Source organism: Vulpes vulpes, chromosome 10 (assembly GCF_048418805.1).
Source record: "Vulpes vulpes isolate BD-2025 chromosome 10, VulVul3, whole genome shotgun sequence".
Lineage (NCBI taxonomy): Eukaryota > Metazoa > Chordata > Mammalia > Carnivora > Canidae > Vulpes > Vulpes vulpes.
In genome coordinates, this window is record NC_132789.1 from 15,087,311 (window position 1) to 15,231,489 (window position 144,179).

The following is a 144,179-nucleotide window of genomic DNA, read 5'->3' on the forward strand; positions in this document are numbered from 1 at the left end:
CGGCCCAGGGTGTGATCCTGGAGTCCCGGGATCGAATCCCATGTTGAACTCCCTGCATGGAGCATGCTTCTCCCTCTGCCTCTCTCTCTTTGTGTCTTTCATGAATAAACAAATAAAATCTTAAAAAAAAAAAAAAAAAAAGAAAGAAAAGAAAAAGGCCAGAGGAGCTCCAGGCTGCATTCCAGCCCCCACCTACACCCTCAGTGGGAGTCCTTATGTACCAAAGAGCCCACGCAAGGTGGCCTGGGTGCACTCATAAAGTTCAACTACATTAAAAGAAGCAAGCGCCTATAATTAAAAGACCTGGAAATTAGAAATTTAAAGATAAGCAAAGCTAAATAATTTCTTGTTAGACATATACATATATAATGAAAAATGAAAGAAATATATGTAATGAAAAATGAAAGAGAAAATCAATGGAATGATTAATCCAACATTTCATATCATGATTACCTTTAAGAGATAAAGAGAAAGGCAGGACATGGGATGGGGATGGGAACACAGATGAAATGATTGCTAAAATTTAGATTCTTGGTTTGGGTGGTGAGTCCATGGTGCTCATTATATTATTTAACAAATAATAAATAAACAGGTAATCACTAGCTGGTGATTAATCTGATTCTGTGTACCAGGGAGGGGAGGCAGGCACAAGAAGGAAACTAGAGAGACTGGAGACTAGATCTGATGTTGTCCCCATTTCCCTGGCTTCCTTTCTTATCCCTAATGACAACCCATTCAAACTGACCTCACTTATCACCCTGTATAATCCTCATAACTACCCTCTGTGCTTGCAGAGTACTGGGGTCAAATCCTGCCTCAACACTTACAAGCTGTTTGATCATGGGTGAGTTAGCTAGTTACTTTGTGTTTTAGTTTCCTCATCTGTGAATTTTTTTTTTTTTTTTGAGAGAGAGAGGGCAAGCAGGAAAGGACAGAGAGAGAGAGAGAGAATCTTAAGTAGGTTCCATGTCCAGTGTGGACCCTAATGTGGGGCTCAATCTCACAACCCTGAGTTCATGACCTGAGCTGAAATCAAGCATTGAATTCTCAACTGACTAAGCCACCCAGGTGTCCTGAAAAGGTGCTTTTTATAGTCTAAATTTCTCAGTTGTCTCTTCAGAGTCTTAAGAGTGATAGTCATAGATAGATTGGCACAGAATTTTGAAGCTCTTTTGAATGGATGAGGTCTCCAAAGGAAATACCTCAGGATAGCACAAGGACTAAAATTTCAGCAGCCTATATGTCAATAATTATTTTTCAGTTTTTCAAAAATTGTTTTGCTCAAATACTGCCAACTCTGTATAAAGATGTTCTTTGTTTTTTTAAAATATTTTATTTATTTATTTGAGAGAGAGAGAGAACATGAACAGGGGGAGGGGCAGAGGGAACCTGATATGGGGCTAAATCCCAGGACTCTGGGATCATGACTTGAGCCAAAGGCAGGTGCTTAACTGACTGAGCCACCCAGCTGCCCCTAAGATGTTCTTACCATATCTCGTTGATTATAAGAAGGATGTTTTCACATGTTTCATATTTTTTATTTTTTTATTTTATTTTTTTTTGTTTCTTTGTTTTTTTTTTGTTTTTTTTTGTGTTTCATATTTTTTAAAGAAATTTATTTATTTTTAGAGAGAGAGAATGCATAAACATGTGAATGGGGGAGCAGGGGCAGAGGGAGAGAAACTCAAACACCCTCTGTGCTGAGTGCCTAGCCCGTGGGGCTCCATCCCAGGACCCTCAGATCATGACCAGAGCTGAAATCAAGAGTTGGACACTATCTGATGGAACACTCAGGTACTTCTCATCTGTAAATTTTTTAAAAATAACTGCAAAAATCAAGAAACAAAATTAGGGTGAGTTTTGAGCCTAAATATAGGCAACAAAACCAAACAAAGTGCAGATAGCTAGGAGTAGCTAGCTGCTTTGAGGCTATAAGGATTGAATAAGATCTTGCATTTGTTCCTGTGTTTGACGCATAATAAGTGTTCAGTAAATGTTAGTGGTCAGAACATCATTATGCCCATTTTACAGATGACGAAGAAAGATGCTCTGAAAGGTTAGGTAACTTGCCCAAGGCTGCATAGTTGGCACCAAATGCCATTTCTTCCCTCCCTTTATATCCAGTCTATTCTCTTTCCTCTCTTTCTAGCTTATATACAAAGTACCTGATTATTGAATAAGAGCCAAGAGGTGTGCTGGGTTATGAAGTGCAGAAATGAAAGGATAATGTGCATCCTTTGCCCTTAAGGTCCTCCAGGCTTTGAGATTCATGTGTTAGTGAGGGTCTGGGGGGCACTTCTGAGGATGTAGGATTCCCCAAGGATAAGGGAGGAGTGGCCTGTCCTGTAGGCACTGGCTGTCTTAAACTCCTTACCATCACATCCCCTTGTGCCAGAGGCAAACCCTTGCTTTACCTCATGACTAAGGGGGCAGGTCTGGGAAAAGAATGGGGCTCCAGAAGCTCTTAGGAAGACAAGAACTGATTCTTCTGCCACATATGCATGGTTTGCAGGCATAAGGTTGGAGACCCAGCTTCCCAGATATTTCAAGCAATCCCAGTTTTACTGAGAGCTCACCAGTGTCACCAAATGGCACTCAACATGTCCCAAATGGCAGCCTTTCCCATTGATTTCCTTAGTGAAACACCACCCTTGTCCTCCAGGTGACTCTAAAGAAAATCAACAAAACTTTTATGTAGAAAGAAGGGAAGCTGGACCTTGTAATCAGAATTCCCTGAGTTTCACTTTCTCCCAAAGGATCTCTCCCTAAAATACCACTGTCAGCCCTTATATTAAGCCACTATACAAGGGCAACTATGCAGAGTCGTTAGTCATACAGAACCTGATCCCAGTGTGGCCTTGTTGTTCTTTAGCGGCATGATCTAGAGCATCACTTCGCCTCTCTAAGTCTGTTTCCCCATCTGTAAAATGGAGATAACAAAAGAACTTCTTCATGATGTTGTTCAGAACAATGAGTGAGTTAATGCTGTGGTATGCTGAATAATGACCTCCAGAGATGCTCACACCCTAATCTCCAGAACCTCTGATCGTCACTTTATATGGCAAAAGGGACTCTGCAGATGTGACTGAGTTTAGGATCTTTTTTTTTTTTAAAGATTTTATTTATTTATTCATGAGATACACACAGAGAGAGGCAGAGACACAGGCAGAGAGAGAAGCAGGCTCCATGTAGGAGCCTGATGCGGGACTCGATCCTGGGACTTTAGGATCACATCCTGGGCCAAAGGGAGGTGCTCAACCACTGAGCCACCCAGGCTTCCCAAGTTTAGGATCTTGAGGTGGGGAGATTATCTTGGATTATCTGGGTGAATCTAATCATAATCACAAATTGCTTTAAAAAGGGGAGGCAGAGGGAGCTCTGAGTACAAAGGAGGACGTCAGGATGTAAGGGTGGAAGAAAGAGGTTGTTATGATGTAAGGAGGGGCGGAGAGCCAAGGATGCAGCCGGTCTCCAGGAACTATGGAGGGCAAGGAAGAGGATTCTTCCCTAGAGCTCTAGGCAGAGCCAGATTTGCTGACACCTTGAGTTGAACACTGTGAGACTGGTTCAGATTTCTGGCCTCCACAACTGTAAAGAGGATAAATTTGCATTGTTTGAAGCCACCAGATCTGTAGTAATTTGTTACAACAGCCCCAGGAAACTAATACAGGTGGTTGGCACTCTCCATGGCATGTATTTAACATGCAATGAATGGTTATAAGTTTATTGTAATTTTTTAAAGATAAGGAAGGGCACTCATAGCTCCCTCCATAGAAAAAAGTCCAGATTATCCAAAGGAGCCAGCGTTTGGGTAAATTTGAGAGAAGGGAGGAGAGAAAGCCTGGTAATGAGGCCCACTCACCTCTTGCCATGTGGAAATTCACCCTTCCCCTGGCCACCTTGAGAGATGGCTTGGCTTTATTAAGGCAAGTGTTGGATTTGCTAAGAGTATCCCTGTTTGCTTTATTGTGTTATCAACAAATACTTGATGAGCATCTGCCATCAGCCAGGCGAGAGGTAGTGCTAAACAACACACAGTTTAGCTCTTTTCCTCCTGATGTTAACATATATGTAGATGGTGGAGGCGGGTAAGCGAGCAACCATGGAGATAAGAAAGTAGATGCCATCACAGAAGAAATTGGGAGGGGCATTTTATCAGTTAGCCATTGCTACATAATAAAGCATTCTAAAATATAATGGCTTAAAGCAAACAGTTTGTGATTCCCAACTGTATGGGTTAGGAATTCAGGCAGGGCTCAGTAGGATGGCTTGTCACTATTCCATGTGGCCTTGGTTGGGGCAACTGGACTGGGACGGGAAGATCCTATAGATGGCCTGTCACATGTGTGGGACTTCAGGGGGATGGTTTGACTGTCCAGAGATTTGCTGGAGTGGCTGAGCCATTTTTCTCATGGCAATTGGTTCTCACTCACTGTCTGGGACTTTGATTCTCCTCCCCATGGTCTCTCTCTCGCTCTCCCTCTCTCTCTGTCTGTCTGTCTGTCTGTCTCTCTCTCTCTCTCCTGGACTTCCTGAGTGAAAGCAGAAGAAGCTTCATTCCCTTTTAAGGTCTGGAATCTGAAGCCTTAGAAAGTCACTTCTGATGTACTCTGTTGGTTAAAGGAAGTCAAAAATCAGCCTGACTGAAAGGGTGGGGAAACATTATGCCTCACTTTAGGAGGAGCACTGTGGATGCATATGGAGATGGAGGAAATGTTGGTGCCATTTTTGCACAATCTGCCATGGGCATCTCATCCATTCTTGAGGGGTGGTGGTCAGGGAAGGCTTCTTGGAATAGGCAACATCTAATCGGACACCTACAGTATTATAAGCAGAAGTAGGCCAGAGATCATGGAATATTGAACATAGAGGAACAGCATGTATGAAGGCCCAGAGACAATAGGGAACTTGGAACTTTGAGAGAATGCAGGTGAGCAAGGAAGGGAATGGGAAAAAAAAAAAAAAGAAAAAAAAAGAAGGGAATGGGAGGGGTAGGAAATGATGTTGGAGAGGCGGGCAGGGGCAGCTAATGAAGGGCCTCGTAGACATAGTGCTTCATCACAAGGACAGTAAGGTGTCATTGGAGGAGTTTGAATGTGGGAGTGACAGGACCTGAATTAATTTTAAAGAAGGTTCCTCTGGTTGCTCTAAGGAGAATAAATTGCAGAGAGCCAGAATGGATGTTCTGAGGTCAGTAAGAAAGGTGTAGAGTTGTCCAAGCAAGAGGTGGAGGTGGTGATAATGGGGATGGAGGGATGTGGGTGGCTAGGGAAGGTTTATAGAAGGTCAGGATCATGGCAGGATAGGGCCAGGACATCCTTCCAATGCCCCTTGGCTCAAACTAAAAAGAGTTGCCTTCTCCCTTATACTCTGGTCTGATCATTCCCCATTGTTCTAAAACTTCCTCCTTCTGTCTGTTCTATTCTATGGCAACCACTGGGCCTCCCTACCCCATGGCTGGGTGGTTCCAACGATCTCTTAATTAGTCTCCCTAGCTTCTGGGTCTCCCCCTTCCAATCTATCTTGCATAGTGTCACTAAAGTGAGTGTTCCAAGATACAGCTTTACATCATACTAGCTCTCTTGGGAAAACAACAGAGCCATGCCAGGGCTCCTGATCCTTACAGGAGAAAATAACAAGTCTTTCATGTGGTGTTATGGATATTCCTCAGTGTGGTCCTCTAAAATGTATCCCCTCCTGTTGTTCAATGGTGTTCCATCTGCCAGATATAAAAACATTGCCAGCAGTTAGGGAATTCTTTCATGTCAATGATAATAGTGACAATCGCGAGGTATGGCCATAGTTATCAGAATTCATTATTTGCCTTTTAACTTGGTAAGGTGCATGTGGAGATATGCTTTTCAGATCCCGCTTCAAGGGAGGACATGCTGCCCTGCTGTGCGGAGTGTGGTCAGCAGATGGCTTCTAGCTGTCAGCTCCTTTGACAGTGGCAGAGAGCTCCCTCACCCAAGGTCACAGCCTCCTGGAGCAGTCAACGTCCCGTCATGGAGCACGACAGGGTAGGAGGCGTGGCTGTTTGGGCTCAGCCATTCTCTGCCTGGTTGACTGGCTTTCTTGAGCTGCACTGCAGTTTAGACTTGTTTGCCCGATCCTGCTTCTTCTTCCTCCCCTTTAATATCTTTTTGTATCACTTAATTGAAATATAATGTGCAAACCACATAATATACCTATTCAAAGTATACAGTAAAATTTTAATATATTCACAGAATTGTGAATCACGATGTTAGAACACTGTCATCACCCCAAAGGACACCTCATACCCATTGGCATTCACCTCTCATTTTGCCCCAAACTTCCAGCCCGAGACGAGCACGAATATACTTTTCTTTTTTTTTTTTTTTTTAAGATTTTATTTATTCATTCATGAGAAACACACACACAGAGAGAGAGAGAGAGAGAGAGAGAGAGAGGCAGTGACACAGGCAGAGGGAGAAGCAAGCTCCGTGCAGGGAGCCCGATGTGGGACTCGATCCTGGGACTCCAGGATCACACCCCGGCTGAAGGTGGTGCTAAACCGCTGAGCCACCCAGGCTGCCCCACTTTTCATTTCTAAATAATTGCCTCTTCTAGACACTTAAGAGACATGGAATCATTTAGTCTTTTGTGTCAGTTATTATATTTAGCATATTGTTTTTCCAGTGTTTATTGATGCTGTAGCATGTGCTGGGAGCTCATTCCTTTTCATTGCCAAATACTATACTATTGGTTGGTTGTGCCACATCTTATTTACCCATTTATCAGATGATGCACATTCGGGTTGTTTCCACGGTCTTGGCTATTATAAATAAGGCTTGTGAACAGTCACGTACAAGTTTTTGTGTGGACATATGTTCTTAACAAACACTTTACAACCTAAACTCTATCTTGTGGTGTCTTTTCCAAAAAATCCCACCTGTGATACCTGGCAATCTCCCCTTCAGGAATGTATCCTCCAGATACCCTTGCCCAATGCAAAGTGGCATGTGTACACGATTTACAGCAGCATTATTTGTAATGACAAAATGTTGGTAACAACAGGATTAGAAGATGATTAGCTCAGAGTGATCAGAGAGGTGAAGTGACCAGTTAAGTAACACAGCAAGTGAGTATCTGATGTAGGATTTGATCCCAGGCCTTGTCTCCATAGAATGTCCTCATTCTACTGCCTTCCATCTCTCTCAACTGAATTTTATGTGGACTTTGTACACATAGCCCATGAACTGGCTGCCTTCAGTCTAGAAATAGCTTGTCTTATGAATGTGTTTAGATTGGACAGTACAAGTGTGCAATGTTTAAAAGTCTGGAGATTGCACGTGAAAATGCAGGCTATGAGTTTCTTTTTTGGAAACAAAAGGGGGCAATCTGCCAACACTGGACTTGTACATCTCCATGGCAAGGCTGGCTCATGCTGAGAAGTGTCCATGGCTTTTCTATGAGGCTCTCAGTTCCCACCTCTCCCTTCCCTGCACAGCCAGCATATTTCACACATTTGGGTTCCCTGCCTGGCTCTTTCATGCATTTAAGTTTGAGACCTTTGCAACTTCATGGTTGCACTCATTTGGGGCATGTGCTGTTTTGAGAGGCCAACTCTGGCTGGTGACCTAACCTTCATGCTTGGGAAACTGAGCTCCTAAGTTTTTCCCCTTGCTGATTTATTTATTTCCTTCCTTCCTTCCTTCCTTCCTTCCTTCCTTCCTTCCTTCCTTCCCTCCTTTCTCCTCTCTCTCTTTCTTTCTTTCTTTCTTTCTTTCTTTCTTTCTTTCTTTCTTTCTTCTTTCTTTTTGCTGGAAGGGTGGAGGGGAAAGGGGGGAGAGGGAGAGAGAGGGAGACAGTGTTTCAGTCAGGTTGGGCTTCCATAAAGAAATACTATAGACTGTGTGGTTTAAAGAACAGAAATTTATTTTCTCATAGTTTTTGAGGCTGGAAGTTCACTATTGGGATCCTGGCAGGCTTCTGTTTCTGGTGAGGACTCTCTTCTTGCCTAGCAGACAGATGCCTTCCTGTCGTGTCTCTTCTTCACCTTCTAAGGGCATCAGCCCTGTCAAATTAGAGTCTGACCCTTTTGATATCACTTAACCTTTGTCATCTTTTTACCAGCCCTACCTACAAATATAGTCATATTGGGGATTAGGGCTTCATCATATGAGTTTTGGGGGAGGACACAAACGTTTGATCCATAACAGACAGATGATCTTTTTGGTTCCTATGGCAAACCAATGTCTAGTTACAGGTGATTCCTGCAGTCCAGCTAAGTCCTTGCCTGTGGATACTGTGACACCCTGCTATCCTTCCTTGTGACAAACCCCCTTTGTTCTTAAGCTAGCTTCAGTGGGTTCCTGTTACTTGCTACTGAGGCTGACAAGTACTATGATGATGGGTACTAATGCACAGTGGTTAGAAGCATTAGGAGTCACTTGACTTCTGCCACTCAGTTGTTCCCTACCCACAGCCAGTGACTTGGACTCTGGGATCCTCAGTTAACTTTTCTATAAAGTAGTATTATAAAAGTACCAAATAGGCTGGGTTATTGTGACGATTTAATGACATGATGAATGTAAAGTCTCAGAGTATCTAGTACACAGTAAGTACTAAATAGATGATTGCTCTTATCATTATGATGATTATTGTTACTATTGTTCAGTGAGCCAGCTGGGCCAGGTAATTTATAAGATTTCTTCCCATCTTGATGTTCTCATCCCTGGGTTTTAACTTAGCCTCAGAATGGGGTTTTTGGAGTATATACTATGCTCTCAAGATTGTATCTAACATTTTGTGCAAAGGTATTTTTTCTTGGCTTGACGGGTCCAGGACTTTTCCTTCAGATTCTTAAAAGGATCTGTGACCCTCCCCCCACCACATAGTTATGGGTCACTCCTCAAGAATGTAAGGATTCCACATGTCAGGGTGACATAGAGAAAGCCGAAGCAGATGCTCCTGAGGATTAGGTTGATACTAAGACAGATTTTAGACAGATTTTAGTCCAAAGGCTTAATGTAACTTCCAAAAGCTCAGAAATCTGTGGTCCATAATCAACTTTATCAAAGCAATTTAGCAGGGATGTAGCTATCTCCTCATAGTGTGTGACCCCATAGGCAAATACAAATTTGATGCGAGTGATGAGACTCTGGTGTCCTTGGGAAAGGTCAATTTATGTGTGAACAAGTCTTGAGTGTGAGTGAATGAGTAAGGTGCCTGGAGTATTCTGGAATGACATCACATGTTTAACCTCTTATCAAGGTTCACATGGGATTGCAGGGACATTTGCTATAACCCTGAGCCTGGAAATTGTGGAGAAAGGGAATTGTGGCCCAGTTATGTTCTAAACATACAGTTAAGATGAGGTTACACAACTCCACAAAAATCTCTCATGCTGCCTCTTTTTAAAGCCATATTCTCAAATGAGGGCACCTATAGCCCTGAAGATGAGTGACAATGAACCAGAAGAGGCAGAAAGCCACACACACACACACACACACACACACACACACACACACAACTAAACAAATATTTTTGTTTGTATTTGTATAAACAAATAATTAAAATACATATGCATGGGGGTGCCTGGGTGGCTCAGTCAGTAAATCATCTGACTCTTGATTTTGGCTCAGGTCATTATCTCAGGGTTATGGGACTGAGTCCTGCACTGGGCTCCACACTCAGTGCAGAGTCTGCTAGAGAGTCTCTCTTTCTTCCTCTGCCCTTCCCCCTGCTGTGTGTTCTCTCTTCTTTCCTCTAAAAATAAATAAAAACCTTTAAAAAAACCCACATGCATGTACACAAGCTAAGACAGATGTTGCTGGGGAAATCTTATAGTTGAATTCATGAGCTCAGCACTTTAGGAGGGATAACTGCTGATTTGTTTTCTGCTGTTTGTAGGTACTTGGTGAAAAAATTGGAGATGCTCTCAACTTCTTAGCAGAGCATAAAAAGCTCTTCACAATTCGACCCAAATTGCAAGAAGCATGATGCCCTCAAGCAGCTGTAGGCTTACAGTCTACTGACTTAGTCATACAGTGAAAGGGAACATTGTTCCCCAGTGGTTTCAATCGAAGTCCTAGGGTTGCTGTGCATTGACATTAATTAGGTCATGTGCATATCTCGAAATAAATTCTGTGATTTTGATTGCCCAGGCGTGGATCTGGGGGATGGGTCATCAGCTTCATCTGAACATCACGGGCTAAGAATGCCTCTGTGTGTGTGTGTGTGTGTGTGTGTTCCTTAAAGAAAACCAGGATACTGTTCTTGGAAGAGGGTATGAATGCTAGGCAGGCCAAGCCACAAACGAGACCAAACCTCATTTATTGTATGAGGTCTGCTTGACCCCAAAACCCATACTTTCTTTAATTTTTAAAAAGATTTTATTTATTTGAGACAGAGAGAAAGAGAGAGCATGAGCAAGAGGAGGGGCAGAGGAAGAGAAAGAACAGAATCCCCACTGAGCAGGGAGCCCAACATGGAGCCCAGTCCCAGGACCCTGAGATCATGACCTGAACCAAAGGTAGATGCTTAACTGACTGAGCCACCCAGGCACCCCTCATACTTTCTCTCTCTGTCCTTTTATAGAGGCAGGAACTGAGGTCAGAAGGGTAGGGCCTTCCTCAAAGTACACATTACTTTAACAGCAGAGATGGGTTTGAAGCTCTGGTGTCCTGATACTTGGTGAAGGCTACATTCTGTGTTGTGCAGAATGTAGCTAATTCACTTGGTGAGCATGGGGAATGGTCATGATGCATGCCATCATAATCCTGTATATTACCTTATAGATGTTAGGAAAAACAAGAAGATAAACAGCAGGGAAAACTGATTGATTGGATGGCTAATGCTGAGCAACAGCCTTAACTCAACAAGTGGGGCTGTTAATATGCCTTTGCAGGCGGGTGTAGAATGTCTGCTTTATGAGTGAATGAGAAGCTCCTGGAAAATTTGTGAGTCTGGAACAGTACAACATCTTCTGTAGACATTCTCTTTGCCTTGTTGCTGTAACATGGCTTTGCCCTGAGGATGCACCTTCCCCTAGAGCTTCTCAGGTGCTTTTTCTTGCACTTGCTTCTGACTCTGATAGTACTTTTGGAGGGAAGATAGGCATCCTCCTTTCTCATGCATGCTGCTTCTCAGTCCCCCCTGACCCCCCACCCTGCCCCCTTACTCCTTGCCCAAACTCTGGATCTCCTGTTATCTCTCCATCACCTGCTACCCACAATGTTGTAATTATCTCCCTCACTGGCCCTCTTCCTCATTGCTTGATGGTTTAATGGCCTACTCATCATCCACACTTGGATGTCTAATAAGCAGTTCAGATTTACCAGGTTCAAAACCGAGCTTCTGACCTTTATCTTCTGCCCAGTTCATAGCCAGTCTTCCCCCAATGTAACCCATCTCAGGTGCATGGCAACTCCACCCTCTAGTGACTCAGAAGAAAATCCCCAAATCCTCTCTTCTCATGCTCCATCAGAAAATCCCATGGGTTCCATGATGGTACAATGGCATACAACACAGCAATAAAAAAGAACAAAGTATGAATACATGCAACAATATGATGAACCTCGGAGATGTAATAACAGGTGAGAGAAGCCCGATGTGAAAGAGTTCTGTCTATATGAGTTTCAAAAACATCTAAAACTACAGAAGTCAAAAATATAAAAGCATTTATAAGAATCTAAGAACTTCTAAATATATAAAAGTTAAAATGGTTCCCTTTGTGTGGGCATTGCCTTAGAGTGGGTACAATGAAACCTGGGGTGTCGAGCATGTTATAGAAGGCACTCTGCATGGTTTGTATATGGTGAATACAAATGTAAAAATTCATTGAGCTGTATGCCAGAGGTTTGTGTATGTATATTACACTCCAAAAAGAAATAAAAAATATGTGTATATTCAGAACCTAGACTTAGCCCTTAAATCATCCAGTGTGGGGATCCCTGGGTGGTGCAGCAGTTTGGCACCTGCCTTTGGCCCAGGGCGCGATCCTGGAGACCCGAAATCGAGTCCCACGTCGGGCTCCTGGTGGATGGAGCCTGCTTCTCCCTCTGCCTGTGTCTCGGCCTCTCTCTCTCTCTCTCTCTCTCTCTCTCTCTCTGTGACTATCATAAATAAATAAAGATTTTTAAAAAATTAAAAAAAAGTCATCCAGTATGACCTTCTGGGTCTCTTTTTCCTGTTGCAGTGACTTGAAGGAGAATTCTTCTCTTTCATTCATCCTCCACATTCAAAACATAAGTCTTATCAGCTCTCCTGTCAGAAACATCTAGAATGTGTTTCCTTTGTTCAGTCTTCACTTCTCCTCGTTAGTGCAAGTCATGATCTGTCACTGAACAATGAAATAGCTTTGTTCCTTTTGATGACTGCCTTGTAGTCTTCATATACTGTATGTCATGAGCTGAATGGTGTGGCCCAAAGATATGTACATGTCCTAATCCTTGGAGTCTTATCTTCATCTCCTTGGGCTACCACAATGAAACACCATAGACAGGTGGCCTAAACAACAGAAATTTATTTCTCACAGTTCTCAAAGCTTGAAATCCAAAATCAAGGTGGCAGCAAGGTAGGTTTCATTCTGAGGGCTCTTCCTTTGGTTACAGATGGCTGTTTAGTTGCTGAGTGCTCACATGACCTCTTTTTATGTACACTGCAGGAGAAAGAGAGTGAGCAAGTTTTCTGGTATCTCTCCTTATAAGGGCACTATCCTATCTTGAGGGCTCTACCCTCATCTAACACTGATTTCCTCCCAAGGTCCCCATCTGCAAATACCATCACATGCTAGGGATGGAGGTAGCTAGGGTTTCAACTTGTGGATTTGTGGGGGGTGGGGGCATGCTGTTCAGTCCATAACAAACCTGTAAATGTTACTTTATTTGGAAAAAGGGTCTTGTAGATGTGATTAAATTAAGGATCTTGAGATGTGGAGATCATCCTGAATTATCCTTGAGTCCTACATGCAATCGTATGTATCCTTGTAAGAGGGATTCTGGAGAAGATTTTATACACAGACACATACATACTGGAAAGGTTTGTGTGGAGATGAAGCAGAGAGAGATGTAGCCACAAGCCAAGGAATGCTGATGGCCACCAGAAGCTGGCAGAGACAAGGAATAGATTTTCTGTTTGAGCCTGTGGAGGAGAGTCTGGCCCTGCTGACACCTCCATCTCAGACTTCTGGCCTCCAGATGTGAGAGAATGCATTTCTGTTGTTTCCAGGCACCAAATTTATGGTAATTTGTTACAGCAGCTCTGCACTGTACTGTAATTTGTGTGATCATCCCTGGTTGGTGAACATTGGGGTTACTGTAAGTTTTCTCTATTTCAAACAACATTACAGCAAATGTTTTTGTGCATTGTCCTCTTATCGGTGTGCAATTTTTTTTTGTTGGAGAAACTCTTGGAAATGTAATTACTGGGAATTAATGGGCATTAGAAGTTAAAATTTTGATAAGTGCAGGGGGCCTGGGTTCTTAAAAAAAAAATGCTCCTATGCTATGCACTTCACATACATACTGGTATTATTACTGTATACTCCTCTTACTGGTTGGGAAACTGAGGCCAGAAGGGTTAAATCTTTGCCCAAAGTTACACATTTAGGAAATGGTTATATTAGGATATAGATACTGTATCTCTGATCTTTTTATTTAAAATGATGAATATAAATCACTTAGCACCCTATTTGGTATTGACTCAATATTGACTGGAGTTTTTCAAGGTATGTTATGAAACTAGTATCACATATGATGAAATCAATAGAATTTATCGAGCACTTACAATGGACAACATGTAGAGCATGATGCTGGGGGTACATCCATGAATAAATCCAATATGAACCTTGCCCTCTTAGAGCTTATATTCCCTCAGAGAAGACAGATTTCTAATATTCTAAATGTGATGAGCATATGGGGGAGAAGTGCCAAGCTGAGGAGGTACTTTCGGGGGGTAGGAATCTTGTCACCCCTTGTCCCTCATACATGAGACAATTTGGCTCTCCCCACTGGCTTCTAGCAATCTTCAAACATCCACTTAAGTAGAACCGTACTGAGAAATGGTGATTTGTCACTATCAGGCCTTGGGGGCCTTTCCTGGGGTCTAAATCAAATTCAGAAGCTGAAGAGCCAGCCCTGAGTTTAGTGTGGATTTTACAGGTCAGTGAGGCTGAACAGCAGCTCCCCAGCTGGTGATAAATGTGTTGAGATCTCTCTCTGGCTCTGCCAAGGCCACTGTCAACTCAGTGTCTTCATTTCCCCAGACTGTTATAGAGAGGCTGCAAACAGTCATCAGGCTGCATTCCTATCATCCACCGGGGATCTTTAGGAGAACTCTGGTGGGCTGGGCACTCATTTCTGGTCTGAGTCCAGGGTAATCTGGGGCATCCTCTATCCTGGGAAGTGACTGAGGTAGGAGGAGATGACGGTTAGCTCCTAAGAGTAGAGACCACGTATTAATTACCATTCCTGTGTTCCTGTGCCAAGAATTGTGCCCAGCACAAACAAATATCTATTGAATTTATTAGCAAAGGGAAGATGCTTTCCGTAACAAAGCAGAAACAACATTTGTGAATGTCTGATTATAATATTTTCCTCTTTCTTCATTCCCTCAGGATGATTTCTGGTAGTGCTCATCTAGCACCATTCCCTGTCTCCTGACCCTAGGCTCAAATGCAGAATGTACTTATGCGTGGATGAGGAACTGGAGACATGATGGTGGGATTTTATTCTGAAAAGATAGGCTTGTCAGAGGGAAAAGAGAGCAGAGCTCTATGAGAGAAGAAGGGTATGTGGTGGGTAGGGGGCTTTGGAGGTGGGGAGGGATTCTGAGTAGTGAGAAATGTGCCAACGATGTATAGGGGAGAGCTGGTGTGTTAGACAAAAGGATCCTACAAAGAGAGTTTCAGTAGGTCATGAATTGGATCCTCATTATTTCTAACCAAGAGATGGAGGAAGACTGGCCTGGCGTGCTTTTGTTGGCTGGACTGAGTGTCTCTAAATTCTGTAGTGCTGCAGGCATGGACATGTGGGAACCTGTTTGATTAGGGTTATGTGAGTTGGCTTAAATCAGCTAAAGTTCCTAATAACAGCTGGCCTTGAGCATTCTGAGCTTACCTCCCCATAATTGTTGGTGGTCTTGAGTCTCTTGCCCAATAATTTCAATTGCTAACAAACAGCAAGTAAGTGCCAGATACTTCCAGGCTTATTAATGCTCATGACAATATTTCAGGGTAGACATTATTTTTATTATTATTACTGTTAGTATTATTATGATTAATTTCCAGAGGACAAAACTGTTGAGAGGTTAGGCATCTTGCCCATAGTCGCAGCAGTTAGTAGATAGTAGGGTAGAGCGTGCACCTACCAATCTGATTCCAGGATCCAAGCTCTCACCTTCTTCTATGTAAGCTGTCTGGGCTCTTGATTCTCACACTGCCATGGTAGCTTAGTGCTCTGTCAGGAAGTGAGAAGACAAGTTCCCCATCCTTTTTACCCTTAAGATTTTACATCATTATTTCTGAAAGCTTCTTTTCTCCCCAGGACAGGCACACACACACACACACACACACACACGCACACATGCACACACACACATCACATCATTTGGATTAGGGTTAGTTCCAGCTATTGCATGTTCCCCAAACCCCCCGCCTCCTTCTGCCCTTCAGACTTTGTTGTTGAGTCTTCTCTGGGCCAGTCTCCTTTTCCTTTTAGGATGAAATTTCTCTCAGGACCTGAGCCACCCCTCCTTAGAACTGGGTTTCTGATACCTGCTCCACTTTGTCCATTTCTCTGTCAGGCCGTGTTCGAACACGTGTATGTCCCAACTATGGATAGGCTTCAAGTTCTTTTTCTCCCTGTCTTCTATTATAGTCGGATGTAAATAAATACTTGGAGGGAACGAGCATTACTCATCTCCACAGGCAGAACTCTGTAAATCCCAGTCCTGACCCTGCTGGGTTCCCCATGAGATTTTAAATAAGTTATATGTCACACTGTAAGCAGCCTACAAGTGGAGTTATTAATAATGCATGTATTTTTGTAAATAACAACCAGGATCAATGTGGATGTTTGAGGGAGAGCTTCGTGCTTCATGAATGGAAGCTGTGGCAGACACTTGTGCGCCCAGTATCTAAATCCCCCTTCCTCCTTGATAGAACATTTTGCTTTTAAACAGGTATGAGCCATGATGGCTTGAAGCCAGCTATGACCCTCTTGGTTCTTACTTTGCCAGCATCCCTTGCAGGTAGAAGTGATACAGTTAAGGTCAATGAGACCTAAATGGATGTCTGCTGTATGTGCTTCTGGGAACAAGGGTATCTCTCAATAAAAGGGAAAACACAGTTTGCACCATCTCTCCTTTCTTTTTCTGCTCGGATGCAGTGTGTGCAGATGTAGTAGCCACCCTAAAACCATGAAGTGAAAAGCGTAGTGATAAATGCTGATGTACTGAGAATGGCCAGTGGCCCCGGGTCTCTGATGAGTAAACTAATCCCCTCCCCCTCTTTTTTTGGTCCAAGCCACTGTTAAGATTTTATGTTACTTGCAGCCAAATGCAAGTAATATTCCAAGCTGACACAGAAGTGATTTCATTTTCTTGTTGACAAATAATAAATGCTTATTTTTGAAAAAAATGTTTAAATGGGTAAGCAAAAAAAAAAATCCATAATCACCACTGATATCTTTTGAAACTTTTCTATGACTAAGAAATATTTAGTGAACATTTACTGAGTATGCCTATAATGACAGGCATATGTTAAGTATTTTACTTCCTTTATTCCATTTTATTTCCAAAACAATCTCTTAGGCATGAATCATTACAATTCAGAAAAAAATGTGCACCTGTCCCTCTAAATGCCCCTCCTCTTATTAAAGTTAACCATTGTTATTGATTTGTTCTTATGATACGAGGTATTTTTCCTATGCAATTACATGCACACTGAGAAGGTTTTGTATTTTGCATAATAATTAGATCATACCAGGCATGCAGTCTTTTCACTTGGTTTTTGTGCTTAATAATTTATCTTTGAGATTTTTCTGTAGCAGTTCAAACAGATCTATCTCAAAATTCTCAACCGCTGTGCAGTAGGTAAGGCAGCTCTCTTTAAGCATCAGAGCTGTCCAAAGCTGGAGTGGGCTGCTTAAGGGCTAATGATCTTCCTGTTCCCAGAGGAACCAGTTAGAACCATGGTAACCACTTGGCGTGAGAGGTTACATCAAAGATTGTGGTGGGGTGGCCTTTGTAAGGGACATACTTACCTGAGGTCCTATGACTCTCTGGCTTGACAATCTGTATTTAGTGGCCAGGAAAGAGGTTTTTTTTTTTAGTTCTGGGGCATCAAAGAATAGTGAAATAGTTGAAAGCACAATTTGCTAGGTATGTGATCTTGTGTAAGTCATTTTACCTCTGTGAGCCTCGTTTACTTCATAAGCAAAATAGGGCATTAAGTACACTTGGTTCAGCAGTTCTGGCCCTTGGCTGCATATTAGAATCACCTGGGAGGCTTTTTAGTCTACATCCAACAAATGGATCAGCTGAAAACAATTCTTTGCAAATGGGACCTGGGCATTAGTAACCAGGAGTGAAAACTCCCATGACTCTAGTACAAACTTGGAGTTGAAAGCCATTAACCTGGTGTGTGGGTCACCTGGAGGTCATTCTTATATCATCAGGAACCTTAAGATAAGCGGTGTCCATGTCACAGGCAAGAAAACTGAGGCATGGAGAAATGTGTTGACTTGGCTCAAGAGGGGGAGCCAAGATTCCCACCCAACTCTGGGTTTTGTTATTGATTATGAGGAATACACGACCCATTCTTGGAATCGCCTGGAGGAATTTTTAGAAATCTTGATGCCCAGGCCATATCTCAGACCAATGGAGTGAGATCCATTCATGAATACTTTCTAAAATGTCCAAGTGATTCTTGACATGTAATCAATGTTGACAATCTCTGGTGTAGACACAGTGAATAAAGCATTCCTTTGATGACAAGTGAATGACCCCTCCCCACACTATTAGTGTTGCTTATCTTTTAGAGAGGAAATACAGCAATTGTGGTTGACTATATGAGCTTTGGAATCAACCAGGCTTGGCTGGGGTCACTCTGAAATTATTCTGGCACTTTTGAGTGGAAAGGCCTGGCTGGGCAAGGGCTGGTCTCTGAGCCTTAGCTGCATGGTCTATAAGGTGGGGATAAAAATAATATGGCTCCAAACATAGTGATTGCAGTGAATAGACAAAAGAATATTTGAAATGCACTGTACACAGGATCAGAGTGAACACTAAAATGCTTTTGGCAGTAATTAATAAGAGTTGAGCCAAGGTGGTGCATTTTTCCAAGCCTCAGTTTTTTCATCTGTGACATGGACACTGTGTATCTGAGAGACTTCTTGTGAAATGAAGTGTGTAATGTATAGCAAACTGCACAGAGTGTATGTTAAAAAAATGACCACTTGAATCATTGCACACACACACTGCAGAGGCTCACACATCTCTCTGGTTTCCCCATCAAATACATCTAGTTTTAAAGCTGAGATCATAGTTGGGCCTACATTTAGCCATAAGATGATTATTTGACCTGAATAGTGTTTATAGAAATATTTATATTTATTTATTTTATATATACAATATTTATTTTACAATTTATATTACAATATACAAACAAAAGTGTTTTGCAATTTATATTACAACTATATATATATGTGTGTGTATATATATATATATATTTTTTAATAAACGTCATTTGTAGAGGAGTTTTAGGTTCACCAACAAAATTGGGTAGAGTACAGAGAGTTCCCATGGACCCCTTACCTCCATATGTGCAGAGCTTTCCCCTTTAATCAACATCCCCACCAGAGGGGTACACTTATTACAACTGATGAGACTGCACTAATATACTGTTACCATCCAAAGACTAGAGTTTGCTTTCAGGTTCACTACATTTTGCGGGTTTAGACAAATGTGTAATGACATGTAGCTACCATTCTGGTATACAGAATAGTTTCACTGCCCTAGAAATCCTTGGGCCTCTGGCTTTTCCTCCTCTCTTCATCCAAATCTCTGATACCACTGATCATTTCACTGTGATTTTATATTTAAAATTTGGTGCCATTTCTCTAAAAAATCAGGAGCTTGCATGTCTATTTCTGGATGCCCGGTTTCTCTTGAAATATGGAGAGATCGGATAGTAATTGTGCCCAAATCCACAGGGCATACTTCCTAAAGCTCAATAGTAGCATTTAGATGACATCATGCTCCGTCAGATTCAATGCCCCTTTTTATAAAAGAAAAAAATTTTTTATAACATGCTCTTTACTATCCAGAAATGAATTTCACAGATAATAGAATCTATATATACCCATAACTTCAAGAAATCAATATAATGTCCTAACAATATCTTAACGGAGAATAAAGTGAAAGGAGTCTGTAATAAGATAGTATATATTTCAATATGTAAATGCTTAGATATGACTACTATAAAACATAATGATATAGCCAGATAATTGCTTCTATGTATAATCACTGTGACTGTCACAGCTACGAAGGCAAACTTGTACAGATGTGCGGTGTCACCTACAAAAAAAATACCAGGCACAGTGCTGCTGCCCACGACCCAGTTTCCCGAAACGGTGCACTCTGGTAAAGTTCTGAGTAGGGCAAAGAACAACCGTTGCTCAATTAACCTGGTAGCTGTATTCCTTTTAAATCCAATGGATGCTTGAACCATGCAGGAAATATTTTTTTTGTTTACACATACAAAGAAGTTATAGCTTGGCTCACCTGACTATATTTATTTTTCATGGAGTAAGTGTCTGGCGGGGAGGGCATTTATGTGAATACGTTGTATACCCCAAGCCTAGTGGCAATCTAAAACACATACCCCTACCACCACCACATTCCAGATGCTTCTCTAGGAGGCAGCACCACTCCCATGATTACTTCTGCTTCAGGACAAAGGGTACTTTGGGGCCCCAGGGCTTTTGTGGGACTTAATTCTTCGCTGGAGCTGTTTCACCAGACCTTACATGTCCACTTATCCTGTACTTTCAGTGGAAGGATTATGTGTTTGTTTGCTTTTGTTTATAACGATGAAAGGCATTTCTTGGGGTGGGAAGAACTTTTGTCCTCTGGAGTTAACTGAGAGAGCAGGAATTTATTATCCCAGGCAAGGAAAGCCATAAAAATAAAAGATCTGTCAAAAAGCAATTATTTACATAACAAATATTTAATCATGATCACTGCAGTGGCTCTTTCTCTTAATTTTTAGTGCTATATAATGGACACATGACATGTAAGTTTAAGGTGTTGACTATATACATTTATATATGTCTCCCTGATGCTGCTCCACCTTTTTTTTTTTAAGATTTTATTTATTTATTCATGAGAGACACAGAGAGAGAGTGAGAGAGGCAGAGACACAAGCAGAGGGAGAAGCAGGCTCCATGCAGGGATCCCGACGTGGGACTCAATCCCGGTCTCCAGGATCATGTCCTGGGCTGAAGGCGGTGCCAAAACCACTGGGCCATCGGGGCTGCCCACCACCTTGTTTTTCCATAGCATTTCTCACCTTCTAAAATACTAGGTAACATACTCATTTATGAGGATTATTGCGTGTCTCCTTCCTGATAGGTAAGCAGCTCAGGGACAGGATTCTTCCAGTGTTGCTCATCAGTATGCTCCACGTGCCTAGGATGGCGCCTGGCACGTGTGGGAGATGCTTCATAAATGTTTATTGGATGAATGAGTAAATTTCCTGTAATCCTCCCATCACCCTCCGGGTGAAGCTTTTATAATTTCCGCTGTGCAGTTGAGGGAACTGAGGGTCAGACACGTACAGAGGTCTGCCTGAAACACACAGTGAGTGGCCGAGCAGTGCTTGTGCCTGGTCTCCTGACTCTCCCACACTCTGTGTGTAATTGCTCGGTTGGTTATGAGTGCAGGAGCTGGGGTCAGACTGCTGGGGATCAGGGCCTGGATCGGACTGGTCCAAGCTGAGTGGTTATTTACTCTGCATGACTTATATGATTGCTTTAGGCCTGTTAGCACACCTGTAAAAATAAAACAAAAAGACAACCTCGTTAAACATGGTATGATCATAACTCAGGAGTCCCATTAACTCCTTCCTCTCCCTCAACTCAACATCAAATATGAGGTCAGGTCTCAACTGTTCTATCTTCAAAGTATACCAGAGCACCTTTCCATCTTCACCTTGAACACTCTAGTCTAAGCTACTAGGATCTCTTTCCTGGACTATTATAGTAACATCCTGGCTGGCCTCTGCTTTTACTTCTTGCCTAGGAATTATCCTCTACATAAAAGCCAGAGTCCTCTTTTTTTAGTAAATCAGATCATGTTATTCCTGTACTTACTACACTTTATTACCTTTCTGTCAGGCTTAGGATAAAATCGGGCCTCCTTACTTGCCCTACTCAGCACTGCATGACCTGGGGCCTACTATCCTCCATGGCCTAACTGCTTCTCTCCCTCCCTCAATACACACCAGTTCCCCTGGCCTCTGTTACTATCTACAACCCACCAGAATTTTTTGCCACAGGGCCTTTGCGCTTGCTGCTCCCTCTACTCAATATTCTTGTTGTTTATAGCTTGGCTCAAATGCAATCTCCTCAGAAGACGTGTACAAAACAGTAAGGCTTGGTGATGGTGGTGGGCATCATAGCAGGTGATGGGATTGCCCCCCTTCACCCTCCTCTGCTACTTTTTAAGCATCCCGGATCTACCCTGTGTCTCCTTACCATATGTAGAGTCCCATCCAACTGGGGCATTAGACCTTGGCCAGGTGACAGATTTAGCTCCATGTCTGCCTACAGATGAAACTGCCCCCTTTCTTCCCTCTCAGACAGTCTGTCTTATTTTGCTGATGTTCTGCTCAGTGGTGGTCATGTCATACTTGTTTAATCAGAAGGCAGTTGAGCATGGCATTTCCCTTTTCAGTGAGTCTGGTCTAGGGCAGTTAAGGTGGAGCTTGGTGCCCCTCACAGGGGGCTCTGACACAAATTCAAGTGGAGGGGGCCGCTTGAGGTAAGGGCCACCAAAGACCTGATGGTGCCCAACAATGGACTCTCAGGTCAGGTCATCTGGACAGAGAAAGCCTCCCCTGCTGCATCATTTCCATCAGATCCCCCAGGTGTGTCCTGGTCCTCAGTTGCTCTGCATTCAGTGCTGTGTATTCTGCTTGGGGGGCTTCCCCTTCTGTCCACCTGGAAAATGACTTACAGGCTCCAGATTTCAGCTCAAAAATCACCTCCTCCTGGAAGCCTTCGAGGACCTGCAGTTACATTCCTATATGCACTTCCTTAGTTCTTTCTATGTGCCTTTGCTATTCTAGCATTTAGTCTTAGGCTACAGCTTGTTTTCAGCCAGGGACTTCGTCCTCTGTATTCATGTATTCATTTGTCACATTTATACTGAACACTTGTTATGCACCAGGCAATGTTCTAGAACGTTTCTCAACAGTCTTTTTGGAGAACTGCCTACTTCAGAATCAACTCACTGCACTCCATAACATGTACTTCCTTACTCTAACTGCACATGTAACACACTCCTCCTTGTTCCCTGCTTCAGCTATACAAGCCCCCATTCAGTCTCTGCTACTTCTGTGCTCTCTCCTGCCACAGGGCCTTTGCATATGCTGTTCCCTCTACTTGAAATAGCTTTCCCTCCATTTTTTATGTTGGTAATCACTACTCTTAGTCATACCTTAGCTCAGTCATCACTTCCTCAGAGAAGCCTTCCCTGACCTCCTCTCTAGGTCGGTTCCTCCTACGTAGTCCCTCTGAGCACCAATATCGCTCCTTCTAAGCACATGTATAGCCACAATTATACATGTGCATGACTCTTAGATTAATATCTGCAACCCTTGCTGAATTGAGCTCTGTGAGATCAGAGGCTAAGTCTGTCTTGTCCATTACTGTATTCTCTTTAGTGCATGGCATAATAAATATGTAGTGAATGAATAAATGAGCAATAGAAACCCTCTTGACTTCTCTATGCCTACAGCACATTCGTGTGTGTGTGTGTGTGTGTGTCTGTGTGAGTGAGAAAATTAAGCCATTGAAAGAGTGATAGAAGGTCTACAGGAGACAAAGGGCTTGACCTTTCCCCTCCCCCAAGGCTGAAAGTTCCATGAACCCTGGAAATATGATAGTATGAATGGTACAGAGCCCAGGATTGGAGTGCAAACAACCTAGATTCCAATCTAGTCCCTGCACTTGTTAGCTGGGTTGTATTGGGCAAGTCATTTCATGCCCACAAGCCTTGGTTAGTATCCTCATCTGCAGAATGGGTTAATGATACCTACTTCATAGAGTCATTGGATTAAGTAATACACACTAATGTTTAGGAAGCATTAACCACATACTTATCTCACCCTTACAATAACCCTTCAAAAAAGGTGCTGTTAATTCTATCATCCCTGTTTTACAGATGAGGAAACTGAGGCCCAAGTCCATACAAGGAGTGAGTGGTAGAGCCAGCGTTTAAGGCAGTCTGGCTCTAGATCCTGTGCATTTAATCACTGAGCTATACTATCAGGTGGCTTCAGCATGCCTCATTTTGTCCAGCAAAGCACTTAGCACAGCACCTGGCATATATAAGCACTCACTAAATGTGGTATTCCCTTCTTCTAATTGTCTCCTTGGCTTGAACTGGGGGTGAGAGGGGACCACCCTGGCATTGATTCATGGCCTGGCTCAGTCTAGGAGATAGGGTAAAGGACTGAGCAGCGAACCTCAGCCTTTGAGATGCTTGGCACGCTTCTGTCAGCCTCCCGGCCCCACATCGAAAGGCATTTTGACAAGCATCTTTATTACCAACATGAAAGAGACCCTTTTGTGCCTGGAGATTGGTGCACAGAGCCTGGCTTTCCAGCTGTCTTTACTGGTGACCTGGAGTGGAGCATTTGACCCTTGCTCTTTCAGCACTTCTTGATCCTTTTCACGTTTTCCATCACCTCAGCAGATATTTTTTTAGCAGCTACTGAATGCACAACACAATGCTAGGCATCATGGGAGATGTAAAAGAAATGGGAGGTGCATCCCATGCCCACCAGGAGAGTACAGTCTCTCAGGGTGGGCTCTGGATTCAGGTAGGCCTGGTGACTTCAGATGCATGACTTGTAACCTCACAAAACCTCAACTTCCTCTTCTGTAAAATAAAGATGGTAATAGCACCTTCTTCAGAGTCCTGTTATGTGCTAACAATGTATACAGTGCTCAATATAAAGAGTGACCGAATGGAATTGCTAAATAAGTGTTAGCCATTAGTGATGGTAACGATGGTGATGATGGTGATGTTGATGAAGGTGATGGTGATGAAAAACGTGATGAGGATGAGGATGGTGATGATCGTGATGGGTGTGATAATGATGATGGTGATCATGGTGATGATAATGAGGAGGAGGATGGTGATCGTGATAGTTATGATAATGATAGTGATGATGATGATGGTGGTGCTGAAGATGATGAGGATGCTGATGACTGTGATGGTTATGATAGTGATAGTGATGATGGTGGTGGTGATGATGAGGAGGACAAGGAGGATGGTGATCGTGATTTTTTAAAATTTTTATTTATTTATGATAGTCACACACAGAGAGAGAGAGAGGCAGAGACACAGGCAGAGGGAGAAGCAGGCTCCATGCACCGGGAGCCCGACGTGGGACTCGATCCCGGGTCTCCAGGTTCGCGCCCTGGGCCAAAGGCAGGTGCTAAACCGCTGCGCCACCCAGGGATCCCTGATCGTGATATTTTTAAAGAAGGATGAACACCAGACAGGTTGCCTACCACAGCCCAGCTAAGACCACACACTTCCCATGAGCCAGGCCCTGTGCTGAGTGCTTTCCATGTGTTATTACTTACTCCCCTACTAGTCCTCTGAATTAGGTCCTGCTTTTATCCTCATTTCAAAAATGAGAAAACTGAGGCTCGGAGCCACACAGTAATACAGCTGAAGTTATACAGGAGGAAGCAGCAGAGTCTTTATCTAGCCTACTCTGTGCTACAGTGTTCCCCCGGAGCTGCTTCCAGGTCGATGTGCTCTTGCTCTCTGAATCTTGGAGGACAAGAGGCTCCATCCCTTGGTGAAACGCTGACTGCCTGATGATGATTCTTATAAAGTTAGAGCACCTGAGTTTTGATCACTCAGCATTAGTTATGCTGGTCATATTCTGTATTCCAGAACTGTGTTGAGAAATGCAATTTGTAGCATCCCAGGTGGAAAATTTCTGATTCTCTCTGACGGAGGATGCCAAGGAGAATTGGTCTCTATCCTGGTGGAAACATAAACATCAATTCTGAAAATGAAGGGGGAAAATGAGGTCCTGGAAATTGATGGAAAGCTGGCTGTTTGGCATCTTGAAATTAACCAGGACTCTCCCTGTTGTTGGTTTCTTGGGCTCTGTCCATGAGTTTCTGAGACACATTTTTTTTTAATCATCTTGTCATTTGATTTGACCTGGAAAAGAATATAGATTGTTAGGTGCTCAGGCTGTAGAATTTACACAGAGGGAGAATTGACCCAGTGGGGACTGATGTGGCTGTTCAATCACCGACCACACAGTTTCATGTGCAGATGATGGACGTGTCCAGGACACTGGCTAGCACACAGCATGGACTCGATACATGTACATTTTCTTCCTTTGCTTTCCTTTGGAGTAAATCTCATGTTGACTTTGGGAGGCTATTTGTTGCTACTGCCACAGCAGAGGGTGCTGTGAATGCATTTGGTGCAAATTGAACAGAGGTCATTCTAGGGAGGAGGAAGTAGTACAATATGATGAAATATTGCCCTGCATGGTAAATATATTAATAGTTCATGTTTCCCCAGGGCACATTCTTCCAGATTTTCAGCAACCAGGTATTACACACCTACTGTGTACTTGACCCTGAACTAATATGCTAGCAAGGGTGTAATACACCAAATTATTCTCTCCTTCCACCAACTATAGTGAAGCAGAGCCTTCAGTTTATAAGGTTAAAGGAGACAGGTTAATAAAAGCTGTAACGTAATCGCTGTTGTTTGTCAGGCACTTACCATGTGCTACACATTGCGCTAAATGCTTTTGTATATTATCTCACTTAAGCCATCCTTCAACCCCAGAAAGCAGGCATTTTACAGAAGAGGAAACTAAAGTTTAGAAAAAGAAGTTAAATAAATACATTTTTGGATGGTGGGATTTCAGTACAGGTATGTATGGCTTCAAAGTCCACGTGTTAAGTGGCTTGGACAAGTATTTTAGGCAGTAGAGAGCTGTGAATTTAGGAAATGAGAAGAATACCTGTTCTTTCATCTTGGTGCTTTAAGTACCCTGGATATTTAAGGTTAAACTGTATGCCTCTGGGCAAGCTGATTTAGGTTGCTATAAGGGACTATCGGGTCTGTAAGAGCATATGCAAAGCAGGAAAGCAAGGACACACACACACACATGCACGCGCACACACATGCACACACACCCACATCCCATTCTTAGGTCCCTCAGAGTAAGAGGAACAAGGGTGGGAGTTTGCAAAGAAATATGGTCTTACATGCTCCTATCCCCCAATATACATGGTCCAGTGCACTCTCATCCCCAACATTTGCACATGGATTAGATATTAAAGATTAGATGATGCTTCACATTCATCTGGATATTAGTTACCTATCTGTTTATTTATACCAAGCTTATTCCCCAAAATATTCAAGGAGGCTTACAAGGAAGTGCAAAAAGCAGCAGAATAAAATAAATGAAAATTAAGATAAATAGGACAAAGGAAGCAAACAACCCAGAAAAATTAGATGGATTCAGGAAAGAGACTAGTGCATGAATTACAAGGCAAGTAGTACTTTCCTGGTCTGTAAACTTTCTGCAGCCATTGCAAAGAGGGAAATATGTCAGGTACAGAATGCACAAGAGTCACAAGGCAGAAGAAAATCTGGTGGCTCAAGAGAGACACATCCATTATTGATTCAAAGATCAGGGAGGCATCCCCCCCACCCCCCCAGAGCCTCATAGAGAAGACATGATGTAAAATAATGAACAGGGATGCCTGCATGGCTTAGCGGTTGAGCGTCTGCCTTCGGCCCAGGGCGTGATCCCAGAGTACCGGGATCAAGTCCCACATCAGGCTTCCTGCATGGAGCTTGCTTCTCCCTCTGCCTGTGTCTCTGCCTCTCTCTATGTCTTTCATGAATGAATAAACAAAATCTTAAAAAAAAATGAACAATATCCTCAACAATGTTCTTACAGTAAATACAGTTTCATTTGACTGCTTCGCTTTATGTCCCACCAAAGTGCAATTCAGAAAAGCAAGAGGGTCCTAGAGAGTGGAGGTAGTATGATAAGATGTCTGCTCCATGATGATATATGATGCCATTAAGATTGTGTTGTTAGGGACATGAGGAGGAGGCACTAGCTAAGGAGATTACTATAATCATGAAGACTATACAAGTAGTGTGAACATACAGGTCCAGGGTTGGAAAGTGGTTTAATCTTGCCTGGCACCCCCAGTCAATTAGTAGTGACTTGATTGAATCAATGGGATGGGAAGCTGTGTCTGGGGTGAAAGTGTGCTATCATTGATTAGTGATGTATACTATGAGTGATGTGCATCATTTATGCTGAGAATTTTTTGTTGGCATTGATGCTAGGACTGTCATTGGTACTTGTTACAGATCCTAGCTCTGAAGGAGGAGGTCACAGGTCACCATAGTCACCATTGCCCATTGCTTCATGAAGAGTTTTGTTCTTAATTGACCCCATGCAGATGGGTATCCTTATTTTGATATTCTTCCTAAATTAGCCAAATGTGGTATTCCCTGAAGCACTGGAGGAGAGTCGATAAATCCACTCTTGTGTGTACATCCCATTTTGCCTTCAGTTGCCTGGGACCACAAGAGAAATCTCAAGTTACCAAACTTTATCCTATCACACCACAGAACTGGGGGAAGAGTGGTTATTAGAGTGCTTTGGGCAAGGGAAGTAGCTTGAAGAGGAGCTGGGTTTCTGGAGCTCTGATGTCTCCAAATTGGGAGGAGCCCTTCATCCTCCAGGGTTTTCATCCCAGCCACAGCAATTTCCTGTTGTAGGTACTGCCTCTGGAATGTTCACCGTCACAGATGATCAGAATTGTGCAGTCATCATGACTGACAGGAATGACCCCTGGCTTTCTCAGATCATCTCCCACAGCAACATCCAGGAGAGGAAACCATGATATTCAAGTACCAAAAGCCAGTATAAAGGAATATGGAATCATAGATATTCATTCATTAACACTTTTTGTGCATCTACCATATGCCAGGGGATTGAAGATACAAATATAACTAAGATATCTTCTCTGTTCCCCATGCTCAGACCCTACCAGGGTAGACAGGCATAATTCCAGTGCAGGATGGCAGGTGCCAGAGGTTTGTTCAGGGTACAAAGGAGAGAATAATGAAAAATAATAATGATAGGCATTTACTGAGCACTGCTTACTATGTGCTGGGCACTGTGTGGAGTGAATATATACATATCATAGTAATATTACTGGGTATTCATAACAACCTACAAAATAGGTAGGCACTAGAATTGTCCCCATTCCATAGATGAGAAAATCAATGCTTATGGTTGGAGGTGCCCACAGTACCAAGCAGCAGAGCCAGTGTTTGATGGCAAACTATCTTTAGATACAGTGGTGGGACAGGCATAGAATAACCACTGTGAACGTCCTTATTCACAAAGAGGAAAGAATGAGGCACACAAGAGTCACTGGCCCATAGAAATTCTGAAATCCAGCTAGACAAATTAACAATTCCTTGCTTCAGACACAAGGCTTGGGAGTAATTCTCCATGGTTCTAGGATCTCGGTTCCACTCTCTGAGTCATCCTTTGTTTTACATAAAGAGTGGTATGTGTTTGCATGGAAGAGTTTTCTGTTTGCCATCTGCTTGTAGAAATTTGGTGATCTGAATGTCCCTTTTCACTTGGTATTCTCTCTGTCCCCTTTGTTTCAAGATTACAGTGTTTCTTCAAATATAATTCTTTTGAGAACTTTGTATGTCTCCAGTGAATCTTATCTAGTTTAACCCCTTAGTATTTGTGCACAAAGTACTATGCTACACTGCAAAGTGAGCAACTTTGCCTAGAAGGGCAAAGCTTTCAGGAAAGAAGCCACAGAGAAAGATGAGACCTTTATTCTCTCCTTTTGTGAGGTCTGGAGCAATGGCAGCCTTATTACAACTATGAGGCCAAGAGATTGCAGACAAGTTGATCTAAGACCCTTGTGTGGTTGATCCACTGAAACAACTCTGGATCATCTACCCCTATACTTCTTTTCTATGAGGGGAAAAAAAAACCCTACAAAACACCCTCAAAACAACCACCCTGTTTTTTAAGCCAAAACAAGATGTAGGTGAAAGTATCCTGACTATTCATATGCCTACTTAAACTTCTCTTGCTACTAATTTCTCTTCACCTTACAAGACTCAGATCCCTTCCTTCCCTGACCCCTTTTGACCTTCTTCACCCCCATGGAGACAAGAGGCCCTTTTCCTGGGCTTTCACAGCCCCTACGCTCACTTCTCTTATAATACCTATCACAGTACATCCGCGCCTCAGATCTTTTCTGTAGAAAGCCAGGGTTGAAATGAATAGTAGTCATTATGTGGTATCGTAATCAGAAGATTAGTTATCTGTATGATCTTAATGTCCCATAGAATGAGTCCTGTCTTTTTCATCTTTATTCCAAAGTCCACTGGCCAACACATGGAAGGATTTTTTAATGTCTTTCAAATCAAAGGGTGGATGAAAACAGTGCTTATATTAACTTCTCCCACAATCAAGACATGCACTTTCTCTGTGTCCATGACACCTGGAAGGAAAGAAAGGGCCAGGATTCCTGATTGCATAACTAAAGTTACTACTATCTACCTCTGGACTTCCTGTAATGTGATTAGAACAAACACATATTTATCTACTGTAACTTGCAACCAGATACATTCTAAGCTAAATTAGAAGTGTGCTCTTTTCCTTTCTTATATGTGATTAATAAATGTTCACCATAGGAATATTAAAAAAAAAAAAAACCCAACCCACAGCCATTTAAAAGAGTAGACTAAAAACTGATTGCAGCTGAGACAGTCATCGGTCCTCACTAAACCTGGCCCCTCAGCCATTATGTATGACAGGAAGAAGATCTTGGTCCAGGCTGAGAGATCAAGCAGAGAATTGAAGAGGAGGACCCTGGAGTGAGAGAGATGCAGTCTAATTCCTGACTCAACCACATGCATTTGGACAAATGACTTACTTCCCTTCTCTTTTCTGCTCTCAAGTGAGGATCCCCCAATAGTGCTTTACTTCGTAGAGGTCAGTGGAATAATTAAGAAGGTGCATGTAAAACTCTTGTCCCATAGTAAGGAGGAAATAAATATTTGCTCTTGTTATTAACAATCACTGTGTGTCTGATAATGAGATAAATGTTATAGGATGGTTTCTTGAACAAAGGTTTCTCTTGGGAGGTGCTGCACACTGTGTCCCTCTCTTGGAGGTTCACAATGCCCCTTGAAGGCTCTGATTACTCCTGGAATAAATGTGTTTCTCTCTCTGTTAAAGTCTGTGTCACATTAAAAGTTTGAAGAAACAGTGTTGTAAAAGATGGGCTAGATCCTTGCTACCTCAAAGCAATATTAATATCACTTGGGAACTTGTTAGAAATGTAGAGTCTCAGGCCCTACCCAAGACTTACAGAATCAAAATCACCTTTTCACAAGATTCCTGGGGGACTACATGAGACATATGAGCCACAGTCTCAGCTCTCAATGGGGCTCCAAGATCTCATAGACCTAAAGCCAGTGCATAATGTTAGAAGAGGAGGCTAGTGTTTGCTGCAGACTGGGTGTCATGGGGATATAGAGATGAGAAAGAGAATATGTAGCTTGCAAATGCCTAGGAAGGCTTCCTGGAGGAGGTAAGCATAAAGCTGAAAATCAGAAGACAAGTCTGGTGAGAATGGGTGCAAGGAAGGGCACTGCTAGTTTGAAGAGGAACACAAAGAAAGGCTGGTCCAGTGTAGACTTACAGGCTTGGAAAGGTTCACCCTGACCTCCGCTCTCTAGAGAAGAGGCTCTGCTCTAGCCTGTCAACCAGTTATCTAACTTAGGACCATTCTGTGTTGGCCCTTGTGGTCTTAGAGGCCCTTAGAGTCATGCCCAGGAACTGCAAAGATTGTAACTAAAAAGCCTCCATTTTGGCTGAGAGCAGAACATCCTTTGGTTCCAAGATACTCCTGGTCCTGGGCTGAGAAGCCTTTTTCTCTAGGTTTCTGCTGTTATAGGCATTGGCATGTGATTTGCATAACAACATTTACCATGTATTGAACACCTGCTATGTGCTGGCACTTTTCACATATTATCTCTGATCTGCACAATGACTATATAAGTCTTATTTATTCTTAAGTGTAGCTCACTAGAGGTTTAGAGCCTTTATGCTTCCCAGACCCTCTGACCAATGCTGAGGAAGATGGGACAAAGTTCCTTCATTTGGGCCATCCCCAGCTATTTTTCTTGGCAACCCTGAAGTTTCAGTTCTTTAGATCTCTCCAGGGACAGTTCAGATCTCTCCTGGATCTTCTAATATTGTTAGAGGCTCAGCGGTGACGAAACTTGGGACTGATTAGTTTTGGTGCTATTATCTGTACCCTCATCCCTACTTTATTCTGGGTAAAAGAATAGCAAGGCCAAGAATATTGTGGGTTTTTAGTGGACTCCTAAAGGTCATTAATCCGCATCAGTTTATTAGGGACTGGGTACTAAGAATCCCTTTAAAGGATTATTTGCAAGAGTTGTTTTCATTAGCATGCTGGTTTTAGGCTTCTGTTAAATAATGCCCTGGTGAGTGAGTTGGAGGGAGACATCATTGTGTACTGGAAAACAAGTTAATCAAAGGTACTGGTGCGGACAGAGTTGGATTAAGAAGCAGGTAATCAGGGCAGTGGTCCAGTTTAAAGAGGGGCTAAAACATCACTGGACAGAGAAGACGACTGAGAAAATTGTGTTGGCCAGATCATCTCTCAGAAAGATTCCAGCATATGGTTGGAAGGAATATCTGGACAAGTTGCTTTGATGGGGGTAGGGGCATACTGCCATAGCAGTAGAAACTCACTCAATTGCCTTCTGGGTAAGTGGGGTTTCATTACCTGATGGAACTTGTCTAGTGGAGCTGAGTTCCCTGAATGTTAGGAAAGAGGCTTCAGTGATAGACAGGGCTCTTAATAAACTTGTTCACGCATTTATTCATTGCATTAATCATTCATTCAGTCATGTGTTCATTAAGTCTTTATATGGCTCCTACTTTGAGCCATGTACTATTGTAGATGCTGGGGATAAAAAAAATGACCATAATGGATAAGGCTCTGGTCTCTCAGGAACATTCTTGGGGAGATGGAGGCACACAATAAACAAATAAATGAATAATTTTGTGATTTCAGGTTTCACTAAGCGGTGGGCTGGCCAATGACCTCTAAGCTGGCTTTTTATGGAGATTGTTCAAACAGAGATAAAGATGAGTCCCTGCACCAATCAGGTCATTTCTCTTGGGAATTTGAACTAGAGACATGGGCAAAGTTGGTCAGCACGGAGCTGCAGGAAAAAGAAAAATCTCATCCCTCTCCTGTCAGGTCTACCACGGTCCATTACAATAACAACTTCCACCATTTTGGAAGTAATAGGGAGAGCTTCAGCCCATCCTTCCCCTCCCTTTCTCTCTACCTAGTGGGAGTGAATGTTGGATAAATCTCAGTATGGCTCACTCAGCTGCTTCTTCAAGTTCTGGCTACAGAGTTGTCCTGTTGGAAGGCTCTTGCTTGCCATAGTGAAATGACCTTTTCTGCATCCCTCGAGGGTCTCTTCTTGCTGAGCTGGTGTGGGGTGGGTCAGCAGGAGAGCCCATACTGTGTTCTGGGAAGCTCCATTGTATAGACCTGGGGGGAAGTAGTAGAATTCCTACATCTCGTTACAAATCTATGCTGTGCTTTCTAGTCTAGATTTAGCACCTCTGAGTCTGGTACCTTCATCCTATCTTGATTCCTGTGACTCTTTCTCATTTGGATCAAAACCCTCAGGGGGAAGAGATGTGACTGGAAAGAAACTAGGAGACTTCAGTGGGACCAAAATGTTGGACAGAGAGGCAAGACAGAGAGAGAGAGAGACAGAGAGGCAAGACAGAGAGAGAGAGAGAGAGATGAGTTATGGTAGTGATAACTCTCTAAAGGGAAGATATGAGAACATTCCGCAGTTCAGGGGGGTGACAAGTAACTCAACTGCTAGGATTGTTCTTGGAATGGGAACCACCCCCGCATTCCTGATTATGCTCCTGCCTTGGTAAGGTCTGCCTGGCCAGTTGCTCTATAGTTCCCCGGAGATGCCCACCTCTGTTCCTGTAGGCACCTCCTTGAAACAAGCTTCCTTACTTGTGTTAGCTTGAGTGAGTTTTTGGCAACCAGAGGAACCTAGCATGGAATGAAAGGGATTAATATACAGCCCTTCTTCATCCCTAGAGATTCAGTGTGCTTCAACCACCAAACATTTTTTGAAGCCCTAGCATATGCCAGGTTCTCTGCTAGACCTTGAGAAGAAAAGACCTAATATTTATAGTGTTTTCTGTGTATTAGGCACTTCTCCAAGCATGGCATTACTCTTCTCATCCTCAATCCCATAAATAAAATTATCTTATTTACAGATGAAGAAACTGAGGCACAGAGTTTAAGTGATATGCTCAAGCTCTTGCAGCTAGCAGGGGTAATGCGTCTTCATTTGGATTGCACCAGAGCAGCTCCTGAGACAAGGATTTAAGTGCAAGTAGGGAAGGGAAGGTGAGGGAGTAGGGGAAGGCTACTGGAATTGTGTTATCAAGTACAGTTATTTTATGTGTCAACTAGGTTGGGCTAAGGGATGCTTAATAGATAGAAGCTAAAACATTAGTTCTAGGTGTGACTATGGGGGTTGTTTCGATAAAAGATTAGCATTTGAATCTATAGACCAAGTAAAGATGTGCCCACCAGTGTGTGTGGGCATCATCCAATCCTTTGAGGACATATTTAACACAAAAAAGTGGAGGAAGGGCAAATTTGTTGCCTTTCTGCCTGAGTTGGAACATCCGACTTCTCCTGCCCTTGGACATTGGCACTCTTTGTGCTTGGACTTTTGGACTCAAACTGAATTACACTATTGGCTCTCCTGGGTCTCCAGCTTGTAGATGGCAGATGGTGTGACTTTCCAGCGTCCATAATCACATAAGCTGATTCCTATAATAAATATCCTCATATAGATAGAGACAGAGGTTGATAGAGATCTATATATATAGACTTTTTCTATCACCATCTATTGGGAGACATAGATACAACTATTGGCCCTATTGGTTCTGTTACTCTGGGGAACTCCTGTTCTCCATCCCTCCAGGGTCTCTTCTTGCTGAACTGGTGTGGGGTGGGTCAGCAGGGGAGCCCATACTCTGTTCTGGGAAGCAAGTACATCACCAATACATCAAGCCAGCTCCCTCTGTGGGCAAGTGGGGCTTGATCAGGGCTGAAGAAGCTCTGGGAGGGGGGTAGAACACATGTCAGAAATCTCCTACCTGAGGGATGAGAGAATTAGAGATCTCTATATTCATTTCTGGCAGGCACTGGTTGAGTGCTGCTCCTGGGTGGGGGTGTGGGGGTCAAGAGGGGGACATTTGTTCACTGACTTCCTCCCAGCCCTACAGGTAGCAAAGCAGACTCAGTGATGAAGCAGAGGCCCTCAAGTGAAGATGTGCAGGTATTGGCAGTAGGAAGCGGTAAAGGCAGGAATGTGTGGGGCGGGACAGCAGTGGCAGTAGGTGGACCTAGAATTTGAACCCAGGTGGCCTGGCAGGAGATCTGCACCCTTGACCACTGTGCTATGTGACTAAGGAGCTTCCTTCCTTTGAGGAGCTCACTGTCAGGGAGCCAGGTAGGAATCCCAACTCCCTTCTCACCAGATGGTTGGTTCAGACTTTGACGGGATGGGAGGGAACACTGGGTGGGTGGAGGTGGAAGCTGTGGGATCAGGGTAGGGGCTCCGGGAAGCTTCTCTGAGGAAGTGACCTTGGGGCTGGGGATGAACAGGATGAGCTAGGAAGTGAGAAAGGTGCAGAGAAAAATATCCCGGCTGCAGCTGAAAGGTAAGAAGGCATGGCAGTGTTTGGGAGGTGAGGTATGAAGTTGGCAAGAACAGAGAGGTCAGGCTGAAATTGCAGGTTAGTGCCAGAGTGGACAGAATGACAGCAGTAGCAACAGTAGCAGTGCTGAGTGTATTCACTGAGGACTCACTCTGTGACAGGATTTTCAGGTAGATAATCTCCCTTAATCCTCCCCTTCTCCAGCTGCAGGTCACTCTTTAATTCCCATTGTGCAGAAGTGGAAGGTGGGGCTCAGTGGGAGATTAGGTGATTTCTGAGGTCCTGCAGCTGTCAGGGGGCCTTGTTAGAGCTGGAACCCAGATGGGCTGACCTGTGAGCTCCCTCTCTTACTCTTAACCATAGTGATGCACCATTGAAGGGCCTTGTAGTTCATAAAAGAGATCTGAACATGACTTTTTCCACCTGGGGACTGATTTAAGAGACTTTTCTTAAAGTGGTGGGGGCAACAAGACATTGTGACCAACTAAATATGGGGAGAGGATGGGTGACCCCAAGGTGGTGCTGTGGTCCCAAGCATGAGGTCCTCCCACATGGCAGGGTTTGGGGTAAGTTCTGCACAGCATTCCCTGCCAGGCAAGGGAGCCCCGAATCCCATAGCTGGAAACAATGCCTCGGTGGCAGTGGGGGAAAGACAACAGCTGCCCGGATTGCCAGATACAAATGAGATGAGCTGTCATCCCCTGGGGACTTCCCTGCTTCTAGAGGGACACAGGAGCCTTGAAAAAAATCCCCCGGCCAGAGGAAGGGGCTGCAGAGCTGGAGAACCTCGGGTCTGTCTTCCCATGTGACTGTGTTTGTACACACCAGCTGGAGAGTGTTGGTGATGCTCAAGGCATTTTCAGCAGAGAGAGGGGAAGAGGATGTGGGGCTTAGGACTGGACCCACAAAAAATTGATGTTTATTTGTTTTTCAATTCTGTCTTGACCTAGATTTGAGGCCCTCGCTAGAGGCTGGTCAGTTTTTCTTCTTGAGCAGATAATTAAGTTCACACTCCAAGTAGTTCCCTTATCGGGCTTCATGCCCCAGGGTCACTATGCACCTGCCCTAATCAAGCCAGGGCCAGGTACCAGACAACTGGAGAGGGCCTCTGTGCCCCAAAGCACCCCATAAATTACTCAAATTAGCCAACTTCCAGGGAGCCCAAGAAAACAAGACAACCCCATTCTGCTTGCCATAGGGAACTGTCCCTACAGCAGCTCCAGCTCGCTGTTGCCCTGTCCCTGGACACAACCCTTACCTGGCCTTGCATGGTGGCCTCTTCCTGTTTGGAGCTGTAACAAAGACCTCTCTGCCTGTCATCTTTTTTTTTTTCTTTTTTTTTTTAATTAATTTTTATTGGTGTTCAATTTACCAACATACAGAAAAACACCCAGTGCTCATCCCGTCAAGTGTCCACCTCAGTGCCCGTCACCCGTTCCCCTCCAACACCCGCCCTCCTCCCCTTCCACCACCCCTAGTTCGTTTCCCCGAGTTAGGAGTCTTTATGTTCTGTCTCCCTTCCTGATATTTCCCAACATTTCTTTTCCCTTCCTTTATATTCCCTTTCACTATTATTTATATTCCCCAAATGAATGAGAACATACACTGTTTGTCCTTCTCCGATTGACTTATTTCACTCAGCATAATACCCTCCAGTTCCATCCACGTTGAAGCAAATGGTGGGTATTTGTCGTTTCTAATTGCTGAGTAATATTCCATTGTATACATAAACCACATCTTCTTTATCCATTCATCTTTCGATGGACACGAAGTCTTCTTCCACAGTTTAGCTATTGTGGCCATTGCTGATAGAAACATCGGGGTGCAGGTGTCCCGACGTTTCATTGCATCTGAATCTTTGGGGTAAATCCCCAACAGTGCAATTGCTGGGTCGTAGGGCAGGTCTATTTTTAACTCTTTGAGGAACCTCCACACAGTTTTCCAGAGTGGCTGCAGCAGTTCACATTCCCACCAACAGTGTAAGAGGGTTCCCTTTTCTCCGCATCTTCTCCAACATTTGTTGTTTCCTGCCTTGTTAATTTTCCCCATTCTCACTGGTGTGAGGTGGTATCTCATTGTGGTTTTGATTTGTATTTCCCTGATTCTGCCTGTCATCTATCCAAGTGTCAGTATGTTGTGTCCTGCCAGTAAGAGAATGGTGATATCTTCTACAACTCTCTCTGGGCTTGAATCTCTGGTTCTGCTACTTAATCACTGAGTGATCCTGGGAAAAGCACCTCACCTGTCTGAACCTCAGTGTTCTCATCCATGAAATGGGATCAGTAATCTATGTCATGAATGGGCTGAGGAGAGGAGTCGATGGACTGATGCAGACAGTCTCTGGCATATGTTAACTCCTTCAGAGGGCTGTTTGGGCATGAGAAAGCAGGTCTGGGGAAGCATTTGGGGCTTGGAGTTTGGTGTCGGCAGAGAGACTTCCCAATGACCTGGAAATCCCAGAATAAGAATCTATTTCAACCATCAGGGAGACCCTGGCCACTTCCTGCCTTGTAAATACCAGCAAATGAGATTCTCTGGAGGGTGGAGGATGTCTTGGGAGGCTTGGGGGAGGTGCTCAGATAAACAAATAAGCTATCTGTGCTGTGTGTGTCCATTGCTTTCTTGGCACTTGCACACCTCTCGGCCCACAAATTCCAGAACACAATTAAGTGTGCCTCTTCAACTTCAGAGATGCTTATGCTACAGGACAGGAAGCACACCACCTCCAAATGGCTGTTGTGGGGGGTGACACTGCAAATAAGAGCCTAGAGCCCCCTCCACCTCCATCCCACTGTCTCCTTCCCCCATGCAAGCTGTAGCAGGAAAGCCCCGTGAGACCGTCAAAATGAAAAACACCAGCCTGTTTTCCACGCATGGGGGGATGTCAATGCGTCCGGAATCAGCTATTTTGCAACCTGTTTGTCCGGGATCTTATATCTAAATTATGTTCCTCAAAATTTAATAAATGAGGTTTAATAGAATGCACTCAGGCGGCACTGATGAAATCTGTCGCGGAAAATATTGCGATTTCATTGTTTTTATATAACCTCCTTGGAACCTGCTTCATATTATTTCTGCACCTCCCCCTTTCCTTCCCATTTTCAGGTTTTTAAGTTTTTAGCTTAGCTGTGGAGTCCGGGGAGGCCCCTGGAGAGTGATTCCCTCTTTCTTTCTCTCCTCCATTACCCACAGCAAGGAGGGGCTGGATGCCTTGGTCTAACCCTTGCCAGGAGTAAACGAAGTTGTAAACGGTTGTTTTTAAAAATAGTTGGTTTCAGATGAAAAATTTCTGTATTCAATTTCTCCTGTACTAGAAAGCCACAGGAGCACATTTCCTCCAGGGAAAGACATTGGATATTTCAGCATTGGTATGCAACCAGTCACCAATGTCTTGGCAATCCTGTGCTGGAAGGAAGAGAGGAGGTTATCTCACTCAGACACAGAGAGTCACCTGCTCTGTGCTGGGCACTGTGTGTTAGCTTTACTTGATGTTTAATCCTTAGGACAACCCTATGAAGTAGGTCCTCTCATTGTCACCAGTTACTGAAAAAGAAATTGGGGCTCAGAGAGGTTTAGCTACTTGCTCAAGTCACACAGCACCAAGTCGTGGAGGCTGGATTTTAACTGAACTTGGCCTGAATTATTCAAAGCCTTAGCTTCCTGACAACACTGCCTTCTACTGTCTCATTTTTTAGAGAGGGAAACTGAGGCCCAGGAAGGTGAAGCATGGGTTTGTGATGAAGAACCTAGGTTCTAGAGGTCAAATTCACCCTGTATCTCTCACCTGGAGTGCATTACCCTCCCTGATTCTCAATTTTCACATTTGTGACATGGGTGGTTACGGGGAGTTGGAGAAAATCGATGTAATGTACTTACATGCTTGTCATGGAGAGGATGCTCAGTCAATATTTATTTTGAAAAGCAGTGACTGGCTCAAGGTCCATCAGAATGACATGTGGCCGCAAGTAACTGAAGACTTGACACATCTGTCAGGGGTTTGACTTGGCCCGTGAAGCAGGAAGCTTGCTGTCAGACCCTCAGGATTTTATCTGAGAGCACATCTTCTGGGACCCAGGCCCCCTCTGTATTCCTGCTCTGCCGTTTGCCATCTCATGGCATGGCTCCCTTCCTCATAGTTGCATGATGACTGCTCTCACACCCTTATGCATCACATCCATGACCTGGGCCAGAGGGGACAGCAAGCAAGGCCCCGGGAAGGTTGCTGATAGACCCCTCATCATGGGGACACGAGCGAGAGCGGGAGCCGGTTTTCTGCCTTCCAGTCCAGCCTTTCTTTTGTGCCAAGTGATCTTGCCAATGAGGATTTTATGTTTACATAAATTGAAAGCCTCTGGTTTTAAAGTCCAGACCTTATCTTCAAAGAAATAGGCCAGAGGATGTGACAGAGGCTGGAGGACAAAGTCATCTCAGGGGCAATGCCAGCCTCAGGCAAAATCATTAGAGAACCCTTCTCTCTGCCTGTTTTTCAGACCTGGAGCTCTGTGGTGCACACTCAGTGCCCCAGACCGCCCCTACCCCACTCCTGGGCCCCACGACCCAATCAAGTGTTGTCCACTTCCGTCCCGTGTCCTCATCCCGTGGAACTCTGCCTGCTGCTCTCACAAGGTCTCCCCGGTCCCACACCCCTGTGGGCATCAGCGACATTGAATGAATCAGTACATGAGCTCATTTGGTAAGTGAACTTTGCAAGTTCACGTGAGGGGCTCTCCTCTGAAAGAACCTTTAAACAGGGGCCTCCTGCTCATAGTTCCCTCATGCAGGGACTGAGTCTTCTAAGCAAGGTTGTGATTCAGACACAGGTACTTGGAGTGGGAGAGACATTTGGGGAAGCCTCTAAGGATTTTCAGGGTCTCTTGTCTCCTGGTGAACTTCGGCTTGTTGCCCAACTTGTTTCTGGCTGGGAGGTTGGGACAGGATCTGTAGGGGCTTTGCTCTCCAGGGGGCACCTGATCTGGAAAGGGGTTTTGGGGATAGGGTGGGACTAGAGGTATTGCCTGGAATGGTCTCCAGGGTGGTGTGGGTGCACGGGTGCCTGAGAAGCTGGGAGACTTTAATGGATGCCTCAGCCACACTGAGCACCAGTCAGGTTGAGGGGCTGAGGTGTGGACTGATGTAGTTGTGTCTCCCAGGATGGTAGTGTGTCTTTCCTTACATGACCCTGCCACGAGCACATGGCAAGATTGTTATGTGCACACCCCTGCCCCCCCATTTGCTCAGACACTTCTAGTGGGAGTCCTCTCAGGAGGATACGGGACATTTGGTGGAGATGGATCTTTAAAATATTTCACCATGTATTTCTTAATGTAGCAGTTGCCAGCAAGGACTCTAGAATCTCCTCCCTTGGCTCAAATTCCCTTCACATCATGTATTGCCTGGCCTTGGGGACAGTCATAACAGTAATCTCATCTGACTGTTGTAGGTTTTGAGTAAGATAATATACATCTTTTAGCACCTAATACACACTGAGTGTATTAGGTTGGTTTGTAATAGCAGCTAGCAATGCCTTCTTACCTCACACAAGGTATAACATGCCAGAAACTGCTTTCCTCTCTATTTGCACCTACTGATTTGCACTAGAGGCTTCTAGAAAAACTAATTCCATCAGCCCCAATGGCTGGTATTCAGACACTCCAAGAGTCACACACAATAGCATGGAGTGGGGAGAGGAGGCTCAATGAAAAGAGACTATAAAGTAACAAAGAGGTCTCTGTTCCAGTGAATCCCCCAATAGGGAAAACATTCATGGGCCTATGCCCATGACCGAGTCCTAACCCAAAGTCCTGGGAGTTGGAGGAAAGAGTACCTGGGACACACACACACGTGCCCTTCCTTTTGTCATCCTGGATTTGGCACTGTTGAGAGAAGAAGGCTATGCGGTCTTGCGAAGTAGGGTAGTGCTATGGTCCCAAGCATGAGGTCCTCCCATGTGCAGGGTTTGGGGTAAGTTCTGCACAGCATTTCCTGCCAGGCAAGGGAGCCCTGAGTCCCACAGCTGGAAACAGTGACTCGGTGGCAGTGGGGGAAAGACAACAGCTGACGGGAGTGCCAGATATAAATGAGATGAGCTGTCATCCCCTGGGGACTCCCCCACTTCTAGATGGAGATAGGAGCCTTGAAGAAAGTCGGGGGGTCTTTCCCCGGCCAGGGGAAGGGGCTGCGGAGCTGGAGAACCTCAGGTCGGTCCTCCCACGTGACCGTGTTTGTACACACCAGCTGGAGAGTGCTGGTGATGCTCAGGTGACCCCCACACCACGCAGCGTATCATTACATGCAAAGTTAACACAGAACAGCCTGAGCAGAGAAATACCAGGGGGAATTGATAGCAAAGGAGTCACGGGGACGGTGGTGGGCTCAGCCTCGCTGCCTGAGGACACGGGGAGATGGATTGTGGCTCTAAAGCTCCGCAACAACGCCGGCTGGGGCGGTCCCTTTACCTCTCTTTCTTCCTTGCTCGAAAGTGCCTTTTCAGACCTAGCTGTCAAGTCCCTTCCCCTGCCATCTCTCTGCAGGAAATCACAGCCCTCCTCCAGCACGGGTGTTCCGTCTCTCAGCAATTCTTAGCTGCTTAGAATGTGAACAGAAAGGGAAAATGCAATTTAAAAAAAATATACGTGGCTGTAACTGATTTATTAATAGCCCATAATGCTGGTAATAGGCGATCTATAAGTCTGTTCTTAAGAATTTATAGGGCAAATATTCCAGAACCATATTAAAGACACCACTCATAAGTGCCTGTGAGCCTCAATCTATTAACTTAGGTGGTAGGAGAATACCATTATCTGTAGGAAAACAGAGATCCAGCCCCCAGCTCTGATTTCCTCAGATGCTCCAAAAAGCACACAGTAAGTAACCAAATTGTGTGACATGCCGGAGGCGGAAGTATTCTGTGCATAGCAATCAGATGTTGACTTTCTTAATATGTGTGTGTGCTTCTCAGAAAGAGCCTGGGCTTGGGGGAGTGCAGGGGGAGGGGTCGTGAGGTCTTGGCCGGTGCTGGTGGGACCGGAGAGCAGCAGAGGCTGGGAATCAAGTGAGGCTTTAGAGCCTTTGTTCTTTTTTTCTTTATTCACTGATACTTCAAATAATTCTGAATATAAAAGTAAACCATGCTCACTGTTGAATATTTGACAAATATTGTCAAATGTTAAAAAAAAAAAAAGCAAAACAATGACCCATAATTCAACCATGGATGACCTCCTTTTAAATCTTTGTGCCTGGGGCACCTGGGTGGCTCAGTGGTTGAGCGTCTGCCTTTGGGTCAGGTTGTGATCCCAGGATCCTGTGATTGAGTCCCGCATGGGTCTCCCCACAGGGAGCCTGTTTCTCCACCTCTCTCTGTGTGTCTGTCATGAATAAATAAATAAAATCTCTCTTTTTTAAAAAGAAATCACTGTTCCTGGGGCGCCTGGGTGGCTCACTTGGTTAAGCATCTGCCTCCAGCTCAGGTTGTGATTCCAGGACCCTGGAATCGAGTTTCAGGGAGCTCCTTGCTCAGTGGGGAGTCTGCTTTTCCCTCTCCCCCTCCCCTCTGCTCATGCCCTCTCTCTCCTCTCTCTCTCTCAGATAAATAAATAAAATCTTAAAAAAAAAAATCACTCTTCGTACAGAGTAGGGTGGATAGGTCACTTGCACCTGGATTCCTAGGAATTGGAGGCAGAGACCTCATTAAAAGTTATTTCCAGGCCCCTCCCAAATCTACCGAATCAAGACTATGTGGAAGTGGGGCTTTGGCATCTGTAGTGTTAGCAGGTGATTTCCAGGTGATGGTGAGTGAGGCACACGGAAGCTTGAGAACCTTGCTCTTTTTAACTGATAATAACCTGACTACAGTTACCGAATGGCAACTCTTAAATTAGTGAAATAAAAATCACCTAGGGATAGCACTGTTTGCAATCACTGATGGGTGAAAACCATCTGAATGTCCACCAGCTGAAGAATGAATAAGAAAGATGTGGTCTTTCCATGCAATGCAATATTATTCAGTCATAAAAAGGAATGAAACACTGATTCCTGCTACCACATGGATGAGCCTTGAAAACGTTATGTGAAGTGAAAGAAGACAGACAGGAAAGAATGAATATTGTAGGTTCCATTTATACAAAATAACCAGAGTGGGCAGATCCATAGAATCAGAAAGCCAGGGGCTGAGGGGAGGGGGAAGTGGGATATTGGTTTCCTTGCAATGGATAAGGAGTTTCCTTTTGGGGTGATGGATGTATTTCGGTACTAAATAGAGGTAGTGGTTGCATGACATTGTGGATGTGCTAAGAGCCACCATACTTTAAAATGGTCAATTTCATGTTACGTGAATTTTACTTCAATGAAAAACAATCCCTTGAGGAAATGAAAAAAAAATCCGATTTCCTGGCTCTGTCCCCAGAGATTTTGCTTTAGGTTATTTGGGGCAGAGCCCAGGATTCTGAATTGCAAAAGGAGACAGCAGCAGGTACTTATAATGCGAGACCAGGTTTGGGTACCCCTAGCTGAGCTGGAATTATAGCCATACAAATCTAGAATGAAGACAGGACCTATCAAAAATGGAAACCACCTGCAAAACCAGTCTCCTTTTTTTCCTCCCTTGCCCATTACTTAGATCTCTGGTATGGACTTAATATTTGTGTCCCTTCCCCCCAAATTAATATATTGAAGCTTTAACCCCCAATGTGGCAGTATTTGAAGGTGTAGTCCTAGGTAGGTAATTAGGCTTAGATGAAATCTTGAGGGTGGGGCCTCCATAATGGGATTGATGTATTCTTAGAAGTGGAAGAGACAGGAGTTCATTCTCTGTGTGCCATATGAGGACCTATTAAGAAGGCAGGCCATCTGTATGCCAGGAAAAGAGTCCTCACCAGGGGCCAAATCTACTTATGCCTTGCTCTTAGATTTCCCAGCCTCCAGAATTGCGAGGAATGAATGTCTATTGTTGAAGCCACCTAGCCTATGGTGTTTGTCAAAGCAGCCCAAGGAGGCTAACAGTCTTTTTTTTTTTTTTTTTAAGATTGTATTTATTTTAGAAAATGAGGCTGCACATACATGCATGAGTTGGGGGTGGGGGAGGAGCAGAGGGAGAGGGAGGGGAAAGAATCTCAAGCAGACTCTCCACAAGCCCAGTGCAGGCTCAATCTCTTGACCCTGAAATCATGACCTGCACTCAAACCAAGAGTCAGATGCTTAACCAAATGAGCTACCAGGCGCACCCCAAGCTAAGAGTCCTTTAAGGCTGACTTCTACACTGCCTTCCTGGGGTGCCCTCCTTCTCCTCAACCTGGTCAGATTTACCCTAAACCTCAGCTCAAGTGCCGACTTGCCAAGATTTCTAGAGCAGCCTCCTCCCTTCCAGGGCTTGGGTGTTTCTTTACCACCCTCAGAATTCAGCACATTATGTTAAGTCTTCACAAGCTTTTGCTTCTTTCTGATCCAGTTCTGGCTGCATGTGCTTTTCATCCTATACTACTTTCACTTTTGTTCATTTTTTAAAAAAAAATATTACTTTCTCAATTTATTTGGGGTAAGAATTCATCTGTTTCCCTAACTCAACTCTGAGCTTCTCTAGGGCAGGGTTCCTGCCCTAGGTTTCCCATTGAGCTCCCATGTATCCCAGCGACCCCTTTTCTGTAAGGCTCATGCTCAGTCAGCAGATCACTTTTCTTTCCTCAATTCTTGCAGTAATAACAAGTGATTTAAAAAAAAAAGAGTATTAACGGTGTGGTTTATTGAGCTTGCGTGTCCCAGGAGGCATTGTGTCAGTTCTGCACACAAAACTTCTCCTCAGATCCTTAAGACAAACTTACAAAGATATTTTTACATTAAGGAAACTGAAGCTGAGGAAGCAGTTTGTTCGAAGATAGCAAAATCAGCAATGAGGCAGAGCTTGACCTTGAACTCAACTTTGACTCTCGAGTCTGCTTCTAACTGCTACCCATCGCTGTCTTCTATGGTCATTCCTTGTGCCTCAGTTGGGTCCTGTGGTTTCCCCAGCCAACCAGCCAGCCAGCACACTTTGCAAGACAATGAGTAAAGTCTTAAGACACCCCAAGGAGAAAGATTGGGATGAAATCCCTGCATACATTGGAGATTGATTTCTGCTCTTAGTTCCTACACCTGTTGTTCATGACCAGCACCCACTTTACTTCACAAGTTACTTCTGTAATTGGGAGTAACCTGCTCCCACTGGAGACAGTATGGCAGGGCCATAATTGGAAGCTCTGCTCTACCCCTGACCAGGGGTGGACCTGTGCACTTAGCAAGGTCCATGACCCACTCACTAGAATTTGATTCTGAGCAGAGGGACAAGGCACCTGGAAGTCAAGGCTCTATTTCCATCCCAGCAGTGGCTTCGTGCCCAGATTCTACTCCTTGGCTCCCTGGAGCATCTTTAGTTCATTCTCAAGGCCCAACCCAACCTCACATTGATTTCTTGAGTTCTGACATCGTTCCAATAAACTCCCTTGTTGTTTGAGTTAGCCAGAGGCTGTCTCTGTCACTCACGACCAATGAGCCCTGGCCTATTCAGAAAAGTAGTGTGTAAACCGGGTGCCCATGGCAGAAGCACCCAATTCAGTTTGAAGGGGTCAGGGAGCATCTTGGAAGATGTGACATCTGAACTGAATCTTGGAGGATGAGCAGGAAGGATTGAGCTATATAGAAGGGGATGGGGCCATGGTGCACAGACCAAGTGAAAAGTTATGCTTCCAAATACCAACAATCAGCAGCTCTTAATCAGGCACTTTCTCACTTAGCTCCCATGAGGATCCCTTGGGGCTGCTTCTGCTCCCATTTTATAGCTGAAGCTCAGAGAGGCAGTGTGCTTTGCCCACAGCCACCCAGCTAGTGAATAATAGAGATGGGATTTGAACCTAGATCTTTCTAGAGGTCTGATTTCACAGTAGAGGGTTAGTGGCTGGTCCCCAGAGAGTCCGTCAAGAAGCCATTCTTTCTGATCTGTTGGCCTCATCCCTCCTGGGGCAGTGGCCTTCTGGTCATGTGATTCCCATCTCTGGCAATTTCTGAGTCTTCCTAGGAGAGACCTGATCTGCATACATGTGGTTCTAATGGCTGAGATGTTTTTATTCTCCTCTGAAAGAGTTATCACTTACTTCTTTTCAGGAGTGTGGGCAATTAGAGGAGCCAGGCAGCAGGCCCTTGCTAATTGCCTTTGTCTGTGGATCCATGCAGCCTCCCCTGTGGCCAGGGTGGCAAGGCACTGGCCTCTGGGAGGATATGAAGTTGCTGCCAAGAGCAGAGAGAGTGTGGCATGCAGCTAAGGGCAGGGCCAAGAAAGGGAAGGAGGTGTGTGTGTGTGTGTGGTGTGTGTGTGTGTGTGTGTGTGTGTGTGTGTGTGTGTAGGATGGATGTGGGGGGAACATTGGGATTCTACAGTCTGAATTAATCTCTTCCTAACTTCTTCCTTTCTTCCTTTCTAATCCTTATCAATTTCTTCACTTATTTTTCTCCTTTTTTTTAAAGATTTATTTATTCATGAGAGACAGATAGAGAGAGGCAGAGATATAGGTAGAGGGAAAAACAGGCCCCATGCGGGGAGCCCTATACAGGACTTGATACCAGGACCCTGGGATCATGCCCTGAGCCTAAGGCAGACACTCAACCACTGAGCCACCCAGGTGCCCCTATTTTTCTCCTTTCTTACACAAATATCATAAGCTCTTTTTTGGGGAGAAATATTCAGTTAGGAAAACAGGAAGAAAATGGGACCTAAATTCACTATCCCAAACCAGCCATGGTAAACAATTTGTGATCCCCTAGTTTTACATACTCTCTTGTAATCTGCCTTAAAAAAACAAAACAACTAAGTAATACCTCAGAAATATATTTCTATGGCAAGAATTTTTGTTGGCCACATAGTATTTATTTACTTTTCCAACTGTTTATTGAGTGCTCACTGTATGACAGGCAGTGTTTTAGATGTTGAGGATGTGTCAGTGAATGAAAAAGGCAAAAATCCCTGCCCTCCAGCTAAAAGCTAAAGTCATCACTGTAGCCCACCAGATAGACCCTCCACGATCTGTCCCTGATGTTTATCCAGTAGTTGACTTTCTCCCTCAGCTCTGCTTGATAGCAGTGGAGGAAGAATGACATCACCTATTTGGATTGGCCAATAAGCCAGGGACCAGGAACCCTTTGAATCCTTCTCTTTCCTTTCTAGTCTAGCTTGACTCGACTCAAACAAAGAAACTCAAGACACAGACCGCAAAATGGACGCAGTTCTTATCCTTAGGGAGCTCATAGACGTTTAGAGAGGTTTAAAATTTTCCCATTAATAATGTGCTGCAGGGAACACTAGAGGGTCGTGTTGGTGGAAGGTGGGAGAGGCTGTTGGTCTGGAGATGTGGAAAGACGGGCAACATGTGATTCTCCACTAGGGAAACAGCCTGGGAATATTTCTCCCAGAAGAAAGAAAGCTGGACTTGGTTGCTTGTTCATCCCCTAATCCTGAAGTCCTGGGAACACCTTGAACAAAGCATTCTATCTTTCTGAGTGCATCTCAAGCCTCCTCTGTAAAATGGGAATGCTGACATGAAGTGCAATAATTTTCCCCAAGTGGGATGGACTTTCTCTCTGGATGACTGCTTCCCATTCAGAAGGCTGTCATGCCTTTTCTCCACGACCTCATTTGTTCTGGTTATCATTTATTGAGCACCTACTAAGCACCTGGTATTGTTCAGACACTTTATGGAAGCTATCTCATTTAGTCCTGTGAGGTAGGAATGATTACATGTCTTCCTTTAAAGATATGGAATCTAGACCTTAGAAAGTTTGAATAACACATCCAAGGTCACACAGCCAAGAAAGGGAAAAGCCAAAATACTTACATAGGGCTGCAGAGCAGGTGTGCTTTCTTTCTTGCTAGATCTACTGAAATAACCAGTTCCTTTTATTCGACAACTCTCTCAGGATGAAGTACAAAACTCTTCAGAAAGAGCTTAGCATTGCAAAACCAAGCATCCTGGAATGAAACAGTAAAAAACAAAACAAAACAAAACAAAAAAAAAAAACCAAAGACATTTCAAAAGAACATAACAAGGTCTTTAAAAAATGTGTCTCTTTTCATTGTTTTTCTTTCTTCCTCATTATGAAAGCAATTCATATTCACTGTGGAAATTTGGAAAATACAGAAAAGTATAAAGAAGAAAATAAAAATCACCCTAATCTTATTACAGAAAGAAAATTGCTGTTAACATTTGTTTTATATCCTCCCAGTATTTTTCATATGCCTAAATGTACATATATATATTTTAACATAATTGGGATTGTCCTGCCAAATTGCTTTCCAGAAAGGTTGAGCTAATTTACAGTCCCACCAACAGTGTTGGAGAGTGCTTTCTTCACTCTGGCCAGCATAGAGGTTTTTCTTTTTTGTCTTTTTTTTTTGGTGTTAAACCTAATTTAATAGGTTTAAAAGGCAGTATCTTATTTCTTCTGGCATTTCTTTGATTACTGAAATGGCTGAGTTTTTTTTAAAAAACTCATAAGCTTATTAGACACATGTATTTATTCTGAGAATTGTTTTTCATGTCTTTTTTTCACTATCTTTCACTGGAGCTTCAGTTTTATATTTCTTATTGATTTGTAAGAACTCTTTATGTATGACAGTTTTAAAACTTGTCTGGCGGTAAGTGGAGGCAGGCATACTTTCCTCTTGGGCTTCTATATTTATTATAGTTTCTTTCTAAGAAGTTGGCTGTTTGGCTTCCAAATTTGGCTTGTGATTCTGGGGGCAGCAAAAAACATCTAGGTTTTTTTTAAAAAAATCATCACCAAATACATCATTATTTTCCTTATGATTATAGTTTAAAAAGATAGATTTAAGACTTTACCCTATCACCATAGATTGTTCACTAGCCTTAGTTTCTCTAGCATAGTGGCCATCAAAAATAACTGCAAATCAGAATTGCTTGGGGTTTTGTTTTGTTTTTAATTCTCAATGCCTAAGTGATACCCCAAACAAATTAAATCAATCTTAGGGCAGGTGTTGAACCTGGACATCAACTCTTCAAAATCTTTCCAGTTGAGTGCAAAGGGCAGCCACACCTAAGGACCACTGCTTTATTCTCATTTTTCACCCCCGCAATGGGAAGGGTCATTGTAGTCAGTTGGTATAGTGTAGTTAGTAACCAATAGAAATCAGTCTTCTTTCTTGGAGCAGAAAACAGGGTGTGGTGAAGCCAGGCAGATATTGGGGGATGGGAAGGGCACTGTATTCCATGGGGGAAAGTGGATATCCTCTTCAGAAAGACTGAGGGAGAGAGTCTCTCATCTATGCCATTTGGAGAGAAAAGGAAATGCAGAGGGAGGAAAAAGCAGTTCAGAGGACTGGTTTTATTTTTTTTTATTATTTTTATTTTTATTTTTATTTTTTTTTTTGAGGACTGGTTTTATTATCTTCATTTTGCTTTCGAAGAAACTGAGCACCAGCAAGGTTAAGTAAGTTGCCCAAAGTCACCTAACAATTTGTAGGCTGAGTCTCATGTTCTCATTTTTGATGAATGAGAGGCACTGGGTATTGTGCCATCTATCCACCCTTAGGAGGGGACTTGATGGGAATCTTTCCTTCCAAGGTCTGGTCTGCATTTTGAACAACTGAGGATGCTGGATAAATCATATCTCCTTTCTCATTTTTCACATAGGGTGGGTAAGTTCATGAAAACAGCTAAAATTAGTATGCTATTTTTGGTTATTTTTGTCTAGGATTGCCCAAGCCACCAATACTTTCGATGACAGAAGAGTTAAAAGTTGGTTATGGGCTATCGTGTTCCATTTTTTTAAGGATGGAGATATCTATAGCTAGGTTGGCAGAGATGAAGGTGACCTTCCTGAGGCCTTACAGAGTCTTAAGCACAATGTCCTGACAGCTGGAGGCCAAATTGGAGCCAATTTGGATGCATGCACTATAATAGGACTTGACTCGATCTTCACAACAGCTGTAAGAAGCAGGTGGCAGCTTTATTCCCATTTTACAGATAAGGAGACTGAGGCACACAGAGTAAGCCACACAAAGCTCAAGGGTCACCCATGCTGGCAAAGAATGGAATAATCTGCCTGCCTGCCCCCCCCAACCCAATAGCAGCAGACCTCCAACTGCATATCTTTCACCACCTTTTTCCTCTTTTCATCACCTTCCTAGCACCCTCCACCTGGGAGACCTGCCTCTCAAAGCCTGTTCCTCATCAGAGGGTGACAGTGTTTCTCTCTAGAGCAGCTCTTGGCTTGTAATTACTAATCAGATGTAGGCAATCAAGCTGCAATTCCATCCCCCCATTTTCCTTGCCTCCTCCCCTCAAGGGACACCTTTCTGGGGGGAAGGTGACTCCTTCAGGAATTCAGATTAACATCAACAACAGGGGTGGGGAGTGGGGAGAGAATGAAGAAAGGCATCAAACTCGTTTGCAAATTGCAAATGACAAGGCATCTTCTGAGATGGTTTGCTCTCTGCTATTTTAAGGGGCCTCATTTAGCATAATATTTGCATCGTTTGTGTCTTACCCGATAATTAGGAGTAGAGACAAATTCTTCTTGTTCTCAGACTAAGGGCATTGGGGTGGAGAATTAAGGAAGCTCTGGAGATGGCACTAGGCAATAAAGCCTTTAAAAGTTATTCCCTACAGCCCTCCCATCCCCACCTACTGTCTTGCTAAAATTCCCTGAACACTGGACTTCTGAAGTGGGGTCATTGCTCATTGTTTGGCTCCAGGGAGCCTATGACCTCCCTGAAACTCTAAGCAGAATTCAGTATATGAAACTGTTTGCATTTTTTCCCCTTCATGGTGGGGAGGTCCCTAGCTTCCCTCAGTCCCAGTTATCTGTAACTTTCAAATTAAGAATGACTTACAGTGGGCATCAGTTTTACTTCCCTAGCATCCATCCATCTTTCTTTGGGTCCCAGCATCTTGATTTTCCTTTGTGAAACCAACTCTCCTCCATTTTCATTCCATGTTATGGCTGTCCAGTAGAACTTTCTGTGATGATGGAAATGTACCATCTAGTCCATTTCTCTACTCAAGAGGGCTCAGGAGGTTTATGCTGGCTGAGCAGTCATGAGGGTCCCTGGTGGTCCACATCTTGGCCTGATTTCTCTCTGAGCCTGAAAAATTCTTCCTCCTCTTCTGATTTACTTGTCTTTCTGATGGCTACTGCAGTGATGAGTCAGTGGCTGAGTATATTTAAATGCTAAATACCATTATCCTTCATTAAAAGGCCTGTCACCACTGGCCTTCCTGGGAGAGAGTGATTATGCTATTAAGGGCCCCTTGACATATGGCCCAGGAATGACCAGTATGTCCCAGGGCTCCTGCCTCCTTTCCTAGGATGATCATCTTCTGACTCAGCTGCTTATGCTGATGAGGGCAAGGCAAAGCCCTCTGAAGTCAAACTTCTAGACGGGGAGGATGCCAAGGACTAGGGTGATGCTGCCTCATTTTCACCAGCCTATCAGGTGTCAGGGAAGCATCCTGTTGCCTTCTAGAGGAGATCAATTTCCTACCTTCTCTCATCATTGGGTCCTTAGCCTGACTTTAAAATTTTCTCTTTCGGGATCCCTGGGTGGCGCAGCGGTTTGGCGCCTGCCTTTGGCCCAGGGCGCGATCCTGGAGACCCAGGATTGAATCCCACATCGGGCTCCCGGTGCATGGAGCCTGCTTCTCCCTCCGCCTGTGTCTCTGCCTCTCTCTCTCTCTCTGTGACTATCATAAATAAATAAAAAATTTAAAAAAAAAATTAAAAAAAAAATAAATAAAATTTTCTCTTTCAATATCCTTTTAGAAAATGTGACTCCCTTTAAATTGTCCAACATTCGACTTTTAAAGGTCTACCTTGTGCCTAGGTTGGGGATTGACAGTAGTTAAGAGCAAAGGCTTGGAGTTGGACCTGGCCTTGCATATAGTTCTGCCACTTATCCACTGCATGGCAGTGGACAAGTTACTTAACCTCTTTAAGCCTCAGTTTTGTTCATTTCAAATGAGATAAGTCATGTGGCAGACACTGTCGCTTCCCTAGCCAATAGCATGCCTCATTTTTTTCTTATGCCATCGTTTCACTCTAGAGGTTGAAAAAAACAGATGTGTTTGTAGCCTCCTTTGTAGTCAAGGGTGACCATGTGACTTGAGTTTTGGCCAATGAGATGAGAGGGAAGTTGGTGTAGAAGATTCTAGGAGTGATTTTTCTCCAGTAAAAAAGAGAGCAATACTTGAGGTTAGATCTCTGGCTCCCTTTCCTCCTTTCTGCTTTGAATGTTGTTGCCTGGGGTTATGATGTCTGAGCCATAGTTGTGATGTTGTAACCATGAGGCAACAAACAATGAATGAAAAACCAGCACTCTGCCAATGATAAGAGAAGAATATAGGAGCCTACATTCTTGGTAATATCCTTGAGATGCTAAGTCAGCAGTGGGATGTCCAACTTCCTTGTTAAGAATGTTCTTATTGCTTAAGTCATTGGTAGTCATTTACTGGCAGCCAAAAGGATTTATAAATGATACATCAAGCTCAGGCTCACAGGTTGTTGTGAGGAATAAATAAGATAGTGTATGGAGAATTTCCTGCATAGTCCCAGGAACATGATGAGCATACAACAAAATAGCCTTTATGATTGGCAGGAATAACTATACCCAGAGATCCACAGGTGAGATTTGAGGAAGCATTGGGAAATCTGTGATGTGTAAAATTTGGCCCTTCCTTCCTACCTGGATGGATATTGGAATTGTAATAGGTTAGCACCAGAAGGAAATCTTTGATCTTAAATTCAGCTTAACCTCTTTCATTTTAAAAACAAGGACATTGTTTCTCAGAATGGGGAAGAAACCATCCCCATGTCAGGTAACAAATTAGTGGCAAATCATGGCAAAGGCAGGGCTAGAACTTAACATTTCTTGGACTTAAAGGCTGAAGTTCTTTCATTCACATCAAGTGTTGCCCATTCCTATTTTAACAAGCTCAAAGTTTGTTGTGGGGGAGGGGAGAATAAAATGAGACATCACATAGGGAATGATCTTGAAAATTTTGGGAAGTGCTCCACATGAAGAGTTATGATTCTTAGTGCATATGGTTGAGCATTTAGCCACTTTGTCAAATGGGCAGGAGATGTCATGGGAGTGGGGGACTCTGCCCAGCTAGGTGGTGCACCTATATTCATTCATTCACTGATCCATTGATTGATTCATTTTTTAAAAATTTTTATTTATTTATGATAGTCACACACAGAGAGAGAGAGAGGCAGAGACACAGGCAGAGGGAGAAGCAGGCTCCACGCACCGGGAGCCCGACGTGGGATTCGATCCCGGGTCTCCAGGATCGCGCCCTGGGCCAAAGGCAGGCGCCAAACCGCTGCGCCACCCAGGGATCCCTGATTGATTCATTTATTCAAGAAATAGTCACTGAGAACCTATTATCATCTAGACACTGGGTAGATTTTGTTTAACATTTGTGGGAATGAATTGGGGCAGAGGGTACTAAGTGAAACTCCTACCCCCACTCCCAGAGCAAAGCCCTGTAGTTTGCTGGATTAAATAATCACGTGCAATAATTGACTTAGGATCCACTTGTCTTTGGACACTCAAAGATGTGCTTTAAAGCCTGATGATAGGCAACCCCGGTGGCTTAGCGGTTTAGCGCCACCTTCAGCCCAGGGAGTGATCCTGGAGACCAAGGATCGAGTCGCGCATCAGACTCCCTGCATGGAGCCTGCTTCTCCCTCTGCCTGTGTCTCTGCCTCTCTCTCTATGTACCTCTCATGAATAAATAAATAAAAATCTTAAAAAAAATAAAGCCTGCTGAGATCCCTCATTGCTGGGATCACTTTATTGGGACATGTCTTGAGAAGATCTTAGTGACTTAGTAGTAGTTTTAGGGACATTCATACTGATTTACTGGTTTCTTCCTTTGTGGGGCAAGGAGCTACATTGGGATGGGCCTTGGGCCTGGAATTTTTCTTGCAAGGAGAGGAAAGATCTGAGAATGGAGATGGGTAGTTCAAGACTGAGGGCTGATGGCAGTAGGTGAAGTGTGGATTGAGTTGTAAGAACCTAATCTCAGGTCTGAGAGGCTTGCATTCAAACTCTGCTCTGCTCATTCCTAGCTGTGTAATGTTTGATTAAGTCATTTACCTTCCCTGTGTCTCAGGTATCTATGAAATGAGAGTATCAGTTGTACAGATTAAATGAGGTGCAATATGATATATATATTGAGAGAGAGAAGGAAAGACACGCAAGTGAGTACTCTTTGCATAATGGCTGGTACACAGTATTCCAGGACAAGGATATGAATGCAAGTGGTTAATTTGGCAGATGGCTTTAAGGACTACTAGTAGGGAAGTGAGGAAGTGACATAGGGAAGGGGGAGAAGGGAATAAAGGCTTGTTATTGAGCATGTCAATGCTGTGGACAATTGGAACTCAGCTCATTGGGGACTCTTGGGAGACGTGTAGAGCACACATCAGAGCTATCCCATTTAAGAAGTTAAGAAGCTGGGGTTTTTATCTTCCAGCTCCCACCCATCAAGTACTGCTATTGGGCATTAACTCTTAGAACTCCTAGTATGTCCAGAGTGGGCAGGGAGAAAACCCTTGGGTAGAACCTTGCAGGAGAAAACTCTCAAACATATGTTGGAACAGTGAATGCCAAAGGGATATGGACAGGTTGATCTAAGTTCAGAGTCATATTCAACCACTTATGACTGGCTGTGTATTCTTGGGTAAATCATCCAATCTCCTGGCTATTCAGAGTATAGTCCATGGGAGCACAGGCATCACCTGGGAGCTTTTAGAAATGCAGGTTTTCAGGTCCCATCCCAGACGTATTAATTATCTATTACTGCATAACAAATAACCCAGAAATTTAGCAGCTTCCACAATATACACATAATGTCTAGCTAGCATCTGCTTGCTTTCATGACGTGCATGGGGAATGCTGCTTTGGGATTAAGGAGAAGGGAGATTTGGGGCCAGGGAGGATTGGGGAGGGAAGAATAGAGTAGTAAATGTAGTCAAGTGTATGTCTCTTCCCTTACCCATGACCATCCACACATCTAGTTAATGGCCTCATTCTGAGCTCCAATGAAGTTAGCAGTTGAGTTGGAAAAGTCAAAGTTGTCAGGTTCAAGACCTACATGAGATTCAGACCTAAGCAGGACTTCCTAGGGTTAAGGTGGAGCCCAACTTAAGGAAAACTCTATCTCCACAGCTCTGGCCACTGAGGATTCATGGTGGCCCCTAGTGGATATATCCATGGCTTTGACCAACCATGAAACTCAGCTTTCTGCTCTCTGTCCCTTCTCCAGTCAATGGCTCAGGACCTATGTCAGCACATGTGGGCTCTAAGTTATAACTGCCCACTAATTTATAGCACTATTTTAAGCCACTTAGATGTATTAAAACATTTAATTCTATAATAACTTCATGATATAGGTTTATATTATTATCTTCATATTTTATATAAGGAAAGCAAACCTCAGAGTGGTTAAGTAAGTTGCCCAAAGTCACACAGCGAGGGAGTGGCAGAGCCAAACTGGTAATGTGGCCTCAGCTTTACTTATGAGCTGCAATTCTGACATGGGTTGCACACCTGTACATTGTCAAGCACTTGATGATTATACCTCAGGGTTGATGTTGGTTTTGTTTTTGCCACAGTTACCTTTTATCCTTTTAGCCATTTCTCATAATGTAAATTTTTATACTTCTGTTGACTCATTTACTCAGTAAATGTTTATTGAGTGCTTACTATGTGCCAGGCATTAGGTAAAGGACCAGGCAAACAGAAGCAAATGAAACACACAAAATCTGTCTTTGTGGTGTTTATGTGTTAGTTGGTAATGGACAAATGAGCTACCTAGCATATTAGAAAGTGACAAATGCTGTAGAAAAAATAGATCAGGGGGCACCTGGTGGCTCCATGGTTGAGTGTCTGCCTTTGGCTCAGGTCGTAATCCTGGGGTCCTGGGATCGAGTCCCTCATCAGGCTCCCTGCAGGGAGCCTGTTTCTCCCTCTGTTTATGTCTCTGCCTCTTTCTCTGTGTCTTTCATGAATAAATAAATAAAATCTTTAAAAAGAAAAAAGAAAGGAAAGGAAAAAAATAAATCAGGGTAAGATGATTTGTCATGTGTGTTGCAATTTTAAATAAGGTGGTCAGGAGGTGAGGGAATGAGCCAGGCAGCTACCTGGAGGAAGAGCATTCCAGTCAAAGGGAACAGCCCATGCAGAGCAGATGGCCATAGTATGCTGGGAGCATTTTAGGAGCAGCAAGGAGACCAGTTTGATTGGAACAGGGTAAGCAAGAAGAGAATAACGAAAGATGTGCTCATTGATTAACTGGACCAAACAGGTAGGGCCATGTGGAGGCTTTGGCTGTTATTTTGAGTGATTTGAGGAATCACTGGAGGGCTGTGAAAAGAGGAGTGACTTGAATCAATTTGATTCTAAAGGAACACAACAATATGGCCAGGCTATTGTATTGAGGATGTATTGAGTATAGAACCAGGGAGACCAATTAGAAGGCTACTGAAATAATCCAGGTAAGACACAGGGCAGGTCTTGGGCCAGGTGGAGGTGGTGAGGAATAGTCAGATCCTGGATACAGACACTAAGTTTTCAGCAAACATGAGATTAAGGATTTATCTGCCCCACACTTTACAGCTGGTCAGGTCATGAGGACTTGTGTAACTGGGATCCTTTGGTTCTGAAGGCAGCTAAGACCCTTGACTCCTCCATGGGGGCTGCACATATCAGACATGTCAGCATCAGGAGTTATTGCTGGCAACATCTTTTGTCTCTCCAGCAGGAAGATCAGTGGAAGCTTTTATCTTAATTAGGTTACACAGAGCACCATCATCCATCCGTCTTTCCCAATTAACTTGGGGGAGAATATGAGGGTGATGGTGGAAGGGAAGACAGCCCCAAACTGATAAATATGAATCAGAACAGACTGGTTGGAGTGTCTGAGGACTCATCAGAAAGGAGGAGGGAGAGGAGTAGGATTTGTCAAAGATGTTTTAGTGGAGAGAAAGTACAGAAGGCTGTTGTGTGATAGGGGATTGATTTAGGGATTGCCCCAGGGGGCTAAGCCTGCCTTAATGGGAGAACTCCACCTGTATTTTCCAGACTTGGGGCATTGTTTATTCGAATATCAAGATTCTGGAAACTCTACTGATGGCTGCAGTAGGAGTGGCTTGTGTAGGCTGCCACAGCTGGATGTGACGTGATGTCTCATCACCTTAGATTAAGCAGTGGAGAGAAGGAACTGTGGATCGCTGTCCCAGGTGCTGAATCCTCCAGGCACTCTGCCTTGATGCTCCTTCTTACTTTCTTCATTCAAGTTTTCACACTTATTTATTGAGCACCAATCACATCCCAGGCCCTGTTATAGAGCCAAAAATTCAACAAGGAATAAAACTGACAAAGATACCTGCGCTCTTGGAGCTTGTGTTCTACCGCGGGGGGGGGGGGGGGGGGGGAGGGATTAGACAAGAAGTTTTAAAAAAAAGAAGACAAATTCAATATTAAGTGAAAATGCTTTGGAAAAAGTAAAATGGGGAAATGGAATGGGGGGCATGTGGACAGAATTTTCACTGCAGCTGCAAATAGGGTGATAAGCTAAGGCCTTGAATAAACACATGAAAGAGATGAGGAAGTGAGCCATTCAGATTTGCCTATAGTCACAATAACCAAGTGGTATTGCTCATGTTTCCCATCAGATTTCTGTTCTTTCTCACATCAGTGCTTTTGCTTATGATGATCATTATTCCTGGAATTCTCTTCCCTCCAACACTCATCAATACTATGTTCAAACCTATCCTTTTAAAGAAGACTATATAATTATCACCTCCCTTAGGAAGCCTACCAGGGTTGTCCATTGATAGGAAGTGCTCTATCTTCTCTATTAACCTTTACAACACCTGAAATATATTGCTCTCTGCTTCTTTTTTTATTTTTTAATGGTGTTTCTGTGACTGTTAAGGTCCCCAGTTTGTTCTTCCATTACTCCAGGAGTTATACAAGGATAGGGACTGTATCAATGGTTAAGATCACAGTGCCTGGAATTGAAAGACCTGCAATTCACATTCCAGTTCCTCTGCTTTTTATCTGTGAGGCTTTGGGCAGTTGAGGTTTTGGGCAAGTTACTTCATCTGTGTGGACTTCAGTTTACTCATCTGTAACTTGGAGGTAATAATATTATCTGATTTGGGGGTTGTTGTGATAAATTAAACATTAGTAAATATAAGACTTTTAGCAAGATGCCTAGAATATGATTATCGCTGAGGTAATGGTAGTCAGCATTAGAATTAATTATCCATATTTCCCCTGGGCCTGTCATAGATGCCGGCATAAAGCTTGAGAATGAAAGCTTCCCTTTGTCAATCTTAAAGAATGGTCCCTTGCGGTTTGTACAGGAATCAAACAAGGGAACTTATTAAAATGCAAATTCCTTGGCTCTCTAGGCCTCCTGAACTGAGAAGGCAGGGACCCAGGAATCTGATTTTTAAATCATGCCTTGGGTGATTCTTGAACACATGAAAATTTAAGAACCACTGATGATAATCATATTAGTTATGGCCTAGAGTTTTTTTGGAATACACCTACACTCAGACAAGTTTGATATACTGTGAAATATACAAGTGAAATAAGTAAATATAAATATAGCTTAAATATAAACATAGCTTAGAAGACCTCTAACTGGCACACAGTGAGTCTTTGTTATTATTTTCTGTTTGTGAGCAACCTCTGTGAATAGTCAGTTCACATGAATTTGACCAGAGGGCTTCTGAGCTTGCTTCAGAGGCCTCCTTACCTTACAGTCTTGTTTTGCTCTGTATGCACAGCTGTTCTAAAGACATGAACCTCAGACAGAGAGGGAGCAAACCCAAAATGAGCCTCAAGCACTTGCCCTGCTGTTGCTACTGCTGGTAGAAGAATAGTGTCATCTCTGTTCTTTAAAGAATTCCTCCGGCAGATGTGCACACAGCTGTTCTGCCTCCTTTCTGCAGGCAGAGAGCAGGCGATACTGCCAAGAGTTCAGGAAACCATGCTATAACCAGCTCATGCAAATAAGACCCACGGTGGTTTCCCCTCCTTCTTGCTAGTCTTCCCTCCTCCTCCTTCCCATCCTGTCCAAGGAGGCTATGGGGTGGGAGACATCCCTTAGTTTTAGCTGCTTCTAGAGGAGGAACTCGAAGGGGAGAAACTCCAAGAGTGGGGAACTGCCAGAGGGAAAAGGAGATGGAGAAGAGGATGTCTGGGGGGCTGCCAGGACGCAGCCAGGTGTATTCATTGAGTTTAATCCCAGCAACACTGTCTTGCTATGTGACCTTGGGCCAGTCATTTCCCTTCTCAGATTCTTATCTTCAGCCAAGCAGCACTTTACAGTTGAGTAAGCATAAGTATTGGAACCCAATCTATGTAGGCCATAACTCTGGCTCTACCAGCTGTGTGACCTTGGGTTAGTCTGTTTATTCTTTTGCATCCTTAGTTTTCTCTTTAAGAGAGAGGTTTGGGAATATTGTGCCCGACAGGTTTACCATAAGGATGAAACAGCTTAGGAGGTATCAGAGCCTATCTTAAGATGTGAAATGCTAGACGTATGGGAGGTGTCCTTCATTCCATCTACGGAAACTTGACTCCCTTATCTTCTCAAGTTCAGTGTAACATTGTGCTGGACCAGAAAATTTAAGACAAGCCACCAGAAGAGGGGGTGCCTTACTAAGAGTGCTGCCTACAGGATGATCAAGTTTCAACATGCAGCACTCCACTTGCTCACATAGCTCCAGTCATTGGCAGGAGGGACAGGCATGCCTCTGACTCATCATGTCCACTTTCACATGCTCTTTGTTGGAAGCATTTGGAGTAGAAGCAGTTGAGTTTAATGGTTAAGCACAAGAGGCATAAAATGGGTCTAGTTTCAGATTTCAGGTCTTAACGCTCACTAGCTATGTGATTTTGGGTAAATCACTTGACCTCTATGAACCCCAGCTTCCTCCACATTTGAATGGGGGATAATCATTACTATCTCACAGTGTCATTGAGGATTAAAAGGGATAAAGTGTAAAGTATTTTGCTCAATGCCTCGTATATAACAAGTGCTCAGTAATCAAATTCTAGATTTATTTATTTATTTATTTATTTGGCAGAAGGACAGCTTTCTCAGGTTTGCCAAGTGATCCTGGAGCCACTAATGCAGAGGGTGTATCAGCTAGAAGGGTGAAGTGTGTTTCAAAGGGCCCCAGATTTGGGATCACCATGGCTGGGGTTGACATCTCTGGACTGTGTGACTTTAGATGTGTCCCTTCCTCTAAATTTTAATTTTCTCATCTGTAAAAGAGGGGAAGTGGCCATTATCCATCGCCTCACAGGATTATTGTGAGGCTCAGATGAGTGAATTCAATGTCAATCTGAAAGTGCTGGGTGGCTGAAAAGAGGGAGCTTTCATGTATGAGAGCTAGGTACCATTTCATCACCATTAGCTGTCTCCTCTTTACCATTCTGAATCTCACTGTGAGCCAGGCAGACTAGGCCAGATGGAATTTGGCTTGTCATAGTCAAAATACCCTAGAAATAAACTGCCCTAGCCACCAAGCCGCTCTTCTGTGATGAGATCACATGGGACATCACCAAGACTGGCAATTCCTTAAAGCTCATCCCACTGGCAATTTATCCATGTAGCTGAGCCAAGACAGTCCAACTTCTCAAGAACAAATTAACATCTGGCCTCTCAACCCCAAAAACACCCCCTTAATACTCAGAGACCCATGAAGAAACAGAAAACTGGGATTTTGAAGGACATTTAATACAAGGCTTACTCACAGGGGAGTGGGCAAGGTTGGGAGGATGGAAGAGGATAGCTGAGACACCCAGAGACTTGCCAGAGTTGGGAGCAGTTAGCCTTGGCTTGAATATACAAGGAGAGGAGTGGGCTTCCAGAACCTGGTAAAAGGTGGAGCCAGGGAGGTGGTACTAGAAGGAGCTGTGGCCATGGAAGAACTTGACCTCAGCTGGAAGCATAGTACTGAGGTGGGGAGCAAGTGGGAGAGGCAATGGGAGAAAAACCTCCAACTTTTTCTTCTTTCTTTCTAACCCCTCCTGGTACCTCCCTTTGATCAAGCCCACTGGGAAGCTAGAGGTCAGGGTGTCCACTGAAGCCATCCATATGGGGCAGCCTCTGGAGACATAGAAAGTGTAGAGAATGCAGAGTGGATCTGGTTGGGTTTGGGGTATATCACAAGCAGAGAATAACCAACCCACTTTCACATACTTCTTCTTGGTTGCCTATTACGCTCCCAGAATCTTAGTGAAAGGTGCTGTCTGCATTCTTCTGAAGCCGTTTTCAGAGCATCATTGTCTCTCATGAGATTGGACCCCTATCTAGGGAGCTGACACAGAAGGAATTAGAAAGTTCTGAGACAGGCCAGGATGTCAAAGGCAAATGTTGGAAGAGCTGGAGTCAGAATGCTTCAGCCATAGGCTGGGGTGGTGAACTCCATGAAGGCAAGGTCAGTGATCACTGAAGTCCTAACTCTCCCAGGAATGGTTCTTCCCTTCCTGTTTTCATGCAGCTTGAGGAGTAGCCAATTTTCTTTGCTATAGCATAGCAATTAAGAAGAACATGGCTTTGGCTTCAGACAGACCTGGCCTTTCCGCTCCTGGCTGCTTAAACTTGGACATGTTTGTTAACCTCTCTGAGTTTCGGTTCTGTCATCCATAAAATAGGAATAAATCTACTTCATAGAGTTGTTATGAAGGCTAAAAGATGAGAGGCTAAAAGCAAAGGATCTGACTATGCGGGAGACTGTCAGGATAGGATAGCTAGAATATTCTCCTGTCACTGGAATATGATTCCCTGGTGGGGCTCCCATAGCTGGGGTGCAGCATCTTCTTAGCCCCTGCCTCAGCATCTGTCCCTCTATCAGATGCTCACTGTTGGCCGTGTGCCCCCGGGAAGGGCTGCTGTCTGGCTCCGCTGCAGAACACTGGGCAGGAGAGGCTGGAGAATGCAAATGTGGGCTTATCTGAGTGCATGCAGCTGCTCCCTTCCTTGAGTCCCTCGCCAGGAACAAGAGCAGGCTCTGGGACCCCCAGGGTGCTCCCCCAGGCTGCTTCTGGCCCTGCTGAGTCTATAATATCAGCAACAGTAATAGCCAGCACTACCTCAGGCTTTCCTATTTGTGGTGCACTTCGACTTTTATGCTTTCATTGTACTCTCACTATGACTCTGGATTATGGTGATTATGGTTACCCACATTGTACAGTGGGGGAAAACCAAGGCTTAGAAGAGTCAGGAGACGTGCCCAAGGTCACATGGCTAACTGTTGGTCGAATGGAGTCTGACAACAGAATTTAGCACTTATCATATTAGTGAGGGTGCTTCTGGTTGCAAGTAATACAAACCTTGACTCAATGTACTTAAGCAAGAAAGACTTTCATAATGCTCCCTAACAGGCATTCTGGGGGACATCTGGTTCTATGGTTAATCAGCATTTCACAATGTCATCTAACCTGGGTTCTATTCATCTCTAAGCTCATGGAATTGCCCTCAGCCTGCTCCTCTCAAAGCCACAGAATGGCTACTGTGGTACCAGGTGTCACATCAGGATATAACATCAAGGGAATGTGAAAGGATTTCTCTTGATGATGATAAGAAGCTTTCCCTCTGAAAGATATAAATTGTAGTGGGTGGGCACCCTACCTCCAGGGTCAGGTTTCCAAGCCTGGGCACATGGCCCTGAGCAAGCCTTCCTGAGCTCCATCCTTTTTCAATAAAGGGTGCCTAATAATGGCCTATGTCTTTAGACTATAGTGAGGATTATACAGAAAACAGTGTCATAGTGCCTAGTGCATAGTAGATGCTCAATAAAAACCAGCAAGTATTATGTAGGTGTTAAGTTTCCTCATCTTGGGAGTTAAGGGGTTTGTGAAATGTTCCTTTCAGTCTGTGTAGCCTATGAATCCTATCTGACCTTGGGTGGGGACCCTGACTTTGCATGTAGCCCTTTGGTCAGCTTAAATCTCCTGTTTCCCTGGAAGAAGAACTCCAGAAGGAGCTTTTCCAGATGGCCATTATATACAGCCCTATCTCTGCTGAACTATTCCACAGTCTACACACCATGCAGAAAATCCAGCTGACATTCCCTTTGCCTGGTCATTGCTATCTGAAGCTGGTGTGAAGGGGTCTGGAGACCACAGCCTTCCTCAGCAGCATTTCCTTTCCCTCTGAGGAGGCTGGGGACAGCAGGTGACACTTAGGAGTCAACTGAGTTTGCCCTCTGGCTGGTGAGTGGCTCATGCTATTGTCATCCTGGAGCAGGCATCCAAGACTGGCAGACTGGGAAGAGTATGTTACAGCTGAAGCTTCCAGCATCATGGATCCAGGTAGGAAATGTCTGTAGCATGTCAGCTCAGCAAGAAAGCACCATCAGTCAGCAGGCCAAGGTCCAATTCACATCCCAGCTCTGTGAATGTGACCTGTGTGATTACACTCAGCACACCATCTTGTACAGCCTCAGTCTCCTCACCCGAAGCAGTGGTTCAAAGTATGGATTCTAGATGTTGCCTTCATCCAAATCCCAGCCTTGCCACATCATGTGTGACCTTTGACCTTAGACAAATCCATCTTGGCTGCCTCTTTAAAACAGGGATGCAGATCCAGGTTAATTTCCCTATTTCCAAGACCTTAACTTAGTCATGCCACAGAGACCCTTTTGCCATACGAGGTGACAGACACATTCAGAGATTCTAGGGATTAGGACACGGGCATCTTGGGGCGGGGGCAGTGTCATTATTCTGCTTATAATAATACTGCATGATGCCATTTATATAAAGTGCCAAACTGGCTAATTTCATCAGGATAGCAGTTAGTCTTAGGGACACATGGGGGCCTCTGATCTGGGTGCAGGTCACACAGATGTGAGCACATTGCAAAAATTCATCAATTTATGCATTTATGATAGGTATACTTTTCTGAATATAGGCTATACTTCAATAAAATAATGTACTTAAAAATTTTTTAAACTCTGTAATCCAAATGGTAACAATTTCATTAGGAGGTTGGGGGGTTAAGTGTGGTCTATCTTATTAAATGCTTACTCTTAGGACAAGGGATAGAGGGCATAATAATAAAATGATGAATTATATTATAATGACAAATTCACATAAGGAACAGGGCATTACCAAATGCATAGCTTATTTTTTTCAGCAAACATTTGTGTAAAAATAGTTCATGCACAAAAAAATTACATAGGGTGCATTTGTACCATTCAGAGCTTTACGGAAATTCCATTATTAAAGAAACTTTAAAGGAAAAAAAGAAATTCTTTTAAAATGGTTTTTATTTTATTTGTATATGTTTATATGGCAACAAGACTAAAGTAGTGAGAAATAGCTGAATGAATATGTGGTTTTTAAAATGTTCCATAATAAAGGAGAAAGAACAAGGAAAAAAAATAAGATAATGCCTGTGACAGAGAAAAAGTCAAGGTTGTTCAGTGTTCATAGTGCCTAGTGCATAGTAGATGCTCATGCAGCATAACCCCTGAAAAAAAATCCAGAAAATCCATGAGGGAGTTGGGTGGCTCAGTTGGTTAGGCGTCTGCTTTAGGCTTATCAGGTCATGATGTCAAGGTCCTGGGATTGAGCCCTAGTATAGGGCTCTGTGCTCAGCAGGGAGCCTGCTTCTCCATCTGCCTGCTGCTCTGCCTACTTGTGCTCTCTCTCTGTCAAATGAATAAAATCTTACAAAAAAAGAAAATCCATAAATGTTGACACTTGGGCAGTGAGGAATTGGGGCCAGTTATCTTATGTGTGTTAAGTGACAAGCACTTTACTACCTTCTATGTCAGTTGTCATCTTCAAAACCATCCTACAGGGAGGTATTTTATTATGCTAATTTTGCAGATGAGGACCTGGAGCTTCAGAGAGGTGAAGCCACTTTCCCAAGGTCTTTCAGCTAAAGAAAGACCACCCTGGGGGTGCTGGTATTTGAACCTCAATCTGGCTTGCTCCAAAACCCTCTGTGCTTACCTGCCCTGCTGGTGTGGTTCCCTGAACTCCAGATGTACATCTCCCACCTTCGCCTTCCATCATCAAGTAGAAATGTGGTAATTGGGAGTTGAAGGTGATCCAAAGCCTAAATTATTCCTTTTTTTGACCAGGCTGGGGTGCCACCACATGCTCTGATTTATCAAGGCTCTAGACATCTCTGCCTGTCTGGGACTGTATTTTCTCAGAGTTTTGTGAGAGCCTCTATTTTTAAAAAATATTTTATTTATTTATTCATGAGAGACACACAGAGAGAGAGGCAGAGACATAGGCAGAGGGAGACCTGATGTGGGACTTGATCCCAGGACCCTGGGATCACGTCCTGAGCTGAAGACAGATGCTCAACCACTGAGCCACCCAGATGCCCTTGTGAGAGCCTCTTGTGAGGGCTATCCATGTGCCTGTCTGGGCTCAACTGGCTGCTCTCTTTTTGTGGAAAATCTGCTATTGTCTTTGTGCTTGACAAGTAGGCGCAGAAATGGGTGCTATGTTTTATTTAAGCCAATGTGAGATCTGGGAGTTCAAGAAGGGGTTTCTGAGGGGCCCATTGGGAAGAAAAGCCCCTCTGCCTCTACAGCTGTTCAAGGGAGGGAGAACTTATGCCCATGGTCGTCATGGCAGTATTTATTGAACCTCTCTCACATGCAGGTTCTGTGGTCTGGAGTGTGGCTTGAGCATCAGGAATTTTTAAATCTCCTCAGGAAATTCTGGTGGGCAGCCAGAGTTGAAAACCACTGGTCTAGGGGAATGGCACAAACAGGGGGCAAATGAGGCCCCAAAGTGGTAGATGGTGCCACAGAATCTCCTTCCAAAGGGTGGTTCCAAATCAGTCAGTTCTTCATCCTTACTTTGTTAATTCCCCTCCCTTTGTTAATTGGCGACACCCCCAGGGTCATCTTCATTATCATTCTGATTGTAGCTCTGCCTTCTTGGAGTACTTACCCGCACTCCACATGTGCGAGCTTTGAATATATCATCTCATTTTATCCTCAGAAAGTCTCGTGTTGGCCACTATTATCACCCCCATTTTGCTGAGACAATAACTGAGTCTCGGAGAGGTTAAGTTACATGTCCAAGGTCACACAGCTGTAGAGACAGACGAAGAATTCAAATTTTGTCCTTCATTTCCTTCTTTTCTTCCTATTTTCTTTCTTCTTTCCTTTAAATTGCCTCCCTCTGGTAATTCTCGTTTTCTCCCCTTCTTTCTCTCTTTTCCTTTACTCTTCCCCTTTCTTGCCATTTCTTTCCTTCATTTGTGCAAGTTGTAAAACCTCAGTGGGAAATACAAAGGAGATAAATAAAGCTCATGTCCTCAAGACATTTTTAATCCTGCCATGGAAGCAACACCTGCATTTGTTCACGCATTCATTTATTCAACAATCTTACTTTGGCACCTAGGATGTGCCAGACGCTGTCCTACATGCTCAGGCTCCAGGAATAACCAAACAGAAATCTCTGTCTCATGAACATTACTCTCTAGTGGCACATAGCCATGGGAAATACCACTGTCTTAGTCAGCTTGGGCTACCATAGCACGTACCATAGATGGGTGGCTTGCACAACAGACATTTTCTCACTGTTCTGGAGGCTAGAATGCTGGGACTAGGGTGCCTGCAAAGTTAGTTTCTGGTTACAACTCTCCTCCTGACGTAGATGATCACCATCTTGCTGGGTACTTAGAGGTTTGGGGGAGAAAACAAAATCTCTGGTGTCTTTCCTTATAAGGGAATTAATCCCTTCATGAGGGTCTCACCCTTGTGACCTCATCTAAACCTCCTGGAAGCCCCACATCCAAATACCACCACCTGGGGGTTAGGGCTTCAACATAGGAGTTTTGGAGGGACATAATTCAGTCCATAGCAACTATGTAGCAGTGTAAGGCTATATTACAAGAGCTGCCACAATATAGCAATGAGGACTAGACAAGCCATATAAAGAGTGAACTGAAGGTGCTCAAAGGAAGAAAACTTGGGAACAGAGGAGCTGCTGGGGCAGAAAGTGAAATCAGTCTGTCAAATAGGCGCAGTCTGTCCATTTAGTGGCCATGCATCTTTTTCTGCTCTCAACAATATCAGAAATTGGAGTCCATGGGGTACAAAATCTTAGACTATTTCCCTCTTTCTGGGGAGGGTTCTTGTCAAGCTGAGTCAAGCTCTTAGTCTTTTGAGATCTAGGCTTGTAAGAACACTTTTTGGTTGCCCAAATAATTTTTTTTAAAGATTTTATTTATTTATTTAGAGAGAGAGCAGGGGGAGGTGCAGAGGTAAAGGGAGAAAGAGATCCCAAGCAGACTCCACGCTGAGAGCAGAGCCTGATGTGGGGCTCACTCCATGACCCTGAGATCATCACCTGAACTGAAATCAAGAGTTGGATGCCTAAGGGACTGAGCCACCCAGGCGCCCCTGGTAGCCCAAAGAATTTTAATGGAAAACCCTGGACTTATTGGACTATTTAAGCTTTTCTAAACAGACAAGAAAGCTGAAGTAGTACCAAAAAGCTTGTACAAATATTCTTGTGTTTTCATGTGGAAGCATGTGGGCATGTGAATATATGAGTGGCATGTGGAACAATTCTGAGTGGTTTGGGAGCATTATATGTGTGCATTTGTGTGGGAATGTCCTAGGCATGTGTGTGTGCATGCATGCACACTTATGTATGATTCTGTATGTGGATATGTGTGTGAGAGTGTGTGGGCATCTGTGTCTATGAAGATAATGGAAGGGTTTGCATCTGATGATGCCTATGGGTAAGTTTATGAGATGAAACCATGGGTGCCTACTGGGTATTTATCCCAAAGGTATAGATGTAGTGAAATGAAGGGGCATCTGTACCCCAACGTTCAAAGCAATGGCCACAATAGCCAAACTGTAGAAGGAGCCACGATGTCCATCAACAGATGAATGGATAAAGAAGATGTGGTCTATATATATATATATATATATATATATATATATATACACACACACACATACACAGTGGAATATTACTTGGCCATCAGAAAGGATGAATACCTGCTATTTACATTGACATGGTTGGAACTGGAAGGTATTATGCTGAGTGAAGTAAGTCAATCGGAGAAAGACAATTATATGGTTTCACTTATATGTGGAATATAAGAAATAGTGAAAGGGCCTATAAGGAAAGGAGGGGAAACTGATTGAGGGAAAAATTCAGGCGGAAGACAAACCATGAGAGACTTTTGACTCTGGGAAACAAAATGAGGGTGGCTGAAGGAGAGATGGGGGATGGTAACTGGGTGACAGGCATGAAGGAGGGCACCTGATGTGAAGAGCACTGGGTGTTATACTATATGTTGGCAAATTGAATTTAAAGAAATAATAAATAAAATAAAGTGCTGAAAAAAAGAAATATGGGTGTCAGGCAGCCCTGGTGGCGCAGCGGTTTGGCACCGCCTGCAGCCTGGGGTGTGATCCTGGAGACCCGGGATCAAGTCCCACATCGGGCTCCCTGCATGGAGCCTGCTTCTCCCTCTCCCTGTGTCTCTGCCTCTGTGTGTGTCTATGAATAAACAAATAAAATCTTTAAAAAAAAAGAAATATGGGTGTCTATAGGTACATGGAAACAAAAATCACTGGATATGAGAAGATATCTGAATATTTATATTTTTCAAATGAATTAATCAGCTATTACTGTGATAATGCTGTGGAATAAACTGAATGCAAAAACCCAGTGCCTTACAACAACTTGCATCTATTCCATGTATTGGAAAATTTTTTCTGTAAAGGCACAGATGGCTCTGTTGACCATACAGTGTCTGTTGCAATCATTCAACTCTACCTTGCTGGAATGAAAGCAGTGTAGACAATACATAAGTGAATGGACATGGCTGTGTTCTAATAAAACTTTATTTATGGAAACAGGCAGAACTCCAATTTGGCCTATGGACTACAATTTTCCAACCTCTAGTGTAGTCTGAAACTTATAAGTCTGTGAGGCAATCATGGTGTGGCTCATCTAGACTGGGCTCAGCTGGGCAGCTCTACTCTAGGCTATAGATCCAGCCTGGCTGAGTTCATAGCTATTCCATGTTCATTGTGGGGCCAGGCTGAAGGGACATGCTCTACTCCTGCCAGATCCCTAGAGATCAAGAGAACAATCTGAGGCTCACCACCCTATCTAAATCATTCTGTTCACATCTGCTAGCATTCCATAGGCCAAAGCAAATCATGTGGACAAGACCCACCATCAATGGGTGGGAAAAGAAACTACATCCACAATAAGAGGAAGTTACGTGACAAAGGGCATGGATGGACACTTAAAACAAGGAGGTTTTGAAGAATTTCAAACACTGTTTTGAGATACTGCAACATGTATGAAGGCTTCTGTGTGAGGCTGTGTGATGGTATGCATGCAAGAGGGTGTTTCATGTGTGAGGAATCCTTGGGATGAATTTGTGGCTACATGGGTAAGTTATCTGAGGGGTTTTAGACGATATAATGTGTGTGAGAAGCAGTGTATGTGAGTGAACCCATGTGGGTATTTGTATATCCGTGTGTCTTGGTGCATGTGCTTACCTATGAGGGCATCTCTGGGTGGTGAGTATGTGTGTCAGGGTGCATCTGAGTATATATGCATGGCTCTGAAAATGTCTCTGTGCATAGGTGTGTGGGCTGGTATGTGGGGAAGTTATATGTATTAGGGTGTGTATGTGTATGTGTATGCATGTGTGTGTGCAAGCCAGGGATGCACATGGGAGCACTGCATACTGCTCAGGAATGCATAGGCATATACTGGTTGGGGATGGGTGAGTAAAGGCAAAGTAGGAGGGGAGGTTGCACACACTCCCCTTCCCCTGGCACCATCTCAAAACCATTCCAGTCTCACAACGTGAGTTCTTTGTAGCGAAGATTAATTTTCTTATTTAGCATTTATGTGGCACTTTGGATCTGAAAAGTGCTTTACAATCAGTTTTATTAGTTGTGCTTTTGTGTTATATATAGCAGCAACCTCAGCTGCACCCAGAGTTTCTTCAGAGACGTGAACCAAGCAAGGCAAATTTTATCCTCTTCCTCGAGCTTTGCCAATTTCCCAGGAACTGTCAGCTCTCATGTGAAAGGGGGCTGTTGGTGGTGCTGATGCTGTGGGAAGGAGTGCTCCTTTGGAGTTGCCCCCAAAGGCTTTCCCTTTCTCATGAGAAATCAGTGAATCCAATCACTAGAGTACTTGCCTGGCTCAGTTCATTGACTTGCCTGGGCTAGTGGATGAGGGCCTATTTGCAAGACTGGCTTAAACCTCCTTCCATTTCTTGTGATAATGCACTTGTCCTTTGTATTTGCCGTCTGCGCTTTGTCCCTTGTAGGATGGCTACTAACCCATTGTAGTGTGAGTTCTCCCTCACCTCCCTCACCACTCCCACACTCTGCCCCCTGCGTGTTAATTCCCTTACACATGTGGGTTGAGTCTACCTACGGCCAAGCAAGGTCCTCTGCTGCTGGAGGAAGTCCTCAAGTTGAGAACAGACTGACATAGACCCTCAAGGTGGGAAAGCACGTACGTGGGAAAATTATTGGCTGTGGCTCTGGGTGAATTCAGGTGGGCCAAGGGCATATGGGGTTGGGATCAGTCATTTGCTACACACCCTTGAACTTTAGTAAAACCTTTATTTGAAGGTCGTAAATTCCATTAGCAAGTTCGTGGCTTGTCCACATCTGCTATAGCAGCTGGCTGTCCTGTGAGTGTACTGTCCTGGTTTTTCTTTCTTCCCAACTCCTCTCTCTCCTGATTCTTCTCTGTTTCTCTGTTTTTCCTTCTTCCAAATATTTCCCCAATATCTTTGTGTTTTTTTTTCCTGGGCCATGCAAAAGCTCATCAAAGTCCTATGTGGCATGCCATATCAGAAGGTGTGGCCTCTGCCTCTCTTTCCAAGTCCTGGCCCTGTGTTTACAACCACCCCCATTGAAATATTCATTTGAGAATCACTTCAGCAACCCAAACTTGCCTTGCAGATCTAACTCATCATCTTTGACCTCATGCTCAGATGAGCTGAATCCTTGCTTCTCAAGTTTCCTCCAGGGCCAGCCACAGTGGCATCATTCAAGAGCTTGCAGATGCAGAATCTCAAGTCCTGCCACTAATTCAGACCAACTGAACCAGGATGTGCATTTTTAACAAGCCCCAGGTGACTTGTGTACCCATTAATGTTTGATAAGCATTGGTCTACCCTATTGATTCTCTGGATTTCTGTTAATGGCACTAGCATTTTACTGTGATCCAGTCTTAAAATTGCAATTATTTGAATCCTGGGAATAAATGTCCACTAGCCTTCTCAAAACCAGGATTTCTATGGGACTGAGGTATCAATTAAGCAAGTGATAATAATAATGTAACTGATATTAATATGGTTCAGTTGAATAAATCTGTGACAATGATAATACATCTATAATTTCACTTCAATAAATATTTATAGAGCTATTGCTCAAATGATTGGCTCCATAGTAAACTGTGATAATGTAACATTGAACTAGGTTCAGTTCTTACCCTCAAGGAGTTTATCTTTCAGAGGAAGGAGACAAAAATAGATACCAAATTACAGAGGATCTTGGAAACCAAAAGAGGGGTACTTACACAGCCTGGGGATTAGAGAAGCCCTCTTGAAGAAGAGACATCCAGGAAGAAAGAGCCTGTTGGACCCAGCCAGTGAAGGCAGGAAAAATAAAGGGAGTCAACAGGATAATGGCTATGCACACACTGGCAGGGAGACCAGGGTGCATTTGGGGACTCTGCCCTATTCCTAAGTTTGGAAATTGAGGGAAAATCACTTTACCTCTTCTGCTTCTTTTGCCTTAACTTAAAAATGGGGAGAACACATTCTCAGGGCCATTATAAAATTACAAAAATTAAATAAAAATGAGTAGATTCTAGGATGGGTAACTACTTGCTCTTCATCAATGCTGATTGAATATAAACTTTCAACAATGAGAGGTTGAAGTTTAATTATAGAAAAAAATAATCATGGGGTAGTGGGTGGAATGATGTGCCTCTGCCTGCCCCCAAGGATATGTCCTCATCAAGTTCTTGGAACCAGTGAATGGGACTTTGGAAAAAAGGTCTTTGCAGGTGTAAATAAGGATCTCGATATGAGATCACCCTGGATTTTCTAAGTGGGCCTACATCTAACCACAGGTGTCTCTAGAAGACACAGAACAGGGGAGAAGGCCATGTGAATATGGAATGATAGAGCCACAGCCAAGGAAGATCTGTTGCCACCAGAAGATGAAAGAGGCAAGGAAAGATTCTTCCTAGAGCCTTTGGAGGATGGCTCTATTGACACCTTGATTCTGATTTCTGTGTTAATTTGTCATAACTAAGTCGCAGGCAACTAAAACACATGGTTACCAATTTGTGAGCTTTCTCTGCATGTCAGGTGTGGATTACTCTTCATCGATCCTTTGAAGTGATGCTATGATTCCTGCTTTCTGCATAAGGAGTATCAAACCTCATGCAGGTGAAGCAAGTCTTGTTAGCTTATACCCTCATTAAATAGTGACTGACTTCTTCACTGGCCAGGCGCTGTGCGGAGAGCACTGGGGGGCCAGAGTGGTGAGCAAAGTACATGCCTTTGCTGAGGTCACAGGCCTTGTAAGTCCAGAGGAGAAATAATCATCTGTGCTGAGTTGAATAGTCTCCCCCCCACCCCGCCCTGTGCAAAATTCATGTTTACCTTGAACCTCAGAATGTGACCTTATTTGGATATAGATTCTTTGCAGATATAATCAAGTTATGATAAGGACATTCTGGATTAGGATGGGCCCTAATCCAATGGCTGTTGTCCTTTGGGAGAAATTTGGACAGAGAGACACATGGAAACTGCCATGTAACAGTGGACATAGAGATCAGAGTCATGTGTCCAGGAGCCAAGGAATGGCAAGGAATGCTGGCAACCACCAGAAGCCAGGAAGAGGCAAGAATTTCTCCCTAGAGCCTTTAGAGACCATGGCCTTGCTGGCACCTTCATTTCAGACTCCTAGCCTCCAGAACTGTGAAACAGTTAACATCTGTTATTTGAAACTACCCAGTTTGTAGTAATTTGCTACAGTAGCCCTAGGAAACTAATATGCCACTCAAAAACATTATATATATATATATATATATATATATATATATAAAATATGATAATATAAATATATAATACATATATATATAATTGAACACGTGTACAACAAACATAGGGAGCTGTGGTAGCCAGTGAAGGGGGTGCAGAAGGCTTCATTCCAAAGGAGTGTTGGAGCTGGCATCTGAGGGTGGGAGTGGGAGTTGAGTGTGCAAAGAGAAGGAAGATCTGGGCTAGAGGGAACAGAATGTATCCTGGTTCTGTGGCTTAAGGATTACCTAGATAGGCACCAGAAGAACAGACAGAGGGAAGGTCAGAGCCCAGAGCGGCGCTCTGCCAGCAGTGGGGCAGCCAGGGCCACTGCCCTCCTCAGCCTTCTGGCCTGTGGCTTCTCTTCTAGGGGCTGTTGAGTCACTGTGTCTGTGAGTCCATGTACCCCACCTTCCTCTCTCCTTTCCACCGCCAGCTTGCTGCACAGATGTCAGAGCGTGAGTCTGGAGATCTCTGTGTCCTTGAGCATGGCACGGCGGGAGTGCCGAGGAAGCACAAAGGTGTTTTGTGCAGCAGCACCCAACAGCTTCTGCGCCGGGGAGCCGACTGCGCAGAGAATGGGCCGCGGACAAAGGCAGCGCCGCCTGAGTACCTGTAATTGGAGCATCCACGTGCGATGCAAGGGACAAAAGGGAGACGAATGGCCGTGTCTTAGGCTGCCCGTTGCTATGGTTTCACTGGGGTGCTGGGGAGGGCCGTTACCAGGCAACAGGAAAGGGACCTAGACAAAGGAGCCTGTGTGAGGGAGAGGTTTGGGGCAGGTGTGAGTGTATGGGGCGAGGTGGGGAGGAGAGGATGTGGGAGGGGTGGAGGCAAACAGGTAAGACAGAGGGAGTCTAAAGAGATGAGGGTCAGACAGAGACAACAAAGAGACAAGGTGAGGCAGGGAGGGGAGAAGCAGAGAGATGCGGGGATCCCTGGGTGGCACAGTGGTTTGGCGCCTGCCTTTGGCCCAGGGCGCGATCCTGGAGACCCGGGATCAAATCCCAGGTCGGGCTCCCGGTGCATGGAGCCTGCTTCTCCCTCTGCCTGTGTCTCTGCCTCTCTCTCTCTCTGTGTGACTATCATGAATTAAAAAAAAAAAAAAAAAAAAAAGAGAGAGAGATGCAGCGCAGAGAGAGACATTAAAACAGAAGTAGAGACAGAGAAAAATGGAGATACTCATCCAGCCATGAGCACCTGCTTGTATGCCCTCTGGAGAGAGGACTGTTAGCAAGACGGACGGACACCATTCTATCCTTGGAGCTCACAGACGCAGGGGGAGAAATGGATGCTTTCGCGGGACCAAAGGGAGATGCTTCTTCCCCCTTCGAGTGGCTGGGACGTACTCTTTAGCCCGGTGTCTCTTTAAGGCTGGTGACCCCTGGATTGGGCCATCGCACCCCTCATTCCCAGGTAGCTTCATTCCTCGGAGGCTGTTTGTACCAAGCGACTCTTGGTCAAATGACACTCAGGCTGTCTTTAGTAGCTCTTCATTTGGTCCATATGGTGATGCCCAAATTTCCTACCATCCAGGTGACTTGGGACAGGTTACTTCACTTAATAATTATGTAGCTACAAAAATGCTTTTACATGCTGTAGTCATTTGATCCTGTGTGGTTGGCATCATCACTACTACCACTTTACATGAGTGGGAACTGAGGTCTGACGGGATGAAATGCTTTGCTGGAGGACTCGTGGTTGCTCAGTGGCAAAGCCACCAGGTCTTCTGACGGGATGAAATGCTTTGCTGGAGGACTCGTGGTTGCTCAGTGGCAAAGCCACCAGGTCTTCTGATTCTCAGCCCAGTGTTCTTTCTTCTGCTCACATCTCCATCTGGGTCAAGGTTTGTGTTCTGCAAGGGACAGAAACCTATACAAATGAACTCTAGTAAGGGGAGATTAATGGGAAGGACGGGAAAGGTGCTCCTGAGACCCAACGTCAGGACTCAAGCTGATTCTACAAGAGACTTCATCCAGGCACTGAACAGATATCTGAAACCAAGAAAACCAGTCTTTTTCTTTCTGTCTTTCCAAAACCACCTAGTGACCCCCTCTCTGCTTTTCTTTGCACACTGGCTCTGTTTGTCAGCATTGAAAATGTGAAAAATCACCCTCAAGGAAATTCTTTTTCAATTCAAATTCTCAAGAGAGAACCTGATTGAGTCACTTAAATCACACATACAGCCCCAATCTAGTCAAATATGGGCAGGTGGAGAGGCTTTTAGTATTTATAACATGACTGGCTACTTGTGGCCTACTCATTAGCAAGGTCTGTCAAATAAAATAAAATGGGCACCCTGAATTATCTGCATAAATATGCTCACTTCCATCAAGGGGATACCAAGATTAATCTTGCCTGCTTTCTAGGACTGTTGTAAGAAGCTCATATTATTGAAGGAGTTTGTAAACTATCAAGTGTTATTTAAGTGGAAGGGGCATCTTTGAAGCAAAACACTTACCTTTGCCAAGAACACACCTCTTTTGCCCAGATCACAGCCCTGACCCAAGGGGCAGCATGCAAAAAATTGTTATTAAATAAGGAGTGAAGGAGGATAGGAAGATCTCAGAGGATGGGAGAGGACAGATGGGCTAAGATGTGTATTGTGGTGGAGTGAGGATGAGGAAGGAGATGCCATTCACCCATTAACGTATTCATTCACTAATATAATAAGCTTTGTGAGCCTGCAGTGTGCCAGGAGCCATGCCAGATGATGGAGATACAATGATGAATATGACATAGCCTCTGTTTTCCAGGGATGTATAGGAGGGTTGGGTGACAGGCACATAACCTGCCAGTTACTAAGTATCTTGAAATGTGCTGTATGAGAGAGATGATGGGATCAGAAAGGGTGACTTAACTCAGCCAGAAGCACCAAGGAAGGCCAAGTGCAGGTGAACCCAGAAGAGTGTTTGAAGGATGAGTAGGATTTTGGAGAGGTGGGCATGGGTAGCATTAGAGTGGGGGGTGGGCATAGGCATTCTGGAAGAGTAGATGCATGAGTGAATGTGGAGAAGGGTAAGAATTTCCCATGATGGGGGTGCATGGAGGGTGGTGGGAGTGGTGGGAGTAATGGCAAACAAGTCTGGGGACCATTAATGAGTTAAATTATTTGGACTTTATCCTAAAGACACTGGGAAGCCATTGGAAGGTTTTAAGAGGACTGCCACTTCAGATTTGTCTTTCAGAAAGATCTCTCTGGCTGTAGTGTGGAGTAGATTGAATGGGGAAGATGTGGGCCCCGACAGAGGGTATTTCCCATGAGAGTGGGGGGATGTTGGGCAGCACCTCTCAAATTTTATTGTTGTAACATCCCTCCCAGGAAAGTTGACTAAAATATTGACTATGGAGCCCTGCCCACCAGAAATGGATTTAATCTGAAATGGGGTGCATGAATCTGCATTTTTAAGCAGTACTGTGAGAGATAGGCAAAAATGGTCCCCAGACCACTTCTGTAAGACACTTTGGCCTCAAAGGCAGGAGGTATAGGCATGAATCAGGAAGTACCTTAGAAATGTCTTGCCAGCTACCACTTTAAAACCAAAGACCATTCTATGGCTGTCATGGATTTTCAAGAGAGTGAAAGGTTGTAAGTGGTCCATTTTTATCATTTTCCAAGTGTATCATAGTACACACTCAACTGCCAACATCTATCGCCTGTAACCAGGGGCTTCAGGATGAAACTTTGATAGTTCTTATCCTCTCTATTTTCTTCTCTGCCTTCTCATAGCCTTGATGTGGTGGGAGTAGTGGAGGGAAAGTTTGTTTATTGAATACTTCCTGCAGTTTTGCAAGGTCACAGAACTGGCTTGGCTTCCAGCTCCCTCTCTTATAAACTGTGTGATTTTGGGTGAGAGACTACCACTGAGCCTCAGTTTCTTTTATGACAAAGAAGCTAATTAGATCTTTCTTCATAGGCATTGAAGTGAGGATTGAATGAAAGAACTGAATTAGTTGTTTCTACCATTATGAATTCATAGATCTTTAACATATTTGATGTACTTTATTATTACTGCTCAAATTATCTCATCTTTGGCTAGTGGGAGACTATTCAGGTTGGCTTTTGAGTCCTTTGGAAATGACCCTACTATATCAACAGCTTTTTTACCCTTTGGTATGATAAAGCTTTCTGGCTCATTTTGTATATTTTCTGCCCAAGGCCAGGAATCAGCCACTTTTCCAAGGAGTTTGGATTTCTTTGAGTAGGAAAATGATATTTAAGACCATGGTCTAGGGACGCCTGGGTGACTCAGTGGTTGAGCATCTGTCTTTGGCCAGGGTGTGATCCCAGGTCTGGGGATCAAGTCCCCACATCCCCTGAAGAGAGCCTGCTTCTTGCTCTGCCTCTCTGTGTGTCTTTCATGTATAAATAAATAAAATCTTAAGAAAAAAAAAGGACCATAGTCTAGGTGCTGGAAGTGCTCAGTGCTCCTGGGTTAGCTACTGTTTCAACGCATTTTAAGAGGACCGTTAGGAAATGCATATGTTTTTTAGGAGAAACTATATCACAAGTTCATACTATTATTTCTAATTCAACTGAGGACACATTGTTTTTTATTTTGATTTTATATTTGTATTTATTTTAAACTGAAAACTTTGACTCCTAATGACATGAAATAAGCTGCTTATTTGCTTTATTTTATAATACAAATATATTGTTTCAGAACTATTACAACAACCTATGATTATCCAAAAATGTTTATTTTAAGAAGATTACTGGGTGCTCACTCTTTGTCAGGCACTTAATCTCAAAATGAACCAGAGAGGGAGGTGTGATTATTACCCTCGTTTTTCTCATAAGGAAACTGAGGCTCAAGAGGTCACAGAGGCAGAAGTCAGTAAGTGATAAAGGCAGCACTTGAATCCTCAAGTCTCTGATTCCATCCTCTCCATTGCTTTGGGTTTAATTTTTTTCCCTTGCCTTTTGGAATGAATAATATGCCTGCTCTCCAATTGCATTGGCCACTTGGGTATTTAATACTCTTAAAGATGACTTGACATTCATTATTTGGAAATGCACAGATGAGAGAGAGAGAGAGAAAGAGAGAGAGAGAGAGAGAGAAGCAAGCAGTTTCCTGGTCCAATATTATTACTAGAATGGAAAGCTTCCTGAGAAATGTGTTGGTTTATACTTTCAAAGTGACAGATTATTGCTTTCAGTTTTATTAGCTGATGGGTTCTGTTTAAAAGTGTTGAGTATTTCTCTGCTGCTGCCAGATCGTTGTAAGTGGGGCAAGCAAATGGGAGGGGTCATGAGGGTCTTGAGAAAGATATTACCAGGCACAGACTTGAACTCATCAGGGAAGCTTTAAAGAGGTCACTGGCTCCCTACCTTTGGGTGTTGGCTCAAATAGGTCTCCTGAAATGGAGGATCTGCCTATGCAAGCAGGAGCCAACCTCAAGGACCCAGTTTCTTTTGGAAGCTTTCCTTGATCGTACTAGCCTGCAATACTGGTGCTATCTGTAAAGTGGTTATACTGAGCTGCATAGTGTCCCTGCAAAATTCCTATCTGCCTGGAAACTTCAGAATGTGACCTCATTTGAAAATAGGGTCTTTGCAGATGTAATTAGTTCAATAAGATCATACTGGATTAGGTTGGGCCCTAAATCCAGTGACTGGTGTCCTGACAAGAAGAGGAGAAGAGACACAGGCAAGAAGACTGGGTGAAGACAGAGCAGAAGTTGGAGTGATGTGGCCACAAGCCAAGGGCAGTAAGGGCAGTCAAGGAACAGCTAGAGCTCCAGAACCTGGAAGAAACAAGTGAGGAATGTGGTCCTGCTGACACCTCGATTTCAGATTTCTAGGCTTCGGAGCTGTGAGAGAATAAATTTCTATTTTAAGCCACCAGTTTGTGGTAATTGGTTACAGCCCTACAGAACTAGTACAGCACCTGACTCCACACTGGGGAGGGGGACAACAACTGGGAAGTCTGAGGAGGATCTGGAAGGATGTTTAGGGTCATCCTAGTGTAACTGAAGGATAGGAGGGGACAAAGGAGATTCTAGGTGCACGGACAGGAAGACAAGTCTGGAAGAAGACAAACAGCCTACAGTAGGCAGGGAGCTGCATGCTAGTGCAGTATTTCTTGAATGACTCAAAGATGACTGTGACATGAGCTGGGAAGATGAGAGGGGCCAGGTCCCTCAGGGTCTTTTAGGCCACCCGGGAAATGTCAAGGCAGCCATCTGAGGCCTACACAGAGGAGAGACACAGCACTAACAAACCCTGAACAGGTCTGGAGGGTCTAGAGGGTGAGCTCCCTGCAAGATGGACTTCTCTCCAAATTGGAATCCAGTCCAGCACCTGAAGGAGACATGACATTTCTTCCCTGAGTGGGGCCCTGCCTCTGGGCCACCCCCAAGCCAAACTTGTACCGAGGTCAGGTAGGTGGTAATGGAGCCAAGGGTGCCTCAGCTCCTGGCCCAACTGTATCAGACTCAGCCTGGAAGTCCATCTACCCCACAGCTTCTGACCTTTATTTTGTCATTTCAGAAGGTTCTTTTTTTTAAGCTTTTTTATTTTTTTAAGATTTTATTTATTCATGAGAGACACACAGAGAGAGGTAGAGACACAGGCAGAGGGAGAAGCAGGCTCCCTTCGGAGAGTCTGATGTGGGACTCAATCTCAGGACTCCAGGATCACGACCTGAGCCAAAGGAAGACACTCAACCACTGAGCCACCCAGGTGCCCCATTTTAGAAGGTTCTGATTTAATATATCTTTCTAGCCAAAAAAGACAAAGAGGGGACTCCCCAGTGGAGGTCCCTACTGCTGCCTTGTCAGGAGAGGTAGAGGGAGGCATATAGCTGGAGATAGTTGCTCAGTCTCCAAAGAAACCAAGGGATCTTCCTAGTTCTGCATTAATTGGTAGTTCCAAGACTTCGGGACATACCTGGGATAGGCCTGGAATTCCTTCTTTGGGGAGAAAGCATGGGGAGGACAGAGAGATGGAGGGTTGGTCCAGTCCATTGGTTCTGAACTCTCTTCTCAGCTAGGCCCTGGCTTTTGGATTTCTGTATTCCTTTCCACATTTAGCAAGAACCCTGCTCTGTTAGTTTAGTCATCCTTGGTCTCAGATCACCCTGACTGTGTGCCTCATCCTCTGCCATCCGCCAGGTGGTGTCTCATCATCCTGGCCTGCCTTCAGCAAGAATTCGAATCAGTCTGTTTAGCCAGAATCTCCTCTCACTAGTTTTCCCTTCACTGAACTGCTCCTGGGCTAGAAAGCCCCGTGTTTCCTTGTATTGACCCCCTCTCTCATCCTTACTGTAAAATCCCACTGCTGTGGTCCCTATACTATGGTAGTAGTTCCCCCTGAATAAAGCCTGCCTTACCATTTTTTAGCAAATAGTAATAATTTTTTTTTTCTTTGACACAGGTCAGGGAAATTTGTTGAATAGGTATTATATATAAATCAACAGAACTTAGGTCAAGGAGGCTCTGGAGTTAGGACAGTTGGGTTCATATCTCAGCTTTGACATTTTCTAGCTGTGTGGCCTTGGACACATGGCCAACTTCTCTGTGCCTCAGTTGTCTCCTCTGTCAAGTGGGGATAAGTACCCACCTCCTGCAGCTGTTGTGATAAGAGCATGCCTGTGAAAAGCTTAGTGTCTTTCATATCTTAAATGCCAAATGCATGTTAATTAGACTTAATGAGGGCGGCTGCTTTTCTTTCAGAGAATGGAGATGGTTGAATGAACCAGCACTTAGAGAAAAAAAGACCTAGTCTCGAATTCCCACTTTGCTGCTTAATTGCTCAGTGACCTGGGGTTAGCTAATTTGACTCCTCAGGCCTCACTTTCTCACCTTTAAAATGGAAACAAACACACCTAACTATCAAAGCTGTGCAGATGAGGATGAGAGAGAATGTTTATAAGCACCCTGGTACTTAGCAGGGGCTCGATAACTTACTATGACCTGGGCAAATGCTTCCTCTCCTGCCATAGTCCTATTAGACACTGTGAGGATTAAAGGATTTATTTTAAGTAAAGCTCTCAGAGTAGTATCTGGCACTGTTAAATATTATTATTCCTATTCTCCTTCCCCGTAGTCATAAACGTTAATGGCTACCATTTATTAAGCACTGACTAGGTGCCAGGCATTGTACATGACAGCTCTATGAGATAGGAGCTCTTAGCAGCCCCACTTCACAGAAGAACAAACTGAGGCTTAGAGAGGTAAGATCATTTGCCCAAGGTCACCCCACACCTGTGATTAGCAGAGTGATTGTGCCATTGCCCCAAGCATGATTACAGTAGTCTGGATATGTGGAAACAGCCACCAGAACCCAACAGGATAGTCATCTTTATGGTTCCATGCTCTCCAGGCCCCATGACCTCAGGGAGAACCAGGCTGCAGGTCAAGCCTGGTTGGGATGATGGATGAGCAGAGACAGCTCCTGCTGCGGCATAAACACAGAGAAATATAGGTCAGTTCTGGCAGCCAGGCCCCCCTGCGTGTTTTACCCCAAAGCCAATCTTGTCAACTTGATCTTCTGCCCTGAACTTCAGCTGTCCTCGGGATGTTCTTGTGTTTCATGAATTATGCAGACTTAACAAAATGTGCGCTCCACAGATTAAAGACTCTATTCTCCTGACTGGAAGGCCTTTCTTTCCTCCACTAGAGTTTTTTTTTTTTTTTTTTCCTCTTCCTCTTGCTCTCACTGCCTGTTTTTTAGTTACCCTGTAGAGCACCTTCTCTCTTCTTGCTCTTAACAGTTCACCTTACAATGCCCCTGCTTTGTGCTAGTCTCACTACAGATTCTTTGTTATCAACTAGAAACACTTTTGGGAATCCCAAGGGGTCCTGGGTGAACTCCTGGGAATTTTTCTAGGTAAGTTTAGTGGATTAGAACTGAGCATGGCCGACTCTGATAATATGGGTCCAATCTGTATGCAGTGGCAAATTGGTTCTTCTGTCAAAAAGAAAGGGCCCGATTTGTAGCATTTGCCAATTTCCATGGTGTCAATCCTCCCATCATGGTGGATTTCAGGGTCACCAGTGTAACCTCACTGGATGTGAATGTGGGAAGAGATGTCCAGAATCAGCTCTCACAAGCTTGTACAAGTTGGCTCCAGGACCCTGCTGATTCAGTTCCCCATGACTGGGGGAAGCAATTATTACTTGTGGTCTAGGTTTGGGTCCTGACTGTGCACCCCTTTTGAGCTGTGTAAAGTTGGGCAGTGCACTTAACTAACCTCTAGGAGTCCCAGTTTTCTCATCTGTGGATGGGTATGATAACAAGAACTCTGTGTGGAGTTGTGATCAGGGGTAAAAGAGTTGTGGTAGGTGAAGTGACGCATTTCATCAGACCCACAGAGCTCAATGAGTGGTAGCTACACTACATCAGATTGGGAAGAGCCTGTGTCAGTCAAGATGGCTAAGTGTTGCCATAGTAACAGATAACCCCAAGTATCAGAGTCTTAACATAGCCAGACTTCATTTCCTATTCACGTAGTGTGACAAAGGCATATTTGGCTGGGAGGTCTTTGCTTGTCCTAACTTTTCAGAAAAGCAGGTTAATGGAGGTCCATGTTAATATGTGTTCGTGATCACCACAGCATGAAGAGGAGAAACATGCTGAATAGCATGCTCTCTTTTAAACCTTTTGCCCAGAAGTGGCACACATCACTTCCACCAATATTTTATTAGCTAATGCAAGCAAATTATCTAATTTCAAGAAAAGTAACCCTACTATGGACCTGGAAGGAGAATCCAAAGTCCTTGGTAAGTAGCCTTAAAGATTATCAGAATCTTCTTAGATATTTTCTTTAGCGGCTCTGATTTTTTTTTTTTTTAATTAAACAGCCACTGTTAAAACTGAGCAGAGAGTGGGTAGGAAGCCCAGCCCTCACAGTATACCAGCTGGGTGACCTTGGGCAAGTTACTGAACCTCTTTGCCTTCAGTTTTCTCATCTGTCAAGTGAGGAAAATAGCTCCTTCATCTTCCAGAGTTGTAGTGAGGATGACATGTGTTAATATACATAGTCACTGTAAGCGCTGTGTCAGGTATAGATGACCGTTATTATTAACCCACAGCAATTCTATCTGGTTTTACAGTGACCACCTCTTTTTGCAGATGAGGACACCAAGGCTCCAAGGAGTGATTTCACTTGTCCAGGATCACACAGTTGGGAGTTAACAACATCAGAATTGGAGTTTATACCTGTCTGACACCCAACGGTCCTAGTGCTTTTCTGAGAGGGGGCCACCAGCCCCTCCCCCACCTGTTGTATCTGTACCCAGAGGGATGTTGTTGGCTTAATCTTGGGGAACTTCTGCAGACCGGGACTGTGGTGACCGAACGAGGCAAGAAAGTAAACACTCATTACAATGCGAACACACACGTGGGGTTCCTGCCTTGCTTAATGTAAACGTCTCAATTAACACAGAAGACCTTTTTCTTTCCATAGCTGCAGGCTAGTTCATCTTTTGGATCAATTAAATTGTTGACAGTCAGCATAGGAGGGCTACATACAAATCAATAGCCAAGGTGCCTTTTGGTGCAGATTTGCATGCACTCCAATGGAGCTGTATGAGCTGGGGATGGGCTAGAGTCAGGTTCAAATATTTTGATGTGATCCTTGGTGAGAAATACATTTTATATCACAACAAGTGCATGGCACAGATGCACATATTGACACACATGCATGCACACATGCTCGCACACAGCTCCTGAACCGAGATATTTTCCATTCTATTCCAATCTGTGTAATTCCACTCCAGAAAGAAATGTTGGTTTCAACCTGCTAAATTAATACTACATCACCATGAATAGGATGCAGCCCACATTTTGAAAAACGTTGGACTAGGCTGTGGTTGCCCGACTCATGTGTGGGGCACTTGGATGGTGCCTTTGATGTGTTACTGCAGAGTTAAGGACAGGTATGTCCACAGGAATGAGACAGACTCTAGCACTAAATATTCCTAACATCCTACTGCAATTCACAAGTCCCGCCTTCCTCGTTGACACCCTTGTCTTCCTCAGTAACCTCCCCCTGCTACATTGCCCTCTTTGCTCTTTGTAATACATCAAGCACATCTCTATCTCGAAGCCTTGGCACTCAGCTGATTCTACCGCTCTGTGCTACCCTCCCTCCAGCACCCCCCCCCCCCAGCCCAGCTTCTTTCAGCTCTGATTATCAGAAAAACTTTCCCTGGCCCATCCCCTATAAATGGCAGCCCCCCTCCAATTTTCTGTGTGTTTATCCTGCTTTGTTTTTCTTATTAACACTTACCACTACTTAACATTATTTGTATAGTATATTAATACATTAATACATAATAACATTAATATTTATAATATTACCAATGTAGTATTTATTAATAATACTATTATTATAGTAGTAGTAGTAGTAGTAGTAGTAGTACTAGTATTAGTAGTACTAGTATTAGTAGTAGCAGTAGTAGTAGTATTAGTAGTACTAGTATTAGTAGTAGTATTAGTAGTGGTATTAGTAGTGGTATTAGTAGTACTTATTAATAATAGCAATAAATATGTATTTATTGTCTACTTTTCTATCCTCCAAAGTAAGCTGCATAAGGGCAGGAAATTTGTTTCATTCATTGTATCTCAGAGTTTAGAGAAGTGCCTGGTGCATAGTGAGTACCTCATAAGTTTTTTTTCCAGGTGGTATACACAAAATAAACACTTAGGAGATATTATTGGTTATTTTATCTTCTAGGTTTCATCTTTTGTGTATCTCTCAAAATATTTTAATAACAGCTATATTGAGAAGTCACATAGCACATAACTCACTCATTTAAAATGTGTAGTTTTTAGCATATTCAGGGATGTGTACAACCACACTACAATTTTAGAACATTTTTATTGCCTCAAGAAATCTCAAACTTTTTAGCTATCATTTCTCAAACTCCCACCTCCCCAGCCATAAGCAACCACTAATCTACTTTTTCTCTCTAAAGATTTTCTTATTCTGGTCATTTTATATAAATCATCTTTTCCTATGACTGTTGGCCATCTGGATGTCTTCTTTGGAGAAATGTCTATTTCTGTCTTCTCCCCATTTTTAATTGGATTATTTGTTATTGGGTGTTGAGTTTTATAGGTTCTTTATATATTTTGAATAGAAACCCTTTATCAGATATGTCATCTGCAAATATCTTCTCCCATTCCATAGGCTGACTTTTAGTTGTGTTAATGGTTTCCTTCACTGTGCAGAAGCGTTCTATTTTGAGGTAGTCCCAATAGTTTATTTTTGCTTTTATTTCTCTTGCCTCCGGAGACAATATCTAGAAAAAAGTTACTACAGCTGATGTCAAAGTAGTTGCCACCTGTGTTCTCCTCTAGAATTTTTATGGTTTCAAGTCTCAGTTAGGTCTTTAATCCATTTTAAATTTGTTTGTGTTTATAGTGTCAGAAAGTGGTCTAGTTTTTTTCTTTTGCATGTTGCTGTCGAGTTTTCCCAGCACCATTTGTTGAAAAGATGGTCTTTTTCCCACTGGTTATTCTTTCCTCCTTTGTTGAAGATTAATTGACCATTTAGTTTGGGGTTCATTTTTGAGTTTTTTGTTCTATTCTATGTGTCTGCTTTTGAACAAGTACCACACTGTTTTAATCACTACAGCTTTGTAATATAGCCTGAAATCTGGAATTGTGATGCCTCCAACTCTGCTTTTCTTCTTTAAGATTGCTTTGGCTTTTTGGGTTCTTTTGTAATTCCATACAAATTTCAGGATCGTTTGCTTTAAATTTTATATAAAAGTTCTTTTTTGCAATTTATTTTTCATTCTGTAGCTTGTTTTTTCACTTTCACAAAAGGGTTTTTTTTTATTTTTTTTTTCACAAAAGGTTTTGAATTTGATGTTCTATTTATTAAATTTTTCTTTCGTTGCTTGTGCTTTTGGCATTATATCTAAAAGTCCATTGCCAAATTCAAAGTCGTGAAGATTTACCCTTATCTTTTCTTCTAAAAGTTTTATAGTATTAGCTCTGACATGTAGAATTTTGATCCATTTTGAATTAATTTTTGGGTATGGTAGAGGTAATTCACACTTCGTTCTTTTGCATGTGGCTACCCAATTGTCCAAGCACTATTTGTTGACAAGACTATTTGTTGCTGTTTGCTCACTTAACCAGTTTGGTGGCTGGCTGAATTAGTTCAATAAAGTCTGTCCGCCTCCCTGTTGCAGTGAATGATGCTTATCATCAAAGAGGGCAGCCTGGGATAAGCCCAGAGTCACACTAGAATGACAGTGCTTTTGGCAGAGCTGCCTTTGTTTCTTTCCCTGACCACACTAAATCTTCAATTCCATTAATTGTTCTATTTAAGCAGGTTTCAATAATGCCCTAGGGCATAAATTGCTCCACAAACTGATATAATTAAACCTGGGCTCTTTTGAAGGGATGCTTCCTGAGGTCAGTGTTTGAAATTTGTAATGACAAAATCCTCCCACATGTCTTTTCCTTTTTCTCCGGCAAAAGAAAACTACACTAGCTGGCCTATGGTTTAGCCTGTACCTCCAGTGAATCCATCAATAGCCCAATGAAGCCCAGTAGCTTTTCGCCACCTGTACTGTTTTTTTTTTAAAAAACACCTTAGGCTTGACCTTCAGACTGTTGTAAGTGGACTTGGTTGCTTTGGGAAGAAACTAAGAGCCCTTCTTGCTCTGGTCTACCTCTCTTCCCTGGATATGACCTTTGAGTAAGTGACTATGATATTGGGAGCAGACCATGCTGCACTTCACTCTGAGTGACACCTCTGTTCTGGAGGTTCCAGGTCTCCTTGGCTTGCCTCTCCCACCATGGAAACCCCTCCCCCACCTCATGAACTAGGGCAGGGGTGCTCAGGACCCCAATATTTCCAGCAGTGCTATGCTCAAGGTGGAGCCTCTGTCCCACCAGCAGGCTGCACAGAAGAAGCCTCTCAGCTGCATTTCACTAGAACCTAGCTTTAGCAACAGGTAGCTGGCAGCCAGATGAGAAATGCTGATGTCCTGCTCCTTCCAGAAAGATAGCCCTCTGGGAACTGGGGAGAGAAGGAAGCTTGTGTTCTTGACTGTTCCAGTTTGGAGTGGAATTTCTATCTTGCTGAGCTGGGCAAGGGGAGGGAAGGCAGGAGTCTAAGTTCAAATACCACTGACCCTCAGTTTTCCTACCTAGTTTTAATAGGATTTCTTGAATAATTGTTTCTTTACTTGGTGTATGGACCATTTGCAGAGGTTTAAAATTTTAAAATAATTTTCACCAATCTGTCAGGGAAGTGGGTCCACAGAGCTGCTCACACTATCATGCTAGAGTTGGAATCCTCTAGGTTAAACTTAAAATTTGTTTCATTCTGCTTAAAATTCTCTTTCCCCAACCAATTAGAAAACTCCCATAATTTTTCAAGTCTCAGTTTAATATTTCTTTCTCATTCCCACCCTCCTCTTCCCTACAGAGGGCTTTATCATTCTTCTCACTGTGTTATTATTACATCTGTCCACCGTATTGTATTGCAATTGCTTGTCTTGTCTGTGACTTCTCTGCTAGACTCTTTTCTCCTCAAGGGCATCTACTGTTCATCACTGCAGTCATTCCCAGCATGAGGGTTTGCATGTATTATGCACTCAACAAATGAATATTAAACAGATTTCATGTGTTGGCCACTTCTTTTGCATTTCTTTTGTGTGTATGCGTGTGTATGTGTATCTGTGTGCTTGTGCATCTGCAATCCATGAAAATGGAGGCATTAACAGAAACAGTTGTCATTTGTATGTAGTAGGTACTGTTCTAAGCATTCCTTACATGGATTCATTCATAAGATAATCCTCACAGTTATTATATATCATTTATTAGGCTTAACCCTATTATATCTTATTTACACTGAGAAATTTAAGACACAGAGGTTTTAAGTCATTTGGCCAAGGTACATACTAATAAGCTCTCGGGCCAGTTTTTGAGTCCAAGGAATCTAACCCCACAACTGTTATGATAAATTGTCTAAAGTGTATACCAGGTGCATAGTAAATGCTCAGTGAATAGAAATTAATAAATGCAGGCATCAATGAACCCAATTGGTCCTTGCTTTCCTCCTTAAATGAGATCTGAGACACCTTAAACTATCATTGCTTGCTACCTGGCTGATCACCTTGCTCCTAAGAAGACAGGCACCAGGCCTGTCCAGCCCCATCTTGCACCAGTAAACCCAAATTCAGGCCCTTCCAAGGTCAGTAATCACCATACTGTTTTATTGGCACTTGCATACATTTAATTTTTAAAAGTATTTTCATTTTTGCTGCTCTGCCATTTATGGAGAGCACTCACTGCCATGGCTTTGCATTCATTTCCTAGCGACACATTTGTATATGGATTGAATCCTCCCATAGGTGGGCTCCAGTAATGTCCCACTTCCTAATTAGGGTGGTGAGTTCTTCTCATTTGGGAAACCACTGTTGCCTTGATGAGCTGGTTGGGTTTCAACGCCCTGCACTTTCCTGACAAAATCACAAGTGTTACCGTTTCAGTTCTTAGCTACCTGCAAACATGGTCACCTTCATGGATAATAATTGAAATCATGACCAATATGCCATCCCAGTATTTTGGTATTTATTTTATATGGTGCTAAAGTACTGGCATTTTATTTTTTAAAATGTGAGATAGACTTGCCATGATATTTATAATTTTTTTGATTGAGGGATACCATAAGTAAAGTGTAGAAGTCTTAAACATATAATCATTCTCCAATGAATATAGAGAAGATTCACAGCATCTTGGGAGGCACCTTCATACCTCTTTCCAGTCAATACTCAACTCAGAAGTGATCACTCCTTTGGACTTCTCTCACTACAGATTCATTTTGCCTATTTTTGAACTTCATATAAAATAGAACCCTACTGTATGTATTCTGTTATGTCTGTCTTCTCTTGGCCAATCATTATGTCAGTGAGAGTCATTCAATTGGTTGAATGAAGCAGCAATTTATCCCTTCTTATGACTGTATTGTGTTCCATTGTATGGATGTACATGATTTATTTACCTATTCATCTACTACTATACACCTGGGCTATTTCCAATTTCTGGTTTTTATAAATAAAACATGTACAAGTCTTTGTATGAATATGTTTTTCTTTTTTGGGAAATTGTTAAAAATTAGTTTCCTTGGGTTACAGAATAGATGTATGTTTCATTTTACAAAACACTTTAGCTCTTCCATCAAAGTGGTTGTATATTTTTATATCTCCATTTGAAACGTTTGGAACTTTTGGTTGTTCTACATCTTAGCCAACATTTTATGTTGGTTAGATTTTTAGAAACCATTCTGATTGACACGTAGTGTTTTTTCAGTCTGGTTTTAATTTGCATTTTCCTCATGACTAGTAGCATTCGATATATTTTCACTTACTAACTGGTTATTTGTTTATCTTCCTTTGTGGAGGGTCTGCTCAAGATTTCTGACCATTTTTATTAGACTATTTTTCTTTTTTTATTGAGTTGTAGGAATTTTTTTATATTCTGGAAACAAGTACTTTATCAGACACATGTACTATGACTATTTTCTTCTAGTTTATGGCTTCCCTATTAATTTCCTTAATGGTGTCTTTTGAACAGAAGTTTTAAATTTTTATGGCATCCAATTTATGAATTTTAAAAGAACTTATGGTTAGTACTTTCTGTATCCTAAGAAAGTTTGCTTATTACAACATATTCTGCCATGTTTCTTTATAGGAATTTTATAGTTTTAATTCTTATGTTTAGATCTAGGAGTCAACTTGAATTGATTTTTTGGTATACGTGATATAGGGATTGAGATTCTTTTTTTTTTTTTTCATTGGAGTATCTAGTTATTCCAGTATTGTTTGTCAAAGACTCCTTTTTCCATAGAATTGCTTTAGTGTTTTTGTAGAGAACAAATTGACTATAGCATATGCGTCTATTTCTAGAATCTTATTCCATGCCAGTGATACTTGTATTCCTTTTCATATTTATTTATTTATTTATTTATTTATTTATTGAAACCTTTTTATTTTATGTATTCATGAGAGACACAGAGAGAGAGGCAGAGACAGAGGCAGAGGGAGAAGCTGGCTCCCTGCAGGAGACCACTGTGGAACTCTGTCCCAGGACTCCAGGATCATGCCCTGAGTCGAAGGCAGACACCCAACCACTGAGCCACCTGGGCATCCCAAGTAATGTAAGTTCTTCAATATTGTCTTGGCTTTCCTAGGTTGTCATGTGTCCTCTCAAAATTCATATGTTGAAGTCCTAACCTGCATTACTTCAGAATGTTACATTATTTGGAGATAGGGTCTTTATAGAGGTTTTTACGTTATAATGAGTTATGTAGGTTGGATCTTAAACCACTATGACTAGTGTCCTTTAAAAAGGGGGAAATTTAGATACAGTCATACACCTGGGGAGAACATGTGAATATAAACAGATCAGGGTGATATTTCTACAAGCCAAGGAACATCAAGGATTGCTAGCAAACTATCAGAAGCTAGGGCAGACATGTGGAACAGATTTTCTCTTACAGCTCTCACAAGGAACCAGTCCTAGCAACATCTCAGTCTTGGACTTATAACCTCTAGAACTCAATATGTAGTGTTTTGTTATGGCAGTCCTAACAAATTACATAGGTCTCTTGCTTTTCCCTGAAATTTTAGAATTAGTTTATTAATTTTTAGTCTGATATTTTGATTGGGATTGCATTCAGTTTGGGGGAGAATGGGCATCTTTACAACATCGAGACTTCTAATTCATGAACATGGTATATCATTTCATTTATTCAGGTTTTTAATTTCTTTTAGCATTCTTCTTTGGTTTTCAGTATAGAGATCTTGTACCTTTTCACTAAATTTAATCCTAATTATTGGAATAAATAAATAATTGGAATAAATAAATAGCATCTTTGCTGATGCTTTTGTAAATTCTATTGTTTTTCTAACTTTGCTTTTTTAAATGTTGCTAGTAGAAATGAAACTTATTTAAATTATGTATTGACTTGTATTTCATGACTTTGCTAAGTTCAGTTATTCTCATAGATTTTTATATGTGTGAATTCGTTAGAATTTTCTACATCCACAAGCATGTTGTCAGTCATGACTGTAATTTGTTTAAAATAGTTTGAATAGGATATAGCAGTGACTTTTTCTATGATTTTGGTCAGGCATCTAATCTCTCTGAACTTTTAGTGGTTTTCATTATAGAGAAAGATTGTTATATGGACTTGTCTTTGATATTACTTTCAGATATAAGATGATAAGGAAACTGGCTCTGTCATTTACTTATTTGTAAGTGGGTGCAGCATTGTGACCCTGAGCAAAATACTACATCTCTATGAGTCTCAGTTTGTTCATTCATAAAATGGCATAATAATAATAATAATATTTTCATGTCATAAAATCATTTCAAGGAATCAATGAAATAAAGCATATGAAGTGTTTATCAGGGCACTTCGAAGATTTCAGGCACTCAGTGACTGTTAAACATGTTGTGGTAGAATAAAATATATATTTGGTGTTTGTCCCTAGTTCCTGGTACAGAGCTTCTAAAACCCTTGGAATTTCCAAGGTAATAGGGGTGTTTTTTGTTATTTATAAATTTCTTCCTCTTTCTATACATTTGAGTTTATGATGATGAGGTGACTCAACGGGGAGCCCCTAGAAAACCTCCTGATGGGACTGGTCACTTTCAGCTTCTCCTATCTCTGGGAAGCGGAGGAGGGCTGGAGAGTAAGTTATAAACACTTTTGAACAAGATGTGGAGAGTTTCTAAGTTGGTGAGCACATCTACATGCTGGGAGAATGGGACATCCCAACTCCATTGACACAGAGGCTCCTGTGCTCCTTCTGGACCTTGCCCCTAAGTACTTTTTCACCTGGATATTTATTTGTATCCTTTATAACAAACTGTGGTCATAAGTATAGCACTTTCCTGAGTTCTGTGAGCCATTCTAGAAAATCATCAAACCCGAGGAGCCCTTGAATTTGTAGTTGAATTATTGGACACCCAGGTATTTTCAGAGTTGGAGAATTGGTTATGGGTGTTGGAAAAAGATGCCACACCTATTAATAATGATGATGCTGTTAATAATGACAATGATGATAGCACTATAGTGCTTTCCAGCTTGTAAAGTATTTTTACATTTTATATCTCATTTCATTACCAAAAGGGCCTGTTGGCCAGGCAGAGCTGAGATTATTAACTTCACTGTATTGATTAAGAAACTCCAAGAAATTAAGTGACATGTCTGGAGCCATTCAGCATTTAAGAGACAGAGCTGTGATGTGGTTTTCTGACCTTGAATCTTGTATTTCCACAAATAAGGACAGGTTGGGCAAGGGAGGTTTTGTAGAAACCAGTCCCAGTCCATGGGGACGCCATTACCAAGCATGCTCTGAGGAGGGTGTGTGTGTGTGCAACTTCTCTCAATCCACCAGATTAGGACAATATTTCTCAAACGGAAGTGTGCCTCAGAATCCCCAGAGAAGCATGTAAAAATACACATTCTTGGGCCCCACACTCATAGATTTTATTCATAGCTCCAGAAGGGCCCAAGAGACAAGAGTTTTTAGCAAATAGCCCATGTAACTCTCACACTGTTCTTCCACTGACCAAAACCCTTGTTTTAAGCAGTGGTTCTCAGGCCAGGCTGTGCATGAGAGTCACCTGGGAAGTTTTTAAAATTTACAGTGCCCAGGCCCTCCCCAGGGCTACAGAATCAGAATCTCTGGCAAGTGCAAAGAACTGTACCAGATGAGCTGATCTACAGGATTACCTACTCATTCGGTTCCTCTGCATCCTTACCTTTCCTTCTCTCTCCACCTTGTGCACCTCTTGTTCAGTGTCTCTGTGATTTATTTTGTTTTAATTTCCCACATTTCTTTGTATCTTTGTCTGTGTTTTTCCTTCTTTAGTCCATCTGTGTCTCTGACACTCTCTCTATTTTATGTCATCTCTTTGGATGAATGTTCTGAGACTCTGCCCCCTGTGCCTCTATTCTGTCTCTCCCTTTTCCTGGGTCTGTTGCTGTGTGCATCTCTGTGAGTTTCTGCCTCTGATTGTTTTCTGTCCTGGCTCTTGCTCTGACTCTGGGTCTCTTGTTTCTCTGGTCCTGCCCATCTGTGTGTGTGTGCGTGCGCTTGCGCTTCCATTATTTGCTCTCCATCTCCAGTCCTTTTCTTCTCTCTTCCTCCTACCTCCCAGCCTCTCAGCTCTGCAGCTTTATGTGAAATCCAGAGACTCTTCTCTGGAGAAGTCTGAAATATCCTGGGTCAGACCCGAAACCCCTGCAAATCTCAGAATGTTTGACTCTAATCAGGAGCCCCCTCTGCGTCTGTCCACTCACCCTCAGGGTTTATCTGGGGCCCTCAGTTTCCTATACTGCCAGAGATAAGCTGCCCTTTGTAGCAATTGCCTTCGGCATGACCCTCAAAAAGACTAGATAAGTGTCATAGCCTTTGGGATCCTGGAGTGCCCTCCACTCCTCCCCAGGCTGAAAACTGACCTTCCTATCACTGACCCTCAGTATCCCAGAATACTCTCAGGGTCTTTATGGCTGATCCAAACAACCCTTAGGAGATCAGACTAACTTTTATCCTCAAGCTAATATTGTTAATTCATCATTAATTAAGTAATTTATTTACCTGGTATTTATTAAACACTGTGTAGCAGATTCTGTGCTGAGAGTATAGCAGTGAGGATAACAGGTGTAATATTATAAATCTTGGCTCTCATAAGAACTATTATAGCATGGATTGAGCACCTATTATGTTCCAGGAGCTTAATTTATATAAGGAACTTCATACCAGAATTCCTTACTGGGAGACAATTGCCTCTTTCATGCAAAGTACTCTAATTATCTGCTCGTAATCATTATAGCTATTAATTGATTATAGCCATTAATACACTGGACATTTAAGTCTTCTGTATTCAGGGGTGATATTTAACATGTTTAACAAATGACCAGTTGACCAATAAATACATTTGCCCCACTCCTCCCTTCTATTGCAATTAGTTGCGTAAACATCAAGTCTTCTGTCATTCATTCATTCATTCATTCATTTATTCATTCATTTCTTTCATGCAATTGTTCATTTATTCTTTCTTTCAGCATATTGTGAAGGGCCCACCAGATATCATGTGCTGTGTTAGGAACTGAGATGCAGCAAATAAAGGACATCATAAGGAACCGAAGGAAGGGGATAGATAGAGACATTGATCAAGTTCATGGAATGTAACAAAGGAAAAGTTCAGGAGTATATATCTAACCTAGTTAGAGCAATGAGGGAGGGCTTTGTGGAGGAAGGGACTTTCTTTAATACGAAGACTTAGGGGCACCTGGGTGGCTCAGTGGTTGAGTATCTGCCTTTGGCTCAGGTTGTGATTCTCAGATCCTGGGATCAAGTCCCACATCGGGCTCCCCACAGAGAGTCTGCTTCTCCCTCTGCCTATGTCTCTACCTCTCTGTGTCTCTCATAAATAAATAAATAAAATCTTAAAAAAATACTAAGACTTAAACAGTGAACAGGGGTTAGCCAAATGATGTCTCTATCTTGCCATTTTTTTATGTTCTGTAGGACAGAACATGGTGCTCTGAGCCTAGTAGGGCTCTACCAAATCAATAGGTAAATAAAACACAATGACCTTGAAAGCAGTTTTCTGGCTGGGTGCTAATTGGCTAAGCAAGCCATAGTGAAGTTGTGTTATCTTTTCTAGCAACACTTGCTGTTAGCATATCTTTTGTCAGTGCATGTACCTAGCACCTGGCTAAGAATCAAAGACAGTTATCTCCAAAATTCATGATGATGTTAGAGCTTTTAACAAACTCCCTATTCACTCTCCCAGTCTAAGAAGACGGTTTAGAGCCCAGGAAAGTAGGCCTAGGAGACAAAACTTGATGAAAGAGAACAGTATGAGGTCCTAGTTCTCAAACTCATACCTGTAGGCAACATGTTTCTAGAGCTGTGGTCTGTGTTTCTAAAGCTTCTTCTGTTCCTTTAGAAGAAACCAGAAACCTGAATTTTCATGTAAAACCTTTCTGATTTTTGTGTTGGAATCTCATTTAAAAATTAAAGAGAAAAGGCATTACCTAACCAAACCAAACATCAATGTGCTGCGTCTTAGTCTGTTCTGGCTGCCATAACAAAAATACCATTGACTGTGTGGATAAAATATTTATTTGTCACAGTTCTGGAGGCTGGTAAGTCCATGATCAAAGTGCTGGCAAATTTGGTGTCTGGGGGAATCGGCTTCTTGGTTCATAGATGGTTGACTTCTCCCTACGGTGTCATATGGTAGAAGGGGTGAGGGAGCTCTTTGGGGTCCCTTTTATGAGGGCAGTAATCCTTTTCATGCAGACTCCACCCTCAGGAGCTAATCACCTCCCAAAGTCATCACCTCATAATACCATTATATTGAGGGTTAGGATTCAAAGCATATGAATTTGGGAGTGACAAACATTTAGCTCATAATAGCTGCCCTTCCTGGTTTAGAAGCTATTTCTTCAAAATGAGAAGGAATCAGAGGGACTTCTGTTTACCATGCAGAATATTGCTCTAAACATTGTACTGCATGTTCTATGGATCTTCATTGCGAATATTCATTGCATGAACATCTCTATTATCTTTTTAAATCTTTTTATCAACCTCACAGGGCTAGTATTACCATCTCTTTTGAGGAAGATTGCCAAATTAAGTCTGCGGGGACCCAATATTAGCCATGAGGAAGCTAAATATTCAAACAGAACTAAACCAAGAAGAGAAGAAAGTTGTTGAATCAGAGACTTGATTTTGTAAGATATTCCCTTCCCCAGGTGCTTAGGGCCTTGAATAACCAGATGTTTGTCTAAAAACTGTCATTGTGTTGGTTGGATGTCTTCACTAATTGCTCTAAATACTGCTGCCCTTTTCTGCAACTTTCTTGCTTAGTTTTAACATGTTGGTATGGGGAGCCAGTTCCCTGTTATGTAAAATGTGTGTAACCCACAAAGTGATTCACCATTAATTAATGTTGTATCTGTGGTATTCAAGATCCACTCAGCTAAGCAACACTGTTAGACTTTCAGTTTCTGATTTTTCCACGCTTCTGAAATAGTTCAACCCTTTTATAGGAGCCACATCTTTAAAAAGACATTCAGAAAACACTTCCTTTTACCTGGACTTCTGGAATTTTTGTCATTGATGTGAGCATCCTTGTAATCCTAGAGTATTAGGGCCTCTGTACCAAAGAGGTTTCACTAGGTGAACTCCCAAGGCCCTTCTGAGTATCTCCAAGTGGGATTTAGTGAGGTGGTGAATCTTCAGGCTAAACTTTTGGAGAGATTGTTGGAAGATGTGAACCCCATGAGCAATCAGTTAAAAGACCTTATCTATCTCAGAGTCACTGGGAGGTCAAAAACTGAATGGAGTAGTCATGTTGCTTAGCAGAGTGGGCTTTAAAATTCTGGAATGCATGAAGCCATCAAGTTGCTTGTTTGTAGATTCTTTATCGCCAGTCTCTATTCTGATTCACTAGGAGTATTTGTCATGGCAAAGGGCTAAGATATTGTATGGCCCCATAATAGCATGACTTAGAGAACACAGAACCTACTTCTCCCACACACATTACAATCCAAGTGAGTGTTCCTTATTGGTAGGTATACTTGTTTCATGAGATGTGGCAGCTTGAGGATAGCCACGTATTTGACACTCCTCTCATTGAGAAATGAGGTTGATGTCCCCTCCTCTTGAATCTGCACAGGGGGACTGCTTTGACCAACAGAATGTTGTGGAAGTGACACTGTGCTAGTTTCTGGGCATAGCCCCTAAGAGACTATAGACTTCTGCTTTTTACTCTTGAAACCCAACTACCATGCTGGGAGCCCAGAAGCCTGTGAAGCAGCATTTGTGGAGAAGAGCTAAGGTTCCTGGTAGTCAGCCCCAGCTAAGCTTTAGGCTGAGAGCTGGAATCAACTTTCCTACCATGGGCATGATTCACTACAGAAGTAGACTCTCTAGTCCAGTGGAGCCTTCCCGCGTGGTGCCATCCCCATCAATCCCTGCTCAGATTATAGATTTATGTGCCCAATAAATGACTTCTACTTCTGAAGTGACCAAGATTAGGGTAGTTGTAGAGACTCAGGTTTCTCCCATCATGAGGCTCCTCTGACTTCTATAAACTTGTCCTCCTCTCCTTGGTCAAGATCAAGTTCCTACCATGTCTAGGTTCTAGTCAGTGGGAGGGGCTAGAGAAAATGCATCTATTTCATTCCTCACCTTGGCTTAGAGTTGGTATCTGTTACTTTTGCTCACATTGCCCTGGCTAGAACTTGTCACATGACTGAATCTAATTACAAAAAGGACAGGGAAAATAGATTCTAGGTACATAGCCATTTTCCCAGCCACCAAGAAAAAAGATGAGAATGGATTCTGTTGGAAGTCTCACAGTCTGGACTAGGGCACAGAGCTCTGCATTTCTGCAATTCCTGCTCCCAGGTGACTTTGATGTTGATGGTCCCAGTATAGCAATGAAGAGTATGAATTTAAAACTCAGTGAGATATGAGTTGAAAACTAAATTCTACCATTTACCAGCTGGGTGACACCTCTGAGTTTCAGTTTCCTTGTGTATATAAAAATGCAGAAAATAGTAATTCTAACCTCAGGGGGTAGTTGTGCAGATTTGATAATGGCCTGCATGAAAAGTGCGAACGTAGAACTGATGCACAGCAAGATCTAAAAAAAAAAAAAAGAGAAAGAAAGGGGAAAAAAGAAAGCTTTTATTGTTAACTGAATCAAATGTTCTTTTTCTCTTTTAAAACCAGCACATCAATGCACTCAGTCATTATACTTAAAATATCTCTTTTTACAACCCCCCTCATCAACCCTAGTCTTATCCCCATTTTATAGACAAAGAAACTGAGGCTCAGACAAGTTAAGTAAGTAGACCAAAAATACTGAATTAGTAAGTGCCACTGTTGACCTAAGAAAATTAAAATTTGAGCTAAGATTTATTTCTGATGGAGTTTGATTACAAATACTGTATTTTTTAAAAAAGTGAAGAGCTGTTGATGGTTTAGGGGCAAGGAAGTGACATATCAGAGCTCTGTTATAGACAGATAAATCTGAAAGTGTTGCCATGAGCTGTGTGGAATCAAGGAAAGCTAGAGACAGGAGGACCACGTTTAGGAATGAGGTGAGCAGGTTCTCAGCCAGGGTAATTGAAGTGAAGGCTCAGCACGCTCCTGCCCCATCCTCTCCACTTACTTACTTCTAAGGAGGAAATCCCAGATACAGTAATTCCATTCTTCACTTGAGCATGCCTCTGCAAAACTAACTAGCCAATTCCTCCACTCGTGCTGGATGTGGCTTACAATGTTTAGCATGGATTCCAGCCCCTAATAGGAGTTTTTTGTATGCCTCAGTTTACCTATGTGGAAAATGGGGATTACAATGCCTGCCATAGCTATTTCATAGAGATTCTATAAGGAAATGAATTGGAATATATTTTGTAAGTTTAAAGTTATCAAATTCTTATTAAGGCTTACTGTAAATTGAATAAAACAATACAGTACAAAACATTTGCTTAGACATTTCTTGATTAATTCTTTGAGTCTTGATTTTATAAATTAAAAGTTTAGATATTAAAGGAGGAGGTAGCAGAGAAAGATTGAAAGGTATATTTTCTTGTGTTGTAACTTCCATGGTGACAGACTTGCAGGCATCAACTGGCTGAAATATAGGTAAATAAGAAAATGATGGCAAAGTATTTTACACAGTGCCTGGCACATAGTCAACAATCACTATATATGATATCACAGTTACTGCCTCTATAAAAGTAACCTAGACATAGATGCTTTCCATGAAGAGCATCATGGGAAATTTCCCCCTCTTTTGGAATGCTTCAGACTGAACATTCTGAGATTTTAAAAATGTTCTAAGGCTGTGAAACTTTATGGGAGAAAACTTAGACAAGGACCTTGACTTACGAGTTTTCTCATTCTGAACCACCTGCACAATGAGGCTTCACCTACCCAAGTTCCTTTGTATCTTGTTTAAGACATCTTTACCCACCTCAAACTCAAGATATTCTCCTTTATTGTCTTCAAAGATGTTTATTATTTTTTCTTTCCACATTTAGATCTACAATCCACTGGAATTGATTTTTATGTATAGTATGATGTAGAGATAAAGACTCAGATTTTTCCATATGGATGGCCAATTGACCTAGCACCATTTATTGAAAAAGCCATTGTTTCTCCTTTGCTCTTCAGTGGCACCTTTGTTATAAATCAAGGGTCTTTACATGTGTGGATTTGTTTCTGAGTTCTCAGTGCTATTTCACTGGTCTATTTATCTTTCTTGTATCAAAGCATGCTCCCTTAATTACTCTGGCTTTATAATATCCTGATATCCCAGCAGTGAAAACCAACTGACTTTATTCTACTTTGAATAATCTTGACTCTTTGATTTTCTATGCATATTTTAGAATTACCTTATAAATTTCCACCCAAACAAAAACTTGGGATTTTGATCAGGATTATGGTCTCTAGATTGATTTGAAGAGAAATGACATCCTTACAACATTGATTTATTTTTTTCACAATAGCCCTATGAGGTAGGTTCTGTTGTTATCAGGTACACCCTCTATCCTGTAGGTGGGGCACCTACAGGAATGTGAACTAATCCAGCAGCCCACTTAGGAGGAGGGGTGAGTATGGTCTGCCCCATCCAGAAGGTGTATTGTATCATTGACTTTGTTTGGAATTATTGGCTCATGCTAATAATTAAAGCAGAGTGATTAAAGTTGGTTTTATTATTTTGCTTTAAAATTCTCTATTAATCATACAGTCTCTTACCTCTTTGCAGACCACTCCCACTGCCCTTGGCATGCCATTGACCTAATCCCACCAATTTGATTCACCTGTGCAAAAATTCAGTTTGGCAGTAGGCGATGCTGGCCAGCAGGTACAAGTTGAATCCATCTTTGAGTGAGCATGGCAGACACACCACACCCAGCTTTTTAGGGGCAGCAGAGGCAGAGAGTGATGTTTCACACCCAGAGTTACTGATATTAGCTGAGGTGTCTGTGAGAAGTAGTGGTAGCAGTTGTTTTTGTTGAAGGGATATAGATTGGGTTTCATTCCTGATCGTGATTCTTTGGCCCTCACTGAAGATGCCAGGAAATTCTTGATATTATTAAAAATTTTTCTTCTGTTAAACTGGTAGAGGTACTTTGATTGTTTGCAACTAAAGGTCCTGATGGATAGCGTTATGATTGTGATTATTACTAGTCATGCCTCTTCTGCCCAGTTTATACACTGCCATCTTTCTGCACTGTATGCTAGCCCAGACTTCCAGAATACCAAGTCTTGCCCAGCCCACAAAAGCAAGACACCTGCTTGTCCAAAGCCAAGGATTAGACAAATACCAATTAGGACTTATATTGTCAAGCTGGAGGGTAATGAATGGTGTCTCTGTTTGTAGTGGCCCCACATTAGGATCGACTCCACGTGTTAGGGAACCCTCCAACTCCCTTCCATCTGGCAAGAGTTAAATGACATCATGCAGGAAGAGCCAGCATGCTGCTGGCTGGAGGACCAATAAATCATGTTGTGGATGTAGGGAAACAGCAAGGCCTTCCCCGGAAAGGCTTTCTTGTCCAAGGTACCATTAGTAATGCCACTATTTGCAATCATAATAAAAATAAAAGTAATAGGAAAACCACGTTGGGGCAATTCTACTGCCTACTGGATTTTTAATTTTCTTGAGGATGCCAGAGGCAATCTTGAGCCCATTACGTCTAAGTGAGGCACATTATAAAAGGCTTACAAAGTCCAAACTGCTTTTACAGCCATTAATTAGCCAGACTTCTAAAGAGACCCATAAGACCAAGCTTGGGTATGGTCTGTGGTCTCTGGAATAGGGGTGGAGTAGGGAGAGGAGTCAAATACCATTGGTCCAGTCATGGCTCTTCTGTTGTTCTCTCTCATCTCAGTTCTAACATGTTTCCTGTATGGGGGGAGGTGGAAAGAGAGGTTACTCTGTAACCAAGCACCTGATGAAAGTGCTCCAGACTTTTCCACAAGGCTGTGGACAGCTTGGGCACAGGATCTACTAGTGTCTTTAGTTTCTGTACCTACAGCATCTTGTGCACAGCAGGTGTAATGAGCCAGGCTTCTTGGTGGCAAAGGACAGAAACCTGGCTCTGGCTTTTTTCAACTAAAAGAGAATATATTAGAAGGATATGGGGGTACATGGAATGAATAATGGCCTAGAGGAGCAGGCAGGCTTGCAGAGGCAAACGATCGACAGCAGTAATCAGTTCATGGCTTTAATCATCTCTATGTCCTTCAGTCATGGGCTCCAGATTTCAAGTCTCAAGAAGGTGTGTGGCCAGAGGCACCTGGGTCATTCTCCCCTTACACCTTCCATAGTGGTTAGGGGTACTTATCTCAGGACTACTCTGGATGGGAATTTGATGGGGGAAAAATGAAAATCAGTGTGCTAACAGGAGGAGGTGCTGTATACCAGATAGCTCCTGGTGGCAAATGCCTCTGGTCTGATATAGTCAGTAAATGTTACATGTTAAACTGAATTTGCTACCCTTCCACCTTTGCGTAGGGTGAGGCACCTCCCCAAGAAGGAAGGAATAGGAAGATGTGATCATCCCTTAAGGCACAGACCAGACAGAGGCTTATGAAGTACCAGAACTGTACTAAGCATTGCCTATACATTATCCTCACAACCTGTGAAGTAGAAACTGTTAACAACCCCATTTTACAGATGAGGAAAACAAGGCTCACAAAGGTGAAATCACTTGCCCAAGCACACACAGATGGAGACATATTCAACCCTAGCTTTCTGGGTTTTTTTTTTCCCAAACCTAGATTTTTGTAGACCCCAAAATCCACTCTCTGAATCATTCTATGTACTTTCTCCTCCCACTTCTGGTTTTGGTTTTGGACAAGACACATCCTAAAAAGACAAAAGGGCCTCCAGGACCACAAACCTGATAGTTAACAGTGTATGAACATATCTAAATGTAATAATACAGTGCTCTCCAAAGGGAATGGTGAGCCTGGGAAACAGAAGAGGTGAGTGAGAGGCAGGTGTTGGCCAAGTCCATTCCATACTCTTCAGGAAGTAGGAGGCCACAGGCCACAAAGCTGAGCTTCTGGCTGGTGGGTGCATATTGGGTGTATCATTTTGCAACTTGCTTTTTTTGAGTTCAAAGGGAAAAAATACATTTTTAAAATTCCTTGGAAAGCAATATGACTTTTGGAGCTAGATGGCTTGAGTTTATTTTTTTTTTAAGATTTTATTTATTTATTCATGAGAGACAGAGAGAGAGAGAGAGGCAGAGACACAGGCAGAGGGAGAAGCAGGCTCCATGCAGGGAGCCCGACGTGGGACTTGATCCCGGGTCTCCAGGATCAGGCCCTGGGCTGAAGGTGGCACTAAACCGCTGAGCCACCCGGGCTGCCCCTTGAGTTTAAACACCTTGTGTATGTGATGATCCTGAACGGGGCTATTTAACATCTTGGCACCTTAGTTGCCCTGTGAGAATAATCAGAGAATCCTCTCAAGGACTGTCTTAAGTATTCAAAGTTTCAGGGCATAGCCCTTCACCTGGCCTTCCACGTTGTGATTCTTCCCCTGTAGATGGATATTAGATCATTTTCCACCTTTTGGTTATTACAGGCAACTCTGTTGAAAATCTCTGTGTGTCCCTCCTTGTGCACATTACATCCATTTACATCCTCTTCTAGGATAGATGCCAGGAAGAGGTATATCTATCTGTATCCTAGGACACATGCGTTTTTGAGTTTTAATAAGTGCTACCAAATAGCCCTCCCAAGTGGCTGAAACGAGGTGCACCCATCGGCAGTCTGTGACGATCTAGTTCTCACCAGGTTGAATCTGCCTTTTTCCAGAAACCCAGCCTCTCTCTCACTCATGAAGCCATATCTGTTTTCAGAGCTCTGCTGACATCTCTGGCTGCTCCCTTCTTTGTGATTCCAGCTTTGTGTCCTCAAGCAGTTCCTTGCTATTGTTGTTCTTCCTGACTCCTTTAATGCTGCCAAGTGCTTTTGGAATCCTGGGTAATAATGGCATACAAAGCGCAGAATGGAATGTGGAATTGGAGGTGCTGAATGTAGCTTTTGTCGGGACACCTTGGCGTGATTTCAGCCTGAAATGGAGCACTTTGCGCTCAGTTTAAATTGCCTCAATTGTACCTGGCGTGCTGGTTGTGCTGTGCAGACAGGCTGGTAGTTTCTCAGGAGGAGTACTGGCTGCCCTCTCAGGCTTGGAAACAGGACACCAGCTCACTAGGGGGAATGGATTTTAAACCCAGTGTGGAAAAAAAAAAAAAAACCCAGTGTGGGCTTCAAATACACTCTCCTTTCAGACCCTTATGGATTTCCAAAGGGCCTTTTCTAGTAACCTCAGGGGAGTAACTTTTCAACGCAAAGAAAAAGGGTAGGGGTATTTGGTCATTTAGGGCCTAAATGGACCATCATAAAATCCATTTTATTTATTTACTATTATTGTTTTGAGGGTGTAATATTAGCAAAGCAGAGCTTTGCAAGCTTCTTCTTTAGAGAAAGCTTCTCTAAAAATACAAATAAACAACAGGTCCCAGGATAAAATGAATTTATTTTACTTTATTTTGAAGATTTTATCTATTTTATTCATGAGAGACACAGAGAGGCAGAGACATGGACAGAGGAAGGATTCCAGGATCCTGGGATCATGTCCTGAGCCAAAGGCAGATGCTCAACCACTGAGCCTCCCAGGTGCCCTGAGAAGATGGATTTAAAGCTATCTTACATTTTCTCATTTCTTCTGGAAGTTTGTACCCCAACTATCTTCGCAATTATTGCATTTAATCAACTATCTGCCGGGGTAACTATTTGCTCAATTCGCTTTCTCTGATTGGAGTGGGGGTGGGGGGGTTGAAAAAAAGGTTTTGAAATAAATGTCTGCAGTGGTGCCTTGCATTCAAAGGCTAATGAGATGGTGAGGCAGAGTGTTGGACACTAAATGTTTACATTAAAATGGAAATATGTAATCGATTTTTCAAATAGGGTCTCCTATTCCCTTTTGAAATACATTTCACAGGACTAAAACAAAATGAAAAAAATCACTGCCTTTAAGTAATATTGGCTGAGGCAGCAGCTTCTGGTGAGCTACAGCCCAAACCAAGTATAGAGATAATTGTTTCCAATAATGCATCGGTACACCATTGTCTTTGTTATAATAAAAAGGGAGAATTTATTTCTTAGCAAGGTGTGAGATTATTATCATTTTAGGTGCCTTTTCTAATTGTGGTGATTCTTCAGGAATGTAATACGTACTCTTCAGGGGACAAACTTTTTAAAAGTTGATGTTTCAGAATGAATAACACTGAAGTTGTATTTGTTCACTTGATCATTGCTAGATAGTTTGAGAGAAAGTGGCTTACATGCTAGTGTTTTGGAGCCTGAGAGATGTGAGTTGGTATCCAAGCTCTGCCATTTACCAGCTGTGCAGCTCAGGATCCCTGTGGGTCTCTGATTCTACATTAGAAATGTTGCCCATGCTGAAAGAAGGGCCGAGTTACCAGAAAATGTGGAGAAAACCCACTTTAGATCATAATTCAAAGTATCTTACTATTATGGGAATAACATATTAATAATAAGATTACTCATATCTATTGAGTGCTTATTATGTGCCAGGTACTATTTAAGAGTTTTGTTTGCATTAACAATGTAATTCTCCTAATTACTTTATGAAGTAGATACTATTATTAAGTAAGTGCTAATATTCTGACAGTTTTAAAGATATTGGTTAATTTATTCAACAAATATTTATTGAATGTGTTTGTATTTCTCTGTAAAATAGGATTAGTTGATTTATCCATGACATATTTATTTTGTATCTACTGTGTACCGGGAGTATACCTGCTATATTCTAGAGCTGTGTTGATGATTAGAATTTCCATGGTTCTAGTATTCATGGAAGTTAGATCTCAAAACTAAGTAAATTGCTACAAAGCAAACAGTATATACAAGACAGAACTGCTCCAACAAAGCGCACTGCTCTATGCTTGGGGAAGTAACCTGTGCTGTAATCTGAAAAAGGTGTTGGAATTAAGTGAGGAGGAGAACGAGGGGCTGGGTGTGTTGCAGGCAGAGGGAGCAGCCCTTGCAAAAGTCCTGTAGTGGGAGGAACATGTCAAATGAGCAAGCTCTCCTTTACCCATTTCCATCTGTCTCTCTGGTTCTCTAAAGTGGTAAGAATCAGGGCATTTTTCCAGCACTTGGCCAAGTTTTTAATTAAGAGGGTTACTGTGCTTTGTGGGGGAAGAGGAGAGGTTCGCTATCACAGCTGGGATCAGGAACATAATAATCCTTGCTTTGGTTAGAAAACTTTTCTCTAGGGGTTTGGGCAATCTTTCTATACATCTCTAGAAGCTGTGAGACCCAAGTCAGAATGATGGGAAGAAACCACGTTAGATAAAGGCTGAGAACCAATATGGCAGCCCTTTGGCCACTGGTGACATAGAAAGCCTTGAAGGGAGTTCTTGTTTCAATCCTTGTGGAACATTCATGCGACACAGTTCAGGAATGATTGAGAGGACCACATGACTGACAGGTATCTTGTTGCACCATATCAGATGTGGGCAGCAGCACCTCCTAATTGCAGTTCCTCTCACAGCTGGAGAGTATGTATGCACATGCTAATGAATTAAAGTCTGCCAAGCGTTTTAAACCTCTTGAAACAAAATGGAATAGAAGTGTGAGATTTTGTGATTGTGATTGTTACTGATACTTTGCTTCTCAGCAGAGCCAGAAAATATTCTTGTTAAAATGCCCTGTGTTCTGTCAGAAAGACCAGAACACGTGTTGGGATGTTGCCAGTCACAGAGGCCTTTCTCAACAGTGTGTGTCGTGGGTTGCTGGGTGGGTGGGTGGGTGTGCGCATGCGTGCATGCACATGTGCATCCTTAAGGGAGAATTGATCTGATTTGTAGAGAGAGCTCAGAAATTGCCACTGGAGCTTATTTAATTGGGAAGTCTCCTTTCACTGAGGAATGAACATGAAATTGTTTTACTTTTCTGAGTAACTACTATGAGGCCAGTCTCTGGTACACCTCCCACCCACATCCCACCTTCCTGCTACCTGGTAAGTCAGTTGGATTCCATAACTTGTCAGTCTTCTTGGGCTAACAAGAACCTGGACACCATTCTGGTTTTCAGCTTCAATCTTAGATTTCATTCCGAGCTTCCCCTTCTGTGTCCTGGCCTTGGCTGTACTTAGGTCTGCTCTCTCCGCTGCACTCCACCCTTGCCAGCCCCTTTTTCTTCTGATTGAAGTGGGAAGCAGAGAGAGAAGAGGAGGTTTCTTTTGCTTTGTTTAATAAGCTTTTATTTTTTTTAGAGCCGTTTTAGGTTTATAGCAAAATGGAGGAGAAAGGAGAGTTCCCATATATCCCTGCCCCCACGCCTGCACAGCCTTCCTCACTATCAACACCCCTGGCCACAGTGATGTATATTTGTCATAACTGATGAACCTACACTGATGCATCATTATAACCCAAAATCCATGGTTTCGCTTTTGGTGATGTACATGCTATGGGTTTGCATAAATGTATAATGGCATATGTCCCCCCTTATGGTATTCTACAGAACACTTTCCCTGCCCTAAAAATCCCCCTCTGCCTAATCATCCCTTCCCCCACTCAATCCCTGGAAACTATTGATCTTTTTACTGTCTCCATAATTTTACCTTTTCCATAATGTCATATAGTTGGAATCATACCATATGTAGACTTTTCCAGTTGGCTTTTTTTACTTAGTAAGATGCATTTAAGGTTCTTCTATGTCTTTTCATGGTTTGATAGCTCAATTCTATTTAGCACTGAATAATATTCCACTGTGTGGACAGACCAGTTTATTTTTCCATTCCTCTTACTGAAGGACATCTTGGTTGCTTGCAGGTTTTGGAAGTTATGAGTAAAGCTGCTGTAAACATCAGTGTGCAGGTTTGTGTGTGGACATAAGTATTCAACTCAGTGTGGTAACTGTCAAGGAGCATGTTTGCTGGATTGTATGGTGAGAGTGCACGTAGCTTTGGAAGAAGCTGCCAAACTGTCTTCCAAAGTGGCTGTACCATACTGCATTCCCACGAGCAATAAATGAGAATTCCTGTTGCTCCACATCTTCTCCAGCATTTGATATTGTCAGTGTTTTGTAATTTTGCTATTCTAATAGGTGTGTAGTAGTATCTCATCGTTGGGGCGTGTTTTGGGGACATGTCCTTAGTGAGCTCACTGTCCTCCTCTCTGTTCATTCTAACTCCCGTATCTACGTAGGAGCATCCCCACACTAGGAGTGCAAGCTGTCCTCTTTCCATTGGTCATTTCCTTTGGTCTGGCTCAGTATCCATGGACTTAGTGCAGATGGATGGAAGCCCCAGCAGACCTTCCTGGTCATGGACTCCATCTTTACATGGTGTCTTTGCTTTTGCTCCTCCTGGCCCTCAAGAGCTTCAAAATCCAGATTTATATTTATGTTAATTTCTTGGCTGAGAATTTCCATGTCACATGGGAAGAATAAAACCTACGCCCCTGTGCCATGGTGCATGATGCTTGGGTTTCCAGTTTCTTACCGGGGACTTGCTCCCCATCATAGAAGATACCCCATCCTATATCCCTTTTATCTGCAAGAGTTTTCCTTTGTTGCAGACATACCCAAGCATGCTGCTGGCAGCTTTTTATCCCAATTGCTTTTCTTCTTCTCTGCCTAAGACCTTGTCTGGCTGAGGTCTGGTATAACCTTTAAGCATAAGAGAGGTTAACATTCTCAGAGCAACCTCAGTCATTGGGGGATGCACATTTGTGGATAAATGTATCATGCCCTACCCTCCATGGGACAATTCCAAGGTGTGTTCTACAATCTCCCAGAGGTCTCCAGCAGAACCAAGTGTGTTTCCCCCAGTAGTAATCTGCTTCTTATGCAACCATTACTGGCTTTCCTCCTTTTTCTCTCTTACTTCCACTGCTTCTCCATAGCTTTCATAAGCTCCCTAGTTTATTGACCTCCTCAATAAATTACCTGAACCCAAGTCCTTGTTTCAGGATCTGCCTGGGAGGAGGTCAGGGTAAGAGATCACCAAGAGCCCAGACAGAGAGCACATTAGTCTGCAGATTCCTAGCTGTTGGGAAGGTTGTTTATTCTCTTTGAGAGTATGTTTTTATGCAGGGGTCTCCCATCCAGCTCTTCTCCTTGCATGGCCCACAAGGCCATGTCTCCTATTGTCCTGACACCATTAAAATGCCAGCCTCCACCTCTTGGGGCCTGTGTTCTAGGTCTGATACCTCCTTATGGCCCGGCTTTTACCTGGAACTTACTGCTATAATGTCAGGTTTCTTCTCACTTCTGACCTCTTAGGATGTTCTTTTCCTTATTTTTGAGTCTGGCTCTGTGTGATCTCTTTGTTGTCCTAATATTGTGTTTGTGGCATGGGGTTGTCCATACCAGTCAACATACCATGCTGCCAGAAGTCAAAGTCTTTCAGTCAACAACATGGTCAGACACTTCAACTCACTGGGGTTGCAGTAGTGAAAAAGCAGAAGTCCCTGTTATCATGGAGCTTAGATTCCAGGGGGAGGGGAAGACAAATAATAAATAGGTAAATATGGACATTAAAATATATAAATAGGTAAATATGGAAATAAATAGGTAAATAGAGCCAGGAGATGATCAGTGTTACGAAAAACTAAAACAGAGCAAGAGAGGGTGGAGGAGTAGGAGGAGGTGGAGGATTGGTAAGAGGTTGCCATTTTATATAAGGGTGGCCAGGAGACTCCTCACTTGTAAAATAATGTGTGAACAGACACCTGAAAGAAATGGAAAAAGGAACTATGTGGCCATCTGGAGAAATAGCATTCCAGGTAGGGGAAATTACAGGCACATAGACCGTAAGGAAGGAGTATGCATGGTATGTTCCAGGTCAGCAGGGAAGCCAGAGTGGCTGGATGGAATGAGGAAGGAGGAGCTGGAATCGGTGATGACAGAAGGTAGCTGGAGTCAGATCCTGTTAGGATATTACAAAGGACTTCTTCAGTCTCCATCCTTGAGTCGGATGGAGAGATATAAGCAAAGACTTTTGTCTTAAAAGGATTCCTCTGGCTGCTGTGTTAGAAATTGAACTTAGGGAAGCAAGGCAGATCAGTGAGGCCAGTTGGGAGCCTCTTGCAATAATCTGGGTGAGGAGTGCTGGTGGCTCAGATCTAGTCAACACTGAAGTGTTGAGAAGTGCCAGACTTCTGTAAACGTTTTATAAAGTAAATTGGTGATGGTTAAGATGTAGAATGAGATGAAAAGAGAGGAGTTAGAGGCGTTTGGCCTGAACAACTAAGTAGATGGAGATGCTATTTGTTGAGATGGAAGGGACAGTTTGGGAGGGGGAATTAGCTCAGTACTGGACGTGTTAAGTCTCATGTGTTTATAAGCATCAAAGTGAAGATGTCAAGAAGGCAGTTGGTCATAGGACTGTGGGACTTGGGAGAGGCCACATTATGGGAGATACTGGTAGATAGATAGGCAATCTATTCCAAAGCAACATGTAAATGTGGCCGTAGAGTGAGTGCAGTGGACTGTAAATGATCCAAGAAGGAGCACAGACCTGTGGTGTTGGATAATGTTATCGGAGTATGTGATTTTTAAAGCTGTGACCTGAAGATCAAATAGGACAAGCCAGGTGAAAATAGGAGGAGAACATATTTTAGGCAAAGGGAACAGCCTATACAAAGGCCCTGAGAGATGAGGGAGCTTGTTGCCATGTTGAAACTGAAAGTAGGTCTATTTCATTCAAAGAAGACAGTGATCAGGGGAAGGGTGGAGAAAGAAACATGAACTGATCCATGCAGGACCATAGAGGCCATATTAAGGAATTTGGACTGTTTCATGAGTGTACAAGGGTATCACTGAATATTTTCAGGCAAGCTACTGATGTGGTCAGATTTAACAGATGCTTCTCCTATAGAGAGGCCTTCCCCTAGAAATGTTTTGAGCCAGGTTCTGTGAGTGCATCTCCCTTGGGCCCCCCCAAGCCTGCCTTCTTGTCCATCCCCATTAGCTTCACTCCCACTCTGATCAGGCACGACACATCTAAGTAGGTCAGGTCAGGCAGAGAAGCTCCCTAGGGACTTTGTCTTCTAGTGACCAGGCCCATACTCAGAGGGAAATAATCTGCATGGACAGCTTGGCTTTTATACACTGAACAGAGGGCACCCAGGGGGAAAGGTAGACTGGGTGCTTCCCAGGGCAACCTGAACAGAGTGATTTCTTTTTCTTTTGATCCATGAGTTTTCTCAAAAATCCTCAGACTTTGGTGGATACGATTGATTAAAGTCTAAGGGTCCAGTTTGATGCTAATGTAGGTGATTTTTACCCTGGACAGCTTTTTATCTCCAAGTTCCTAGCTTATGCCAAATACTGGAGCATGTGGGCATTTAAAATGTGTGTGTGCCATTTTTGGAAAGATCCATAGACAGTTTCCCTGTGGCTTTGGAAATAAGATAAATCTGGATGTTGTAGGTTGAGAGCAATTGAGCCTTTAAGACCTGAGTTCATATATTTGATCTGTCATTTATTATAAGACCTGGGGTATGCCAGTTGTCCTATCTAAGCTTTAGTTTCTTCACCTTTTAAATGAATGGGTTCAGTTTGACAACTCAGATGAAGTGTATAAATTCCTTGAAGAATATAAATTACCAAAATTAACAGAAGAAATAGAAAATCTAAATAGCCCTGTGTCTAATCTAAGAAATTGAATTCACAGTTTAAAACTTCTCCTTGCCTTCCATCCCCTACAACTGAGGCCGATTTTATCAAATATTTAAAGATGAAATAATGCTAAGATTATACAAACTCTTTCAGAAAATAAAGAAGAGAATTGTTTCCAACTTGTATCATCAGGCCAGCATAACTCTGACAAGAAAATCTGATGAGGACATTATAAAAGTATAATAGACTAATATCTTTCATTAACATAGACACAAAATTCCTTAGCCAAAATTGTCAAATAGAATTCAGCAGTATATAAAAAGGACGATCTGAGATCAGAACTGTGGGCATGTTGCATTCCACTCTCCCAAATCAAATCCTTGGTAGACATCACTAATTGATCACTTTTCCAGCTGAATTATTCTGTACCTACCCCTTCATGCAGCCACTGCCAATCAATTAAAGTTGGCATGTGTGAAGAAATCTATTTTACATCAGTGAACTGAATGGATCCTACCAACATAAGGTAGAGATACTGTAGTTCTATTATCCTCTTACAATTTTGAGGTCATTTTCAGGCATTTCCTTCAGTGTGGGATGATGTACTCCAAACTGGGTGTGAAAGAACAAGGGTCAGATGTTCTCAGCAATCCACACAAAGAAAGAAGTCATAAAATATCAAATGCCTACAAGGATCATAACCTTTTTTGTTCTCATTTACTGCTGTATCATCAGCCCCCAAGGACAAAGACTGGTACACAATAACATCCAAGACTGTTGAATGAATGAATGAATGGATGGATGGATGGATGGATTCTAAGGGAAGCAGGTAAGTGGTTTTATCTTCGTAGAGTTGTTATGGCTACCACCATTGAATCAAGGATAACCAGTCACAAATGATAAGATCTAAAACCATTGAATGAATGATTGAATTCTGTGGGAAACAGACAAGTGGTTCAATTTTTATAGAGTTGTTATGGTTACTGCCATTTAGTCAAGGATAACCAGCCACAAATGATGAAGCCAGGGATTGGGGTCCAAGTCAAAGGCTGCAATGTCAGGGTTGAGGATCTATGTATTATGATTCTTATATTAATAACTTCATCCCTTGCCTGTCCTCTGAATCACAGACATGAATATCCAGCTGCCTTCTTGATATTTTCACCTGGCTGCTTCAAAGACAACTTAAGCTAATATTCTACTATAGAGAGTATTGTCTTCCTACCCCCCTGCCCCCAAACCTGGTCCTTCTCCAGTGTTTCCTGTTTCAATGAGCATAATAACCATCCATCTGGTTATATAGGCTAGAAATTTAGAAGGTAGTCTGAATACATTTCCCCTCTTCCCATCCCACATCCTAATTAGCTCTCAGGTATATTCAGTGTTCTCTGTCTCCCCCCATCCTCAGCTGAGCTCCCACCATCCCTCACCTGGATGATGGTAACAGCTTACAGGTCTCCTTGGGTCACCTCTACACCCCCTCCATGCCATTCTCCACCTTGTAGCTTGAGTGATATATTAAAAATGCAAAATGAATAACTCATTCCTTGCTTAAAACCTGTTGGTGGCTTCTTACTACTCATAAGAGAAAAACCAAACTCTCTAAACTGGTCTTCATACATAGCCCTGGATAATCTGGTCCCTGATGTCCTTATGAGCTACATCATACACCACTCACTCTTTACTTTCTGTGTGTTCATTCCACTGACCTTTTAGTTCCTCCAGAAGAAAAATGTTCCTTTCTATGTCTATGCTTAGAACTCCCTTGTTCTCTTTATCTACTTAACTCCTACACATCCTACATAATTCTTGTCACTTCATGTGAAAGGCTCACCTAATCTCTCTCAGAGAATAAACTCTTGGAGAATCTGTTCCATTCTTTCATTTATCTTAGTTTGGCATGAAATACTCATTAGTGTGATTCTTTGATTAATGTTTGCCTCTCCAAGTGAACTATAAAATCCATTTGAGCAGGAATTGTACTTATGTTTACTTCTATTTTATTCCTAGGGACTAGCACAGTGTCTGATACTCAATAGACTTTCAATAAATCTCTGATGACGATGAATGAATGAATGAATGAATGAATGAATGAATGAAGCAGCCTAGTTGCCTTTTGTGGTAGATTAGGGTTTCTCAATCTCAGCACTATTGACATTTGGGGTGGGATAACTCATTGTTGTGGAGGACTTTCCTATGTACTGAAGGATGTTAAGCAGCATTCTTGTCTATTCTATGGACTAAGAGCCAGTAGCATCTCTTCTATTATGGCAGCCAAAAATGCCCCCCAGGCATTGCCAAATGTTCCCTGGGGAACAAAATTGAGAACCATGATATTATATTATATTAAGTATTAAAAATATTTGCTTGGCATTTAGGGCTATATAATTCTTTGTTGCCCTATCCATTGTAGGATGTTGAGCAGTATCTCTGGTCTCTACCCACTAGATGCTAGAGACCTTCTCTAGTTGATGGGCCCATCCCTACATCCCTTTCTTGTGTCCCTTCCAGTGGGATAAGTATCCTCTCTGCCCTACTAATGTCATACTTGGCCGTACGACTTTCTATGGCCAATTGAATTTCAGCAGATGTGAAAGTCCTGCCTGAAAAGAAATTTTAAGATCCAACACTTGCTCTTTTCCTTCTAACTCATGACTGAGAATGGGCCTGCCCTTATTTGGTTCTGGAGTAAAGAAGATGTTGGCAGAGCTAAAACCAATTTGTAGATGACATGTGTATCAGCAACAAATGAATGTCTGTTGTTGTAAGCCACTGCCATTTTGGACTTGTTTGTGATAACAGTAGCTTAAGGAAAGCTGACTGCTAAAACTCTTAAGTGGTTTGGTGAACAAAGGCTCATTATTGGATGGTAATTAATCCAGTTGTAGCCTCTGTTTTAGGACATATGACGGGTAGGTGAACAAAAGAAAGAAAGATCATTCAGATTCAGACTTTTGATGTATTTATTCAGGTTTCTAATGAGGCTTCAGAAGTTCTGGACCTAGCATAATTGCTGAGATAATTTTATCTTATTTTGCACATCTTTATGTATCCTTTCAGTAATCTCTGTTACCAAACCTAACTCATGCTCTTTTTTTGCAACCCGAAGGAGCACACTAGGTAAAGAATATAAACACTGTTTGGGCAGAGACAAATCTGTTTTATTCACTGAGATATATTTCCCCAGCATTGGTATACTGTTGACAGGAAGAGGTACTCATTCGATGTTTGTTGAGTGAATGATTGACCAGTAGGGATTGCAAATATTCCACATGCTCACCGACATTTCCCAATTTTCTTTCCTTGCAGTTAGGCTATGGCCAATGGCCGGTGAGCATAAGCAATATGTCACTTCCTATCTGAGAAAGTTAGAAATGGGGAGATCTCCATTCTGCATCTCTTCCATTCGCAGGGCAAGAAGCAAAGAGCTTTGAGATTGCAGAGTTGCAGAGGCAAACATCTTGCTTGGGTCCCTGCGGCACCAGGGGAACTCATCAGAGAGAGGTCATGACTCATCTCCAAATTCTTATAAATGAGAAATAAACTTTGTTGTCTTAATTCAGTGGTTCTCAACTGGGAGTGATTTTGTCCCCTGGGAGACTTTTGGCAATGTCTAGAGACATTTTTGTCACCAGTAGGGAAATGCTGCTGGCATCTGGTGGGTAGAGACCAGAGATACTGCAGAACATCCTCCAGTGCACAGGATAACTAAGAATTATCTAGCTCAAAGTATTAATTAGTGCCAAGATTGAGAAACCCTTTTCTAAGGCACTGAGATCTTGGATTTATGTTAGTACAGCATAACAGTTCCTTTCTTCACTAATATAAGGAATAATTGAAATATTTTACACATCTTTTTAAACTAGCAAGATCTCTATATTTTTTCTTAGAGCTGGAGTCTTCAAGAGCTCAATAAAGGAATTATAAATGAGTTGAATAAATTAAATAACTCCATGAAGAGCTAGCATGTTTTCTTTTCTTTTTTTTTTTTTTTTACGATTTATTTATTTATTAATGAGAGACACAGACTGAGAGAGAGAGGCAGAGACAAAGGCAGAGGGAGAAGCAGGCTCCTAGCAGGGAGCCTGATGCAGGACTCGATCCTGGATCCCGGGTTCACGACTTGAGCTGAAGGCAGGTGCCCAACCGCTGAGCCACCCAGGTGTCCCAAGCTAGCATATTTCCTATGTGGAAGTAGACAAATGGAGTACACTGCAAAGTCCAAATGGGAGTTAGTGCCATAAGACTATTAAGAGTAGAAGTTGTTGTAGTGTGGTCCATCAACCAAACTGGCCTTCTGCCAATTTGTGTAAATAAAGTTTTATTGAAACACAGCCATGCACATTTGTTTATGTACTGTCTGTGGCTTCTTTTGCACTACAAGGACAGAGGTGAGTAATTGCCAAAGAGATGGTATGGCCTACAAAACCTAGAATATTTACTATTTGGTTCTTCACAGAAACTTTGCTGACTCCTGTTAAGAGCATGGGTTTGAGTCTCAGCCCCAACACTTACTGGCTGTGTCACCTTGAGAAAGTCATGTCACCTCTCTGAATTTTCATTTTTCATCAATCAAATGGAGAGAGTAATAAGACTGGTCTCATATAGTTATTTAAGGGTATAGTGAGCTCAAATGCTTTGCACATTGCCTGGCACATGGAATATGTTTAATAAAATGATAGCTATTATTAATGAGTTAGTACTATGAACAGTGAATAATAATAATAAACAAAACCCTTTTTGTGCCTTGGGCAGAAGTAGATACTTCCCCGAGGCCTGGCACTAAGTTTTCTTCCTTCATCACAGACGCTCTGGCAGCCCATAAGGAAACGTGTTTATCTTGAAAGCACCTGGCAGAGACAGCATGGATAGAGCTGAGCTAGTAGAAAGACCCCATTTCTCAAACCCAGCTTTCTACATGGAATTATTCAAAGGGAACCCTTATCAAGCAGCCTTCCAGCTCTGGTGTCATCCATCTTCTAAAGGTAATTCAATAGCCCTTGGTAGCTGATGATTTATGGGGCGAGTGGCCGCGGGGAGGTTGCTCTTTGTATTACAGCCTGTTTTTATCAATGACCAGCAACCCGCTGTCTGAGGCCAGAAGCAACAGGCTCTTTGTTTAATCCTATTAACCAGGTCTTGGCTACAGCAAGTTCTGGGCCAGCAGAGGGCTGCTAGCCACTGGGCAGATGAAGGATTTGGATCATTCTGAATTGAGAACACCAGTTGTTATAGTAAGACTACTGTGTCTTAACAGTAGTAGAGCTCTGTCTCCCATACAAAACTGCTTTAAGCCTCCAAACCTCATTTGATTAATGCTACAGTCCTGGGAGGGAGAGCTTGTCATCCTTGCTTTATAGACGCAATGTTGAAGCTGGAAGGTGGTTACTCATCTGGTGCCTAGATTAGGATCACCAAGGCAAGTGCTCCTATCCTAACAGGATACACGTGTCACTGGTGAGGAAGCCTAGGGTATGGGCTGGCCCCTATGTACTAGAGCTAGTGTTTGTCTCATTGGTGCCTTATTCTGAACATGGGAGTAGGACCTTGCTCTCTCATTCATAATTCCATTCTTAGGACCTGGCAGGAAGCCTAGCATATAGTAGGTGCTTAGTAAATATATTTAAAGAACCAGTGGTGCCCTGGCCCTTGTTTGTGTGTTTCCTCTTACTGAAATACCCTCCTCATCCTCTTTGCCTAGTTAATTCCCACTTGTCTTTAAGGTTACATCTTAGATGTCATCTTGTGCCAGTTGATGTCTAATCAGGAAAAAGAAATTATATTTATTAATTTGAGAGAATTTAATAGGGAGTTGGTTAAGTACTTATTGAAATAGGGAAAAAGTAAAAAGACTACACTGAGTTTACAAGGATAGTAACCAAAGTGCATTAGCTATCTACTGCCACATAACAAAGTAGCCCACAACTTTGTAACTGAAAACAACCATTCACTATCTCATATTTTCCATGGGTCAGGACTCTGGGCATCACTTAGCTGGATCTTCTGCTTCAAGATTTCTCACGAGGCACCAATAAACGTGGCAGTTAAGGCTGGGTTCTAGACACTGTGAGTGTGGAAGGATGTACTTCCATGCTCACTCAAATGGTTCAGTTCCTCGTGAACTGTTGGGCTGATGCCCTCAGTTTATCCCTGTCAGTTGGTTGGAAACCTCCCCCAGGTCCTTGTCACATGGATCTCTCTGTAGGGCAGTTCACAACATGGCAGTTGGCTTCAGCAGAGCAAGTGAACAAGACACTCATACTCTCTTATTATTTAATCTCTCAAGTGATATTCCATCACTTTTGCTGTTTTCTAGTAAAGTGAGTCAGTAAGCCCTTCCTGCACTCCAGGGGAATGGATCACACAAGGATATGATTACCAGGAGCAATGCCAGACACTGCCCCTCACAGGCAGGAAGAAGCTAATACCCACAGGGCTAGGGGGACAAAGGAAAGAGGCTGGGGCTTTAGACTCTAGACGTTTGGAACAAGGTCTCCATGGGGCTGAGATTGCCGCTGAAAGGGTGGCCCTGTCCAGCTGATTGTAGTGATACTGGTGGGATACAATGAAGCTGTTTCTAGGAGTGCAAGAAAAAAAAACAACACATGGAACAGAGGCTGGCTGCTGTTTCTGGAACCAACCAGGGGGAACCACTGGCACCAATAGGAATGGGATATAGCTAGAAGGATGGAAGGAACAGTCCCTTTTGCCTCTGTTATGGGTTAAATCCACACTCCCATTCATATGACAAAATCCTAGCCCTCAGAACCTCAGAATGTGATCTTATTTGGAAATAGGGTCATTGCAGACATAATTAATTAAGATGAGGTCATATTGAAGTAGGATGGGCCCTTTATCTAATATGATGGTGTCCTTATAAAGAGAGGAAATTTGAACACAGATGCAGTCACACAGCCCTTGGGAACATGAAGGCAAAGATTCCTACTATAAGCCAAGGAATGGCAATGATTGCCAGCAAACCACCAGAAGCTAGGAGAGAGGAATACATTTTCCCTGACAACCCTCAGGAGCCAACCCTGCTGACACTTGGACTTCTAGGCACCAGAAATGTGAGACAAGTTATTTGTTTAAACTACTCATGGTACTTTCATGGTACTTTGTTACAGCAGCCCTTGGAAACTTGTGGAGCCTCCTCCACCCTTGTTGTCTCCTCTGGCATCATCCTACCAAGAATCAGGTGGCAAAGCCAGGATGTAGTTGCAACCCACATGGAAGCTGGAAGGGTGGGTGATGAGAATGGCTAGCACACACCTCTTAGGGGGAAGCTTTCAGTGACCCCACTACACAGGCCCTGGCTGGTCTCCTACCATTCGTGTGTCCCCTGGGTCCTCTGTACTACCTTCCATCATAGCACTTACTACCCTCTTGTTCTAATTGACTATGTGTCAGTATCTTCCTCTGGACCATGAACTTCATAAGAGCAGGCACTCTGTTCTGTGTTCTGTACTGTATCACTTGTGCCACTATGGACAGCTGTCCTATCACCTAACCTCATTTAATCCTCAAAATAACCCTGCAGTGCAGATATGTGTATCCCCATTTTGCTTATGAGGAAACTAAAGATGAGCTAAAATGGTAGAGCAGAAGCTTGGGTCTCCTTCTTACTCTCTTACTCCATGCTCCCCCCACCCCCACCCCAGAGTTCTAAAGCCACCATGTGTTAAAGATTTATAGTGTAGCAGGAACTGGGTTAAATGCTGTTTGTGTATCTTTATCTGTCTCTATGTTTATATTAGCTACATTATCATTTAATCCTCATTTCATAGAGTAAGTAGTGCTGATGGAGAGCTAGAAACCCAACAGAATATTCTGGTTAAACCCAATTCCACTGTGCAGCCAGACAGCTGAAAAGCAACGAGTGTCCCTCCACTAAGAGCAGATTAATAGGTTGTTGATACATCTAATGGTTTGTTTAATTGATGGCTTTTGCCATTATTAGGGGAGAGTTTAGAGGGGTTTTTATGCTTATAAGACCCACATCAATTAGCCTTGGAAACAAGAATGTAAATATAAAATGTTATTTGTTCTGTTGCCAAGCAAAATAAGCACCTATATTGGGAGCCAGAGATTTAAGAATTTATTCAGCAAATATTTGAGCATGTATTATGTGTTTGGCAAGGTTCTTGCAGCTGTATAGCTGTATATAACAGTATAAGATGCATTTCCTGTCCCCAGGGACCTTGCCATGTGGTTAAGGAAAGAAGATATGCACACATGAGATGTTAATTAACAAAACAAGGCCATAGGGGTAAATAGCAAATTAATGGAATGGACAATAGGAAAATCGTGCTTATGGGAATTCAGAGGACAGAGTGATAATGACGGTAATAAAGAAATTTGCTACCGTTTTCTTGAGCATTCATTGCATTCCAGGCATAGTGCTAAGTGTTTGTATGTGTTAGCATGTTACAGATGAGGAAACTGAGCCTTCAAGAAGTTGAATGACTTGCATGAAGTTGCACAGCCAGTGAATGATGCAGCGAGGATTTCATCCTGGGTTATCTCATGCAGGAGGGGACTCCTAACTACCTGCTATTCCATATTCTTTTCTTTTCTTTTCTTTTCTTTTCTTTTCTTTTCTTTTCTTTTCTTTTCTTTTCTTTTTTCTTTTCTTTTCTTTTTTCTTTTCTTTTTTTTTCTTTTCTTTTCTTTCTTTTCTTTTTTTAAGATTTATTTATTTGTTTGAGAGAGAAGGGGGGAAAGAGTGGGAGGGGCAGAGGAAGAGGGAAAAAGAATCCCAAGCAGACCCTGCACAGAGCATGGAGCCCAATGTGGGGCTCAATCTCACAACCCTGAGATCAAGACCTGAGCTGAGATCAAGAGTCAGACACTCAAACCGACTGAGCCACCCATGGGCCCCCTGCCATTCTATATTCTGAGAGTAGATTGTACTCTGTATGTCCACAGAAAGCAATGACTGTATGGAGGGTTGGGGAAGTGTATGCAGATCTTAAGAGCTGATGACATTTAAACTGGGTTTTGAAGCATGAGTAAGAGTTCAACAGTTGGAGAAAGAGAAGGCATTCCAGGCAGAAGGAACAACCTATGCAAACCAAGTAGATTTGTTCCCTATTTTATTTCCTCTGTCACTTGCTATGCTCACCACACTGCCTATTTATTTATTTATTTATTTATTTAATTATTTATTGCTTGCAGTGGCCAATATAAGTCACCTTTGGTTTCTAATGCCTTTTCTTTGAGGGAAGGGTTTGGAGTTTTGGAACACTTACTCTTTGACTCTGCTGACACTGAACTGTGGTTCTTTGGGAGAAACAAACCTCTGTGATTATACAGCAGACCCAGATAGTGTCAGTTATTTTGAGTACTTGGAAGAAAAGGTGGTGGGACATCCTTTTTCTCTTCATAGCACACACACCTATTAGAAACGCTAGGAACATGTTGTTGAGTGAACAATCCTTGGGAGGGCTCAAGTGCTTATTGCCAATTTAAAAAAGGCATTCTGAGAGAAAACTAACACAGATGGAAATAAATTGAATTTTCTGCCCTAGGAGATCTTGAGCAATGAAACCCATGTAATTGACCACCGGTTTTCAGAGGGGGATGAATCTGAGAAGTGAGAAGGGAGGAGGAGTAGTTCAGAGGAACATTTAAAATGGAGGAAAAGATCATTTTGTAGAATGAGGGGTGCAGTTCCCTGGAAGATCTGTGTTCCTTCTACGAGGCCATAAGAAATGTGTTTAGGATGCCATACATAGTAATGTCTCAGAGCTTCAGTTTTCCCATCTGTTAAATGGCGGTTATAGTACTGAACCTTTGGGATCATACAAGACAAGGTAAGAAAGTGCTTCCCTTGTTGTCTGGCACATCATAAGCTCAAAAAGTTAGCTATTATTAATGGTAGTAGTGTGTTAAGGAGTGAGGTATAAGGTTTATATCTTAGGATGGGTTCCCTAGAAGCAGAGTATGACACTAGGGTGATACATTGAGCTCTCAGAAGCAAGGGAATGAGGAAGGTGGGAAAGGGAAGGAAGAGGAGCTAAGCGAGGATGTGGTTTTATCTGGAGACTAGCTATAGTGTGATCCAACAGGGAGCTCTCAAGTATGAACCATGCTGCAGAATTGATCCCACCTCAAAGCAATGAGGTGAGCCTTTTTTTTTAACCCCTGGGTCAGTTAGTCATTGTATATAGAATGACCTGGGGGAGGGGATGTACCAGAGTGGGCTTTCTGGGTGAGGTGGCTCCTGTCTGAGAACAGTTCTCCCCTAGGGCATAGATGAGGCTGGCAGCCAATACTCGCAGCATCTGGAGATGGATGCATTGGGCTACTAAAGGGCATCAGGGTTGGGTGTGCCCCAATGGGCTCCATTTCAATTGTCAGGGTGAAAGATGTGGAATGGGAACTCTGGAAAAAGTGTGTGTGTCAAGACTGGTTTTATGTAGCATGAAGACAGACCTCTGGACACAAAGATGCAGGGGAGAACCACCCTGATGTAACCCCAGATATTTCCCACTTATTCCTCATGGAGATTGTCACAATTTCCAGAATCCCACCTTTATACCAAAACCTATCTTAATTGTGCTCCTGTTCAAAGATAGTATGCTTGCTTTTCTCATCTGAGGAGATGATGATGCCTCCAGGACAGAAATTATATTTTTCTTTGTATCCCAAGTATGGTGCTTTGTATATAGTTGATACTCAGAAAAATATAATTGATTGAAGAGCATCTCCTCCAGGCATTCTTGGGGATCCCAGGCTGCCAACTTTTGGAGGGGTGGTTAAAGAAAGTACCTTCAGTTGTGAGTGTATAAACTTCTTGCTTTGGCATTTAAGGCTCCCACACCCTCTTGAGCTGGCCTCCAGGATTATTGCCAATGACCTTCTCACCCACCTTCACAAGTCTCATGCTGTTGTCCAATCGTTTCCAATCTCTTCCTATTTTCTCATGCAGTGGTATCATCATCTACCCAATAGTCGAGGCTGAAGTCCTAGGAATGGTTTTTTATTTCTTTCTTTCTTTTCCTGACCCTTAACCATCAAATCCATCAGCAAGTCTGGTTTATTCTACATTCAAAATATGCCCCCAATCTGGCTACCTTTCATCTTTTCCTTTGTTACCATCCCCATCCAATCTCTACTTCAACCTAAACCCAGGTTATAGCATCCTTATCACTGATCCCTGTGTTCCAAGTCTTGCTCACCAGAGAAAATTGTGTCTAGCATAATGCCTGGCACATAATGGGCTCTCAGTTAATTCTTGTTGAATGAATGGATGGGGAATCATGATGTTCTCTTATGACAATAAAAAAATTTCATAGATTCGCAAGATAACAGTTGATATTTTAGCATATTTTGCTCAAGAAACTATTTGTTGACCAAGTGCCTCTATGAATTCAGGAATGCTTTTGAAAAATAGATCTACAGACTTGAAAAGTAGTTCTACTCGGGATGAGACATTGGCAAATGGGCTTATAAATTGGCAGATACCTTGCAATACCTCTAGAGCCCTTTAGGAGGCCATGGCTCACAAGTTGGAATTCACTATGTATTCCGGTTAAACTAGGTCTTTGCTTGTATACAAAGCCCATCCATCCTTAAAGTCTCAGCCCAAATGTCAACTCCTTTGAAGCCTTTCTTGATTTCACCCAAGTGAGAAGACATCTTGTCTTCCTTGCTGAGCTCCCATTGAGTTTTATCTGTGTTAGCTTTATTTATAGCCATGGGTGCCCAATTTAGAGATTTCATGAACCAGTAACATTTTAAAAAGGGAGGAGCAGCTATTGACTTTGCCAAAAAGATCTTGCAACAAACAAATTTTATCAACACCATAATTTCATAAAAGAAGGTTTTTAGGCACAGAGAAAAAAGGAAGGAAGGGCATTATTTCAACATAAGGAATCATCTTAACAATGAAAGTAATTTTGTTGTATAAAAAATTCATACAAGGATGGTTTTTATTTTTCTCTTGTTTCTGAGTCCTAGTAAGGAATTCATCACAAATAAGCTCTGGACTAGAGAGGAGTATTTAGAAACTTTGTCTTCTAATTCTTCATATCCCTACCTCATTGCCATTTCTAGCCTCAGCTTTTTGTGGGAGGAGAATGTGTCTAATGCAACACTATCTCCCTAACAAAGCCTGACTCATGGTGACTAATGTAAAGCTAATTGATTGAACATCCTGAAGGGCAGAGACTCTGCTCTTTTTCTCAGAATAGTTTTGGCTCCTGATCCTTTGTCCACTGTATATGGTTAAAGAAAGCTGTTGCCATGGAATTACCCTTTCTAGAAAGCAAAGGCAATGTAGAATTGCTTGTCTGCTAACTCAGCACTGACGGTACTCATTTAGCCTTCCAGGAAGATATTGCCTATCCAGTATAGGGAGAAGAGGCTATGAATTTCTTGATTTGCATTATTATAGAAGATGCTCAATAAATAAACACTTTACAGATCCCTGTGGGTCTTGAACCCTATGATGTTGACTCTTTGTTGTGGTCCTGGGAGCTTTTTCAACAGAAAACATCAGTCCTGCCATGCTTGGCTTTGTATTTCAAAGTACAGGTGCTCCCTTAAGCAATGGCAAGATGTAATGGAGACCAATGGTTGCTGGATTCTGGGTTCCTTCCAGTCACAGAACAGGGAGGTCTTGTGGCTTCCTCTATGCTGCTTTTGATCGTCATTCTTTTGAGAGTTCTTGGGAGAACTGAGCCAATGACAAACAACATCTTGCTGGGTCAAGGCACTAACCACAGACACCCCAGGAATTTAGGGGACAGAGCTGTTCCAAGGAGGCTGAATGCCTAGTACTCAGACTCTCTGTCTGTGGAATAATGAATTCTCTTTTGATCATCTGCTGTGTAAATCACTGACGATGGGGAGTTAATCATGCATAGGAAATGAATCTTTTCTCTGAGTTAATGAGCAGAGAGCTCAGAGCAACATCTGTTTATTCCCTCTACTTCCAAATCTCTGGCAGTTTAAACAATTAATTGTACCCAATAATGTCTCTTTGTTTTTAGACATTAGGGAAAAACCCCAGTTCTCCCCAAAACACATATACCACTGGCTAGTGGGTAAAGAGGTATCTACACAGCTTCTTTACCCATTTAAAGTGAGTTCTAAGAATAAAAGAGTATATATAAGTGTAGGGAGGGATAAGGGAAAAGAAGAGAAGGGAAGAGGAGAAGTGAGGACAAGAGAGAATCAGGAGGAATGAATGATTTTGACTTCTATTTTTAAGAGCACTGCGTAATATATCAGGCAGTGTACCAAGTGCTGTACTTATAGGATCTTGTTACACCATCCTATCATGATTACAGGCAAAAGTATTATTTTTCCCATTTTATAGAGGAGAACAACAAGGTTCAGAGAGGTTAAGTCACTTATGCATGCCACCCAGCTAGGAAGCGGCTGGGGAGGGACTGAAGCCCAGGCTGACCTGACTCTAAGGCTCAAGCGCTAGCTGCTCCATGACAGTTGCCCTTTCCTTTCAGTGGGAAGCCTTACTCACTTTCAAGCCCCCCTCCATCCTAATGACTGATCCCCCTTGAACAGCCCATAGGCAGAGGCTTTGAGACTAAACTTCCTAGGTGTCCATCTCAACTGTGCCACCTTGCAGTGATGGGCAAGTGACTTCATGTCTCAGAGCTTCAATTTCCTCCTCTTTCAACTGGGAATAATTACAGTGCCTTTGCCTGTGTTTTTGCAAGAATTAAATAAAATGATACATAGAGAAAGGACACAGCCATCTATCAATTATGTTCATATTTCTGTCCTTTATGGGGAACTTTCTATGTGCTGGGCACTTTGCTAAACATGTTATATACCATGTGCATCCTCACATTCAACCGAGAATGTAGATAATAATAATCAATCCATCATGTAGCAAATATTTACTGAGCATCTATTATATGCCAGCATGTCTTGGTACTGGGGCTGGAACCTAGTTGGGAAGAGAAACACTGAGTAGCAGTTATATAATTAAATGATGATGAGCGTTATGGAGGGGAGCATAGGATGCTTTAAGAGTATATAGTGAGGAATCAAGGATATGACCAACTTTTTGGAGAAGGGGATCTCAAAGATGTCTTTTTGGAGAAAGTGAATTTCAGCTAAGCCCAGAAGTTTGACTAATAGGAAGTTAAATCAAGGAAAAAGATGAGGCAAGAACATTCTGGGCAGAGAATGAGATCGTGCTGTTCTTACTTAACCAGGATCTTTCAGGTTTTAATCCAAAGGAGTGATCAAATGTGGGCTCCTTTCAGATATGTGGCAGACTGTTGCAGCTGGGGGGAGGGGGAAGTTGAGGCAGGGTTATGTCCTATTCAGATTGTGTGGAGTATTTTCATGCAAATGGCAATGATGTCCTCAGCTGATTTCATTTGATGAATATTCTACTCTCACCAGACCCTAGGCAGTTCAAGCTGAAAGGAAACTTTGAGGTCATCTGGGGCTCAGAGATTGCAAATTGCAAAAAGATTGTACTTGGAGGGGGGCAGCTATTATCGACTAGTAATGTCTGCCTACAGTTATCTATTGGGAAGAGATCCACTTAGTGGCAAATAATGGTGAGATTGATTAGTGATGTCTATTTCAGACATGGAATTAGGAACTTATGGAAGGGTGTCAGGAAAGCTATACACAGTTGGCATCAGAACACCTCTTAGAGGGAAAACTCTTTGTTTTAGAATGCATTTTTATAGGTGTTTTAGATATTGAAGATGGGCCCCAAAGAATATAGCTGTAAGAAAACAGCAAAACAGAGAACTAAATTGTTCTGCATAATAATATGAATTCAAGGTTGTAGATAAGCCAGATGGGGGTAAGGAGCTTGTATGAGAGGGGAGGCTGAGCCACATGATGGGTAGCTAAACCCCAAAAGCCAGAAAAGACAACATGAGGACTTCCTGACAATAGAACGGCCTAAGATTTCAAAGATCAGGATACCTTATTTTCAATTTTTAAAAGAAAGATTTTATTTGTTTGTTTATATGAGAGAGAGAGAGAGAATGCAGAGAGAGGGGCAGAGGGAGAAGGAGAGAGAATCCCAAGCAAATTCCACACTCAGCATGAACCTGATGCAGGGCTCAATCTCATGACTCTGAGATCATGACCTGAGCTAAAAGCAAGAGTTGGACATTCAGCCAACTGAGCCAACCAGGTGCCCCCACCTCATTTCCAATTTTAAGTAGTTTGCTTCACTGCAATGTACAGTTTGTCAACCCAAACTGACAATGTCTGTTTCACATACTGATGCTTGTGCTGGTGGCATTCGAGGGAAGTGGAGGAATGAGGGTAGTGTCCAGAATGCGATGAGATGATATGGGAAAAGAAGAGAACACAGGGAATATGATCCATAAACTGAACCAGCTCAGAAAAACAGAGACTCCAGAGACAGAGAAATGCAAGCCCCTGTCCCCTGCCCCAAACATTCCCAGACCAAGAAAGCAGTCTGTTGCTGTATATGGGATAAAGGTCTGGGTTAATTTCTTTTGGGTATCCAGAAAATGAGATATATGTAAAATATGCCTATCTGCTTCCCTTTTCTAGCCTATCTTCCTAATTTTACAGATGGGGAAACTGAGGCCCCTATAGGGGGAAGGAGACTAATGGAGATCACATTTGGTGGCTGCTCAATGAGCCTTCTTTTCTAAGACGTGGTAGGAGACACTAGGCAAGGGTAATGAGCCAGTGCTTGGTGTCTGCCATCATCCTTGGTCTGCAGCACTCAGCTCAGTTTGGGCGAAATATCACAGATTGTCAGATGCACTTATTTTTAAAGGGAAAATGATCAGAACTCAAATGAAGGCTGTTTAGTCATATGCATGTATACATGTATTGGGGTGTTGGAGCAGGTTATGGGGTGCCATTGGGAATCTGGACCTGACCTGAAGGGGAAAAGGAAAAGAAGAAGGTTTCACTTGGTGCCATCTCCTGCTTTGAGGTCTTGCTGTACCTCCTTAGAAGGGTAATTTTAAGAGAAACCCATGAAACTCAGGTCTTGCACATAAGCGGTGGATAGTTACTTAACTAATAATGGTAATCTAGGGGAGCCAGAAGGGCTGCCTGATGAAGAACTAGTTTCTCCCAGCACAAGTAGGAGAGGCAGAAGGAGAGGGAGAGATAATGAACACACTGAGACTCCACACTGAGTATAGAACCTGATGTGGGATTCAATCTCATGACCCTGAGATCATGACCTGAGCCAAAACCAAGAATCAGTCACTCAACTGACTGAGCCACCTAGGCATCCTACATTTAAAAAATTAGATTTTGATTGTACAATGATAAATTTTCACTGTGGAAAAACTAGAAAATGGAGAAGAGCCAAAGAAGAAACTAAACTCTAGACATAATCCCACAAGGCAAAGATGATCTCATTTTCAATTTGGGGTGTATTCTTCTTTTTTTACATTAGCATTATGGATTTTTAACAAAAACAGGATAAGAATATGTAAAATTCTGTGACGTGAATGTATCATTTATTTAACAAGCTCTCTGATAGTTAGCATTTATTGAGCTTATTTGTTGAAAATCAAGATGCCAGGATGATGAACTGTGTGATCATGAATAAAGCATGGTTCTTATAATCCACATTAATACACTGCTGAGCAAGGTAAGGGCAGACAGTTCACCTAATTGCTCAACAAGTAGATTGAGTTCCTTTTATGTTCTAGGCACTGACCACAGCATGAGGGATACAGTTGAGATCAGGATAGTAAAGGTCTCATGAATCTCAGGGGCAGATAATCAACAAATACATGTGTGAGTGAGTGAGTGTGTGTGTGTGTGTGTGTGTGTGTAATGAGACAGTGAAGATGGTATGAAGGACAAGGCTGGATCAGTACAGAGAGTCGGAGTCATGGGACACTTTAAATACACTCTGAAGGTGTGACATTTGAGCAAAGATCTGAAGAAGGAAGTAAACTATGTGAGTGCGTGAAAAATGGATCAGCAGCAAGTTCAAAGGCAGGGAAGTAGGAAGGAGCTTAGTGTTGGAGACAGAAGCACTTGAGAGCATTGTGAGCAGGGAAAATGTGAGGAAATGCCACTGAAGAGGTAGCTGGGGACCACCACATCGTGCAGATCCCTAAAGCCCATGGAGGGGGGGCCGTGTCTGGATGGTGGGTGATGAACTTCGTGAGGTCTTCAGCAGATGAATGATGTAAGCTGATGTGTATTTTCCTAGCCTTGCTTTGGCCTCTGTATGGAAACTGACTATGGTGGAGGGCAAGAAGAAAAGCCAGAAGATCAGTTTGAAGGGTGTTGTCATTATCCAGGAGAGGGGTGATGGTGGCTGGGACTGTGGTAGTAGCAGAGGGGCTATAAGAAGGGGTCAGATTTGAGATACGTTGTGAAGATTGAGCTCTCTGGACTTGCTATAGAATTGGCTCTGGGAATAACAGAAGGAATGTGCTCGGGGGATGCCTGAGCAACTGGGCAAATGTTGGTACCGTAGCTGAGGTGGGGAGGACCATGGGAGGACAGTGGAGGAAAGTTAGAGGCTTGGTTTTAGATAAATTAAATTGAAGATCCCTGTTAGAGTTTCAAGGGGTGATCCTAACCACACAAGTGATATGCAAGCCTGGAGGTCAGGGGATGAGTTGAAACGGAAGATAGAAATTTCAGAGTCAAATGGCTATATGATGAGGGGTAGAGAAGGGTCGCATGAGTTCCCATGGGGCTGGGGGATGGTGGGAATATGAGGACCACCTTGACTTAATTCACAGTTGTACGAAGGCTGGATCTATGCTCCCAATGGTGGCAGGAAGGGTCTTGATGAGAAAGTGATCCTGAATTTACCTTTTAAGAAAGGGGGAAATGGGGAGCGTAGAACATTGAAATGATGTTCTGATACCCCCAGGGGACCAGGCAGATAGGAAGACAGGAAATTGAGACAGAGAATGCACATCAGAAAGGAGAGTGGGAGAAGAAGAGAGACTCAAGTGTGTGGGTAAATGCCAAGCTCTAGAAGCCCCCAGCGTGATTCCTCCCTCCTTCCATTCTTCCTCTCTGCATGTATGCATGCGTGCATCTATCCATCCACCATCCGTTTCTCAATTCAGTTAGTGAGTCAATAACTCTTATTAAGCCCTTGCTTTTTTGGCAGGTATTGGGCTTGGTGTCAAGGACATAAAGAAAATCAGAAGCTGTTACTCTGTGGGAGAAGTGAGAAGCACAAGAATTGCTCTGATCGGCTCTAGACAGGCAGTGACGTCTCAATCTGTAATTTCCCAAAGCAAGTCAGTTCTCAGACTAGTTGCATTGCAATCGCTCAAGGACCTTTTAAAAATACATACTCCTGAACCTACCTCAGAACTGAAACCTTCCAGGGAGTATGTTTTGAAAAGGTCCCCAGGTGATTCTGATGTACAGCCAGGTCTGGGAATTCAGCTCACTGAGCTTTCGAGTTAGATGGAAAGCGGGGATAATTTTTAAATAATTCCATTTTACAGCATTGTTAGGATTAAATGAGATCATGCTAGAGAAAGTCCTTGGTGCAGGAATTTTTCCTACTGGGCCTTCTGGATATGCCTGTGTGATCTAAGGCCTTCTCAGTGGCTAAAGGGTCAAGCAGCACCTTGGTTAAAGGGGCAGACTCCCAGTCCTACCCCAGATGTCCTGAATCAGAATTTTTGGGTGATTCCCAGGCATATCAAAGTTGGCTGGTAGAAGGGGCACACAGACAATCCAGTCTGTCACTGAGGCAGTCACACCTGGGAGCAGATCGTCTCTATTAAGGAGCACTAATGAAACGTAAAAATGATTTCCTCGGTGTAATTATATGATGCTGCTCTGGAGTTGTAACCCTGGGCTGCTCTGTTTGCAGGTGATTTAAGTGCCCATTACACAGCACAGTGAAGTGTGTTGGGAAATCAGGGGTGATAGAGAGGCAGTGGGGATGCTAGCTCCATGTGTGTCCCTGGCCAAAGTCAGCCTGTGCTTGACATGGGCCATACCAGTGGCCCTCTCTGTTTTTGGAGCCACACTTACCCTACCTCAAGGCTGACCACTCCTCCATAACACAGCAAGTGCCACAGGGCACAGAGCTATGCTGCCCAGAACAGAAGCTGACTCCAGGGGAGTCCCTGCATCTTAGTACTTCTTGAATTCGAATGTATACACAAATCATCTAGGGATCGTGTGAAAATGTACATTCAAATTCAGCAAGTCTGGGGTGGGCCTGAGATCATGTATTTCTAGCAAGCTCCCAGGTAATGCTGATGCTGCAGGTCTGAGGACCACACTTTTATTTGGAATATACCAGTGCTACTCAGTGGTTCTCAAAGAATACCAATGATTGGGGATCCCTGGGTGGCTCAGTGGTTTAGCACCTGCCTTTGGCCCAGGGCCTGGTCCTAGAGTCCCGGGATATTGAGTCCCACATCAGGCTCCCTGCATGGAGACTGCTTCTCCTTCTGCTGTGTCTCTGCCTCTCTCTCTCTCTCTCTCTCTCTCTCTCTCTCTCTGTGTGTCTCATGAATAAATAAATAAAATCTTAGAAAAAAAAGAAAAAGAATACCAATGATTCCTCCCATCCAAGATGAATTAAATCAGAATTTCTGGAGGTAGAATCTGGGCATCACTATTTTTCAGAAATTTTTTAGTTCGCAGTCAGGGTTGAGAACTACTGGTTTAGGAGATTCTCTCTCTCTCTCTCTCTCTCTGTCTCTCTCTCCTTTCCCCCTCCCTTCCCCCTCTCTCTTTTCCTTCTTTTTTTCCCCTTCTCTTCTCCCCTCCCCCTTTTTTTGTAGGTTGGTGGGGAGACAGAGCCAACAGCCAATTTGAGAAAGAGCTGTCTGCTCCAATGAAGAGAATGATCATGGGAAGGCTATTGGCAGGAAGGATACTCTTTTTAAACAGAATCCTCTAGCTGAAGAAATCTTTCCAGGAGTTTTGCTCAAATCATACTTGTGCCATTGGCACAATTCTAATTCTCCTGTTGCTCGTGTCTAAAGGTGGACAGCCAATGTAGACATTCCTTGGCATGATCCACCTCCATCTTGTTCACTTCCAAAGCTTGCTGAGCCTGTGCAGTGGGAGTTAGAGGCCAGAGGGAGGAGCACCTGTAAGAGTTGGGACTCTGAATGCCAGAACATGGAAACACAATTCAAAGGGAATTAGGCAAAAGATGATATTTATTCATATGACTGAATAATTGGTTGTTTCAGTGGATCCACAGATTCAAAAGCCATCCGTTAGAGTCTCTGTCTTTGGCTCTTTCCTCTCCCCATCTCAGCTCTTACTTCCTCCATGCAGCCTTCATTCTCAGGCAGGTTCCCCCTTGTGATGACAAGAAGGCCACCAGCAGGTTTACATCCCATCCTTTTAGCAAATCCATTTTAAAAAAGAGGGTACTCTCTATACCAGTATTTCCCTAGAAGTCAAAGAATAGAGCCCTTTTGGTCCTCATTGAGCCAAAACTCCATCATTTCATCGATCAATAACATCAGGGTAATAAGAACACTTGATTGGCCAGTCCTCAGCCATCCCCACTCTTAGAACCAAGTGTGCAACCAGCCCCACCCAAACTAGAAGGAGGCCTTGGTTCTGGGCAGGCACAACAGAATGTCCACTGCAGCATCCTAAATACTTGTCACCCACATTCCTTGGGTGGCCTGGCTTTCTCTGGCCCAGCATGGACATTGCCCCAGGGGCCTCCACAGACTCTTCTTCAGAGTTTATTGTGTAGTAGGCTCTTGACAACTTTGCTCCCTGGAGAACACAGCAGAGCGATTGATTTCTAGCAGGTGTGTAATTGAATAGGCGGTAGGAGGGAAGCAGGGCACAGGTTGATAGGTTTTTTCCTTCCTGTCCCATGATCTCACAGTTTTAAAAGGGACTTATGTTCACCCTCTCTCTGGGAGAGGGGACACGGGAGGAGGCTGGAGTCTAGAGAGCCCAATTCCTAGTGAATTTTCCTCTGGAGTTTCTAGAAGGGAATCCATTTTTCATTTTTTGCAGAGTAGAGTCTCATCCATGGGCATTACATGATTAAAATAGTGCAGAGCTGAGAGGAAGCCCCGTGATGTTTTTTGAAAGGTTGTAAATTCAGAGCACGTCACTTGAGGCTTAAAGCCCTTCAGCAGCTTCTTTCTGCCTGTTAAGACGGAATCGTATCTCCTAACACATGCTAACCTGGCCCTTGTCTCCACCCCAGCCTGTTTTTGTGACGCTATTTAACCTGGATCAAAGTGTTGCAGCCCCACTGGCCTTTGTTCTGTTCCTTGGGACCTCTCTGCCTTGGGGTCTTAACACCTGCAATTCTCCACTTCCCCATACCGTACCTCAGTCTCTTCCTGGTTTACACTTAATCTTTTAGGTCCTCATTAAAATGGCCACTTGCTATCCCCAATCTAAATCAGGCTGACCATCATAGTTCTCTCTTCCTATTTTATACAACCATGTAATCGACATGCATTTCTTGGACTGTTAATGTCATTTCCAGTGAGGCCACTTGATTCTAGATCCCATGAAGATGGGGGCCCTGTCTGATTTTGTTCATCACTTATCTCTAGGGCTTAGTTTGAAGCTGGTGTATAGTAGGTGCTCAGTAAGTAATTGTTGGATGAATGAATTTGTTTTCTGAAGTTCCCTGAGTCTCTCCATCCTGGGTACATGTAAAAGTCAACTGGGGAATCATATTAAAAATACAAGTTTCTCCGACCTTCCTTTGGTCTTCAGATTCGAGGTGTGTAGTTGGATCCTGGGGAAACCACTAGGAAATTTAGAAATGGTTTGCCAGGATTGTTGATGGACAGGGTGCCCAGAATCTTTTGTTTTAATTTGGTTTTCAGTGAATCACAGAGGACTTAAAGAGACATGGTCAAATGTATTATAAACTGAATGTAGAAGGAGGGAGAGGAATGTATTGTTCCTAAGAATGCAGAGTTGTGGCTTCCATCAATACAAGCAGAACACTGGCCAAGGAGACACAGTTCGATTGGAGTTAATGCTAAGTGGCTTGTACTGTTTGTTTTCTTTCCTATCTTGATGACAGTTGGGTGATTTGACACACTGTCAGACAAGTCGTAGATCCGTAACTGTTCTTTTGCCAGTTCTATCACATTCCTGACAGGATCCCCCGCCCCTATGCCCAGATGCTCAGCTCATAATCTAACATAGCACCTCCTCTCTGCTGGTTAGAATATTCTCAACCCCTTTGTCCACTCTCTGACAGAGTGGGTTCAAGGAATTCAAACACATGTTTGAATCCTTCAGCATCCTTCAGCTCTGTGTATGTGGATAACTGAAAGCCTACCAGCTTTCTATGCTGACAGTAGCATGAAATATCTTGTCCTTTCTTGACATGTCCTTTTTATGACTCACACCTGGAAAACACCCCCAAAACCCCAAAATGCACCATTTATCTCATTTCTCAGACTGCCAGCTTCCTGAGGTCATTCACTGTGTCTTCTGTTTCTCAGCTGTTATGCTCTGTAGAACCTAGCACACATTCGCTGATACCTCAACATTTACGATGGTTTGTTACTGTTAATGAAATAGGTTACTATTAAAATCACAGTTTATATCATTTTCACTTTGAAGTATACTGATGCTTTCCTTCCCTATGTCATGTAATTCTAACATGTCAGGTTTGGCTAATGACTGATAATTAGGATCACCTTGGGTTATTTCAAGCATTCACATCCCTGGGACCTACTCAAGACCAGCTCTAAAAATGGAATTGGAAATCTGAATGTTTAGCACTCTTCTAGGTGATGTTTCTGGTTCTCAGGACAGGGGAACCACAAATGTGGTGGCTGTGTATATGGGCTTGGGAAGCAGCCTGACCTGGGATGGCGTCCCGGTCTCTGTGGAACCATGTGCTCATGGCTGCAGATCCCCAGGCCCTAGCGCCTCCCCATCTGTACAATGGGGCGATGAGACCAATATCAGAAGGACTAAATGAGAGCACATGGATGTAATATGTACTTAGTAAAATGGGAAATGATGGTGGACACATCTAACTCCTGAGACTATTCTGAGGATTAAACTAGTGAATTATGAAAAGTGGCACTGTCTTTACACCAAAATCTGGCACATAGTGAGTACTACATCCCTGTTAAGTGTGGCAAATTTTATATCCATTTACAGATGAGGATACATGTGGCTGTGAAAAGGGGAAATAAGAGTTCATACCCCGTCTTCTATGCCTAAACTCTGGGCTTTCCCCTTTTACAAAGCCAATTCTTCATGCCAGTACTTTCCAGGACTTAAAACTGGGTCAGTGAGTGCTCACCTCAGGTTTTTTGCTTTGAGAAGGGGAAAGGATCAACTCTTCACACACAGCCCAAGTTTTCTTCCCTCCTGCAGCCCTTCCTTGTCTCTTTCCAGACCCAGACCCCATGGCCGTTTTTCAGAAATGTCAACTTATGTGGGCACCACACTCAGAGGCCCTCAAACAAGGTGATTTGGGATTCCTGTCTCATCCCCATCTGTCTGCTAGAGTCTGAGCAGATACCAGAACAGACTCATCTAATTAGTGGCCTCTCCTCTTCTGGGGCTCCGGACTACTGGTGCATGGCTTCCACATTTCCCAGGCAGAGACGAGATATCTCATCAGATTGGCCAGTGGTGAAGGCTTCCCTACAAGAGCCTGGGAGGAAAGGGATTTTCTAGCTTCTGGAGCAGGGAGACAGGCACCTGGGCAGTGGGGACCCAGAACTAGAGTTTACATGGATGTGGTTGTTGAGAAGGACATCGCCCTACCACTCTGAGCCTTATCCATAAAATGGAATGATAATCATACCTACCTCACAAGGCTTGTTGGGACTATGTCTACAAAGTGATGATCTCAAGGTCACCTGACCTCTACCCCAGTCCTTGCTCTTGCTCTTCCTTCCCTCTCTCCAAACTCTTTCATGAATTGGTTAGAAAGGGAGAATATAGTAGTGATTAGAAGCATGCTCACTAAAGTTTTCTGCTTAGGTATTAATACTGGTCCTTCCTTTATCCACTCTGCTACCTTGAGCAAATTGCTCTCTCAGCTCAGTTTCCTCTTCTGTAAATTAAAGGTGATAATCTTGGACCTGGCTTGTATGTTTGTTGGAATTGTAAATTGGGGTCAGTCCTAGTTCATCTCATGTTCCCTTTTCTTGTAGGGATGATAAAGCAGTTTTTTTCTGCCAGAAACCTCACTGGTTATGTGCCTTTACAACTTCAGGACTCAGCTCATGGGGACCCTTCTCTGCAAATCTTCCCCTAAGACTTCTCCTCCATATGCTTTCCCCTCAGCCTCTAGGGCTTCCTCCACCCATAGCTCTTGGCATATGGCATCATTTGAGTCTTCTCTTCTGTTGGACTTTTCCTTGGAGAAGGTGCTTGTGTTAATAATTATGTTTCTAATACATTGGACAGCAACTTCTACCACTTTGGAACTTGGTTTTTGTTGAAAGAATGAATGAAGACACCAGAGACCTTAAAGCAGTGTTTCTCAAAACCTTTTTGACCATTTTACATTGCAACCCGGTGTTGGTTGCGTACACACACTGTAGGGAACACAGGTTCATATTAGTTTGATATTTGCTTCCTATTTCACTATTCACGATGTACTCTGATGATTTTTCTTCTCTTTCTCTCCTCTCTTCATCTGTTTTGTTTCTAAAATTTTGCCCTACTTCTTGGGTTTCCTGTGATATTTTAATGAGATAATAAAGGAAAAGGATTAAACACTGAGGCTGACATCTGGTAAGTGCTTGTTTTATCAGAACCACTCTTAAAATCCTTATATAGCTTTACCCTTTTCCCTCTGAGTTCTCATAAGTCTGCTTATCCTCCTGATCTTTTTGTTCAGTCCTGTTTTCCTCTCCAAGGCCTACCTCACTGACAGTGATCTCCAGAAGCATCAGAATGAACCACAGTTCATAGTATTGTAGCCTCCTGACTCCAAAGCACGCAGAGAAGGTGATTTGATGGGGACAGCAGAAGTCCCATCACTTTGACACAAGGGATGAAGGAAATATCCCATAGTATGGAATCTTCTGTCTCCTGTATCCTTTCTCCAGCAACTTGACAGAGCCCAAGAACTTTTCTTCCACTCTGTCCACTCCTGAGAAACTTCAGTGTACAAGACCCTGGCCAGTGTGAGGAGAAAGTGGAGATTACTCTGTAAATTACAGATACACGAGCAATGCAGTCACCTGTCTCTAGGACCTCAAGATGCTTGGCCATCCTCCTAAAGCCCCACAATCACTGTCAGAGAGTAAGTCACCAAATCAACTCAACAGCCCTCCTTTTCTGCTGTGCTACACTACCGCATTGGCCTGGAGATCCCCTCATTCACAAACAAGTGGTTCCGGAGTGAGCAAAGCAAGACAAAATGACTAAGGTCCCCTCATGGAGTATGGACCTGCTCCATGGCTGTATTCATGTAGTACCTCTTAGCACAGTGCTTGGGTTAGGAAGACCTGGTTCTAACAGAAATTTCACCACCAACCAGCTGTGTGACCTTGATTGAGTAGCTTCACTTCTCCCTTCTTCCATTTGCTCATTAGTACAATGGATATGTTAATAATATTTTAAAATATTACCTATTTGTTGTGTGAGGAAACGAAGTATCCAATACTTTAAGTCCTCAATAAATTTCATAATCAGCATCCTCATTGTTGGTGCTGCTGCTATTGTTTTAATTGATGATAATCACAAATGAACACTTTGGCTTATGAATTAGATGCAGAATATCTTTAACATGAAGAGGACTTAAGCTCCCACATCTTCTTGATAAGAGAGAGAGCCTGTTGTTCCTATGGACTGACAGTCCTGTTACCTCCTAGCAGAAGGCTCTAGATGCACTGATGTGCTCTTGGATTTAGGCACTTAAGCAGGAAGAAGAAAGTGGTTCTTTCATCCTGGGTACCAAGTGGTTCCTAACTCCTATTAAATTTGGCTGGAATAGAAAGAATGGTTCAGAGAAGAAATACAGACATGAATATCCTTTTTTTCTTGTATGGCCTCAAACTCTCAACCCTCCAAAGTGGACTGATTTCACTGTTCTCTTGCCTCCTTCCCTTGCATGATGAGTTTCTAAGGCCAATTCTTACTCTACCCCAATGTCCAGCACAGTGTTTAGCACTTAGCAGAGCTCTGTGTTTCATGGCTGAATCTGTGACCCCCTGATTAACTGCCATTTGCTTTCTCTCCTCTACCACTACCCCCAACTCAGCCACATTTTTATTTAAATAATTAGTTTAAGGAGCAGAACTTTAGCAAGCTGTGTCAGCTATGCTTTCATCTCTCTCTGTCCTTCCACTCTTCTCCTTCCCTCCCCCCCCCCCCCCGCCCCCGCCATCTGTCTCTAATGCCAAATTTCAGCAAATTCAGACATGGGATTGTCCTATTATCTATCTTCTGGGACGGTCCTATCAAAGTAGGGCCAATTTAGATCGTCTAAAGTTCTAAGAGGATAAATCTTAAAGACAAATTATTCATGCTAAGCTTGTTGGAATCTTTAGATACAAATGGTCAAACTTTGCCCTGTGTGGTTCCATCATAAACTTTGAAAGAAAGAATCTCAGTTCCTTATCTTGGTTAGCAGTGAATGGATCAGGGTAGAAAAATACAGCATAAAGAATGACAGCAAAATGAACACCCACAAAATTGCCACTCAGGGCAAGAAATAAAACATTGCCAAGTTCCAGGAGTTCCCTATATGTTCCTCGCTCCTCCCTAGAGTTAACTACTATATTGTCTTATTGAAACCACTTTATTGTTTTTTCTTAGAGTCTTATCATTTGTGTTTGCATCCCAAACAATACAGTTTAGGCTTGCCTGTTTCTGAGCTTTATTTTTTTTTATTTTTATTTTTTATGATAGTCACACACAGAGAGAAAGAGAGAGAGAGAGGCAGAGACATAGGCAGAGGGAGAAGCAGGCTCCATGCACCGGGAGCCCGACGTGGGATTCGATCCTGGGTTTCCAGGATCGCGCCCTGGGCCAAAGGCAAGCGCCAAACTGCTGCACCACCCAGGGATCCCTGTTTCTGAGCTTTATATGATGGACACATCCTCCATGTATTCTTTTTTTCTTTCACTTAATGTTATGTTTGAAAGATTTGTCCATGTTATTGCATGTAGTACAAGTCTGTTCATTTTCAGTGCCATATAATTTATTGTATGAATGTATGCAGTGCATTTTCTGTTCTTCTCTTGATGGGCGGTGTCATGAGTTCTTTACACATTAGGGTTGTTACTGACATTTCCTATTATAGATAATGATATGATAAATGTCTTTACAGACATCCATAACAATTCGCCCAGCACAAATTCCTAAATGTAGAATTTTTGGATCAAAGACTATGGCTCCTTTTTAAGCTTCCTCCAGAATGGTTGTACCAATTTGCACTTCTACCAGCAAAGTACATTCCTGTCTGTGTCCTCACACTCTTGCCAATGCTAGCTTATTTGCATTTGTTTTAGTCATGCCAAGTTGATAGGGAAAAGATGTTTTCTCAAGACTGTAGGAATTTCCATTTCTTTAAGTGTAGTGACACTGGCATCCCACCTCCTTTCTGTTTTTTTGGGGGGGAGGGTTTTGTTGTTGTTTTTGGGTTTTTGCTATTTGTATTTATTCTCAAGTGGACTTTTTTACATCCCTTGTCATTTAAAAAAATTGGTATGTGTGGATTTTAATAACAGTTCACACTAGGGTTCAGCCCTGATAAAGTGTCAGTTAGACACATTTCAACTGAAGCTCAGGGTAAATGGGGAAGAGGGAAGGGACTTCTTAGTACCCCTAGATCTCAAGTGGATCTGCCAAGCAGAGAGTAATTTGGTAGCTTATTGTTCACAAACCAAAGAGGACAGTTGTGCATTCAGCCCCATGCTGGGGAGAAAACAATGCTTCCTGGACCTGAGGCCATTTGAGAACAAGGGATCCTGCTCTAATTGAATCTGCCTTCTACCTCCTTGGTGCCCAAGGACTCTCTTTATGGTTATAACTGCCTGGGCTCCAGGAGGGAGATGGGGGATGTAGAAAAGGAAAGAATATGTGTAGTTTGGCTTGAAGCTTAAGATTTGTATGACCAGCATCCCAAATAGAATTTACTTCTCATTCTTTTGTTCTCCCTGCCCTCATCCTTTCTTCAGCAAACATTTATTAAGCTCCTACCATGCACTGGATGCGTTAGGGGTCTTCTACATCCCTAGCCCTACAGGGTTCCCTATCTCAACAACTGGCAACTCCACCTTCTTAGGTCACATGGAGAAGCTGGTCATTATCTGTGGTTCTGCTCTTTCTGGAGTATATCATGGCCTTTCCACCAGCAAATTCTTTCACCTCTATCCTTCAAGATACATCCAGAATCTGGAAAATAATCCAAACATCCATCAACAAATAATCGGTTAAACAAACTGGAGTACCTCCATACAGTGGAATACTACTCAAGAAGAAAAAGGAACAAGCTATTGGTGTATGTGACATGAATGAATTTCAAAACAATTACACCAAGTGAAAGAAGCCAAACATAAAATAGTGCTGTATGATGCCATTTATGTGCAATTTTGGAAAATTCATACTAATCTATAGTGACAGAAAGCACATCAGTGGGTGCCTGGGGATGGGAGGAGGCAAGAGCAATTGCCAAGGGACATTAGGAGACTTTTGAGGGCTGGGTGTGCTTCTTACCTTGATTGTGTGATGGTGTCACAGGGATATCAGATGCCTAAGCTTATTGAATTGCATTTTCAATACATACAGTTTATTGTATGCCAATCGAACAACAATAAAAAGCATTAAAAGCATATCCAGAATCAGACCACTTCTCACATCTCTGTTGCTGTTACCACTACAGCTGAACCACCATCAGCTCTCACCTGGTTAATTGAGGCAGCCGCATAACATGCCCTCTGGAACCTGTCCTCACTTCTTTACACTCTCTTCTTAACATGGAGCCTACAGTGGTGCTTTTCAAAGGAAAGTGAGGTCATTTTACTCCTCTATTTAAAACCATCCCATGTCTTCCCATCACACCGAGAGCACTTATCACTGTCTGACATAATTTGTACTTTACAAGTTTATTGTCTGTCCTCCCACCATGGTGACATAAGCTCCAATGGAGAAGGTTCATTTATCTTCACTGCTGTATCCTCAATGTCTCGAGCAGTGTGTGTCACATAGAAAGTGATCAATAGATATTTGTGGAATGAATCAATGGGTATGGTTGTAGACTCAAAGAGTTCCCAGACTACTGAGGGATATATACATAAAATATATGTATAAATATATGTATTTTAAAATATAGGACAATAATTGGTATGATAAATGGAGACATCTAAACGATCTTGTGGTGAAGTCAAGGATGGCTTCCTGGAGGAAGTGGCATCTAAACTGAGACCTGAGAGGTACATGAGATGCCATGGGAAAGAAGACACAATTCCTGCCTTCATGGGATTCTATTTGATGAGCAAATACATAGGCATATATCACACCATGTGATACCCTTTACAACGGTAAGCATGGCGGGGGGTGAGGGTGAGAAGCAGAGAAGTGGGAGCTTCACCCAGCCTGGGGGAAGGTCTGGCAACACTCACAAGGTTTCTCTTAGTGAATCACCTCTTGGTTCAGATGTATCTTTCACCCAGTCTCCAGAAACCCACATTTGGGGAAACTGTTGTCTCCATACAGACTATGGCCATAGGACCACGAAATTGATCCAAAATTTGGGAGATACCCAATCATCACATTTCCCCACCATGCTTGGTTCCTTTTTACGTAAATCGTGCTACACCAACGTACATCTGGGTATGTCGTTCCCCATACCCTCTGTGCCTTAGAATTGCTGGTGAGCTTAAAAACAAACATGTTATTGGGTTCTACCCCAGGCTGATTAAGTCTAAATCTCTGGGGGACTAGCCTAAACATGTATATTTTAAAAACCTTCCTGTGCGGCGAGAGACCTGGAAATGACAGATGTGATTCAAGGGTCAGGGACAGTTGTCCTCTTTGGATCCTCGTCATTCATTTAATCCTTTATTTCATTCCTGCCTCAGGGCCTCTGCACTTTCCTTTCTCTTTGCCTGGAGAGTTTTTTCCCTTAGGTTTTTGCACAGCTACTTGATTCTCATTCTGTAAGCCTCCACGAAAATGTTGATTCTTCAGAGGGGCTTTCTCTGACCCTCTCCTCTCTCCATCTAAAAGTTTGCATCTACTCTCTCCACCCTGGCTACCAGCTGTGTGTCACATCACCAGACTGATTTCCTTCACAGCACTTACCACAATTTGAAATGATCTTATTTACTGTTGTATCCCTGACATGAAAGAAATGAACCATTTCAGTAAAGAGTGAAAAGATCTGACATGTGTAAAGCACAGCGCCTTGCACAAGGCAAAGATAGGAAATTGCGATTATTACAATGATTATGAATAAATTAATTATTTGGGGTATACAAGGCCTATGATGAAAAGGATTAGCTCTCTGTTAGCATAGGAAATACGAACTACTCTTTCATTTTTGTTCTTAATCAGGTAATGCTAAACTCTTCGAAGGCAGGGGCTGTGTCCTGTTCATCATTGTACATTTAAAGCTTAACACATTGTCTGGCTGTGTTAAGAAGATGTTCTGATTTAGAGGCTGTTTGTTTGCAAATAACAGCATCTCACTCAAGCTAGTATAAGTAGAAAAATGAATTAGTGGAAGGATAAAAAGTGTCCCAGAGAACCCAACGGTGGGAAAGAAAGTTGGGCCAGTGAGAAACTTGAACCCTGAAAAAGAAAGGGACCAGGAACTAGCAATTTCTCTCTGTGTCTCCCCAAGGAGGCATGATGTCTCTTTCTTTTTCATTGCTAACTGGTTTTCTCTGCTTTGTAGGTATATGGATGTTCCCAGCTGGGTTTTATAAAGCTTTTCATTTTTTTAAAAAGGATTTTATTTATTTGTTTGACAGAGAGAGCACAAGCAGGGGGAGTGGTGGGCAGAGTGAGAGGGAGAAGCAGGCTCCCCACTGAGTACAGAGCCTGATGCGGGGTTTGATTCCAGGACCCTGGGATCATGACCTGAGCCAAAAGCAGATACTTAATCCATTGAGCCACCCAGGTGCCCCAAGCTTTGCATTTTGAACTTCACTCAGAGCTTGAATAGTAGCTCCATTCTGAATCCCCAAGGAAGAGAAAGTTTGATTGGCTTTAACTCCTGTCAGGTGTTCACTCCTGAGCCAATGAACTGGAGCCAGAGGCAGGGGACTGGCATCACTTGGCCTTCCACTCTAGAGACTGGGAGTAATTCTTTGCACTAAGGAGGCCTTAGCTCAGATTTTCCCCCTGAAAACAGAGCTTGAGAGAATGGTTTGCGTGCAGGTAGTTTGGTCAGGAAGAGATGCCAGGGAACAAGAGAGGGAAGACTTGGAAGAGCAAAATAGAGGAGGAGAGAAACACAGTCCAAAGTGTGTAATTGAGCTGATGTGGGCGAGTGACTCATACTCAACAGAGAACCCATGAGGTCTGTGTAGAATGCAGAAATGTCCTCCTGAGAATGGGAGATGGAAGGATTTATCCACCAGCTCCTGTCCTCCACTGGTCAGAGTTGCCCAAAGGCTGTAATCTCCATCTCATCTCCAGTTTTGTGCATGCACCAGAATGTCTATCAAGCCCTAGGGCAGAAAGCAAGCGGTCCGTGGCACAGCTAGCTCAAGCAAGGGCTGGTATTCTGTATGCAGGTGATTTGCTGCAGCAGGGGCAGGAGCCAAAAAAGTGGGCCGAGGGGATGTGAGCTGCTTGCAGGAGGTGTGGCCAGGTTGTCTAAGAAGAGAGGGTGAGTGTGGGTGGATAATTTATACCTTTCGTATCTGCCCAATGAATGTTTTCTTTTCTTTCTTTCTTTTTATTTAATTCATGAGAAACAGAGAGAGAGGCAGAGACACAGGCAGAGGGAGAAACAGGCTCCATGCAGAGAGCCCGACATGGGACTCCATCCTGGGTCTCCAGGATCACGCCCTGGGCTGAAGGAAGCACTAAACCACTGAGCCACCCAGGCTGCCCAATGTTTTCTGAATGAATAATGAAATGCAAAATGAAGTAAAGGTTCTTGGAAGAAGCAAGGTGTTCAGGACCCCTTTGGTGTGGAAAGCTTAGTAGATAGTGACCATCTATTCTCAAGTATTTTTCTACTGAGGACGATCAATTTTATGGATAAGTCTGTGATGTCCTAAGGGAAGTAGAAGAAATTTCCCCCACTTGGGGATGAAGAACAGCCCTGGAGATGCTGAGCACTTGAGTACACAGTATCAACACCAGGGCCAAGTTTTGGTTTTCTGTCTGCTTTACCCTGTCCCAAGTTCTATGGCTGCAGTTAGACCTACAGACGTGTGCAAAGTACCAGCTTCACCTCCGTCTGCACCGTCTCTCCTCTGTGTGTAATTCAGCACGGTGGAGACAGTGGTTGTTAAGACCTCAAGCAGTTTCTAATTTTGTTTCATTATAAGTATGAATGCAGCCCTCAGGACCCATCCCTACGGCCTTAACTAAACTTGGTCTTTCAAGCTAGGAATTGACAAGATAAAGATCTGAATGGAGACTCCAGTTGACGGAGGGCTGGGCTGACTCAGCCCCGATAAACCTGCAGTCAAGAAATCAATAGAGCTTTTTCAGAGTTGCCATTATCCAACAAGGAAAAAAATTTCAAAAATAAATTGCGGCCTGGCATAAAATCAGATTAAGCAGATAACGGGTTTTGCTGACTTCGGGGCCGTGTTGGGGATGGCACAGGAGGGAGTGAATTAGCGATTTAATGAGCTGGAGTTCTCTGCCGGCTTGTGCTATGCAAGTGTTTACTCTGAACAGGAGAGGGAGGACAAAGGTGAGAAAACAAATTCCAGCTGCTGTTTGAATTTCACCCCAAAGCTGACCCAGCCCTGCAATCTAGGGCTCGCTCACCAGTTTTGGTGGTGGACTTGCAGAGCGGTTAACAGCTGCAGCCTTGAAGTGATGAGATTTAGCCAGGCTTCGCCATGCGCTATGGCCTTGGGCTAGTTGGTTCACCTGCTCACGAGCCTTGGTCTACTTGACTTGAACTGGGCTCCCCACGGGTTGAGGCTGGGGCAGAGATGTTCCACCAGGGAAATTGTTATGATGCTCAGGAAACAGAGAATGGAGGTTGGTTAGGAACAAACCTCAAGGGGGCACCAGTTACAAATCCAACTCTTTCTGTCTCAACACTGGCATTTCCAGGACCCTTAAAAATGGTCCCCCAGAGGTCCTCTGGGGGTAAAGGTAAGGTAGGTACACCCAGAGCC